The 135,899-nt window shown below is 41.6% G+C and overlaps 6 protein-coding genes across 11 annotated transcripts in view; 3 read left to right on the forward strand and 3 right to left on the reverse strand.

Moving 5' to 3' along the window:
- Positions 1-10,424, forward strand: part of cacna1ab (calcium channel, voltage-dependent, P/Q type, alpha 1A subunit, b) — a 180,094-nt gene extending 169,670 nt beyond the window's left edge. Inside the window, exons 43-45 of the mRNA XM_039613577.1 lie at positions 1,415-1,613; positions 3,997-4,235; positions 4,839-10,424. Of these exons, the coding sequence (XP_039469511.1) occupies positions 1,415-1,613; positions 3,997-4,235; positions 4,839-5,567 (1,167 nt within the window). The 3' untranslated portion in view covers positions 5,568-10,424. The remainder of the gene's footprint in view (positions 1-1,414; positions 1,614-3,996; positions 4,236-4,838) is intronic.
- A 15,036-nt stretch (positions 10,425-25,460) lies between these two features.
- ier2b (immediate early response 2b) lies at positions 25,461-27,003 on the reverse strand. Its single transcript, XM_031747278.2, has one exon. The coding sequence runs from the start codon at positions 26,844-26,846 to the stop codon at positions 26,295-26,297; it is 552 nt and encodes a 183-aa protein (XP_031603138.1). The 5' UTR covers positions 26,847-27,003; the 3' UTR covers positions 25,461-26,294.
- Positions 27,004-35,255: 8,252 nt separating this feature from the next.
- On the forward strand, positions 35,256-47,829 carry LOC116326123 (syntaxin-10). Its single transcript, XM_039613572.1, has 9 exons — positions 35,256-35,324; positions 35,811-35,886; positions 37,129-37,222; positions 37,858-37,952; positions 40,107-40,169; positions 41,646-41,747; positions 43,502-43,608; positions 44,363-44,457; positions 45,081-47,829. Exons 1-9 carry the CDS (start codon positions 35,290-35,292, stop codon positions 45,155-45,157), a joined length of 744 nt encoding a protein of 247 aa, XP_039469506.1. The 5' UTR covers positions 35,256-35,289; the 3' UTR covers positions 45,158-47,829.
- A 3,152-nt stretch (positions 47,830-50,981) lies between these two features.
- Positions 50,982-88,060, reverse strand: nacc1b (nucleus accumbens associated 1, BEN and BTB (POZ) domain containing b). Of its 5 annotated transcripts, none has more exons than XM_039613197.1 (8): positions 87,913-88,060; positions 75,694-75,844; positions 71,628-71,870; positions 69,714-69,935; positions 66,854-67,313; positions 65,824-66,121; positions 65,574-65,671; positions 50,982-64,242 (listed from the first exon to the last, which is right to left on the reverse strand). In XM_039613197.1, exons 2-8 carry the CDS (start codon positions 75,817-75,819, stop codon positions 63,911-63,913), a joined length of 1,779 nt encoding a protein of 592 aa, XP_039469131.1. In that variant the 5' UTR covers positions 75,820-75,844; positions 87,913-88,060; the 3' UTR covers positions 50,982-63,910. The 5 variants fall into 5 exon arrangements, with proteins under 5 accessions (XP_039469131.1, XP_039469130.1, XP_039469129.1 ...); XM_039613196.1 differs by lacking the exon at positions 87,913-88,060 and adding an exon at positions 86,895-87,216; XM_039613195.1 differs by lacking the exon at positions 87,913-88,060 and adding an exon at positions 85,563-86,816.
- A 3,022-nt stretch (positions 88,061-91,082) lies between these two features.
- Positions 91,083-106,412, forward strand: trmt1 (tRNA methyltransferase 1). Of its 2 annotated transcripts, none has more exons than XM_031747276.2 (16): positions 91,083-91,267; positions 92,261-92,626; positions 94,705-94,894; positions 96,489-96,676; positions 96,922-97,037; positions 97,724-97,836; positions 99,893-100,041; positions 100,311-100,394; positions 100,719-100,788; positions 101,952-102,086; positions 102,267-102,352; positions 103,497-103,605; positions 103,794-103,870; positions 103,988-104,107; positions 105,228-105,342; positions 106,139-106,412. In XM_031747276.2, exons 2-16 carry the CDS (start codon positions 92,274-92,276, stop codon positions 106,211-106,213), a joined length of 1,980 nt encoding a protein of 659 aa, XP_031603136.2. In that variant the 5' UTR covers positions 91,083-91,267; positions 92,261-92,273; the 3' UTR covers positions 106,214-106,412. The 2 variants fall into 2 exon arrangements, with proteins under 2 accessions (XP_031603136.2, XP_031603137.2); XM_031747277.2 differs by lacking the exon at positions 91,083-91,267 and adding an exon at positions 91,274-91,450.
- Positions 106,413-106,804: 392 nt separating this feature from the next.
- man2b1 (mannosidase, alpha, class 2B, member 1) lies at positions 106,805-119,214 on the reverse strand. The gene is made up of 23 exons (XM_031747251.2): positions 119,089-119,214; positions 118,213-118,315; positions 117,288-117,461; positions 117,018-117,211; positions 116,446-116,578; positions 116,195-116,340; positions 115,445-115,644; positions 115,194-115,314; positions 114,045-114,123; positions 113,607-113,716; positions 113,386-113,493; positions 111,720-111,836; positions 111,331-111,513; positions 111,140-111,237; positions 110,928-111,048; positions 110,605-110,723; positions 110,051-110,152; positions 109,627-109,714; positions 109,439-109,519; positions 109,109-109,333; positions 108,337-108,486; positions 108,093-108,195; positions 106,805-107,370 (listed from the first exon to the last, which is right to left on the reverse strand). Exons 1-23 carry the CDS (start codon positions 119,197-119,199, stop codon positions 107,267-107,269), a joined length of 2,970 nt encoding a protein of 989 aa, XP_031603111.2. The 5' UTR covers positions 119,200-119,214; the 3' UTR covers positions 106,805-107,266.
- Between the last annotated feature and the right edge of the window lie 16,685 nt (positions 119,215-135,899).

Raw genomic sequence — 135,899 nt, forward strand, 5'->3', positions numbered from 1 at the left:
GACAGTGAACCCAGCAGGAAAATCATGTAGAACTGGTCCCAGTATATATGTTGTAGGTCACATTTTAGCTGTGAGTAGATGAGATGAGCAGATGAGCCTTCAGAGTGAGCAGAAAGTTAATGTAGACTTTATTTTTTTTTCTTTTTAAGTAAAGCTTTACCACGTCACCCATTCACTGATTATATTAAACCTGATTTTGATATTTTCTTCATTATTTTGTTTATTCAAACAGCCAGAGGACAGTAAAACATTTTGTCTTAATGGGTTTTTTTATAGGATTTTCCTGTTGAGTTCTTGTAGAGCTTTTGCTCTGACTCAGAGCGCCTAGAATGATGGATTGTCTTATCCACATAGTGTCCATATTTGATTTATATTCGATCATACTTAGAGAGTATGCATGTACTGAGAAACAAGATCAGTCTTTGAACAAGATGTAACCCTTGGTGCTTTATTGTCAGATTGACGTAATGTTTTCCTCCCACACCATCTTTGTATCATTCTCATTAATGATGAGGACTAAGACTCTCTTACCATGTGTTTCATACCTCTGGCATGACATTTTTGTCATCCAGTTAATTATAATAAAGCAAAAGTTACATAAAATCTGTTCTTTTTCCATTCATAGCTATAAATATATACACATTTTTTAAGAAATGCCAAGTAATGTGGAATTTTCAGCTTTGCAATTTGTGTTTTTAATTATAAATCAAACCATAAAAAGACTGTCTGGTATCTCAACCCGAGTGTGATGTAAATGAAATATGGCTGCCGTGGGGAAAAGCGCAATATAGCTCCTCTGTGCATGTGAGGCATGGTTTCTAAAGCTCAACCTCATGCTTGTTCTCTGTCGCGCTACCCTTTTCTCCTCTCCCTGTGAGTTCCCTGTTTATATCTGTGTGTTTCATATCACCATATTTTGGTGAAGAGGCATGGTGTCACATGTTGTTTCATACTTAGACTTAATACTAAGGGATTCCAGGTCCTTTCCTTCAAGTTACATGAATGCTAAATCCGTTAGCTGGGGTCAGATTAGGCTATTCAGAAATCATATTTAGATCTGTATAGGTCACCACACACTACAGCACACAAGCCAAATATTCATATTATCAAATCAAACTGCACCTTCTGAAATCCTGAATTGCTGTCCTGTTCTGAACCACCACACATCTAAATCAAGAGTTGGCATTTGATCATACAGCACTTATACGCCCAATACTGTAATGTTATATACTCAGCAAAAGTCACTGAAGTGACTGGTGTCCTTCTCAGACATGAGGGCGGACTCCACTCCAGCAGTCCAAGGCCTTAAATCTCACTTCTTTTTATCTTTCTCTCCCCTACCTTATGATTTCTCTATCTGCCTCTATCTCCCTCTTCTGTATTTTCTTCTACTCTGTCTCCTTTGTCCTCGCAGACCATTACTGACACAAGTCCGATGCGTCGCTCCACGTCCAGCCTAGTTCACGGGCGCACAGGCCGGGGCGTGAGGCTGGACGACTACTCGCTGGAGAGGGTGGTGTCTGAGGAGGGGAGACATGGAGGACGCAGGCACAGGGACAGAAGCCACCGCACCTCACAGCGCTCCCTGACCAGATACACCGACGCAGATACGGGTGAGTAACTCAGAATGGTTGTCTCCTTTGAAATCAGACCAACATGTGCACCAGTGTTCAGTTCACCAAAGAAAGATGAGCCATAAATCTCAGTGTGAGAGCAGTGTGTCGTCTGCGTACAGATGGTGTGGCTAAGCTGACTGGTGTTTTGATTGCTGTGGTCAGACTGTCATGTTTAACACCATGAGAAGATCCTTAAAACTGTAACTTAAAATTAGTGTTAAAATTAAATAATGTAAATTGGATGTACAGTCACGGACAATCACAAATTTAGGGCAAGTTTATTGTGGTTGTTCATGAGCATTTAACTTATTTGCTGATTTAACTTTGCTTTTATATAGAGTCCGGAAAAAAAACTGGGGCTTGGAAATAAGTAGACAAAATAATAAGACTTCACTTCATTCAAGCACAGGTTGTGCTTTGGAAGAAAGGAGTTTTCTCATGTCACCAAGTCTCTTTACACGAATAACACAAGGAGAAACTTAAGTCTTGCTAACAGGCTACGATTTGTATTAGTATGTGGCATTTTAATATGATATGCTAAACTATACTACATCATAGATGGTATGGCTGAAAAATAACACTAAGAAAATTCAACCTCACACGCTAAACTTTAGCATGTTAGCCATGTTAGCATAAGAAACGTGTGTTTGACCAGTAGACTGAATAAAAAAAATACCCATTGGTTTGTGATTTGTGACACTATGAGAAATCAATTATTATTGATTGTCACTAAAGTAACAATATTTGTTAGTAACATTAGCTTGGTTAGCAAGATATAAACCTATACAAGTATTCAGAGACTAGGTGCTTATTAATGTTGAAATACAAATAATGTATTAGAATATCTACTCAAAAAAAAATGTAACACAGACTTCTTGTAATATATATGCTAGTACACATAACCACAATTGCAAAATAAGTGAATTAAAAATGCTACAAAAGACACATAAACAGTCAAAGTCCAGTTCAGCTGTAAACATGCTTTTCCTTCTCTAAAGTTAAGGACTGGAAGGTCACAGGAATTGATTAGCTTTTCCATTTAGCTTCAAAATGGATATTTGTAAAATGAAACATTAGCCTCAAGTTGGATGTTGTTTTCATTTAACTTATTAAGTTTAAGGACCAAAACGTGCAAAAATTTATTGCAACCGTGTGCAATGAACTTGTAATCTGCTGCCTTTGACTTCAACAAGGGTGACCAGGTCTGCAACTACCTGCCATCTTCAAACTAACATTTTTGCATCAGAAAGCTGTTGCCTTCTATATACACAGAAATTCACGTTAACTGCTTACATTCAGAGCCAAACTAGAGCCTCATAGATTTGAAACAGAAATTGAGAAATTTCTCTACAAATAGTGACCTAGTTGCTAGGTCCGTTGTTGGGCAATGGTTTAATTGCAAATTGAGTCAGCAACCTTGCTTTTATATAGGAATAGAACTGGAATACAACCAGCTGACAACCAGCTGAGTCTCCTATTGCAAAGGTCATGTGACAGATGAGTTTCGCTCATGATTGCGATACGTTAGCACTGCATTTATGCATTAGATTGTAATGGTTTACAAACCTTCACCAATCAGTGGTTGTAGTTAGTCCTAGAAGGACCATAATTGTTAGGAGACAGGTTGTCTCCCACCATGCAACCTATATAATCACCTTGTGATCGAAAGTTGTTGCAGAGCGATTCAGAGTAAAGTCCAATGAACCTCTGGGTGACCAGATGGTGACTGCAACTACTTGCAATTGATTTCCGACAAAACAGTACCTTGATAGTACCTTTTAAGATTGCAACATATGGACATTTAGAAACTTCTACATATAGTACTGCGTGCTTTGTTGTTTGCAGCTAGGTCAAGAGTAATTCAGCAGCAGTTGCTCCATTTACCTAAGTAAACATACATTTACAGATCATCGTATTCACAAATATTAATGCAATTCAAATCTTGGCACAAAGAAGTCCTTGAAAAGAACATTTCACTAGCAGACAGCACACTTCATCATTAATTGTGAGTCCAAATTGCATGCTTCAGCTGTAAAACTAATCCCACAACGCTGACAGAGTTAACCTCTAAAACCCTTTTATAATTGAAGAGCTCTCTAATCTGATGAAGAATCCTCTGCTCTGCCACATCGACTCTGGAGTGGAGATGTTCTGCATTTGACTGCACAACTGGAGTGGATTTTCCTCTTGCATGTTTTTTTCAGTTTTAAGAATTTTAGCTTTACAATAAACATGAAAAGTTTATCGTGTTAATCAAGTGAATAAAGGCTTCTCGAGAATTAAGAATATCTTTGAGTAGAATTTTCGTTAATATGTTCTCAAGGATAATAAAATTATTGGTTTATTGGTTTAAATGTAAACTGAGACGTCTCTTTGCCAGGCCTGGGCACAGACCTCAGCACCACTACACAGTCAGGTGATCTGCCACCTAAGGAGCGCGAGCGGGACCGTGGCCGGACCAAGGACCGTCGTCACCACCATCACCATCACCATCATCACGGATCTATGGACAAGGAGCGGTACGGCCACGACCGCCACGACTACTCCCACAGGCATCCCCACGACCGTCACTGGTCCCGGTCGCCCAGCGAGGGGCCTGACGGGCGAGGTCACAGACAGGTGGGCTCCAAAAGCACAGATTATTGTCAAGGTTCAGCTGTTCAATTTCCTTATAGAATGTTCACAGACACATGACTTGATCTGTTGATTTTTATTTTGGTGGCATTAATAGGACATCAGAAATGGCCTAATACATGAGAGTACACAAAGTCTCAAGCACGAGTCTAAACATGCAATTATAGTATGGTATGACCTGTTTTTATCTTAGATCTATATTTTTATGTACTGGAATCTTCTTATTATGACTTGAGGACAGTAGTTAATCATTTCACATATATTGTGACCCTTAATCTCCAGTAAGAGTTCACAAAAGGTTATTTCCACACTTCTATTTATGGATATCAATCTCTCTTTTTTCTGTTATGCTTCTTTTTTTCTTTGTCACCGTTTCCCTGTCCATTTTTCTTCAATGTGACATGTGGCTTCTTGATGTCAATTGTTTGCTTCATCACTATGTTTTTGAATGATTTTTAATGGTGTCTATCTATCCATCTATCTCTCTTTCTTTCTGTCTATCTATCTCACCTCCATTCTACTCTGTTCTGGTCTCTGTTGTTATTGTTGTGGTGCGTTTTGATTTTCCTTGTTTACATTTTGCTGTAGGGCAGTAGTTCGGTGAGCGGCAGCCCGGTTCCCTCTACCTCGGGGACCAGCACTCCAAGGAGAGGCCGCCGCCAGTTGCCTCAGACCCCTGCAGTCCCACGCCCACATGTCACCTACTCCCCCGCAGTCCGCAAGCCCAGCTATGGCCCCCCAGGGCCAGGCCACCTGCGTTCACCCTCTCCACGACACTTCTCCCCTCCAGACCATGACAGAGGCTACCACCACCGACCCCCGTCACGCCACGCCTCTCCCCACCACGGGGGCTCTTCATCCCGGCATGGTTCGCCACGCTCCCCTAGGCACCAGTCCCCACGCTCGCCCCTCCACGGCTCACCCAGGTCGCCTCACCGAAGCCGCTGGAGCGGGCCTCCACCCGGGGACAGCCTGGAGGGTGACGGGCCCTTCTACGAGAGAGATTATGAGTATGAGCGTCACCACGAGCCTCCCGCCTACGAGCAGAGCCTCTCCCACGGCAACCCTCATCCACATGGAGGAAATCCTCACCCACACCCACGTTCACCTAGGACTGCCCGCCACGGGCCTCCTCCACCCCCTCACCCGCATCCACGTAGGGTACCAAATGGTTACCGCTCATCCTCACCTTCCCCACACCGACGGGGACCACCAGGGGTGCCGCCCCACCCACACCACCGGCCTGCCCATGCCAGAGGGCCCCGCAAGGGCCTGCATGAACCTTACAGTGAGACGGATGAGGATGACTGGTGCTAGCAACCATAAAGAGCTTGGGATATGGCAGGAGAGGAGAAGAAGAACAGCAGTCTCCAGTGCTCTGGCCTTGGATATGTAGACTAAAAGAAAAAACAAAAAAAACAAAAAACAAAACAGAGTGGTGGGAGGGGTTGGATACCCTCAAAACCCTCTACCTTCAGCTCTCAGACTATGAACGAGTGGAAGGGGTGGAAGGGGGGGGGCAGCAGAAAAGCCTTTTACACATTTTGTGTAAGACTCAAATGAGTGACAGAGCAGCATATGGGTAAAAAAGAAAAAGAGACCGCCAAGGCCTGGACACAGTTTACCTCTGCCTCTTTCAATCTCAGAACTACACTTCCCAGAATCAGCCTTGATCATCAAGACCTGGCTGCAGGAGGAAAAGAGAGGTGTGGGAGTGCACGCAAGGGAGGAGCACGAGGTTATTAAAGTGCAATGTTACAAGGCCTAAAAGCACTTCTCTCAGACTGATGCCTGATTGCTTAGATTTGCTAGACGTGTGCTATTTGTCACTGGCCAGACTGCTACTGTAAAAGCCTGAAAATGAGCTGGAACACAGAGTCCGCTGCATAGACTCTGCTCCTAGACAGATACATCAATTAATAAAAAGCCAGGACCCCCCAACCCTTACATGCCAAGCTATGCCTCCAGAAAATCAAACTTGAACAATGAAGAACACAGTGAAACTTTACATGACAAACACTGAAAAGAAAAAAAAGGGAGAACAACCACTTTATCTAGAACCTTTTTCCTATCCAACTGACAGAACCAGGAAGCTCCGCCTATACTGCAAAAACCAGCCAATCACAGCGCTGGCTGATATTTGATGAGTTTTATCATCTCTGTTTACTGTTAAGGACTCGCATAGTGCTGATGGAACTGATGTGACATCACTTCCTGTCCAGCAGATGGTGGTGATAGGAGTAGTAGTAGTAGTAATATTGGTGTCAGGGGGGAGAGCCACAGTGTGGGCTCACTTCCTGTTCACTTGCACTTGTGGGCTGGGCTCAGGTAACTAGAGAAAGGGAGTCGGACACTTTGTCAAGCCCCTTCCCTCTCTGTTACTCAACAGAGGATGACCCGACAGGAAATGACATCACACAGTTGAATAGGGCGGAGGAGAGGAAAGGAGGGATGGGAAAAAAAGACTAATTTCTTCAGTATTTCTTCTGTCGTTTACTTCTTGTTCTTCTTAGGACATTGGAGCTTGGTTCTTCTGTTGCATTCGCTCAGCCTCCTTTGATCTTTTTCAGAGCTCAAAATCTGATGGAAACCTGCATGACTGATTAAATACATACTAGAGAGGAAATCTAACTGGTGTGGGTGGGACCTGGGGGGCTTTGTAGGAAACTTTGCATTTAGGTTTACAAAAGAAGCTCCCTTCTTTCCAGCTCTTTCTTTCTCTCTCAGATCTCAGCAGAAATGTTTTTTTGTGGTTTCTCTGTACCTGAAGCAGGTTTTGACAGTTGGGTATTTTATTTGTCTCGGTTTCTGCCCAAAGCTCTGTTAGCGCAACCTGTTAGAAGACAAGGAGCACCTTAAAGTTTCCGTCTGCACTTGAGAAACAAGAGGGAGAAAGGGCATGGAGAAGCGAACCTCTAACACACTTTATTTATTATTGTTAATGATGACACTTTTATGAATAATGATATCAATGTCAATGCAAAACGATGGTGACAATGATGATGATAATGGTGATGATTGGTTGAATTGTTGCTGTAGATTTGTTGTCATGTTATTTGGAGTTATGCTGTGTATGCTATGTTCATCCTGTTTACATCCATTATGTTATTATTCCCCCGTTCAATGATGTTTATCGGGTTTCTGATGCCTTGCTGCAATGTTTCAAGGCAACTGCAGCTTGGGAACACTTCCTGAGCAGCATTGCGTGCTATAATGCAACTCTTTTAAAGACACACTTTTTTCTCTCTGGAATGGTGGATTTGGAGGTCAGACGGACTCTCAGTTATCTGACCTGCAGTGGTTCACAAGGGGTCAGAACTCTGTCAAGCCAACCCAAAGATCAGTAATTTAGGTTCAGAGTTAGAGGCAGGACAATTTATTGAGAGCCGTGAAAACGTTGTCTTCTCTTCACGCTCAAGAGGTGCTCAGAAAGGTCATTTTACCGAGTTTAAAGTTCTACTGAGATTGAATTCTCCCACTTGCTGCCAAAAAAAAAAAGCTTTTCAATCTGTTGGGCTCTGTAGTTTTGTAGTGAGATCAGCACAGTATTAGTGGTACAGTGTTGGTGTCGGTCAGTATTTTTGCCACCAAGGGGCAGTGATAAACATGTTATGTTATTGGCCCTACCTTCCCCGTCTACAGGACAGTCTCTGAGCCACATCCTAGTTTCAAGATCAGGAGTGAAAGCTGATCTTTACCTTATATCTTTGCAAGATATATATGTTAAGTCCTAGCGTTTTGCAGGAAACATGGATGCAGCCCGAGAGACAATATCTGTCCATTTGTCAGTCCGCCCTTCCGCTTGCTTGTCTGCGCCAATGCTGACCCTCCACCCAACCCTACAACCCCTTCTCTCAGGTCTGGCTAACCAGAGTCAACTAGTCACCCCAGTTCAGTCACATAAGGTTGTAGCAAAGGTGAAACCATTCCCTGCCAAAGCCAAACTCAGTATCCACCGACCTTCTTTTCCCTGATTTATCCTTCTTTTGCTGTCCATTTGCTTTGACGTCTGTTCTTTCAGCTTGGTAGAGAGTGATGCTGAAGGTTCAGGACAGAAACACTTAGGACTAATAATATTTCATCCTTATTGTTATGAGGGATAACACTTATTGAATATTCAATAACTCTAGGACAAAATGATAAAGTATAGATAAATATAGTTGATTACCTACAGATAAACCTAGATATGATATCGTAGATGTAGTTATAGACAACAGAGTATAATTAGAGTTTCAGATAAATATTTATTTTGCATACCGATCATGCTCACGAAGAAGTCAAGGAATCGAGTTACTCTTAAAACCTCGCGCTGTTTGCAAAAGCCAGTAAACAAACCCCAGTCCACGTGTTGACTCTATGCAGACCTCATAGGCATCCTCATCATATTACTTCAAAAAGGTGAACCTACGACGCAGTGGTACTGTAAAACAGGCCGAGGAAACGGGAACATGCAGATCTGAGAAAATGTGAACACTGGCACCGATGTTTTTTTCCCCAGACGTCACATGACATCACACCCCCACAGTTCATGTACCTCTGTAGCTGTCTTTTTCCCTCCCTCCTCCTGATGACGAATCCCTTTTTTCCCTCCACAAATTTCTATTCTCTCCAAAAGATGCGTTGCCTCCAGGCCTAGTAGTTGAGCGTTGCGTTGGAAAGATGTGGATTGGGGGGGTAGTTGTTTTTTGTTAACTGTTCATTTGCTTGGTGGGCATGAAGGGGCGCATAACACGAAACCCCCTTTCTGTCCTCACCTACAATCAAGAGGTTACGGCAGGTGGGGAATGTTCCCCCAAAGCCCCCTACAGAGCCACAGTGCCTTCTGTATCCGAGTCAAATTTGTCATGCCCCATTTTGTCCATCACTCACCCCCCTCAACCCTTAATCCACTGTAGTACATGAGATCATCCACACTACGCCTTAAAAGTTGAGTCCCACTGGCGCCCATGCTAGCATAGAAATGGGAAGTGTGGTGACTTTAAAACTGGGCCACAGTGAGGAAACAGTCAAAAGGCTAGACTCGAAGCAGGAAAGCCACATCACATCCAGAATGGGACGGACGAGTTTAAAACTCCCATTCAGACATACAGATTTTTGTAAAAGTTGCCAAAATCCTAAGAGATCCACACAGTTGGAATCAAAGCCTTGAGGTTTTGGCCTCTACAGACTAAAATGACCATCATTTCAGGATCCTGCTAACTGGCTAGCCCTCTTGGCTATGGTGTGGCACCATCTCGTGTCCATCCCGGAGATGTCCTGGGTCCAGTTTCAGGCGGTGTAGTGAGAGTTTTACAGAGGTGCACGGCAGTTTGCTTACTTCTCAGGTCCCTCTAGAGTTAGGTAGCTAGATAGACAACATAACACAGAGTCAGCTACACAATAACACGCAGCCGTCAGATTGAGTTATTGTATGGTTTTACCTGGTGTGGTGTCAGAGGTTGGAACGGTAACCCCACCTTTCTGCTTTCACTAGCACATTATACACCGACTCCTCTCCGTCAACAGCCTGCCGACGCACCGACACGCCACACTGTTGACAGCCAGGCAGGAAAAGCCACCTCCATTTTGGCTCCATGACACCACTCGCTTGTCCAGAATTGTAACAGCAGATCCAAAATGGCCGACACACAACACTGCCCTTTTGTGAAAGCATGTTGTGTGTGAGCATTTCCAAAAACAAACACCATTCTCTTTGAAGATAAAAAAGATCAGTGAGCATTTGATCTTTATTAGTTTTTGTTGGTGTTTCTCTTTGTTTTGCACGGGATTGGGGAGGGAGGGGAGGGTCTGCAAGGTTTTTTGCTCAGTCATCACTTCTCTCCACATCTCCTTCGCATCTTCACCTCTGGCTTCTGTCACCTTTCTAAACATGTGACTAATCATTTCTGGATTTTCTTCTTCCTTCTGGGATAAAGGAAAACCGAACAGATGCACCAACCCATCTGCTCAGTCGGCTGTGAAATTGTGTCAGCGGGTCAGTCGTGAGGCAACGTTTCGAAAAAACACAGAAATAAGGGCTCTCTTTAAAAAAAAAAGAAGAAGAAGAAACACTACACCGTGGGTTTTAATGTACAGTAGTGCTGCCAAAAGTTGTGCTTATGTAGCTGAAGCCACTCTGTGGTCTCCCCTTTGTACAGCACTAAATGTGTGCATGCGTGTGTGTGTGTGTGTGTAAGGGGGGGTCAAGAGCAAGGCAGGGGAGGGACGGGTGGGAGGGGCAGAAGGCAATTTCTTAGAGGTTTTGTTGACTCCAGGGGATGGAGGGGGGAGTTTTGGGGAGGGGAGGGCAGGGAGCAGCAGCAGCAGAGGTCATAGAGATGTTATTACACAATTTCACAATGGCACTGGACCACTTTTCAGGCTCATCCTCATCCTCAGAAGCCATGTTTTCCACCATCAACCCATCCACGCTTTGTCCCACTGTGAGGGAGGCGGGGCTACTGCTGCCATAAGGAGACATTTCCTCTGTTTGTGGTGTCTGTGACAGTTTGTGAGTATATATGACTGAGCAGGTGTTTCGAGTGGCGTCCAAGTGTGTTTAGTGCTGAAATCGATTTGTCTGATTAATCAGTAAGCCTTGTCATTATTATACATATACGTGTCAGGTTTGTCGCGATACTAGAATTTAAAAGTCAATACTGATGCCATGAAAGATCCTCACAACCATTTTCAATACCACAGGGAAAAGTAAGAGAAAACTGAGTGGAATATTTAAAACAAGCAACATCAACAGCAAAAGTACTTTTAAGTTGTGCAAAAAATACAACATTGTTGTTCAGAGTTCTGAACATTATCTCCTTCAGCTGCTGTTGAGGTGTCTGCTAGTGTGTGAAGTTGTATGTCAGCTGGGGGAGGCCAACACGGCACTGCTGGTATCAATACTGTTGCAAATGAATATCTGATTGACTAGTAGCTGATCCCAGTATGTTCTTTTTGCTTGCTTCCTTTTTTCTCACAAAAATCACTTCAGGCTTTTAAGATTTTTGGCAATGGCTTAAGAGTTCCTGTTAAAGTGCAGGTTTGTTGTAATTTGGATTGAAAACACATTTGCCCATTAGTGTTCATTAATAAGCCCTGTCTTCTTTATATGAAAAGAAGAAAATAACAGTCAAGTTTGGTTAAAGTTAAATAAGTGAGTCTAAGTAAGTAAGTCTAAAGTAAATGGTTTTGGAAGATTGCATCGGCTGTCTCTATAATCGACTAATCGTTTCAGCACTAACTGTGTGTGTGTACGCATGTGAGAAGATATGGGACTGGTTTTGCATGCATTCGTCAGTTTATTAATGTGTGTGTGTGTGTGTGTGTGTGTGTGTGTGTGTGTGTGTGTGTGTGTGTGTGTGTGTGTGTGTGTCCTGGCACCATCAGCTACAGAAGGTAATCCTCAGTGCCTTACACTGTACAGGACACTAAGATGATTTCTTCATCTGAGATATTCACAGTGCACACACATTACGTTTTAACATCCTCATTGCTCATTGGTAAGGATGGTGTGGAGGGTGTGTGTGTGCGTGTTTGTATTTGTAAGGGGTGGGTGGGGATGGGGTGGGACTCTGTAGATCATCATGTCATATGTGTCACCCATCATCTCCCTCTCTCTCCGATGCCATCTAATGTGTATATTGCCTCTGTAATTCTTGTGTATACAATCCATAAAGTTTGTGAAAAACTCACTGTGTTCATCGGATCTCCATTCATTCTACACTCGTGTCGCTTCTCCCTCCGTCCCCTTGCCCTCCCTCATCATGTCATACCACCCGTGAACGCAAGGTGGCGGGATTGAGCTTTCACAATCATCGCTCATTATGAAACGCCCGTGTGGATCGGTTGAGTGAGTTCATGCTTGTGTGCGCATTTTTGGTTTGGAGGCGTCTGCCTGCCGCGTGTGCGCCTTGCTCAGTTCCTCGTGGAGCCTGGCAGGTGTTGGGGCTGAATTTATTCACTTAGATGAATAATTTGTATCTCAGATGAGCTCATCTGATCAGCAGTGAGAAAAGAAACCGTTCTCTATGATCAGTTTCTCACCTCAAGGAAGCAGAAGAACAGCAAATACAGCCCAAACCCTTACAGTATGTTAGCGGATTAAACTGCATTTAACGTATCGATAATCTCTTTAGCAGATAAGGTCTTTACATTTACACTGAAGGAGGGAGTTATTAATGCAAAAGCATGACACCTGCCTGGTTCCCTAATCCAATCAGTAAATCGATTCTTCAGAAACACGGGTGAAATGCCTCTTGCTGTAGCCGCTGCAACCCTCAAGCAAGGCTCCCCACTGTTTCCATCCATGTCCTTCATTCTTCTCCTCACCATCTCTGTCCTCTGTTTGTTTGCATCGCCATCAGCCCACCAGAGAAGAGTTGCCTCCAGAAGATTTGATTTCTTTTGTTTTTTTTTTGCTCTCAACGTCAGACACTGCAGGCTGATAGATCCCAAAACTGGACTGTTTTCTAGGTTTGAAAATACTGTTAAATAAGTTTTTGTTAAGAAGACTTTGAACCCCTTTAACCAACTTAGGGAACATTAGTGATGCAGCAAACGAGCTATTACGTCATGTTCAAGCCACTAGGGATGTTTAATCTGCTGCTTTGTGACAGTTAGGCAACAGCTGGCGAAACAGTCACACCGGGCCAAACAGAAGGAGGTAAAGGTTTCAGAGTGACCTTCTCCAGTTACACAACCCTCCATCAACTGTTAAAAAACAAAGGGTTCAATCTGACTTCAAGGGATCCAAATACCAGCCGATTTAAAAGCTTTGTCAGCGCTGAGACGCAAAGCTGGGAATCTCTCTGGAGCAGCCACCAGCCATCCATCGCATCGCCACGCACGCCATCCGACCCTCGACCCAGTAGAACCAAAACCAGTGCCACAGTAGAAAACCATACAACAAGTCGGGGTGGAAAAAAAAATAAAAAATATAATCATACATGGCAATTTAAGATAAAAGAGAAGTATTTAATTACAGATTTGCATGTGCAATGTGCATGCCACTATGTTGGGTAACAAGTCAACTTCAGGAATTAAAAAAAATATATTAAATATAAAGAAAAAGTATATATATGTAATATATATATATATAGATAGATAGATGTTTTTAAGAGCAATGTGTTTCTTTTTTCTTCTATTTTTAAAAACAAAAATGGGAAAAAAAACATAAAAAACGGAAAAACAAAATCATGCTAACAAAAAAAATGGAAATGACTTTGATGATAAAATCAAAGAATGTTTGTTTCTTATATTTGCCAGTTATTTCACGGGGGTATCCATGGGGTAAGAAGGATAGATAACACTTAAACTAACATTACAAGAAAAAAAAGAGAGAGAGAAGATTTTAAAAAAGGGGGGAGAAGGAATACTAAACTTTTCCTCGATGATAAACAATCCCTTTGAGAGTAAAGAGCTGCCTGAACCTGAATCTGGTGATGTTATTCCCGTTTATGAATTCCCTTCTTTCTCTCTTTCTGACTTTCTCTGACCATCTCTTTCTCTCCCTCTGTTTCTTTCTCTATCTCTGCTGTTTCTACCAGTGCATTTTGTAATTTCAAGCAGAACTCTTCCTAAAGAACCTGAATAAACCAGAGAGAATGCATTCTAACCATCCTCCTGTCTGCTTCATTGATGCCACACACCGTGACACCGCTGACAAATCAGATTATACATAATCTAATTGCATCTAGTTGGTGCGATAACAGATGCAAAACAGCTTGTTTTAGCTGCACAAAGAACTGTAGGTGGACTCAGTGAAATCAATACAAGACTGGACAAACTCATTGCAATTCATCACGGGGAAAATGCATGTAAATAGATTTTGGTTGTTCGTGAGAAGAGAAGCTTATTGTGATGTTCTGCAAACTTGAAGGCAAATCCAAATGCTACAGTCACAAACTGGAAATAAAGGATGGCCATTACTTACATTTTAATCTGCAGTATTTCTAAAGACCTGCAGGGTGCCTCTCTTCTTGTAATAAAATAAAAGTAAGTCAACTTCCAAAGAAGTCTGTAAAAACACAACTTTCTACCTTCCCTGATCCATGATTGCAATAAATACTTTCCGAATGAGTTCATAGTGTCTGCTGCTAGTTAAAACTCATGATAAGTTATTGTGCCACTTTTATTTATTTATTTATTCTTGTTGCTAGCTGCTGTAGACTACGCCTAGCCTTGCCCAGACATCTTCCCAAAACACTTGCCTGCCTTCTTTTACTTTGTCATCTCAAAGTGAATTGTTAAAATCTCAGTAAGATAAGAAAAAATGACCCATCTGTCTACGAGGAGGTGCTGGTACCATATGACCAATGAGACACATGAGCAGGCGTGCCGGGAGCAGAGTCATTTACACTGCTCAAAACCAAAAAAAGCTGTTGTCACTTTGATTTTCAGCTTGTCTTTCCATTCAGCCCCCTGTAGCTCAATACCTTTCATTTCCATCAAATGATGTGGGATCCAAAGACATTACCCAGTCCATATAGGAATAGACATCTAGCATGATTCTTTTTCTTACTGAGAGCTTGCTCTCTGTTAACTTTTTCTTTAAATTTACCTTCTACTGAGGATTTAGATCTTATTATAAAAAAAACAAAACCAAAAACACCAAATAAATGAGGCACATGATAACGCAGGGTTAAACCTTTAGCTTCCTGATACCGAGAAGAACAACAGATGAATTTTGTGAGTTTTGTGAGCTTTCAGGACATTATGTTGTACAGGAGAACAACTGGAATGCTGCTCTCCTGAACAGCCGATCACATGTAACAGGAGTAAATAAATTCTGTGGTGATTTAAATATGAGGACAGTGAGCACTGTAACCAGTGGCTCTTCTTCTTGTACTCTTTCATTAATAAACCTAATTATGGATGACAGAACAATATTTTAGAAAAGTCAGTACAACAATTATAAACATTTTTAAACCATTTTTGTTAGTTTATACCAGCTGTCTACTTTATTCAAGGTGTCACAGCAAGAAGACAGACAACAGAAGTCACAAGATCAGGGCAACTTGGTATGACAGAGTAATACAGACTACATGAATAATACAGTGTTACACACTAACAGGATGACAGCAGATACACGTGCTCACAGTGAAACAACAGGAATGATGTGGTGAAACTTTTACTTAATCGGCGTTTAGTTTAAAAGCAACAAACAGTATCATGGAAACTACGTTTGTGGGATTTATTTACACTTTCACAACTTATATTTTCACACAGGACCTCATAGCTTTGGATAGCTTTTCTCCCTTGAGAAATGAAATCCTCACTTAAAAACTGTATTTTGTATTAAGTCTAATGATAGAAATGGTTTGATGAACTGAAATACATAAGTGGGAGAAAGATACAAAAAAATAAGAAAAATGGAAGAAGGAAAATTCTTTCTCACAGCAAAAATTACTTTGAGCACTCGGGTCTACATTGTGGTCATTTATAATCTGAACAGCTATAAATGTAAGTGTTAATAATATGATTATAATCTTTTCATGCTGTTGAAATGACCCAAATACAGACACTTGGAATGAAACTTTAATCTAACAAAAGGCGAGCTGTTTATTTGTGGCTGGGAGAAAGTAAAAAACAAAAGGCCGATCCACACTGAGGCAAAACTAACTAGAACTAAACTGGGAAAAACTAGATGCTAAACACAAGAGACAAAGAACAAAACCTTGAACATCATAAAAACCTGAAGTTGAAAAAAGCATGAAACTGAATAAAGGCAGACAGAGGACATATATATACTTAAAAGAGTAACAAGGGAAGTGGAAACACATGGGGAACACAACTGACACAAATGATGATACAGGATGATACAACTAAACATGCTGAACATGGAAAACACAGACATGAAACACTGGGGAGAAGGAGTGATACACTAGATGAACATGAAACAGATAAAGGGAAAGAAGGCACAGACATAACTAAAAATCATACATAGGGGACAAGAGACTTATACAGGAAACAGAAAATTACACAAAATTACCATAGGGAGAATGGATGAAACGAAACCTAACTAAGACATGCCAATAAGAACACTAGAACTTACCATTACATCATAAGAAATCAGACATAGATAATAAACTCAAAATGCTGGGTCACAGACCCAACGCCCTGGCAAAAAACAGGTCATTTAGCCCATTGGGCAACTTCATGGCATATTATTATTCATTGAAATCATTACAATATATCGTGTAAAATTCAACTTTTGCAGATATAAATTAGTTGTTACTCTCTTGAATACGTTATAGGTGCATAAATGCTACAAGTAAGTCAGTTTAGCCTGTTAGTAGGTGATTGCTAGGCAACATGATCTGTTATAGATAAAAACCTTCAGAGATCTGTGAAGCGCCCCTGTGCCAGTTTTGGTTGCGCAGACCCTGATCATACGTGAGGAGTTTCTGGACGAACAAACACACACACAAACAAACAGGTAGATTTATTGCACAATATTAGAAATTTACAAAGGAGTTTTGCAATTGCTAAGCTATTAAACCGCAATGACTTGTCATCCAAACTCTATCTCTTAATGAGTCAGTCTTTTCAGATTCTCTTTTTTCTCTATATTAGCTTCATTTCACTTTAGAACCTGAAGAGGGCTTGATTTACTACCATCTCATCCTAGATACGGACCTCACTGCTGTCACTTTAATCACTATCACTGTGATAATATATACGTCACTGAGATGTTCCTGAGTATCTCCTGCAAACTAGATCCCTGAATGGATGAGCGAGTTAGTGAATGAAAAAGTGGTCCATGAATGCAGCCAGCTCATCACAGGTGTGATTACCCTGAAAAAAAAGCTGCCTCTCTTTCTATTTAGGAATTTGAAGCATGTTGAAATCAAACGCCCCCTCACCGAGCGTCCCCAGAGTGCCTCCCTCCTGTTCCTCCTCCCACTCTCTGTCTACGTCTGGCACTACGTCACTGATAGCAGCCGTGGAAGACACACAAACACACACACCTACATGTTCTCACACATGCAGCCTTTGCTGTGTCCTACGCTCCCCTCCTCCCCACGGAGTCACGTTTTATTGACATCCCTCCTGCCTGCGTCTCTCTGAATGCCTCTTCCTGGAGCCATCCTTCTTCTCACATCTATCCTTCCTCCTCCTCTCTGTCTGCCTGCGTCTCCACTCACATGGCTGTCTTCCACCTCCTCCCACACACACACACTCACTCACTCACACTCACTGGGTGGCACTTGACAGATACCCAAATAGACTAAAAACATGAGAAGAGTCTTAATTAGATTTTTATGAAAAGATACAATGATCTGTGGGCTTAAAGCATACCCACAGGCCATTAGCCTGCCTACTGCATCAAACACACACACACACACACACACACACACACACACACACACACACACACACACACACACACACACACACACACACAGTCGCACAAGGCCAGATGCATTAGAGCGCTTTGTCCTTCTCGTGCAGTCTTAAAATAGACTCCTCCTACATAATGTGTTGCCCGTCGGCATCATTTCCCATCTCTGCCAGCTCTGCTGCTGCCAGACGTGCACACACACACACACACACACACACACACACACACACACACACACACACACACACACACACACACACACACACACACACACACACACACACACACACAGGCTATCTTACTCATTCACGCTCATAGTTAGCAGTTCCTCTGCTTTAATGAAACATATCAGTCAGCACTAATAGAGCGGGATGTCATGTGTTCACAGCCTTTTAACATGGACTCATCGAGCAATCACACGCACAGAGCCGCAACTCCTAACTACTTCCTCCTCCTTCTCCTCTCTGGAGAAGCCCAAGGCCACTCACTAACCACATTCTGACAGAGCGGGACTCCCTGTTCAAAGAACTTTCTTCAGTTTGTTACACAGGGGGGGTTTTGGAGGACAATGAAGTATTTAAAAGTCATGACAAGTTTTGGGAAGGTAATTTCCCCCAAAAATCCTGTCTATGAATTACTCATATGGCTCATATGATCTCTTAATTGCTTGATGCTTCACCCTTTCGTTGCAGAAACATTAAAAAAATCAAGAAAAAAAAAAGCTGAGGCCAGATAAACTTTTATTTCCTGCCAATCACATGGGCTTCTGTTAAAAATGACCCGTGGACAGTTGTTTCTTCACCACTAATGAGAATGCAGCATAAGCTGTGGGGCGTAGGTGGTGCTAATTCTACCATCAGGTGTAATGAAACATTGCACAAGTAGAGCGTGCAGTTAAAGTGGTAGCTATGAGAGGAAATGGCCATTTATGTTTGTTTCATTTGTTTATCTGAAAAAAAGACAGCTGATGTTTTTGTATGTTGCTGTGTTTGTCACGTTTCCACCATCATTTTCATTCGCACTTTCTCACATCCATGATCTGCTAGTCCAGCAAATCCCAGTGGTGCTCTGTTTGACTGACATCTGGTGACTTTGTGTCATTTTCAAGAAATCCACTTGGATTCATTTGAGTTTTATGACATCCTGCTGGAGGATCTGTACAGTGCGGTCATAAAGGGATGGACATGGTCAGCAGTAACACTCAGGTACTCTGATGTTTAAATGAAGACTAAGGAGTCCAAGGTGTGCAAGAAAATGTTCCCCATTATAGCAGCCAGGCCTGAGTTTTAGTGTGGAGGACCCAAACGCAGACATATGGAGGCAAGGTTTCACAAAAAGCAAACCATTTATTAGACAAAGGAAGTAAAACCAAAAGCGAAACACCAGAACCACAAAGTCACCAGAATAAAGTAGGAAATGTGAAAGCAGATTATCTTGACCATGTGTCAATGCCTACATTCACTGAGTTGCTGCCAAGCGACTGGCTAATTAGATATTTGTGTTAACCAACAGTTTAACAGGTGTACCTGATAAATTAACAAGATAATGCCTTTCTTTATTGATGGAGCTTCTTGAATGACAGGTGGACAACTGTAACCGGAACCTGTAGCAACAAGTTATACTACTATACCTCAGTCATTATGTAACAAATAACATGCCCTCCTGTGCACTTAATTGTACTAACAGACCTTCTGAGATGTCTGTAGCCCGTGACTGTATGAAGTGCTAAGTGGGCTGAGTGACTGTCATGAAATCATTAATGTGTTAACGTGGTGATGGCGAATCTTTTATTTTGAGATATCAGGGACTGTCAGTTCCAATTCTAGCCCGCTCTGTGTCTCACTAATGTTTGCACATGCATTGTTTTAATGTCTATAGTTAATGTGCTTATATAAATGAATGACTCCCACACTCTCAGATACATTAGAAACCATCTAAGCAGTGTAATGCAGCGCTATAATGTGTAGAATATCTGTATTTACGCACATGTACATGATCACACAGGTTATCTCCCACCATCACAGGCAGCGCAGCGTCATTGGACGCATGCATATCCTGTGACATTTCCTGTGCTGTTCTTTTTTTAGCTCCGAGCTGTTACAGCTCTACGTCATGCCTCTGTCTGGCCTCTGCACTCTGCATTTTAATCAGGCAGCTTCTTACATGGCTTTCACAAGGCAGCACTGATCCAGGGAATCCATCATATCTCTTTGCTTTGCTGCTGTAGCAACAGCATGATATGTTAGAGCTGTGTTTACCTCATTCATTTTAAGAGCTAGGCCTGGAGATATTATTATTATTATTATTATTAAGAATATCTTAATATTATTATTCTTACCATCAAAATATAATCAATTAACAGTCCACAGAATGAACTGATCTTTTAAATGATCATTAGAAATAAAGCTAAAAATAGCTCTTTGCATGAAGGTCCAGTTGACGCACTATAAACACACAGTCTATTGTTTCATTTGTCCAGGTCTCAGTTACACAATTGCTCTGCCGGAAATGCTCACTAGAACAGCAAGCCAGGATTAATCTGCAGCTGAAAATAGTCCCCAACAAATGTACTGTTGTTTACTCCTGCATGAGTCATGGTTGCTAAAAATAGGTTCCAACTCTCATAGACGGTGTTTAGAAACGTTTAAATTTATATTCATGTATTTGAGGCATTTTAGAAATCTAGTATTAACGCTGGATCATTGTTATATCTTCATTCAAAAATCAGCAAGAGCTTAGACTTGAAAACTCATGAACGATACATAATATGACTAAACTGAACTGGCATTAAATTTCTCCTGATATTACCTATAGAATGTTTAATACACAAAATAGTTACCTCTAACGTTCCATTAGCGTCAGCTTTAATTTATGTTTATTGCAACACACTACGTGATGCCATAAAGTCTTATCCTTTAGCATATATTAGCATACTAATATATAGATATGCTGTATAGGTCTCCATTTACAAGACTGAAGCTTATTCAAACAAACAAACAAAATTTAATTGAGTTTAGAGAAATTTTAATGTAATTGAATGAAAGTCTGAAAAAAGTTCAATGTTGCTGGGACCTAGCAGTGCTAATATAGGAGAGGGGACATTAAAGCGTTTTAGAGTCATTTTATATAATCAAAGAACTCAATTGTTTTATATCTCTATGTATCTCTCATGTTGGATAATTCATCTCTAAGAGACAGACCTGTTAAAAGCTTAACTGGTAAAGTTCACTCATTGGACAATTCATTAGTTACACCCAGCTTGTACCAGGTTGGAACCTGCTTTGCTTTAGTTCATGGATTCAACAAGAAGCTGGTGTTGAGCCTGTATGAACTGCAGCTTCAGTTTCCTGACAGGAGTGGCATCGGGTGTCTTCTGCAGCTGTAGTCCAGCCACTTCAAGGTTTGATGTGTTGTCCATTCAGAGATGCTGTTCTGTATATCTTGGTCAAAACAAGTGATTATTTGAGTTATTTTTGGTGTCCTATCAGCTCAAAGCAGTCAGGCAATTCTCCTCTGACGTCTGACATGAACGAGGCATTTTCGCCCAGAGAAACCAAAACCATGCCACCTTCAAAGGCACTTAATTTATCAGAATAGCAATAAACTAGCTTTAAAGACTAAAGGTTTAAACTGAATCTCTCTCAGTATCAGGTTTTGATTTTGTATGTTAAACTGTGATTTAACTGTGCTTGATTCTTTTCGCTATTGGTTAAGAAGACTTCCTCTATTACTGTTAAGTGTATCAACATAATACAGTAATTCATTCAATTCAATTCAAGCTAAAACCTCTAAACATCCTGACTTAGGTCTTGAACACTAATAGGATTATAAAGTATTATCAGCTGTAGTCCAGGACTTCCACTCACGGTCAAGTCAGACGCTAAGAAACGAGCAGGACGTGATTACAAGGAACAGAAAATTGATGTTGATGGTCCTTAGATTGAGCCCAGTTTATTACCTTTTGAAGTGCTGGGTTTTTTAGAAACAGGCGGTACATTTGTGTACCAGCTTTTCTTGCAAAGGCACACTGAAAGGAAAGAGACAAAAAACTAAAAATGCACTCCTGCAGGTTCACTTAAAAGGAAGATTTCCACCTCTGACTCCATTAAGGCCCCTCTCAGAACAGCGTGAAGGTAACACACAAGCCTGCAAATTTATAAGACAAACGGCTTGTGAGGTGAAAATTTGATTTAGTTTGATGAAAGTGCTTATTTCAGGCTTCCATTTTTTTTGTTGTTGTTATTAAATGTGTGCAATGCTGTTTGATTGGAGCACACGAACTGTCCAAGGACATGTTATATTCTTCTTTAAGTGGCTAAAGTAGGACACTGTGTACCACAGCTGTTGTACGCAGCTGTGGAAAACGTGGTGCATTCAGGTGCGCAGCCTCTGAGTTGAAGGTTTTTCTCTTGTCTAAATAGTGAAGTTGCAGGTATTAGAGGACCAATCTGGACTGTGGGGGTGGGGGGGTGGTGTGTGAAGAGTTAACGTGAGCCTCCATCAAAACTAAAGAGTGGGCAAGCTTTTTCCTGCCTCATACCACGCGGTATGATGAAACTATGACAAGGATTGAGAAATATGATGATTGATCAGTTACTCAGTGCCTCAGTTAGTCAGCAGTGAAAAATGTGGCTGACTGGCATGACATGTAAAATTTTGGCGGGTATTTATGACAGTCAGAGAGCTAAGACCACACCCCTGTGGGTGGTTTTCATTCTGATGGAACTTCACTCACCCAATAAGTGGCATTGTTTTAGCCCGTGAACCAATTATATTGTGTTTTAAATTACACAGAGCGAGTTAAGTCCTTGTTTTACATGGCGATAAACACCATTACACACTGGAATTCACTCTGGCAGCATAATTATTGCCGCTTAAAGAAGGATTTATACATGAAAGCGCAGAAAGCGTACACATGTAGGCTTCACTACGTATGGTTTGACCCAGATGTGGAAGCTGTTGTTGGCAGATCAGGGTCACTGTGATAAAACCCTTATCCGAGAGCTTATACGAACATGCATATCTGGTGGCAAAAACACTTATAGTGTGATACTGAAGCTGCTGAGCCCTTTTGAAGGAAAACAACTGTGATAACTGTAAATATGAATTATTAGAAACCAGTGGGTCCAAAACTGAAGGTCCAAATTCTACCACAGAGGAGTGGTCACCACTTAATTAAGGACGAACACAGATCTTTATATATTTTAAAGACTGTTCTCATTTTGTCCTTTTGTTTTGTGAAATCTTTTCAGCTATTAAAAAACAAACATCTTCAAATCAGTCTGGATGATCTTAAGACATCTCGTGGAATCACAAATAGACGCTCCTTCTTTTTAAGGGGTGGAAGATAAGAGAGATAAAAATGATGCCTCCATGTTTTTGATTTTGGATCTACTTGTGTTGAGCAGCTTAATGTGATTCACAGTTTGCAATATTAGATGTGTCTTTTACTGCGCCCTTGCAGTTCATCCCCTGATTGAAACAAGCCATTTCAGCTCCATTACCCTTGCCTTTGTGCTAACTCTTTCTTCAGATTGGATGGACTATGCAAACAAGAGGCCAGAGCTGTGTGCTCGGGTGGCCAAATGAAGGATACTGCCTCTCCTTAACATCATAAGCATAAACTCTTGGCTCACAGGGATTACGTTTATATATGCTCAGAAAAATGATTTGAAACTATACCCATGTTTAATATGAGCACACACCATTATAGCACTGTATTTATCACAGAAAAATAAGAACAGTTCCTTTTAGTCCAAATCCGCTCACAAGAAAATAGCTGAAAGCAAATTCATCATTTCATTCATTTTTGAGGTGACCCGAGGTCCTTTCTGTTTAGACTGAATCATAAACCGGGACCGCTGAAAGTAGCATGTTGCAGTCCTAAAATAATAACGCTAATAAGAGCACAGAAATTCTAAGTATACATTATAACACCCTTACATTAATAACAGTATTTTCTGTGTATTGATTTAATTTTCTTTGTTCTTTTTACACATACTTTAAGAGGTTTGTAGTACAAAAAACACATTTTTGGGTCAACTTGAAAGAGAAGCAGATATGAAATGGAAAAGTGAGGTCAGAGGTCAAAAGGTCAGAGGTCAAAAGTGGTAGAACCCCTTTATATCATTCCCTATATGTTGTCAGTACAAACAATGGCATTATGAAACATAGTTTTAAACAGCTCTATATAGCATTATTATCGCTTTGACCTTGAGACCAATCTATTGATCTGGAAGGAGAGGTCAGAGGTCAAATGTGGCATGATATTGTAAACCTTCATGTGGTACTTTGAATATCTTGATAAAACACTCCACACTTCATACACCACGCACGAATCATAGTTTCTAAGTGATAAGGTTATAAATGTTTTTGTCAGTTTTCAAACAATAAATCTTGGAGTTGACCTTCAAGACCTCGATGGATGTAAGGTAAACTTTAAGGGATTGTTAACATGACCCCACTCGACACCCCTTAGGAGAGTTCACTCAAAAACTTTTGAGTAATTGTGTTTGCAAACAAAAAGAATGACACATGAGTCTAATGTTTTAAGCTTAAGGTGTTCACAGACCTCATGGGGTCCCAGACTTAGCGGTTCTCTGATAAGAGTGATAACGTTGACAGCAGTGGAAAAAATTAGACAACTTCACCTTCGAATTACTTTCATTTTGAACCGTCACACTTCAGGATGACGTCAGACTGAAGATCAAAATCTTTTTCTACTTCACCTTTTCCTCAACACCTTATAATAAATGTTCATACTCAAGTGGATTTTTATAGCGCTCACAGTCATGTTAGTGGTCTCCATTGTTCTGCACTGTAGCTTATGTGTAATAAAGGAATGCTATGATCAGACTTCCAGGAACCTTGTTTTTCTTCACTGCTGACTTCACTGTGTACTAAATGTGGCTGCAACTATAATCAAACCCGTGAACTCATCGCAATTGGTTTTTCAGCAAACATTCCACATACTGTGTCCGAGTCTTGTCAACAGGAAATTTGTCACAGTGAAGAGTTACTCCAGTCTTTTACAAACTGCCTGGCTTATTTATAGCTCTGCCTCTCACACCTTGTTGCAGTAGTGTTGCCATCCTCTCCTAAATTAGAACAGCGTGTGAGCCATAAGTGACAAAAATAAAGGTAATGATTTGCCAGAACTACTAAATAAGAGCCAAGCTGAGGATTAAAAATTATAATTTTTCAGTATTTGGGTTCAGGGGGAGTTGTAATTGTGTGAGATGTGTAAGTTCTTCTTTCATTTTTAATTCCTCTTCACCTCAGGTTCTGCTTCAATATGCGGTAAATGAGGAGGAAGTAGATGTGGGTGAAGGGTGATGTTAAAGGTGACAAGGATCTTAATCGAACATGAGGATGATGACTGCGCAACCGGAACAACCTGATCAGAGTCGCCGCCGTCGTTGAGTTTCGGGGTGTAGTTACACTCGAGGCAGCTGGCAGGAAGTTGATGATGAAGAAACCCTCAGGTTCTAAACACCACCTGCTGCTGTGTGCATTATTCAGCAGCGGCGTTTGGCCCCAGCTGCAATGTTGCGTAACTCTTCTAATACCCCCTCACCGAATCGGTGTCAGGTCATGTTGGAAGGATGTGATTCAGAATTCTGTCATAATCCACAGGAAGTGGTACAACCAGCGAAGCTGTTCATTTGTGTGTGTGCGTGTGTTTGTATGTGTCTTAGTGTAAGCACAAGATTAGTGACAGCAAGCCAGACTGGCGCTGGGCTGTACCATCCTCCTCCTGTTTTAAAGGATTGACCCTCTAAACTGTGATGACTAGCAGACCTTTTGATCTGAAAAGGAGTTTTGTGTGTGTGTGTGTGTTTGAAACTTTAAACGTCAGTCTATTAGAACAAAGATTTCAGGACAACTCATTAACCTTTCTACATGTTTATTACAAATATTTACAACATTAATTCACTCACATGAATTAAAGAGCAGCTTTGAATGTGAGGTAACATCATTTCACAGACGAGACGTGAACAAGGTGGTTTCAATGACATTAAAACACACACAGTTTAAATTAATGGGCTTCCAACCCCGCGTGAACAGCCATGTGAACACAGTATGTAGGACAGTCCCCCAAGCAGTAGTATCGATCTATCAAAGTCCACAGCAGCAGCAGCTGAACGTGCATGTAAATGTGTGCGCAGCAGTGTGTCTGCCTCAACTGTCCTTCCTCTTAACAGTGTTTCAGTGTGATATCCGGGTGTAAAGGCCGGAAATTCCCTGAAGTCCCGGCTTTGTGTGTATGTGTGTGTGTGCTGGTTTATGGTCAACTGTTAACCACTTCACTTCTTCTCTGTCTGACTCAAGTCTCTTTCTGCTGATTCACACATACACACACTTTGAGTCAGCAGCAGTCACTTGTTTGGACTCATTAAACTGAAGGTGAATCACCAGGAAACAAAAAGCAACACAACCAGTTCCCCTTCGGGTTCTTCCTCAAACTTTCCGCCGTCTCTCTTGCCGGCCCGCTTCTTCTCCTTGTGTGCTTTGTTGTTCTCTGTGGGGGCTTTACAAGCCCGGCAGGCACACTGTGATTGACCGGAGAGCTCGGACCAGTGCCCCGGTAATCCCACTGTCCCGGGACTGCTGATGTAGGTCAGCTCCGCGGTGCGCAAAGGGATCACAGCGCCCTTAACGAGGAGTAGAGAATCACTCCGCTCTAAAGTCCCCATAGGAGGCTATTTTCTCCCTCCATCTGTTCAGAAGGCAGGTATAACCCGATTTAGAGACAAAGTGGTCAGGGACTCCCCGGCGCGACAGCTGCCGAGTGGGACCTCATACCTCTCTTCCCCGGGCTCCAGCCTCGCCCTCTTACTTGGGAGGAAGTCAGGCGCCGCCGACGCCTTCCCTCGGCGTTTCCTGGACTGCTTGGCAGGGCTTAAGTTTTCTTTGTCCTCTATGATTTCGCTATCACACCCGTCCTCCGTATTGTCCGGCTCCTCTGGGGCCGTTTCGGTTGAGTTAAGTACCGGCTGGGGTTCTGGCTGAGGCTCTGGTAGCCGGGTTTGTTCCCCTGGGCTGGAGCTGGTGTCCATCGGCTCCTCCGGAGCTGACTGCGCCCCGTTCGGGCCCTCGCTCTCCCGCGAAGAGTGATAGATGTCCCGGGCAGACCTCATGACCAGGGAGAGTAGGAGGCTCCGGTGAAGTCTCAGTCCTCCTCTCTGGGTCCTGGAGGCGTACAGCTTGCTTATAGACACGGCCAGGATCCGCCTGGCTTCGATGTTCACTTCCATTGCTGTTGTGGCACTCATTGTTTTTCTGTGCGTAATTGCGCACCGTTGTTTTGGCACTTTAACCAAAGGCGAAAGGCTGAGTTTAACTTTAGTTTCTAGTTTGTAATCTATCTTAGCTCAGACTTCGGCTCTTCTCCGTTTGTTGTCATCTGAGAAATGAGAGCGTGTGAGTAGCAGGGTGGTGTTTTATTTCCTCTCTGACGTAATGTGGACTTCATTCCTCTGTAAGTGACAAACAGGCGCCGCCCACACCTGATGTAGCTGTAGCAGCAGCACACACACACACACACACACACACCATCTGTTCCGTCTACCATTCCTTCCTCACAGTTTTTTTTTTGTATTACTTGGATATCTTTCCCTTTGCTGTAATAAATTTGAAAGATGCTTTGGTTTCTAGTAACATATTTTCTCTTTCTCGTTTTCAAACTTTTCCATAAAACATTTAAAATATGTCAAACAAGGTCTCAATGTTTGATCCATATTTTATTCAAAATATTTCTTAGACATTTTATTTTAAAATACTACAAATTCTAAATCACTGTAGGCTTAAATCACCCTTTACTATCTATCTATCTATCTATCTATCTATCTATCTATCTATCTATCTATCTATCTATCTATCTATCTAAAAAACTTGCTCATTGCAATTTTACGAGCAGAGGTTTGAAACATGAGAGGCTATTGAGCACATCAGATGTCAGGTGTGCTGCCCGGTGTTTAAGGAAGTTTTTGAATGTAAAGTACCTTTAAAAAAAACTAAATAAAGAATGGTAATTGAGCAGCGTGAGATTAACCGCTGTTTACATTCGGGTAAAAACCCAGACAGCAATTCGAAGAACTGACGTGGGAAAAGGAAGTGTGTTCAGTTTCTCGTGAGTTTTGGCTCCTCCTCCATATCACACACAAACACACAGAGCAGCGTACTCATGACTTCAGAGGACATTCCGTTGACTTATATGACTAGCTGTACTGTAACCATAACTAGCCCAGAGTGCTTGTTGTCTAAACTTAGCCCCAGTCCCAAACTTAAACCTTCAGATCTGACTAACTTGTTGTGTGTTTGTCACTCTAGCATAAAGACGCTCTATAACTAGCTTTAGGTCCCCACAACAGGAGTAACGCCTGGACCACACACTCAAGCGCTCACCGCGTCATTCACTCACACGTTCTGCCTCCATATATGGCTCATCCGGTAGCCTGGGAACGCGCACAGTGGAAAAGCCGTGACGCGAACGCGCAACCGCAGCCCTTCCTCCCCACGGTCCTCTCTCTCTCTGTGTGCCCGGGCACAGCGGTGGTGGCGTCATCTGTACTCCATATATGGAGTTATCACCGGTGTAAATAAGGTTACTATGCAGCTGTACGACCGAAGTCAAACGGCAGGAGCCTTTCTGTCCGTGCTGCTTTCAAGTCCCATTGGAAATATGTTATCTTAGCCTAACAGCGCAGAAAAACCTCCGATTCTGCAGGGAGCAATGCGTAATAGAAGTCTTTCCAGAGAGCAAACGGATGTGCATGCACTTTTATGAGTCAGTTTGTTATTTATCTCTCCCTTTAATTGGTAGGGACAACGACCTCTGATCAAAAGGTGAAGGAAAAAGGCATAAAAGCTACAACGAGATAGTTCTTCCATTCAGATTGCAGCATCAGATAAGTCAGCATGACAAAAGTAAATATTTTCACTTAGCCAACTTGTGTCATAAACCTGTCTGAGTTTGTTTGTTTTTTTCTACAGAAACGCTTAAATGCAAATTTGGGGTATTTAGTAAAGGTCAGTTTAAGGTTAATACGTCGGAATGATGCTGTTAGGAGGCCTGGGTCGTTGACCCAGGGTTTTTGAGTTTGTTATATTATTTATAATTTCTAGTCTTTGGTTTCTTTGAGTTCTGTCTTATGGTTTTTGTCTCTGTCGTCTCTAGTTGCTCTGTCTCCCCTGTCAGCTGTATCTCCTTGTCTAGTTCGCTTCTCTGTGTATCCTTAGTTGCTATATCCCCGTGTCCAGTCAGTCTGTGTCTGTAAGCTCAGTCTGTGTTGTGTTTCCTGTTTTACTTTGAAGGTCTCTGTCTTTTCTCAGTGTGTTCAGATTACGCTTCTTTGTCTCGTTAGTCCTGATTTGCCCCAGCTGTGTTTCCCTCCTGTTGCCCATTCCCTGATTACTCCCTCTGCGTATTTAAGCCCTGTGTTTTCCTGTGCTCTCTGTCGCGTTCTACCGTTTATTATGCTGTGTGTTTTGTCTGCTTGCCTGAGTTTATGTTTGAAGTCTTAGTTTTGTTACCTTTTTGAGTTCAGCATTAAAGCTGTTTTGAGTTCACCTTTTTGCCTCCGAACGTCTGCACTATGGGTCCACCATTCCTGCCTGCACACAGCCTTAACCTAATAGATGCACTGTATATAAAAGATGGACACAGCCTTGTGACATTAAATTATTTGTAAATTTGTGTTTTAAACTAAACTTTAACTAAAAAGCAGAAAAATGAATTTCTTATACTTCGAAACATCTCACTGTAATTTGAAAATATTGTGTGTGTGTGTGGAGGTGGGGGTGGGGGAGGACAAAAACAGTAAAGCAATCAAACAAAATGAACTCATAGACCTGAAATCAGGCAAATTCCATAACTTAGTGCAACTACAGTTATGCCCTCTCATCAGGCACTCATTTTAATTCTTTTTTTTTTTACGCCCACACGTAACTCTGCCTGTCACACAACTGCAAGTCAGTGCAGTATAATCATTGGCGCAGCGTGCCAATTACACTCGTTATCACTAACACTGGTAATCACCGCCCTCAAGTGCTGTAAAACATGCAAGCCGTAACCATGGAAACCTTTCCCATCACTGCTTTTCCTTCCCTGATGACGTGGACATGGCACCAGAAACACAAACAATATATTGGATACAGCTTGCACTGCATGCACTGTCTTCTTTGTTATTCCAACTATAAAATTTGTTGGACGTGTAAAAGAATAGGGGCAATAAAGTGGGCTGCAATAGCTACAATATATTTTTATGACTTTGCCAACAAAACATTGTTGTTTTAGCTGGTTGCTTTACATTTGACAGATTTTACTTTACACTTGGGTTAAAGAAAAGAATTAGAAGATCAAAAAGATGTTTATTGCTACTTGCAAGAATTGCCCCCTTTTTTTCTTTCTTTCAACAATCACATAAGTTTTTGGTCTGAATCTGTAAAAATTGTAAAAAAAATAAACTGATTTGTTGTTAGCAGTTTTGGGGGGTTGTTTTTTAATCACATTTGACTCCTAGTATGCACGTTTAATGAGCCGGTCTATAAGCTGAGCAGATCTTAAGCAAAGAAAACAACCAAACATGACTTCACTTGAGGTCTGTGGATCCGTCGCTATGGTGACAATGTTATGTGAGATTATACTTACGCTGCCTCTGCCTAAGGCCAAATGTGAAGCGGGGAGTGTGAGTTGGTGTGTGTGTGTGCGCAGCAGACTAGAGGGCGGGGCCCGCTTTTTCACTGTGCAGTAATTCTTTGTATAGGATACAGTAAACAGTGGTTGGTAGTACTGGGAGATGACCTAGTTGGCAAAGTAGACTACAGGTGGAAAGCATAGAAACAGTTGCTACAATGAACATTATATAATGGCTGAGATTTTATTAACATATGCCTACATTTTAAAGCGCCATAGCTGCTATCATCTATTTTTTAAGGACGGTTGCTAATGCTGTTCAGTAGGATATCCACAGTCAGGGGAAAGAGAAAGTACACCCTATTTTAATTCCAAAGTTTTACCTATCAGGACAATAAAAAATAACTTAGTCCTTCCCAAATTTAAAAAAAAAATAGATAAATACAACCTTAGATAAACAACAGTGCATGACACATATTACACCACATCGTCATCTGACAAAAGCTGAACCAAAATGTGGAAGCAGTGTGTGAAAATCTAAGAAAAATACAAGTACACCCCATGACTCAATAGCTGTTAGAAGCATTTTTAGCAGCAATAATTTGAAGCATTTGTTTTCTGCATGACTTTATCAGTCTCACACATTGTTATGCAGGGATTTTGGCCCGCTCTTTGACAGTGTAGCTTCAGTTCATTGAGGGTTGCAGGCATTCATTAATGCACAACTCTTTTAAGGTCCCACTGTAGCATTTCAGTCAGGCTGCTTTCTGTTGTAGATTTGCTGGTGTTCTCGAGATCATTGCCATGTTGCATGACCCAGTTTTTTCCAACATTTGCTGTCAGACAGATGTGACTCTACAATACTTTGGTAAACAGAGGAGTTCGCCGTTGACTCAGTGACTGCAAGTCCTGTGGTTGCAGAATAGGTCTAAATCACCCCTCCTCCACTGTGCTTGACAGTGGAGGTGTTTATACTGATCTGCTGTGTTTAGTTTCCAGCAAACATTGCCCTGTGTATTATGGCTAAACATCTCCACTTTGGTCTTGTCTGTCCACAGGACATTGGTCCAGAAGTCTTGTGATTTGTTCAGCTTTGCAAACCAAGCTGCCATGTTTTGTTTTGTTTTTTCTTAGAGAGAAGAGTCTTTCTCCTGGCAACCCTTCCAAACAAGCCATACTGGTTCAGTCTTTGTCTAAATGTGCTGTCGTGAACTTTAATGTTTCGCATACCGGCTGAGCCCTGTAGAGTCTGAGCTGTAACTCTTGGGATTTTTGCAGTTTCTCTTAGCATTGCTTGGTCGGACCTTGGAGTATATTTGCTTAGACCTCCACTCCTGCAGAGATTGACAGCTGTCTTCAAGCTTTGAATAATCTTTCTCACTGCAGAATGACAGACTTCATTTTGTCTGAAAATGCCCCATAACCCATCCCAAGCTGATGGGCAGCAACAATTGCTTCTTTAAGTCCATCGTAGAGGTTTTTCCTCCTCGGTGTTGTGTTATCACACACCCAAATGCTCCAGATCAGCAAACTTTCAAAACCTCTGCTTTTTCGTAGTTGCTCACACGTGGTGATGATCAGTTTGTTTGTCTCTCTGTCCTTACCTGATTTTAAGACCTGCTGAGAAACCTGCTGTACCTGCTGCAAATCCAAAAGCAGACACACACTCTCTACTTATTAGGTTGCAGCTTTACAAACTCTATTTTTATTTGAGTGCAACTTTGATTGAACATTTCCTCCGGGTAAACAAAGTAAGTGGAAAATAAATCTGAGTTGATTCTTATAGTCACATGCAACAGTCATACACTCAGGTGTTTCCTTTTTCCAGTCCCAGCATCTCTGTTGTGAACTGCTTTTGGCTGTTTCAGTAGGGAAGCTTCTATAGATTAGCACATCTCCTTCTGAGCTACACATTTCTTGTGAGACTCACATGTACTGTCACTTCCCATCATGCGCTTCCCATGAGACACTGAAAACAGCACACACAAAAAATAAAAATATAAAGCAAAACACATAGTTATAAGTACTCTTCCAGTCTTCTGTGTAACTGCATTTCCTTTTCTTTGTGCTTGTGTTCCTAACAATGCAACAAAATCTGCAATAATACCTGCTTTCTCAAGAGCCAGTGGATAAATGGCAGACGTTTAGACAGCTGTCAGTCCTGCAGTATTAGCTTTTAAAAGCAGATGCAGTTTCTCAATAGAGCTGATTTACACTTGGCTCTAATTCTTGACAAAGGATTAACTGTGTGATAACCAAGCAATCATTTTTTATTTTTTATTTTTGTTAATTTTATAACCAAAAGCTGCAAACACCCTGTGGTTCCAGCATCCTTGACTTTAAATCAGTGCCTCGACAAAAACAAGTGGTTTAAATGAATCACCTCGGTCTGCGAGGAAGGGCGAACGCACTTATCAGCTGCAGGAAGCTCCATTAGGTCATTCTTACTGGGAGCACTTAAAGGCACCACAAAGGAATGGGTCAGACTTCTATATTTAGACTCATGCTTCTCTGCCTGTTTTCTCCTGCTTGTTGACTCTCAGCCAGTTTCCTTTTTTATACTGGCACGATTTGGTTCAGTTCAGATCTTGTTTTGTTCCGGCAAAGAAAATTTTCCTGCTACATCACGGTGTTAGGGTAAAATGAGTCAAGGTTTCCGTCAGAGGCAGATCTGCCTTCAGCTGAGCTGGACAGTACTGAAGCAACGGCAACAGATCAAGTGACAGAACGAGTGGAATTTGTAAGAATCAGAAACATGTCCTCGTATCAGTTTTTTATCAGAGGGGTTTTTGAAGGTATTTTCCTCTTATTCAAACAGAACGTCGAAGGATGGTGGACATGAAACTGTACAGACTACAACTAGTTTTAAAGCATATTTGTGAAACGTTTGTGACTGTGTTGTATTGTATAATCACTAACTGTGTGGCACGGGCTCAAACATTTGTCTGCCTAATGATGGTCCAGAAATGTGTTTACATATGACGCACACATAAACAAAGAGCAGGGCTTCTAAATGCAAAGCAACAGAGGGAGACAGTTTCCCAAACGATGAAAATGAAAGCTTTCTGGATAATAAAGGCATTCAAACTTTCAACATTCAAACCCTAACCCAAACTTTGATTCTTCTTTCTTGTGTGCGTGTGTTTACATGTGCAATGGTTACCCTCTCTATTTGTTTGTGGAATTTGTAAATCTAGATAAGCAAGGTTTTATGACATCACATTTATGACACGCTAACTGAAAGCCTGGGATAGTACCGGCTATGTGAACACAACAGCGGCACTTTAAATCATCTTGTGACTTGTGTGTAAATGTTGACTCGGTGCTATTACCCCTCAAAAACTTGGGGTCACTTACAAAAAACCCTGGAATTAAAAGAGAAGATATTTCCCTAATATGATGTGAAACTGGTCAGAAATATTGTAGATGATCAGTAGTTATTACTGGAATCAGAATCAGTAATCATATTCCATTGAAATTCTGTTGAAAAATGTGTTTATGATCCTCGGTGGAATATCTGCGTGTACATAGGCCCGCTGTCTACAACCACTCCTGTGTTCCAGTGACACATTGTTTTAGCTAGTGGGAGGTCATCAAGTTAAAAGGCATACTGATAATCAGAAAACCCCCTTTTCCAACTATGTAAGCATGACTAAAAAATGTTGCTGATTAAAGATACAATTACTTGTATCTTTAAGCTTCGACGTTTGTGCAATTGATTGCAGTCGCAAAATGGACAATAAGAAGAGACCTTTCTTCTGACCTTTCAGAATCAAATCAAATCTTCAAAACAAAGTAATTAAGTCTATTCCACAAGGGGGGAAAGATTTCATACTACAGTTTCATCTAGACAAGAGCAGGACGCCTCACTGGTCTTTATTAAATGACACCCAGAAGAGCCAGAGTTCAGTGTTTTTTAAAAAGGAGTAGTACACCATGTTTCCCAAACACAGGAAGAAAGAAAACGCACTTTTTTAATTAAAAATACTCTGGTGAGTTTTGAAAGCTCCTCACACCCTCCACTGATGATGTTTCAGACACTTGACTGGGCAAATTTACTCCTCGTTTGATCAGCTTGGCAGTTTTCAGCTGTAGTAAAATAAGATTTTAGTCTTTTAAATAAGAACTCGTGATGACTCTGACATACACTGTCACAGTCACCATGAGTTCAACAAGGTGTTGCAAACATTCCTCACAGATTTCGGTCCGTATCAACACGATAGCATCACACAGTTTGTCAGATTTGCAGATTTGTCATTGGCAAGCCGACAATGATGGGAATCAGCCGTTCCGCCACATTCCAAACATGCTCCATTGGACTGAAAGAACCTGGAACAGAAGATGGGACATTTATAGCTATAGCTGTGAATTTTCTCAGGACAGGATGGGAGGAATTTGGGGGAGGGGGTGCAGGATGACGACAGGAAGGAAGGAAGGAGCTGGGCAGGACAGGGTGGGCTTGAGAAAAGACAAATGGGTGGGACAGGACGGAGGCATGCAAACACGGCTGTGGAGGATTTGCTGAGCATGCTTTTTTTTCTCTCCCCTAGCAACACCCTGCTATTATCCTTTTTTTCCTTTTACCATTTTCATGGATCGTCTCAAATTAATTTCTAATAGGACCTCCATAGTGTCCAATGACACATCAGCCTGGGTCAGATTTCCACACTGAGGTTGGCGAAAGCACTTTCCATGAAACTGTTGTCATCATCAGATGGACTTTGACCCTGTTGCTCACAGAATTTTCCATTACCTTTTCCAAATCTGCAGTACAGTCCGCATGGTCTGCACTTTAAACTTGAATCAATCAAATAATATATACTATGTCCAGCTCCCATACCTGTTTTATCTGCCTCTTTGTTTATAACTGTTTTATTCTTGTCCTTTGTGTTTATGCTTGTGACGAAGTCCCAACAAATAGTGGCTCGGACAGCGCCTGCATAGCTGTTACTGGGCTGAGTTATATAACTACCATACCACCCCCAACTCTCCACCTCCCCTCCCCTCCCTCTCTTTTTTTTTACGTCTGTGCGCTACCAGTGACGTGCGCATGCGCTAGGTGTGAAGAGGAAGGAAACAACATGTCGATAGAAGATCCATTTTTCGTTGTGAAGGGGTGAGAAATTAAAACTAAATGAAACGTGAAAGCTCGCGTTGTTATAAACTAACTACAGCTTTTAGCGCGTTGAGTGTTAGTTACGCGGGGGTGTTGCTATTTTCCCCTCAAAGCAAAGTTATATCAAAGAAGTTAGCTCAGCGGCTAGCTCTAGCTAGTTAGCATTACTGCTACTGTAGCAGCTGCGCAGAGGGGCTCAGTGAGTTTGTTTTTTTAAATCACAGCACTCACTGAAATCCGTTTCTACCCACACCCCACTTGGCTGCCAGTGAAAACACCGGGCCAGCTGTGAGACTGTGGTCAGGCACTTTAAAGTCGTTACGAAGTTAGGAAGCATGGGAACTGGGGTTTGTTTTGGTTAACCGAGGGGCGTAGCTGCAGTGCTCAGTTCGGAAAACACCCCTGTACTTTAAATGATTAAAGGGCGAAGTCAACTGGCTATGATTTTCCGCGCTGATAATGTTCCTGTTGTGTGTTTTTGTTCAGGGAGGTGCAGAAGGCCCTGTCTCGAGCTCGGGGCCTGTTTGATAGATGGGAGGAGCTGTTGCAGGAGGGGACACAGGTGAGCCTCATGGGCTGACTCACGTGGTGCAAACATGCTGCCAGGATGGCACACAACTTATCAGGGTCATCAGGTGTTCATTATAGTTTTAAATATTGTAATTGGAAATAATCCCGCTATTTGGGAGTTATCGTTGCATCACTGCCGTTTGTGTGTGGTTTATTTGCTTGCAGTGTTTTTAATAGAATGTGTATATTGTCCAAAGTTTTGCAGGGCCTTAAGGTCTCTTGAACACTAATTATTTCATAGGAATTAAGGGGAACTGGTATCCACATGTCCATTTTTTTTTCCTTTTGGGTTTTTTTTTTTCTAGAATTCTGGTCTCATTGGGATCCTGATGCTCATCCAGTACCCATAGGTGGGCAGGCAGGGAGGCATTCAGTTTTTATGAAGTGTAGACCTTAAGGGCCATTTGAATAGCTATAGCTGTATCCCCTAAAAATCAAACAGCTTTGTGTTTTATCTGAAGCAATTCACCATCCTCATTATTACTCATTCTTATTGATTTGACTATAAAAATGTTTCTTCTGTTTTTTGTTTTTTAAAGTTCTCTCAAAGTAGAATTTTTTTGTGTTTTTTAGCATTTCAAATGTAATTTTAACTAGAATCTGCAGACACTACAACAGTCGTCCTCAAACTGTTTGTGCACAAGGCAGACTGAACAACAAGACAAAAGTTCAACCACAGTATTTCTGTTTTACCTTAAGCTACACTACTATATTACTATACATCCATCCCGGTTATATAAGACACTTTAACCCAATCAAACAAATATACCTGGTGACTAAGCGTTAGATCCTGTGCTCTTTAAAAGTAGGCAAAGCATCTCTTTGGAGGATATTCCAAGTTCCTGTTTAGCTTGTTTGACACTGTGTAAGCATTAGTTAAGTCGCCTCAGCAAATGAAACACTGTAGTAATATAGTAAATATAAATGCTATTCATTAATTTTTATGCAATTATAGTGAAAATGTTTGGTTGACAATAAATATAAAGCTATACCTGGAGTGGGCACACCATTTGGGAACCACTGGGATAAAAAAAAAAAGAAGTCACCAGCCACAGTTATAAGAAGACTGGATATTATCCAAATTGCAAAACATCTGAAATAAAATGTTTTTTGTGGATGTCTCTAATATTTATAATCAATGCATTTTTTTTTTTTTTGATGTACTGCCTCAGGCAGTGGATGTAATTAAAAAGTATTTGCAGTTGGTTTTTGAGTTTCCGTCTGTTTGTTTCAGGTGAGTCGAGATGAACTAGACTGGAGTGCCAACGAACTGAGAAACTGTCTGAGGGCCATAGACTGGGACCTAGAGGACCTCAGTGAAACCATCAGTATCCTTGAAGCATGAACAAATCACTTCCCCTTGCCCCACAATGCCACTGTCATCACATGATGAGCAGTATTTTTAAAACAAACAGACTCTTTGTGCCCCACACTCACGCTGTCTTCCTGTTTTCTTCCTATTTAATCAGATTGATCTCCTAAACTGGAACCATTTTAGTTACATAATTTACCATAGAAGTATTTAAAAGTCCCTGTCAGCACTTAGGAACATATCATAAAACATTGCTGATAGAAAAGGAGAGAAGGCAAGCTTTTATTAAATGCCTGAACTTCTTGTGGGGTTTTTTGTCATCACTGCTTGAGACGGATTAATAAGTGTGGTATGAATCCCGAGAGTCGAGGTTGTCAGAATACCTGAAATTTAATGCAATACCTGGTCAACACCATAACACAGGTCCTTCTAGAAGCAGGTGTAATTGCACAGCAGTCATACCAATACTGTCTCTAGATAGTGGTCACCTGAACGTTCTGCATGTATGAATCAGCCGTCACATCTGATTTTGGTGCTATCTTTGCATTTGTGAAAATCTCCACAAGGTTTCCGTTAAGTTCCATGTATCACTCTTGTAAGAGGTGTAGCATTAACTGAGCCGTTTTGTTGGTGGGTCCTTGACTGGTTCAGGCATCGTGGAGTCAAATCCAGGGAAGTTCAGACTGGGTGATAATGAACTTCAGGAGAGGAAAGATTTTGTGGAACGAACCAGGAAGTCTGTCCAGGTAACTTCAACCTGAATTCATTTTTTTCCTGTTTCCACACTCTTATATATTCAGACATCAAGTCCTGTGGTCTTTGTTTGTTGTTTTTTGTTGTGTGCTCAATAAACATTTGTGAATGACATGAATAAAACATTGCAGATGACAAATTGTAGATGAAACAACATAGTTGTCGTCTTCTTAATTTATAGCAGAGCTATTTGATACGGTTGCTTTAGGTCTCAAATGTGTACCTGATAAAGTGATATCTGCTTAAATATGATAATCTGGAGTTTTGTCAAAAATCACTCTGTATTTACCCTTGAATACAAAACACTTAGTATCCAACATTTTACACTGCTCATAAAAATGAAAGGAACACTTTAATCAGAGTACAGCATCAAGACAGTTAAACTTGTGGGGTATTGATCTGGTCAGTTAAGTAGCAGAGGGGATTGTTAAACAGCAGTTGCATTAGAGGGGCAACAATGAGACAACCCCCAAAACAGGAATGGTATCACAGGTGGAGGACACTGAGATTTTTTTAAACAGTTTTACATTTGGCTACAGTCAGTGTCATTATGTATGAGGTGAGCCTGGACACTGCAGAGGTTGCACAGGTAGTCCAGCTACATCAATATGAGCCATTGCCAGACGTTCTGCTGTCTCCCAGCACAGTTTCACTGATTGGCATTTGCCGTAAAAGACCAGAACTGTTAACTCCACCACTGGCACCCTGTGTGTTTCACCCTGAGTACATGTGAAAGAGTCTGGAGAAGCCAAGGAGAACGTTACACTGCCTGTAACGTCGTTCCACATGATCGGTTTGCTGGTGGGTTAGTGATGGTTTGTCAGAACGTCTTTGAATTCAGCCTTTTGTAGGTTGATCATTTTCATTTCCATCAAACGATGGGGCGTCCTTTCGTTCCAAACATGATACCCAGTATCAGTATAAACCCACATCCAGCAAGATTTTTCTTTTTCTCGTTGGGATCTGATGTGTTTTAAGTGTTCCTTTAATTTTTTTGAGCAATGTACTTTACTGTCCAAATTTACAAAAACAGTTCTCGAGTATATAGTGAGGAAAGGTGGACGCCAACTGTCTCTGATTATTACAAATAAGTAAATGTTTGTAATCTCAGTGTATTGTTCACTCTTGCCTAAACATAAAGCCCTCATCTAAATGAAAATGAGAAGCTAGATTTACCAGTATTTTCTTTGCTTTGATGACTCATAAGTTGTGCTCTAATCTTCTGCATCATATTTACACACAAACACAGTATGACTAACAAACACTTATTATTTTGACCACACTGAGTAATCATTCACAGTGGGGGTTTTCCAAAAACTGCTTGGCGTCAGGTGATCTAGACCTTATCTCATAAATGGTTCAAAAGTCGTAGTACTCCCAGATCCATCAGAAGCATTTTTCAAATGAATATGTTTCATCTAGTATTATAATAATAATAAAAAACAAGCTATTAACTTCTTATTTGATTTTAATTAACAAGCTTTAGCACTACGCTGAGGGTATAATGTTTTATTTTGAAATCGGTTTCCAGTAGCTACAAGTGTTCTTGATGGAGCACAGACAGCTGCTTCCCTGGAAGGCCTCCGCTGTGTCTTTGTAGCTCCAGTGTTACCAATAAAGTAGAGGCAAAGTCAAACATTAGACAAAGCAGCAGCTCCCAAAGCTGAGCCACACTTATTTATTCATTTTCCCTGTTTCTGTTGTAACCACATATACAGTTTATTTCTACCTGTCGACATATTTAACCGCGCTGCAGCTGTTGAGCTCCTGACTTTTAATGAATTTAAATTGGTGTCCAAGCTGTAGGCACAATGGAAAACATGAGTCAGTTTTTAACACGACTTAACGGCAAAGGTGGCATTCTTAAAATAGGCCTGGAGAACTGAGTCACCGGAGCCAAACAGAAGAGCTCCGCTGTGAAGGAACAAAAGACTTTCTGACATTTCGATTTGCCTCACAGCGATTCTGGCGCAGCACAGAAAATCTCATTAATGAACATGTCTGCACTGAGGCAGCCTTTAAAAGGATTTTTCTGCTGCTATTGGGACAAATTGTGAAATGAGAGGTGAAATTATTTGTGTTTTGCTTTTTGTGTGTGTGTGTGTGTGTGTGTGTGTGTGTGTGTGTGTGTGTGTGTGTGTGTGTAGGAGATGAAGGATCAGTTGTCCAGCCCTTCTGCTGTGGCTCAGGCAGAGAAGAAGAACAGACAGGTTGGTGGAGATTTAAACACAAAACAAAACACACACATATTGTGTACACATAACATATATATATATATATATATACATATATATATATATATATCTACACTACTTGGTAAAATGCAATTTGAGGTACAGGGTCTGATCTACATCATCTGTTTTCACCTGTCGTGCACAGGACCAGGTAAAAATCTGGTCCTGTAATCTGAGCTACACTTCCCTAGAAATATGACTAAGCTATTGTGATTGTCTGAATCCTACATTGCATTTCTGTTTACTTTCTCAGATCAGCGTTTTACCCCTCAGCCGTAAAAGGCTGATGGGGTATTGTCACCCTGCTGGGTGAGCAGGCGCTTGGCCCGAACTCCCAAGTTTGAGAATACATTAACTCGAGAACGAGGTGATGTAGGATTTTGAACTTCATGTCATAGGTGCAGCTACTAAAAATCTCAGATGAGTTTAAATCTCAGTGAAACTGGACCTCAAGGTCAAAGGTCAACTTTTCCAAAAACTCTTTCGAACACACAAAATAAATCGTGAAAAATGTCACCTAGGATTTTTAAATTGATTTCATAGGTGCATTTACCAAAAGTTTCCACGATTTGTCTTTTTGGTAATATAAGACTGAAGTTTCTTACACTGATGTGAGGCGTCTGCTCTCTCAGTGTGTAAAAATGTTTTTTTGTATGAAATTCCATTTTTGTGCTTCCTTCTTCTGGTCCTGCTGTTTTTTTCTTACTGTTTTTCTTTCTGCTCTATGAGTTTCTTAAACTTTGGGAAAAAAAATGTTTTAGATTCGTGAACAGGCACACACAGGAAACAAAATTTGCCAGTGTCCAAATATCACAAATGTGCTGGTTTTACATGTGTGCTAATTCTTTGAAGAAAGTACGAATGTTTCTATGAACCTGGCAGTAAATGAAGTCCATTGCTAACTTTGGCTGCTGGAGCTTCATATTTACTTTCAGTAACCTTGGAATGTGTTTTATGAGAGAGAGGACCTGACCCTTCACTTCAGTTTATTATGTTCTTTATGCTCATTCATTCAACACGAGCCGCACCTTACATAATTCACAAACGAGCCTCGCTGTAGTTCACATGGACACCGTTATCATAGAGGATTTCTTGTTTTTGTTCTTTTGATGATAAGGCGCGAGTTTTATTAATGCACAATGCTACTGCAAAAGTTGCTCTACATTAGCCGAGAAATCCTTGCTTTTGTTGCAACTTTAAAACAACACATTTCAAAGAGCCGTTTGTTGTTGTCCCTATTCAGGATTTTTTTGGTCTTTGCTTCGTAAAGCGCTGACAGACAGATCAGTTTCCATCTGCCACAGAAAAGAAATAACTGCACCATCTTATGTTTTGAAAAACTGTCAAACTCCTATTGTTCCAACAATAATTCTCCTCTGGAAACTCCTACAGCACACAGACACACAAACATACACGTACACTCCCAATTTTCTCGTGTCTGTGTTTGTCCAGGCTTTGCTGACTTCATCGGGCCAGGACAGGTCAACAGGACTGGAGGCTCATCTGGTGTCTGCAAACTCCAGATACATCCAGGAGCAGCAGGAGCAACAGCAGGTCAGAGACCAGCTGAAACTGAACAGATGTAGGGCCAAAAAAAAGGAAAGCAAAAGCCTCAGCGTTGGGAAACATGAGAAGAAAAAGGGGAAGGGACTAAAGGAGATATTGTTGTGTGACAAATGATTACATGTAAAACAAGGATTCATAAAAAGTCCCGTCAGAATATTTTGTTTGTTTGTCATGTGATAGATGACAGGAAAGCTTTAATCAAAGGATCACATAGGAGTGAAAAATAAGCTCGTCAGTGAAGGATTGCTGCTGCAGTGTAGCAGTGAGGTAGAGGAGACGTGCTGCAAAGTATCACACTGTGAGTGAAGTGAAAGAGAGTATGAGCTGTGGGTTTCCACTTCCTGCGGTGTGCGCTGATATTGGTGATGAAAGTGTGTGATCACACATCCTGTGTCAAGTTGTGGTATTCAGTAAGAAATAGTTTGTTCATGTCTTTTTTAATTAAAGATAAGTTTGACCTTTGTGTTTCATTACCTCAGCGAGGATGTGGTCTCCTCTGCGTTGACATCACTGCGGGGGGTTTGTAGCAGTGTATGATTTGGTTCAGTGATATGATGATATGGTTTAGTGGCATGTTTTTTTTTCTTTAAACTGTTAGTGTAGAGATTCTGAAAACAAGTACCCTCGATAAAAACTGTTCACTGAGACACAAAAAACATGTTTTTTTGTAAAGGGCCAGATTTACTAAGCAGGGAAATAGAATTTCAATAATTCACAATACTGTACTGTAATTCTGTACCAAGAGGCGGTCTGAAGTGATGAGTGACTGAACCAGTGTGTGTGTGTGTGTCGGTTTTAAGCTGGTATTTCTGTCTGGAAACAGCATGACATCCAGACCAAAGAGAGGCAGCGGAAAAGAATCAGTGAGTTCTGACACAAGAGTGAATCTTGTCGGGGGCGCTGCGTCTTGGAGGTTGGGGCAGTTGTTCTCTCAATGAATCCTGAGAGCTCATATGTCCAAAGACATTTAAATTAATTTAAATGTGATATAGAACAGAAAATGCAATACATGAAAGAAAAAAATAGTAATGATTTTGATGTTTCAGAGCTCTGTGTTCTCGCTGCGGGTGGAAAACGTGCAAATGGAGGTTCTTTGGTTCTCTCTGCGATTTTCATTCCTCAGAAATGTGATTTAAAACACAGCAAACTGCTCGCTGACTATAAAAAGTAACTAAACTTTACCGGGAACACATTCATGGCCTGTATGTCTTTTATTGCGTAGCTCTTCTCAGAGCTAAGCTGTAAACACGTTTGGGGTGAGGACTCTGTGAGCTAGAGGACAGAGCCTAAGCTTTAGTTTTGTGCTCAGAGCTGGTCATGATTATGCAGTTACTCAAAGAAGATCTTCCCCTTCCTACTCAAACCAACTACCACAGTCATATCAGCTGCAAGTGAGTTAAAACGGGGGTTTTTTGACATGAAAGAATTTCAGACTTTGCCTATGACATTACATGTGTTCGGGATGAAGAAGTTTGTGTAGTATTTGTGTATAATATTATAGTATATTTATGATGTGGGTATGTGTCTCACTGTGTCCCCACAAGTATGGGCATCTACATCTAAGGGTGAAGATTTTTAGGCTAGGATTAGGCTCGGGTTAGGTGAAGGATTATGGAAAATCTTCAGTAAAGAGATGTAAGTCTGTCCTTTGAAGTGATGGGTGCGTGTATGTGTGTGCGTGTGTGTGTGCGTGTATGTATGTGTGTGCGCGCGTGTGTGTGTGTGTGTGTGTGTGTGTGTAGTTGATCATGCAGGAGCAGGATGAGCAGCTGGAGTTGGTGTCGGGCAGTATCAGAGTCCTCAAAGACATGTCTGGACGGATCGGAGACGAGCTCGATGAGCAGGCCGTGTGAGTACACATGCACACCTTTGAGAGCTTTTCCTCAGGTGACTGAAAAAACACAATAACACATAAAGGTGTGTCCCAGTCATCATTTTCTCTTCTTGTTAGGGTTTGGTAAAGATGCCTTTAAAAAAATGTCACATGTGTGACCGCTTAGTTAGGACTGAATGCTGAACGCATTCGTAGCCCCACAGCATTTACATCCATGTTAAGCAGCACTTCAGGATTGTGGGTTTTGAAAAACAAGGTCTTCATGGGTGCTTGCAGTCACATAGGGCTTTTTCTCCCCACACCTGACAGTCTAAACCAGGTTCAGGTTTTTGTTTGATGTACTCGATCTAAATCCTGACAGGATTACAGGCTGGGGTGTGTCCAACATCACCGAAAAGCACCTCTTCCACTAAACCTTTTACAGCTTTGTCCGTTTATATAATAATGTCCTATCACAGATGTCCTATCAAAAGCCTGCTGTAACTTCCTGTAATTAATCCAAATGTTTCAAACAAATCGCCAAAATTTGTTGAAACTACAAATGACTGAAGCCGCAGTCCCGTTTGATCAAGACCAAGGTCAAATCTTTTGGTCCATCCACCGTTAAGCTTTCACAAAAGCCTGTTGTTTTGCTTCAAATTAAGGTTATATGACTTTCAATCACTCTTATAATCTGCTCCACATCCCTGCAACAGCCAGGCCTTTGTGAGGTCACAATGTGCAGACGCTGATGTTAAAGTTCTCGCGGTATCGCTCGTTTTGTTTTTAGGATGTTGGGGGATTTTGGAGACGAGATGGACCAGACATCGTCCCGCATGGACTCTGTGCTGAAGAAGCTGGAGAAAGTGTCTCACATGACCAGCAGTGAGTTTACACACAAGCAGTTATATTTTCTACATTCACAGAAAATTTACCTTCAATTAATTTAGTTAAAGTGACACTGCCTGATTTATGAATTAAATCAGTCAGTGTGGGCTGTGAGAAGTGCAGTTTGACTGTGAGTCTGAAACATTGCTCTCAAAGTTTAGCCTGTGTGTCAGTTCCAGTTTCTGCACTGCTGTTTAGCTTATTTAGCCATACATGAAGACCAGAGGAGCGTTTCTCATTCATTTCATCTCCCCTGTTCTGTCTGTTGTAGCAGACTAAACTGTGAGGAACACAACTTGTGTCAAAAAGAGTGACAGCAACCACAGCAGTGTTTTTAAAAACAGAAATGAAATGAAGAAACAGGAAGGGGAAACACTAAAAGGCCAAAACATTTCCTGTGTGACCCTCAGTCATATGCTGGGTACTTGAATCGGCTCTCAATCATCAGTCGTAGTCCAATCAGACACAGAGCTAGTTGGAAAAAGAAAATAAGCCTAACACTAAACTGAGTTTCTTCCAAAAAAGAGCGGTGTATTTACTGTAATAGTTTATGTTGCCTAAATATCGTTTTAAGCTCTGTGACACTGTAGCGCAATGATGTCCTGTGCTGTGTCCGTCAGGTCGGAGACAGTGGTGTGCCATCGGTGTCCTGGTCGCCATCCTGATCGTGGTCCTCATCCTCTTCTTCGCACTCTGACATAAACAGTCTATGACCTCTCGACCCTGTTCACAGACTCCTCCCTGTCTGGATGGCTGGACGGTTACAGAGCCCCTCCCATCACTCCCTTTCTTCGTGCTGAGGGGAAGCTGGTGATCTGCAGGCTATAGCGAGGATGGATCCTCCACTTCAGCCATTCTAGTGGGGAGGGCGCTGCTGGTCTCTCAGCAGCACAGTTTAGCACGGGGGAAGGGGGGAACCCTGGTGGAATTATGTCTTTTATTTTGATGCATTTTGGTTATTATTGGAGTTAAAGGTACTCGGGGAGGACTGCTCCTGTTGGGTTAAAATCACAAATCTGCAAAAGTTAGCTTCATTTTAAGCCAACAGCAGTAGCATGGGGGAGGATTTTCAGTGTTGCCTTAAATCTATTTTTATACCATGTTGAAATGTGCAGTTTGTTTGTGTGCCTAGATGTAAATCATGCTGGGAACTTAGTCCTTACTAGCAGTAATCAGCATCGGGCAGGTGTGCAGGTTTTCCCTCCACTCCAACACAACAGCAGCTCACTCCACTGATGAAGAGTTTAGTAAAAACTGCTGCTGAGCTGTGTGTGTGTGTGTGTGTGTGTGGGGGGGGGGGATCTTATGGATCCTGGTTTTGCCTGTCAGATTCATTCCGAGTCTCTTTTACTCAGCAGAGATAAATGATTCATTTCCTGCTCTGATAGTGATCTGCCTCAGAGAGGCAAAGGCCACCTTCCTTCGCACCCCCGCAGACATTTGAGCACACGATTGGCTAAGGCTTTGTTACCCTCACTGGGTGAAGAAAGACAACCTTGGCTTCAAGCGAATGGCTCTGCCTCTCTCTTTTTTTTATTGAAAAGCTTCAGCTAATGAGCAGAGGAATAGTTGCTGGGCAGGATGTCCCCACACAAAGCCTAGATTTAGGCTTAGAGCTCCCTCTGCTGGAGCCTGCGGCTCATTTTTAGTCATTTGTGTCACGTCAGGCAGCAGTACCCCCACACTGAGGTGTGTTGCAGCGCTGTGTAAATGCTTTGACTTGCTTTTTGTGTGTAAATGGAAATTATTCTTGTACAAAGCCTCTGATTTTTAATCCAGATATGGGTGATCCAGATATCTTCACTCAAGCTTTAATCACCCAGTTACAGAGAAAATGAACTCCTTGTTTTGTAGGTTAGAGGTCAGGTGCCTTTGCCTGTTGCAGGAGTGGGTAAGGCTGAAAGTACCTTTACTGCCAGAGCTTTGTGTAAGTTAATGTGAGCTCTTGTCCCAGCTTCAGAAGGGCAAGTAGCTCAAAAACCGGGAAACGTGTCAGTCTGAAACAACACGGGGGCGAATGAATGTAAAGGCACAAGAAGGGCTTTGAACAGAGAGCTTCCTTTTACTGTTTCAGTTAAACCTGGGAATTGTTTTTACATGATTATAATGTAACGGCACATCAGACACGTGCTTGACAAGTTTCATGTAGTGATGGTGCTGAATTGATTGCAAAGCTGATTGTGCAATTACAGCACTCAGTGTGTTGGTCATTGTTAACTAATCTGATCTGAGCAAACTGAAGTATTAGATGATCACTCCCACCGATCCTGGGTTTTAAAGCTGGGTTAGGTGATATCGTTTTGGTTCATTACTCCAAAATACAGTGTATTATAACTTGCAGGTAGTCAGAGAAGAGACTGGACCCGTGCACATCCTGTAGTTGAATTTTGTGCCATTGGGACACACGGGGGTAGAGAAGTGAGTAAAGGGACACGAGGAATGAAATAGTCTGTGTTGGAAGTGGAACATGGTGGACTTCTGTGAGATTACTGGATTTAAGCAGTGGACACTGACCTAGAAGAACAGGGTGTGAGTCCTGTGCGAAGCCACAACTCAGTGTTGTCTTGTTTTTAACCCAAATGAAGCGCACATACCTCTGCGCCTCTGGTGGGAGGGGCTGCTGCCCAATTCAGCTTTAACGGTACTAGCAGTAGATTATTTCAAATTATAATAACTGCAGTTAACATCAGTGCTGAACTCCACCTAGCACACATTTACACTAATCAGCCACAATATTAAGACCCCCTCCCTAATATCACATAGACCCCCTTGTGCTGTCAAATCAGCTGTGACTCATCATGGCATGGACACTGGGAGTCTGGGGGATCAGGATCTGGGGAGGTTGGGCTCTAAGTCACTCTTTGTGCCGTCAGAGTATCAAAAGGTGGATGGCACGAGTTAAAATATCAGCCACACGAGCAGCGTGGCTAAAGGTTTAAACATGATTACGTGAGTGGTTTTTACTAACCTTTGGTTCAAAACTGCTAATGAAAGTAAATATTCAAAGTGCCAATGGTCACATTTGTATTTATTCTGTATGAATGACCAGCTATTACAACAAGTATGTTTTGGGTTTTTGGATGTAAATGTGTAAAATACAGTACTGGTAGCCATCGTGTCCTCTTTTTCACACATGATGTTTGAGTATGTCATTGTGTTTTTACTGCCTGTGCTAAAAAGAAAAAAGGACAACATTGGTGACAAAGTATAAACTTTCCTGTCATATACACTATATAGAAGAACAAGTGAAGGGAAAAAACAAACTGCATAAAGTGAATCACACAATTGTTCTGTTACTGGCATCCAGAGATTTTTTTTAAATTGCTGATTGTGGTTTTAAGTTTCATTAAACTTGAAATGACCGAATAACATCCTGAGTGTTTATCTTCTTTGAGACGCTGGCTTCCCTCTTGTGATTTGTTCCTCTGATAAAAGCTTTCACCGGATTGCAGATGTTTGAGTTTTAATTGAGAAGCACTCTGCAAAATGGAAACATCCCTGTGTGTTATTCTGAGAGCCGCACAGCCATCATTATGTAAAATTACATTTACTTTAACTGCGAGGAGCGCGCTGCTACTCCCTGGAGGCTCTGTGAACTGTACACATCTCTTAAAATAACCAGACGGCAGTCGGGAGACCGACAGGTTCGCGCGTGTTTCAGACGTCCTGTGAAACTGGGAGAGGAGCTGATGGGTTTTATTAAAGTCAAGCCGAAGCTGCTCAAACTGTGAGCACATTTTCCTGTGACAAACGGTAAGCCACCTTTCAGGATGGTGTTATTTATCAATTGGGAGAGCTTACATTAAAAAAAAAAAAAATACAGGAAATGGGACACTTCAATGTTAGGGAGAAAAATATTAATTGTGCCTGTTCTTTCCACTGTATGAAGTGCATCTCCATCTCATGTGTATAAGTGCAGCTCCAGATGCTTTTCCACCAGCCTGCAATATTAAACATACAATAAATAGCATTTGCTCTTTATCATTGTATTTCCATGACAACGAGTAATAAAAAGCATTGCCCCTCATGTTTGTGTATTTGGGAGGGTGCAACTGCTTACCTGTGCACACAAAGGCCTCCTCCCACTTCAGATGTATCCTGGGGACTCGGCGGTTGCTGCTGCTTGTTTAAGATTGTTTATTTGAATTCATGTTTATTTCCAGATATTTTCAAAAGGCAGCCGTGGAGCCTAAACTTGGCTAAGAAATAAGGGGGGAAAGCACTATGTTCATAAAATGTGTGCAAACAACTGAATTTTGTTAGAGAATAAGGTGTGGAGCATGTCTGTGGCGTAATGAGTTCAGTTTTATTTAAGAGGTGTGGTAATAAAGTTGACCCCTTGGACTGCGTTCAAACCTCCACCCCACAACTTGAATTTCATTTTCAGATGAGTACAGCGAAGGCCAGAAAACTTATGTCTGTTCAGTGCTTCATGCCTGCTCAACTCGATGCAGCTGAAGCGATTTGCATCGACTCTTCCCCTTCAGAGGCCTCACAGTGTTACAGAACACCTCTGTGACAGTTTTAATTTAGCCACTGCACAACTGTGTGGACCTGCTGAGGGATAGAACAGCTGTGAAGGCTGTGTTCTCTGAAGAAAGAAGTGGTTTGCACATCTGTGGACGCACATCACACATTCACTCACAGGTTTTTTTCCTCCTCACTCAGTTGACCACAGGGGGGCAGCATAGCCAGTCACATGATTGTGTTTGTTTTATTCGTCTGCTGCTTAAAAGTCCAGGGTGAAACTGACTTTGTTTTTACATCTGTATCTTATTACTGTCGCTGTTAGCATGCCCAGATTAGCATTTAGTTCAAAACTATCACTTTTACAGATGCACTCTATGCTAAGAGTCTCTCCCAAAGCCCAGTACTCACATCATATTACTAACAAATAAGTATTTACTTGATGGAGCATATTTCTGTTAGTTAACTACCCGAGACTGCAAGCTTCTGCTTTTATTTCTTATTTCTAACCAAATGTCACTCTTGAGCTGAATGCAGAATTCTGTCTGCAGTTCCTCTCGTGACCACTTGAGGCTCCCCAGTGACGCCCATTATTAAATTAAAATTTACATCCTGGTACATAAAAAGGTTTTACTTTCTAAAGCTAATTTCAAACCTCATATTATGAATAAAAGATGAGGTTTTTATTTGTATATAACTCACCTGTTTGGATTTTATTAAGGCAGAAAGTAAATGGTACCTGTGATTGACAGGTAAGCTACTACAGGCAGCTCAGGCTGCTAGCTGCCAGCCTCACCTCTGCTATTTAAAGCCACCAACTGAAGCTCTTGACCATTTTTGTAGGAGTCCTTGAAAAGAAGTCTGTGCTTCACTTTAGGTTATTGAGGTTTTATTATTTTAGCAGTCTCTTACTTGTGTTTGAAATCCAGAACTGTTTGGATTAGCTGATAACTTGGCACTCCACCCAAATCATGCCCTGCTTTATCTGTTTTACTCTAAATAAGTAATAATTTACCAAATAAACATACTGTGAACTGTGAGTAGGACTTTAAGCTAGAAATTGAGACCATCAACTCACCACAATAATGTTTACTGAGGGTTGAGAATTGAGGTTTCTCATGTGATGGCATGCGCACATTGCTCAAGAGTTGGCCACCATATTGAATGTGATACAGCCACGGCTGTGTCAGGGTCTCTCCTGACTGGTTGGCCGTGGTTCCTGGAGGTTTTTAGCTGTTAGAAAGGAGGCCCTGCACAAAAAATTTCCAAGTCACTCCTTGGGTTCCTAGCTGATTGCATAGTTGCATGTAGTTTTTCATGTTTAACTGCAAATACTGGTTAACTATTAGCCTAGCAGTAGTAAACAGTTAATTAGTAACAGTAAAAGTGAAAAATAAACCTTCTCCATTTACGATGCACATTTCAGTTTCACTGGCCGGTGTTTGCAGAAAAGTCCATCCCTTCCATACTATGACTGCAGCAATATGCTAGCAACCAAAGCATTCACAAGGAGGTTTTTGCCACCTGGTTGGGGGCATACACGTTTTTCCTTAGCAGCTTTGGTTGCCATGTTGTCTGACCAGTCTGTATGCCTCTTTAGGAATCATTTTCCCAGCAGCTGCCATTAACGTTCACCAACCACTCACAACCAACTGGAGAATAGACATTTTTCCTTCACGACTGGCAGTGGCCAGGTGGTCATGGACCGGTCCATAACCCCTGCGTGACAGAAGCCTTATTCACTGGTAGGATCACTACCACCATCATTGTCACACATCCAGAATGGCAGACAAATTAGTCATGCGGTAAATAAGGTCATTACATTACTTTAAAAGGGACATACACAAGTGGCACTCCCTGCTGACTGTTTAAAAGATCGCAGGTTCCATGTGAATATGATAAACATGAGACCTGCATATACAGTAGCAGTCACACTGAATGAGGTCACCAAACACGTTTTTAAAGTAGCCATCTCTGTGGAATTTGATGCTTTTCAGCCAGTGATGCATTTTGGACAAAAGTAAAGCAAAGCAAATAAAGACACAACGCCGCTGTAAGGTCAGTCCTGTTTGTTACAAACCTTTTATTAAGATATTCAGATTTCTTCCTCATTTTTAATCAGTCTGGTTTCTTTTTCTCTTTACAGTAGTTAATGTGCAATTATCTTTATTACTGGGTCACAGTTAGGAATTCACAAAGTTATTGGCACTTGGAACACATGAGGGAAACACTGGCATGTACAAGGAGAGCAGGGTGGGGGTGGGGGCTGATTCGAGGGAGCATCTGGGCAATCATTTGTATGGAGTTCAGGGGGAAGGGGGGGCAGGGCTTGGGTAAAGGTCTGTGGGGAGAGGTGTGTGTGTGGTGGGGTGAGGTTGGGTATTTTTCTTTGACATCAGTAGATGCTACTGCATTGTTTTCGTTATTTTTATATATTTATATCTTTTTTTAAACTTCCAAAAGCTGTCATTTCACTTTTCCTTTTTTTTCTGGGCTATGAAGAATAATAAAGAATAATACCTCATGCTGCGAGTGCACATCTAACAATCAAACTTTGATAGTGCTTCTATGTCATAATGTACAGTTTATATATTTATATATTTATAGTGGAAGAAAAAAAAGGAGAAAAGAAAGATCTGCAGACTATTTTCACCCAACAACACCAGAGACAAGGAATAAAACTTAAAAACAAAAAAAAAGTCATTCACGGTTGCTATGATCATATGTAAGCCCCGCCCCCGTTTCTGAAGCATGATTCTGAGGTAAGACTGTGTTGACATGGACTCCCAGCTTGTGTCCCGTTTCTGTAAAAACCCTGCACTGTATGCATTCAAATGGCCCGAGAGCGCTCTGCTGAGGCTCCTGGGTTTGTTCCTGAAAAACAAAAAAAGTATGTACCTGCTTTGTAACGGCAGCCACAGCAGTTCAGAAGCTGCTCGCAGCACTGAGATATCTGTGGGGATTAAGGTCTGCTATGGCTGAGAGCTCCCGAGGTAAACTGGTACTTTTTCTTTTTTTTTTCTTTTTTTTTGAAAAACTGCATCAGCGACACGAAGACGCACGCACGCACACGTGTCCTGCAGCACCTCCAGAGAGTGCGCAGGTGCGGGTGCGAGCTTCGGCATCTCAGAGGTTTGCCTGTTTTGTATCCATGTATACATATACAGTATATATATAGATATTTATGCATCTGTGAGCATGTGTGTTGTCTCTGGTGTGTGGGGATTTGGGGAAAGAGAAGAGTAAATGTTTCTGATAGACGACTACAGACCAGCAGACAGCAGGAAAAAGACTCGCGCAGCTCGAGGACCGTATTGGAGGTCGGGAGAGGGGGTGAGAGAGGTCAGGTCCGCTACGCCGAGGAAGAAGTGGAGGAAAGCTGGCTGAGCAGAGGGATGGAAGGCGAGAGACAAACCAAGAGGCTTCACTTCAGGATTACAATCTTGTATCGTCTTGCGTCCACTTCCTGTTCACTGTTCTCAAGTTTGGCCCGTTTTTAACCATACAACAAAAGTGTCGACAGTCTCAGCAGGGCCCCTACACAGGAAAAATCCACCCTCGATTTCTACAACTTAGACTTATCAAGTGTTCAGACATCCTCTGTCTTTTGGGGGTTTTTTGGCCTTTTGTCCATCAGTTTTTGTTTTCCTTTCTGGAATATGTTATGGCTTTGTACTTTGGTTTTGTGAGTCTATAATCCATACAGTTTAGAAAGAAAACTTTGCTTTTCAGCATGAAACCTGCGCTAGTGCAAATTTGTTCAAATAGTGACAAACCATCAGAGAATTATCTCCCTGCTTGGAAGTAACTTATTTAATACTCTACTTTTAAACTATTTAGCTTCTATTTTTTACTCTTGCACCTCAAAACACTTCTTCACATTTACACTAACAGGTGCACTCAAAGCTGGAAACGACTAGAGACGCCAAACAGCTGGTAGCCAAGCGGAGGATATGTTGTTAGCACAGATAATGATGCTACGGCTAGCTAGCTAGCTGGCAAACAGTAGCTAGTTTTTTTTCCCCACAACATTAACATTTAACGTTAACATCACATGTGCAATTTTAATGCCCTGTTTGGTATTTACGTGTTAAATAGTCCTGACTGTAAAAGAATTTGGTTGTTAGCATCATTAGTGCAGATACTGACAATTGTGCTAGCTAGCTAAACAGTACTTTTTTACCTTAATGCATTAATGCCTCGTTTAATTTTATGACTGTCAAATTGTTATTGTGACTGTAAAATAATATTATTTTTCAGCATTTCAACTATTTGTATATATCTTTTTAAAAATGTTCTACATATCATGGCAGCTCCAGTGAAACACTGGAATCATCATTTTTGCTAACAGCCCAGACACAGGCTTCGTTTAGCAGTTATAAAGCCAAAATTTTCAAACAGTAGACCAAAACCAAAGTAGGAAAGTTGGCACAAGGGAGGATTTTTCCTTTCATATTTTGACCGCACATCAGAAATTTGTTGAACAAAAAGTGAATACAAGTGTCAAAAAGATAATACAGTGTCCATGCATCAGATATACTGGATGGAATTTTTAGCCCAAAAAGACACTCAAGTACATCTGAAAAAAATCAGTTTCTTAAAAAGTTCTTAATAATTTGAATACACATAATTGGTTTTACTTTCAAGCTCAAAACTCTCGATTGACCCTGAACCAGTAAACCATCAAATTCTTGTTGTACGATCGTTCCTCTATTGGTGATTTCTTTTGTTCATTTCCACTTCCATATACGTGTAGGAACCCTGTTTGAATCAGCAAGACCAGACTTCACCCTTTGTTGGTAACCCTCACCCAACTCGCACCCACCCACCTACCTACCCGCCTGCGTTCCATTGCAATCCATTCCCACATGGGTGAAGGATCATCATCATTTTTACACTTTACAAGAGAAAATAAACATACAAAATAAAAAGGGAAGTACAAAAATGTAAAAACAATTCAAATAAGCCCCCCCAACCCACCCACCCCAAAAAACAAAACCAAACAAAACTCACATTACATCTACAATTGTCAACCTTACATCAACAAAAGTCCCTCTTCTGATGCCGACATCCAAACCACAGACAGGAAGTGACACGGTGAGTGTGCTCGGAAAGGTGCAGAGGGCTTTGGCTCTCCTTAACAATTGAGCTCTTGCCCAAAGGTGCTTTTCTTTTCTATTTTTAAGGGGAAAAAAGATGACTCCACTTTCTCCATGTCACTTTTGTTCCTTGCTGTGGATCAGACGCCGAGACAGAGATCAGGAATGAAAAACATGTGGAGTGACTCGTGGATGGAGGATGGAAGCAGGAAAACGGCTGCAGTGCTCTTTTCTTTTGGAAGTCATGTCGGCAACATTTCAATCTGCTGACAGCTTTTATTTGGCATCACGGACATTTTGGCAGGTTTGAAATGGATTTGTAAAATGAGCAGCAGTAGCCTCCGGCAGCCCTGCTGTTAAGGTGCTCGGATAAAAACAGTGATCGAGACTCTTTGATTACAATCATAGCTTTTGTGGGATCACTGCTTCTTGGGATCCTGCCACCTGGTGGTTTTGGCACTTACTGCAGCTTCTGAGCCCCCCCCCCGTTCACCAATTCTCTGAAGCTGCAGTAGCTGCATTTAGCCCCCAGGTGGCATTTTAAAGAGGAAAAAAAACATTCAAGCAACAATAGCTTATTCTCTGTGGAAAAGCTGGTCCTAGAACCAGGTCAAGTAAACTTACTTTAGGTCGATTTGTGGTGTAAGTTTATGCAGGCTTGGCAAAGAATCTGATCTGAATTATGCAAAGACAACGGAGAATAAGATTTCATCCATGAAAGGACAGTTTTTTTAAACAGACATTCAGACGCATTGCCTTAAAATGATGTGAGCCTGCCACAGTTTTGTTTGCCTCAGCTCTCCATCCATTTTTCAGTCCGTCCTGATCATGTCCCGACAACGGCTGCAGTACAGTAAAAAACAAACATCTGGTCCAGCATTACTCCGCCTCTCCAACGCTCCCCGCCCACAGCACCTCAATCATACAACAATCGCAATGCAAAAATATGTGGTTCTCTTTCTCTAAACTATTTTACAGCTAACCAGCTTTGACTCTTTTTTTAACACAACTTGGCAACTCTACATACAGGTGTTAATGTCTTATTAGTAGCATCTCCTTTAAAAATAACTTTCAAAAACTACAGTACGCTTGCTCGAATGTAAAAAAACAACAACAACAAAAAACCAAACAAACATGATGAAAAAAAAAACTGTAAAACTTAAACAACCAAACTTTTAGCACTTTGCTCTGGCCCCGCTCAACCTCGAGTTAGAAAACTGTGCTCAGGCATAGCTGCCCTACAAAGGGGCAAAAACTGCAAACTGCCATGACTTTAAAAGGTCAAAGGTGACAGATGAGCTTTAAATCTTATATGCCAAAGAAAAACAACAATAATAAAAAAAGATATTCTGTGATATACAGCCTATCATACTAGGACGTCCGAGGCTTACTGTTCAGGTTCATACAGTTTTTTTCTCTTTGCATGTCTAAGAGTGTTCAAAACTTCTGTCTCCTCTCTTCTCTCCGTAGCACTCGGATACTTGCTTGTAACATTCCCTCCAAAACGAAGAGTAAATAAAACAGATATGAATAAAAATATCACTTAGCTGTGCTCGCTGGAAGTACGCCAACTTTACAGGGATGCACCAACTGTGAAGTTCTGGACCAATACCCAATAACCCATTCAGATATTGTTTTCCTACTGTTAATGTTTTTTTTAATTATTTCAATCTTTGTGCCAAAAATTTCTTCATTATAAAACATAACTGCCCTCTTTTAGAGCCTTTCAGCTCTTCAATGTCTTTTTGAACATCTTATCAACAGAAATGAATCTGACAACAAATCAACATCGATCACTGATATCTGTAGTTGCTGTTACCAGTCAACAGGGTTGATATCAACCATTACTTGTATATTTTAGAGCATCCATACGAATCTATCTTGAGAATCCTGGTTCTGAAAGCCAACTCGAGCCTCTGTGCACCCAGCTGACTACCCAAACCTCCAGATGACCAGGTCAAGCACCATCAGACAGCAGAAACTCTATCAAAAAGCTTCCCTCTAATCACGACTCCTGCACTTTGTTCTCCTGCCTGCCTCTGTGGAAAATTAAGACATGCAGACTGTGTGTTAAAACAACGCTGTAGCCTAACGGCCGCCTCAGTAGCTGCTTTTGGACCAAACCAGACCTACCAGTCTTTGATCTGGTTGCATTTGCACCACTAATACAAACTCTGAAGTGATGTATTACCCAGGCCAGTGCTTGGTAATTTCCAATCACCTCCTGTTGTGGTCTTTTCATTTCCTGTAATCCCGCTCTATCTAGTTTATCACTTCTCTGCGGACGCCTGGCAGCAAGTTGAAGGGAAATGCTAGCAGGGACTATGTATTCACATCATGTTGGATTTCTTTGTTTCAGAGAGGTTCGATACAGTCTGGACTTCACTGTCAGTTCACTTCTCTGCGTTTTGTTCAATTTTTAAGGCTAATGTAAGGAGCTGTTCTTTACATGCCTAACCACCATTTACTTTTGCTGGCCCTGAATTTGCATGTTCAGCTGCTCAAAGTACACTTACATCCTAACTAATCACATCACATTTTCCTCACTGAAAGATCCTCGAATGTTGAGGAAGAACTTAATTCCCAGGAGGACATAAAAAAAACAGACCCTAAAAATGGAGCTCTATGAGCGATGAAGGCCCCGCAATTCGTGTAAAAAGTGGGGTACATCATCCGTTGTTACCAAAACTAAGGTACAAAAGCAACTACTATCTCCCAACCTATGATCCTGTGTAGGATGTTCTCATATGAAAAGGATACAAAACCTCTCTCTGCTACATAATTACACATATTATTGCTTTTTTCCGAATTCTGAATCATTCAAGGACTACATCTAGAGTTCTCCTTATTGATGCCACTTCTGGGACAGTCTTGATGTTTCTACAAACAATTTGGAAGATAGCTAATGATAAGAGCTGCTCCTTTACATGGCAGATGACTTCTCTGTTACTATTTGGCTTTTTTTTTTTGTTTATATCCAATTTGTGTCAGGAAAACAAAGAACTCTTCATTACAAGCTTTCAGCTTGTTATCTCAACTTTTAACATTTAGCCAGTGCAAGGTTGATGGAACGACAGATAAAGATTGGCCGGTGCCATAGGGAAATGTCATCTTATTTGTGGATGGGCCAATGGCGGTCAGCAAGGCAAATATTGATACAGTGGTGCATCCGGAGCCCTTTAAACTGCCTCGTTCAACCAACAGTCCAAACATCCAATGATATTCAATCGAGCATCACCGAGGAAAGGATGAAAACAAGCAAATATTTACATTTGGAAGCAGAACAGAAGTAGGACACAGTGAATCTGATGATTCAGCTGATAAACTGATTCATTCTATGGTGATCAATTGATCATTTCAGCTCTGGTTCTTGCACACAGTTTGCCATGCAATGAATATGGAGGTGATATTTTGTTTAAAGAGGTCACATGTATAAAATAAAGTTGTGTTTCAGTGTACTGTGAAACACTGTAAACTCACACTGCCCCTTATTACGAAGCTCAAATGGCCTCATACTGTCACACTATCACACTGCAGTGCTTTAAAAGAATTCAGCCAAATCTGTTTCTGGACATTAAAGGTATTACTTAAATATTTTAAAAAATTAGTGCAATTTTAACTTTGTGGGGTTCAAAAAAAAAGGTGCTGAAAGCTCACGTCTTTATCTGGATCCCCGTCAGCGTCCACTAACTGGGTGCTCTTCTTATCAAGTCTTTTTAAGAGATTTAAGCAAATCTACCGTTTATTCATTCAACCCCCAACCCCACCCTTCTGCAAAATGTCACGCTACATAAACAAACAAGCACCTAAGTATTTATCGTGGTGGCACAGGGCCACGGAGAGACAATCACCACATCCTCCTCCCTGTCATTAGTCTCCTCTCTCTCCCTCTCACTCCTGTGTCTTTGTCTGGATTGAGGCTTTGCTCGTGTGACGGCAGAATGCCGCAATGCCTCGTCTGTCCTGGGAGATTCTTAACAAACATCTCCTCCTCAAGAAGAACAGCAGCCCCACCGCCGCTTCCCCCTCTTCCTCTTCCCCTTACCGCTCAAGTCTTAGATAATTATAATTATTTCTCACTTGGTCACTTGGTTCAACAGTCTGGTTGATATTCACCTCATGATTGGCTGCGTCTCTCATGTGGACACTCTGATTGGCTGGCCACAGCAGCCAAGGGAATATGGGGACAGATAGACCTTCCTCATCAATAGTGTGATTATTAAAAGGTGCGGTTAAAACAAAAGAAGACAGTCGGACCATGGCGTCCACGCACACACACACACACGCACACACACACAGCACTGACGTGCCCGGTCAAATGTACCTACGCCCAATTAGTTTCAGATTTGCATTCGAATAGCTCATATGTATGCACACACGCACACATGCAGCAACATATTTGGCAGCCTGTTCTCTTGTTGTTATAGACAGCTCACCCACACACACACACACACACACAGATTTACACACACAGACCCACACACAGAAGTGGATACAGATATACAGGAGGGGAGAGTTTGGCAGGGATTTGCATTCTGTGAAGAAAATGGAGTCGAGACAGAAATGAAGCAGTGGTCGATGGAAAATGATGGTTCACGTAATGAAGCAACAAGGGACCCACACTATTTAGCTGCTTCCTCTTTGTGTGTGTGCGTGTGTGTGTGAGTGTGTGTGTGTGTGTGTGTGTGTGAGAGCGACCTAGGGCGGCAGCAAAGAAGAGAGAGAGAGAGAAATGTATACATAAAGAGGCGGCGAGACAGAAAGATGTAAACAAAGAGAATGGAAAACAGAGAGACAGGCGAGGACACGGAGAAAAGAGGGAGGGAAGAAGACGAGAGAAAAAACAATCGAGAGATGAAGAGAGGGGTGGGGAGAGGGGGAGAGGAGGGTGGGAAGTGTCAGAGTCCTGGCTGCAGTTGTGCTGCTGTCCCATGCAGGAGTACAGGATGTTTAAAAGGCAGCAGCAACAGGATATCTGGGAGGAAATTTGTAGATTAAAAATCCCCCATTGCAAAAAAATCTGATTGTTGGAGATTTGTGTTACTTATAAGTGATTTTTATGTTTTAAAAAAAATATCCAGGAAGAGTCGAGCTATAGTCATGACACGCAGCGTGCCCGCAATACATCTGCACGTTTGATATCATACACATACACAGACTCTGTGCTGTGTATATGTCACTCTGCAGGTGTGTGTGTGTGTGTGTGTGTGTGTGTGTGAGACGGGGAAAAAGAAAGGTATGCCGCTCTTGGAGGCAGACAAAAACAAACAGCCACTCATCTCAACCTCTGTGCACATACCACCCACACACACACTCACACACACACACACACACACATACATACAGACCTTGCAGAGCTGAGCACCCAAACCACCCACACACAGTGACAGACATGCGCAGTCGCCCCATGAAGCCAGACACACACGTATGCAGCACATAGATCGAGACGCAGACCCAGCCTGGCATAGGCATGCGCACACACACACACACACACACACACACACACACACACACACACACACAGTACCACTGTCAAAAGCTCTTTCTAGTGAGGAGGCAGACATTAACATGCCATAAATGGAGATAGAGGGAAGCGAGAGGAGAGGGAAAAAACTGCATACATACATTAATATGCGCACACACACACACACGTTAAAAGCACACCCACACATTCTGTTCGCCCACAGATACACACACACACACACACACACACACACACAAAGCCTTTACAAACAGCTCCCCAACCCACCCTGCAACAAACCACACACACACAGACACGCTGAGGCACACACACGTACATACACAGCCGTATGCATGCATGCATTCACACCAAATCATCCGAGCGTCCCAGCCACCACCCTCTCCCCCCTCCTCCCCCGCTCTTCATCCGTCCCTCTTCTCTACGGAGGCTTAGACTGTCCTCTCCTTCCCTCTCCATCTCTCCCAGATTTTTTTTTTGATTCCCTCATTTAAGGCAGTGCTTTTACACAAAACACTGCAAATGAGCCAAACCATGGAAAAAGAAAGCAAAACAAAAAAAAGTGCAAACTGTCTCCTATCTCCCCCCCTCCATCCTATATGCCCTCTCCAAGCCTCTTTCTCTTTTTCTTTCCTTCTTTATGTCTCACACTTGTTCTGTCCCCAGGTATCAAACTTGGTAGAGTCTCTGTGGATCGTACCATGTGGTCCATCACAGAGGGTGGGGCAATGCGCCTCCTCACTTCCTCCTCTTGGCCTTTAGGTGCTTGTCTCAGGACTAAGGGTTCTTTGACTAATAGCCTTTGATTTACATGTAAATATGTATATTAAAAAAACAAACAAACACGTAAACATCTTTCCTCATAAAACAGGTTTTAAAAAGCAGACAAATTTTTTTCATAACACTGATCTATAAAACTGGTTTCGTTCAACACGCCCCAGAGGTTGCTTTTTTTGGTTCCACACTAAGATCTTGTACAGGGTTGTTTCTGCGTTTAACTTAAGAGACGGTCTGACTACAGACTCTTTGCTTTGCGTGTGCGAGCGTGTGTCTGTGTGTGCGTGGGCGGTGGGTAGAGTCACAACAGCAATATGAAACTGTGACAATGATATTAAACAGTTCAAATGTTTCCACTTGCCCACTTCACTAGCATTAAGGTGCTTCAGGTTTCTTCTATCGCAAAAACACGGGACACGTATGATTAGGAAAAAGAAATAAAACCTGTGTCCCGTTTGGTTTTTAGTGTGCTCAAAAAACAAAAAATCCACATTTTCGATGTGTTTGTCACAGTGGAAAATTGAAAGCAACGCACACAGGAAGACAGGAATTAAGAAAGGGGGAATATTTAAAGTGACAAAAGATTTTAGCAAAGCCTGACTGACACTGGGATTTAGAGGAACAATGAAAACTGAGATCAGGGATGAATTAATCTGCTGTTTAGGTTTGATACTGGTCTGATCGTGGGCTGATCCATTTGGTTCCATTCCTAATTGCTTTGTTTGGAGGCATTTCGAGCCTGCTACTCTTAACTTTGACTGAATCTAATAAAAAGTTCCTCCGTCACTCTCATTAGGTTTGCTTTAACAATTGTTAGAAAGCTTTTATTACACTCGGAGTAATGTAACAGGGTTATCGCCCACTCCATTAATATTATTTGACCTTACCTGTCTCTTGTCAGCACCAGTCACAGCACTATTTCAGTCTTGATTCAGTCTTAAGACTGAAAGAGTAGCATCAGTGCACACCTGTGCTGACTATTCAATTACAAGTTATAGCAGGATTAAGATTTTCACATATTTTTGTGGATGTGCAGGTATATACAGTCTCAGTCCTCTCCATTGCACCCCAACTGTCACACTGCAGTTCATCTCACTGCCAACTTAGTGACTTTGCTGGAACATTTAGTGCCATTTACTGACTTTTTACTCAAAAAAATAGAAATCCTACTCAAAAAAATGCTACTTCTCAATCACAGATCTTCACCACCTACAAGAACTCCCCTCAGAGAGTCAGGCGCATTTCTCTCCTCCTGCTGCTTAGCGAACCATCAACCAACCACCATTCAATAAGGAATAACATACATGGAAATACAGATTCACCTGTGAGGCCAATATCACCCAATCAATATGTATCAGTCAGGCTCTAGTTATCAGTTCATTGTTATTGATTGCCACTGCTTTGATTTGAACAGGCAAGATTAAAGGACTGAAATTAAAAGCTGGTTATAAAACAGACTGAACATCCATTTCAGACAGCACAACGGCATTGATGATCAGAGCACCAGTGGGACTAAATCAAAAGTTCCTCTGGACCTGCATTCAACTTCACACTGAACAAGAGCAGAAAGCCCTTTCCAGGGTTTTCTTGATGACTGTATTCAGCTGCGTTGCCAAAGCTGAAGGCCAGTTTTTTTAAAAGAAGAAAAGATCTACTTCTGCACTTCTTGTTCTTTTTTTTTCTTGAAAGCTACCATTCACACACACAAGTACCAAAAGCCAACATGACTGCAACGACTTTCAGGGTTGTTTCTATGCCAACATTTTTCTCTGATTTCTATCATTTAGCAGCTTTCCTTTTTTTTGTCATTATAAGCACTTATAAAGCCAGGAATTTCACTTTCAAACAGACGCGCACAACTTTGAGCCACTTTTCTATCTGCTGCACTCTCTTCAAACACAAAATGTATCTGAAACGTATCGCTTCGATGCGATTCCCCTTTAATTCCCACGTCGCTCTGGTGTACTGTAGCTGATGCAGCTGACAGCCCCCAAATGCGTATTAGCGCATGTATGTGTGCTCACTGCAGTGATGGGTGAATGAATCGCCCAAGCGTGTGTGAAACGCTCTGTCTGGCCTCCCTCTCTCTCTCACACTCTCTGCGGCAGCACAAACTGTGCGGCCATTCAGACGCACACCTACACGCGCACGGAGCCGTGCTGCTCGCCATGTACCGCCGCCTGAATTAGCACCTTTGTCCGTGCCAGGCGAGCACACATCCAGGCGGGCAGAGCCTGAGGAAGCCCGTTCCGTTAATATTCTCAGAGAAATCAATTTAAACATGAGCTGACATGAAAAGAGCACCGCCGCTGTATCCTTTCTCACACACACACACACACACACACACACACACTCAATTTGTCACTAAGCTCACAGGCAGAAACTCGCTTTAAGACAATTCTCGACTTTCGTTGGGATTTTTAAAAAAAAAGGGGGGGGCTAAACAAACTCAGAAATTGGATTCTAGCTTTTTCTTATTTTTCTCTTTTTTTGCCTTTTTTTTTTAAAATAAAGCCAACTTGTTTCTCAGTCTGATACATACAAAAACTTAGTTCGATTGTACTCATACCGCAGGAAATAACACAGTGCATTTATCACGCGCAAACTCTTTTACAATCATCGGTAACAAATTTCCTCTCCTTCAGGAGTCTCGGCAAACATCACACACAAAGGTGAGAAAAAAAAACAGAAAAAGTAAACAAACTGATATTTTAGTTTTTGTTTTTTTAGAGTTTAACGGCCAAAATGTGGGGAAGGTTTGGGAGGGGGGTGAAGGTTATTGATTAGCCTTTAAACTCGCTAACAAATCTGAACATATCACCAGCCAATCGAAAAGCTGCTGTCCAAGTCAGAGCATTTCTCTAAAGACCAGTAGGTCAGCTTCCCAGCATGGCCAGCTGGGGTTAAAGAGCAGGCTGAGGTCGAGGAGATCATAAACCGTGCCAATATACATATTAATATTCATTTCAACCCCTGACCTCACCGAGCCCATACTCTCAGAGAAGCTTTCATCTGGCAGATGAAACAAAGCAAACCAAAACAACAAAACAAAAAGGGCTCGGCGCAACCTCACTCAGCTGCGTTTCGAATGCTTCGCCACGCATACATTCAATATCAAAAACAACAGTGTTACCGAAGTTTGGAGAAGGAGCCGTCGCCTTCTCCAAACTGGATTACCCCTCCCCACCCCCCCTTCCCCTAGGGAATGTCTGTGATCGATTATGGTAAGAAAAGGTTTTTAGTGACAGTACACACTCTTAAAAACATAAAAATTAAAGGCTGAAACAATCAGGTTTCTAAAGGTTGCAGAAGGATGAGGAACTGGGGGGGAGCGAACCTCCTTCTGCTACCTTTCACCATCGTTTTCCATCTCTCTCCACAAGAGCATTCAAGAACAAACTGCAGAGATTCATTCTGAGCTGTGGAGAGAGACAGAAATGTGGACAAACAAAGGAAGGCAAGCAGAACAAACTGAAGAAACAGATCCCCGAACATATAGCGGGCTAGGGGAGGAGTGATTACTGTCATCAAGACCACAGTGGCCATCGTTCTGTTCTCATCACCCCAGAGATATTCCACCCCTCCTTCCATCAATCTGTCCATTCTATCTATCTGTCCGTTCACTCACTCAAAACAAAGTGCTGCTATCTCCCCCCGCCCCCTGCAGGCCGTCTGCCGGCGTGGCTCCGCTTCCCGCTTCGCTGTTGTTGTTGGCTGCTGCCGCTGCAGCTACGGCTTCCAGTGAGGCAGGGTCGAAACCTTGCTCCGTCCCCAACGCGTCAGCCTCCATCTTTACGCTGTCGGCCAGGAAAGCGGAGTAGGCGTCGCTGTCAGCCATCAGCAGTTTCAGTTTGGGGATCCAGCTCTTGCGGACGACGCGGCGGGCGTTGGTGCACATGTCGGCAGCGATGGCGTTCATTTCGCTCTCCTTGAAGCTCGGTGCGAAATTCTGGCAGTAGACTGGAGCGAGACACAGAATATGTAAAGGGACAATAAGAGGAAATGAAGAGAGAAAAAAACATATGGCAGAGAAACACAGAAACGCATTAGAGCCTAAATTCTAAAGCTGCAGCTTTGCATACTGGCAGCTCCAAGATCTCACTGACATGTAATCATAGACTGTATATAAACATAGGCCAGTGTGATGTCACTGATTTGTAGACTTTAATTTTGAACAAAGGGCAACCTCTGGGTACACTTCATCATACTATTTATTCATCTCTGTCTCTCTTCCACAGCATGTCTTTTGTTTTGTTTTCCTTCTCTCACCCCAACCGGTCGCAGCAGATGGCCCCGCCCCTCCCTGAGCCTGGTTCTGCTGGAGGTTTCTTTCTGTTAACAGGGAGTTTTTCCTTCCCAAAGTGCTTACTCATAGGGGGTCATATGATTGTTGGGTTTTTCTCTGTATGTAATATTGTAGGGTCTACCTTACAATATAAAGCACCTTGAGGCGACTTGTTGTGATTTGGTGCTTTATAAATAAAATTGAATTGAATTGATCTGAACTTGAGGCTGGCTCCAAAAGCAAGTATCATTGACTCCCAAGCCCAGTTTGTCTTCTATAGCTAATGTACATTTTCATAACAACTGTTATAGTTTGCCCTCATATTTATTACCGTTTAAAGCTCAGGGTGTGCTTGCTTTAAGTGACGGGTTGATGCTGGTAAAGGCGACTGTAGCTTCCAGCTCTCTGCTAGGCCTCAGAGCAACTAATTTGAGTCACTTAACTGGACGTCTAGACACGGAGTTTTGGTGTTGGTGTACTTTGGTACTACTTTGGTGTTGGGAATTCTACTATAAATATCTGACAAGTCTCCTTGTTTTCTGTGCAGTTAATTCAGTGAATTGAGTGAAATTCTAGTGCGTTATTTGTAGGCTATTTAGCATTAATTGGCAGGTATCTGTGTCTGGGCCATGTCAATGCTAATCCTTCATGCTAGCGTTAGCTTATAACTGAGCACATTACCCTCTTGTTTAAATATGGTCACTTCTTGCTTCAAACTGAAACAGACAGCGGTAAGCAAAATGCTAATATAACATTTCAAATGGCGCTTCACAACACTAAAGAGTTACAATGGGTTGTGTACATCTTTTATATACAGTCTATGACACAGAAGCCTGAACTCTGTCATTTTAGCCACCAGAAAGCATCGTGGTCTAGCACATTGAGGTTTAAGGCAATTTCATTTCGGCTTCACTTTTCCAACCCGACAGCTACGTCCATCTTCCTTATACAGTCTATGCATGTAACTCTCAGTATACATACACTGTACATCTTCTGTATGACTCACATTTGACAGCGTGCAGCACTCTGTTGTCCAGAGGTTTACGACTGGGATCGTTGGTTGAGGAGCGGATGCCGGTTCCACAGCTGTTAGCCAGAGTGCTCCTGAGCAAGTTAAAACAAAAATATCAACACATAAAATACTTGAATGGACAATGCACATCTTTGTCTGCTTTCCACAAGCGCAAAAATGATCAACCATAAAATCTTTATTATATCAGTCTTACGAAAATAGCCCCCCAAAATCAGACACTGACCTGTCGAAGAACGCCGCCAGTAGGCGTCTGAGCAGCACTTTGTGGCGGGTGCCGGCGCTGACGTGGCAGTTCATGAGCTGGGCGCGGGAGATGAACACAGAGGTGCCGCTCACCAGTTCCAGCTTCTCAGCCGGGTCTCCTTCCTCATACAGCTTTGGGTGGCAGCGGTTTCCGATCTGGCTGATGAGCTCGGCGGGCAGCGATGCCAGTTCCTGCCGGGACCGCCCCCCTCTGCCCCCCCGCCCGCCACCTGAGTCTGGGGCCAAATCTGGCAGAGCCTCCACCCGCTCCCCGACAACTGAGGAAGGGAAAGATCGAGGGTTACCTTTCTTTTTTTTGTAATGAGGGTTGGGGATCATTTAAAAATTTTATATAGTAGCAACAGCTTTCCAGCAGTGATACAAAACTTCTAAAGGGAATTACAAAGGTAGCCAGCTTTCAGATGTTAAAAAATTGGATGCAGGCCATGAATGAATCACATAATGCTTTACATCAAAAGAGCGTTCAATCATACACGTTAGCCATAAACCTTCTACAACCAATTCTAAATGTACTTCTGTTAATGGTCCTTCTTGTTTGGAACCACTGCATATTTACTATAAGCACATGATGCTGCTCCTTCTAACTTTTCAGTCTCAAGTCTGATCCTAAAACATTCAATAAACAACAAACCTCGCTGTGCCCCAGTTTCCAATTCCTGGCATGTAACAAAATACCGTTCGACCAACTTTATACAGCATCGTTCCATTCAAACCTCCATGTGATTGTCCTCAAACTTGTGATCAAGCAGACCATAAACAATTCACAAACTTAAAGCAGGACCACAGCTTTCAGCGGTTTCAGTGTTTTGAACATTTCGCTCTCGCTAACATCCTCCACTATTGAGAAAGTTGGATAAACAAACTTTCCACCATTCGTACTCGTAAACACACTACAAGCGCTGCAGAGATCAGAGGAGGAAACTTTTAGACGGAGCTGCACAGTAACCCTGGAATGAACTCACCGCGTTCATCCTGCCGTCAGCGCTTACCTGCTGCTCCGGCGTTCAGCATGCTGTACATGGTGTACATGTTGCAGATCTGTCTGTACTGCTCTTCAGTCTCATCTGCTATATCATCCTCCTCCTCATCGTCGTGGTAACTGATGGGCGAGTCGCTGGTGTACATGCTCAGGGTGCCCGGGCTCGTGCCCTCTGGGGTCCCGCCGTTGTTGTTGTTATTGTTGTGGTTACTGTTGAGCACAGCTCCTCCCACTAAAGCGCTGCCTCCGCTGCCCACCAGAGAGGCATTAGCGGCAGGTCCGCGGCCAGAGGCGTCCTGGGTTATTGTATTGGAAGAGGACGAGGAAGAGGAGGAGGAAGAGTAGCGTGCAGCCTTCCTCATCCCGCCGCCCCCGCCCCCTCCTGACCCCCCTCCCCCATCACGGTTACCCCCCTCCCATAGCCGCTTGGCCACAGGGGTGCAGACCACAGAGTAGGGAGAGCCCTCCGGCTGAGGAAGAGAGAGAGGGAGAGAAACATGCTGGTTATAAACCAGCGCCTGACTGGAACACTCAATAAAACACAGCAATAAACAAATGTCATTTCATGGTTTCGTGGCTTAGAGTACAAATGGTACATTTCCCATCTCAAGCAGCATCAAACAAATATCACTGGAGGTTCTGGCAGCACGTTTTTAATGCACATATATTGAACAGAGGTGAGGGCCTCAGCTGAAATAGAGCACACATGCTCGTTATTAGAAATTATATGACTGTAATGAAGCAAGATGGGTTTCAGATAAAAAACTTCACTAAGTCACTCAATGTCAGTTCATCAAATGCCTCCCACTGACCATCTCAGACAGGGGAAGATGTACTTCTTACAACTTCCAGGTCGCTACGGTCATAAGTTTCTTAAAAGGGGATTTCAATAGATGAAGGTGGGGGTGGGTTTTCTTTTTAGTAGAATAGAATTCAGCTATGTAGAAATGATCTTCGGAGTCAAACTCAGGACCTTCTTTCAGTGAGGCAACAGTGCTAACCACTGTGCCACCATGCTATGCTGCATTCCCGTTTGTTATTCAAAAATTCAAACTGAGAAAATGACAATAAACACAAATCACAAATTCTGCATATATTATGAACAGAGTTGTTCTGGTAGATGGTGTCATACCTGGGGAATGTCACACTGATGTTAGATGCTTTTTTCTCTATTCAAGCTTTAACATCTCTGAAAGTCTTTATCAGTTTTCAACAATATTACATTCTTCATGTGTGAGAAGCTGTGAAATTCAATATCAGTCATCTAAAAGCCCCCAAATCTGCTGATAATGATTGGACAACCTAATATTTTAGGGATTCTCCATATTCATGAAGACATAATACCAGCACCACAACCAGCTCTTAAAGTATTTTTTAATGACAGCATAGATCTGAAATTTTGCATAATTCTTTATAAAGAAGAAGAATCTTTTCCCAGGAATTTTTCAGGTCAAGTTAAGATTTTTTGGTTTTGTTTGTTGCTTTTTTAATTGAGATGAATTGAGATGGAATGGCACAAAGGCACAATTTCACACAGCCAATAATATGTAACTGAGCTATCAGGAGTTTCAAATATATGACCCAAAGGCCAGAATCAAGGGGGGCAATCCAGTCCACTGAAGGCTTTGCAGAGAATGAGTGCATGAAAATGAAAGATATTGTTACATTTTCTGCAATTCTACAACACGTGTTGTAACCGTGGTACTTTCTGGAATATAATGTGTTCCAAACCCTCAACTTTATTCATCGGCCTGCCTCTGCGTTCTCTCCATATCTATGGAAAACTAATGCCCATTGCCTCGGTACATTATACATTACCATCTAAAATACAAGAACAACAACAAAAATAAAAGGCTGTGCAGACACGTTTCTGTGATCTATGACTGTTGTGTGGAGTTTTGGCGGCAGAATGACTGAATGCAAATCTCAGGCTGTTCATTTGTTGTATATAAAGTTCATTATTTAAAATTAATTACAATAAATGTGTCAATAAATAATCACAATGTACTTCTTTACACTAAAAAAATGGGAATATTTGTCTCAAATATGAACTCCAATGACGTTAACACTCCTGATTTAACAAACAAATAAATAAATCATAACACAAGCTGTAACAGAAACTGATAAATTGGGCCCAACTTTTATTAAATAAATAATAATATTTAATAACCAGCCCTCTTGCTATTTTTCTAAATCGTCTGAAAATATTTTAATATTGTTGGGTTACATCTGATGATCTGCTTTCTTGGCACTTGTCAATATTCCAGTCACTGTTTTTTTTTGTGTGTGTGTTTTTTTTAACTGTGAATTTTTTTAATTTTTTTTTAAATCAGTGGTGGAAAAAGGCTGACAGGTCTAAAATTTGTTAAGTGAAAATAAGAAGTAACATGTAATATATCAGCTTTAACAAGATCGCACGTCTCACACGCAACTAACGTTAAATCTGCCACTGATGGGGAAACGCTACACCTGACAAATATGATGATATTTGCTTATCTATACCAAAAGTATGTGATGATGATCACACTGCTCTCACAGCGTAGTCATCCTCTCCCTAAAGAGATATGCAGATTAGCAGCACTTGACATCACATGAAAACTATTTTTGGAACTCACAACAGATGCTTTCCTCCATTTTCAATGAAAAGAAATGAACATATCCAGTACATATACTTCGTTACTAGGGTAATCTGACTCTACCTGAAGCTGAAGTAACTGAATAAGGAGTCTGACCTTTAAAAAAATTCATGTTCCTTCCTCAGAAAGTTTTTGGACTCTTACTTCATTTCAAGATTATGATTCGTCCGCCAAAAAAGAAAGAAAAGACAAAAAACATGTGGGGTTGTGTAACAAGGCCCAGACCAAACCTACCTGCTGTGGCTGTGGAGCTGGCTGAGGTGTCGTGGCTGTCTGTTCAGTCTTCACCTTGGACACGAGGGGAAGGGGTGTCAGGCAGGAGGCGGGCCTCCCTACATTGGCAGCACCGATGCCAACTCCGCCCACTCCCACTGTTTGAGTGACGGGGCTCTGAGGCTCAGAGGATGGGGTCTCCTCGGTGTGGAGACCCTGGGAGTCACAGCTTGGAGAGGAGACCTGGTGTGGGGAAAGGTTCATGAATATGAACAAAACATATTATGCCATTAAAGGGTAAATCTACTGTAAACATACTGTATGTCTGATATCTACTCAAATCTGTTGGTAGCACTGAAGACAGGTAGAAAGAGACAGTACTAATAAATATATACATATATTAAATATTTACTGAGGGAAACTTTGGTTGTTTGATGGAGCTGGGATTAATATTTCTCAAATAAGGTATCAAAAATGTGTCTAGCGCTCTGTTTTAAATATCAATCAACACATGGCAGCAGTGGTGTAATGATTTAGTAATAAAGAACGTAAATGATGACATTAGGAAGCATCCTGCTGAGCTTGAACAAATGAAGCCAACACTTGTATTACAAAAAATGCAGTTCCTCTGGTGGCCAGAAGAGGCTTGCTCCAAAAGCTGATCCTCCGATGATTCAACAAACAGAGCTGGAGTCTTTGCATCATTTCCCGCCTCATAAAAACTGCACGGTTAAAAAAAATCACTGATCTATTCTTTTTCTGCTAAGACTTAAAGTTAGGGGTGTGGCTTAAGTTATCAGAATATTTTGTCATTTTTTCAGAAGTAACTAATAAAAAGTCTGTCCAAGAAGTTTGCACTTCGCCTCAGTTAAGAAGAAACATTCTGATTTATTTGTATGTTACTTAGCACTAGCTAGCTAATCTTGTATACACAATCTATGGACATGACCAAAGTAATTCACACCTGAAGTTTATGTATAATGGTACAAAGAAGCCTGAAACAAATGACCATACACCATTTACTGTAAAGCCACCAATGAGGCGGTGGAATGCCACAGTAAAAGTTTAACAGTAAAATAGTAATATCTGAAAAATATTGACAGTCTCCATAGTATAATGCTGAAATGAATTCTTCTTGATGTATGAAACATTCACTTTAGTTTCAAAGATTATGTGTCTACTGTTGGGACTTCTCACTCTGCCAAACTAGAAGAAGAAAAACATATTCGTAAATGGCAACTGTAAATCTGCTAATCATGAATCAAACATGGACATCCTGGATATTTAGCTGTACAGCACTACTGGGAAAATCATTCATTTTTAGCAATATTTGGTCATTGTATTAACAATTTTATCAAAACTGGGTTCTGAAAATTTCTGCCAAAATAGCTCACAGAGTAAAAGAACTACAAATAATGAACATTTTAGGAACAGTAAACTGTGATTGCATGATATGACTTTTCTAGTATCAAATCTTGTTGTATTTATCGTCTTTCTACTGGTCTCCTAGCACATAGCTGGCATTTTATCAACTCTGTGTCTAGAGGTGTTAAGTGGAACTTTCAAGGAAATCAGTCCCCCTCATTAATATGCTAATTTATGCAGCCAGGCACTCCAGATCTAATCAGATCATCTGCTACTATAGAGGGAACCTGTAGTGTCAGTACGACGTTTCAATTATTCTCGATTCACGAGAACGTGTCTACAAACAGAGACGCCCCCATCACAACATAATGCCACACATAATGTCACGCACAACAGGTAACACGGCGGCAGCACGCAGAAACTGCTATTTTTACATCTGCTTCATTTTGATTACATTTAAATAATCCTCATATTCACAGAAGTGTTCCTATGGATGCTCTTCTACATTTGCATTCAACTTTAACAGACGTTTAAATGACTCGATTTGTGATTGCTTCATTATCAGCTTACCTTGAGGAAAAACTCGGTGCCTTTCTCCATGATCTGTTGGATCTGGAGGAAGCCGGCGGTGTACATGAGCAGAAACTGGTCTCCCACATTCATGCTGAGGCGCCCCGTGTAGCAGAAGGCCAGGATCTGCTGGAAGCTCTGCGGCTGCACGGCCGGGGGTAGCTCCACCACCGAGCTCTTCCCCCCAGCGTTGAACAGGTCCCGGAAGTAGGAGCTGCTGGCTGCCAGCACTGCGCGGTGGGCCTGAGGGGTAAACAGCAGGGGTAGTGAAGTCGTAAGGGTTTAAAAATACATCAACTCCGATGCAGTAAACAGTATATATCAACATCCATATCAGGAGATTTGCACTTGCTCATGTTTGGTGTCAGTATAAGAAGGTAGAAGACATAAACAAACAGGAAAGCAGTAACAGAAGAAGACTAATACATTTTTATTGTTAATCTCTGGTTGAATTTCTTTTTAATGGAAAGCATGAAAATTGCATCCTGTTGTAAAGGAAACTTCACGTATTGCTCAACAGTAACTTTTGAAGCACTGCCAAAATTAGTGTCTTCAGGTTACGATGTCAAATTGCACTAAACAGTCCAAAACTAACAATTTATTGACTAATGGGATCAGGAGAGGCAGACAAAGGAAGCTCAAAAAATGTTGAGACTATTAGTTTTTGACCCGAGGCATAGTTTTTTTATCCTACCAAGAGATTCTCACCAAAATCCTGACGCTACATGCACAAACAGTACTCCAGGCAATTCATCTGCACATTCTGGCAACAAGGAAACACGAGGACCTAGAATTACCAGCTTGCCGCTGTGTCCCTCAGTGAACCAAGTCAAGCTGCATTTTACATCCGTGCTTGTCTAGACTCATACGTAGAAGACGAAGGTTGCAGCGGCTGAGATTTTTCCAGTTCAAATATGACTCCTTGGCTTGGGTTATCTTCCATTTAGTGAGTAGCTGTCAGACACCAATGTCAAAATAATAAGCTGTATTCACTCTGAGGAAGAGACTGGGAGACAGTCTTTATGTGTAAGCCAACATCAGGCTCTACTTAAACACTAACTTTGTAAAATAAACTGCGGCAAATAAATACACCCACGAATAGAAATGTATTGAATTGGTATGTCATAGTAATAATTAGCATGTGGAGTGGAGCTGACAAGAGACAGATAATGTAAAAATATATTCATGGAGTGCAATAAAAGCTCCCCAACAAGTGTTACACTGAACATAGTGAGAGAGAAGGGATGGCAATAGCAATGTTGCTGTCAAAGCTTCTCAGTCCCGTCAACTTATACGACCATGCTGTGCAGTTTGCATGAAGTCAAAAGTTACTGCAAACTTAAAAGAACACTTACTGGTGAAACATGTGTGAAATACCTCCAGACATACACTACACCGCCAAGAGTATTCCCTCATCTGCCTTCACATGCATATAAAAAAGAGTTCTTAATCCATAGGGTTTGATATGATATCAGGTTCTATTTATCTGGGAGGGCTTTCCACAGTGTTTAAGAGTGTTTATGGCAATTTTTGACCATTCTTCCAGAAGTGCATTTGTGTGTTCAGACACTGATTTTTGGATGATAAGGCGTGGCTCACAGTCTCTGCTCTAACTAATTCTAAAGGTATTCTATGAGGCTGAGGTCAGGACTCTGTGCAGGCCAGTCGAGTTCTTCCACACCACTCTTGCTCATTCACGTCTTTATGGACCTTGCTTTGTACCACGCTGAGCCCCTGGGAGCGACCCATTCTTTCAAAAATGTTTGTTGCCATCTGCATGATTAGATGCTTGATTTTATACACCAGTGGCCATGGAAGTGATTGGAACACCTGAATTCAATGATTTGGCGAATACTGTTGGTGATATACAGGGAGTGCAGAATTATTAGGCAAATGAGTATTTTGTCCACATCATCCTCTTCATGCATGTTGTCTTACTCCAAGCTGTATAGGCTCGAAAGCCTACTACCAATTAAGCATATTAGGTGATGTGCATCTCTGTAATGAGAAGGGGTGTGGTCTAATGACATCAACACCCTATATCAGGTGTGCATAATTATTAGGCAACTTCCTTTCCTTTGGCAAAATGGGTCAAAAGAAGGACTTGACAGGCTCAGAAAAGTCAAAAATAGTGAGATATCTTGCAGAGGGATGCAGCAGTCTTAAAATTGCAAAGCTTCTGAAGCGTGATCATCGAACAATCAAGCGTTTCATTCAAAATAGTCAACAGGGTCGCAAGAAGCGTGTGGAAAAACCAAGGCGCAAAATAACTGCCCATGAACTGAGAAAAGTCAAGCGTGCAGCTGCCAAGATGCCACTTGCCACCAGTTTGGCCATATTTCAGAGCTGCAACATCACTGGAGTGCCCAAAAGCACAAGGTGTGCAATACTCAGAGACATGGCCAAGGTAAGAAAGGCTGAAAGACGACCACCACTGAACAAGACACACAAGCTGAAACGTCAAGACTGGGCCAAGAAATATCTCAAGACTGATTTTTCTAAGGTTTTATGGACTGATGAAATGAGAGTGAGTCTTGATGGGCCAGATGGACGGGCCCGTGGCTGGATTGGTAAAGGGCAGAGAGCTCCAGTCCCACTCAGACGCCAGCAAGGTGGAGGTGGAGTACTGGTTTGGGCTGGTATCATCAAAGATGAGCTTGTGGGGCTTTTTCGGGTTGAGGATGGAGTCAAGCTCAACTCCCAGTCCTACTGCCAGTTTCTGGAAGACACCTTCTTCAAGCAGTGGTACAGGAAGAAGTCTGCATCCTTCAAGAAAAACATGATTTTCATGCAGGACAATGCTCCATCACACGCGTCCAAGTACTCCACAGCGTGGCTGGCAAGAAAGGGTATAAAAGAAGAAAAACTAATGACATGGCCTCCTTGTTCACCTGATCTGAACCCCATTGAGAACCTGTGGTCCATCATCAAATGTGAGATTTACAAGGAGGGAAAACAGTACACCTCTCTGAACAGTGTCTGGGAGGCTGTGGTTGCTGCTGCACGCAATGTTGATGGTGAACAGATCAAAACACTGACAGAATCCATGGATGGCAGGCTTTTGAGTGTCCTTGCAAAGAAAGGTGGCTATATTGGTCGCTGATTTGTTTTTGTTTTGTTTTGAATCTCAGAAATGTATATTTGTGAATGTGGAGATGTTATATTGGTTTCACTGGTAAAAATAAATAATTGAAATGGGTATATATTTGTTTTTGTTAAGTTGCCTAATAATTATGCACAGTAATAGTCACCTGCACACACAGATATCCCCTAAAATAGCTAAAACTAAAACAAACTAAAACTACTTCCAAAAACATTCAGCTTTGATATTAATGAGTTTTTTGGGTTCATTGAGAACATGGTTGTTGTTCAATAATAAAATTATTCCTCAAAAATACAACTTGCCTAATAATTCTGCACTCCCTGTAGTGTGTGACACTTTTCTGTTAGCGCAGCAAACACAGAACAACACAGAATTAACTGCAAAGAATACATGACTCCCACAGATCAGTTCACTCACCTTGAAAACAACTCACTAACAACTACATCCCTAAAAACAACTGTAAAGGAATTTGATAGGCTGACACCAAAGATCAGTGTCACCAGGTCATTATCTGTCCACTGATGAAATATGGCTACAATCTCTTCTTCTCTTTTTCACTTATGATGTTGAAAAATTAATAACTCTAGTGCTTTTGCATTTGGGTCATCCAACATAAATGTTGTCATAATCAGTAAAAGTTTTCTTGAGGTACAAGCAAAAACATCTTTTGAAATGTCACAGTGACATTGAGATCCTTTCATACTTTAGTGAGAGTGCACATTTCTGCCAAATTTGGAGAAATTCAAAGTAAATAGATTACAGTAAAGAGTTGTATTCAGCATGGATGGATGCACAGACAACAAGAATGTCTTTGGCGATGAGAGTAAGCTATGTGGAGACATAAAAAGATAAATTACCTTTAACTTTAAATATGTGCTTTTGATTCTGCTTTTATTCTGGTCAAACAAAAACGTCACTAGTTATATTATTTTGAATAAAGTCATCAAAAAACTCAATTCTGACCTTGAAGGCATGTCCCTTGACGACCACGGAGACGTCACAGTAGAGGCCCTGCAGCCGCTGCTCGTTCAGACACTCCAGGACATTGTTGCCAAAGTTAGGGATCGCCATCTGCAGCGTCTGAGCCATAACGCTCTGCCCAGCACCACAGGGTCTACAGGAAGTAGAAACAAGTTAGAGTGTGGATAACAGAAGCACTGGAAGGTTATAAAGAAAGGAGTGGGTGATGGAGGAAAGGAATTATCTGGAAGGAAGGTAGATGAAGGGATGATGGGGACATACAGGTAATTGGCAGGAAGGTCAGGAGAGTTGGGAATTGGTACAGGAAAAAAATGAGACGTGATGGAAAAGGGACGATAAAATGAGGCAGCGTAACAGGAGCAGAGGAAACCAAATAAATGAGTTATAAGATAAGCGCGCAAAGAAGAACTGGAAAATATGCAAAAAACACAAGCAAGGCAGAGTTAAGGAGGGACGAAAGAGACTTAAAATAAAGAAATGGGGTAAGTAAAGTGTATGATGATTAATGAATTAAGTATTTGGTAAACAACTTTAATTCAAAACTCTATCTTCCAAATGAAAGAGAATTTGGGGCCACCAGCGACAGTTACATAAGCCTTTTATCTTTTTTCTTTTAAAAAAAATCCTTGTTTCATTACATCTAATTCACAGTTAATAAACTGTTTTGGTGGTTTTTGGCCTACTTTGTTATTTTCTTGTCGTTGCTTCCCAGTCAAAACACAGCCTCTTACATAACTCATCTATTTCACTCGTCTTCGTCACCATCCAACAAAGAAGCTTGTGATCAAAAGTGGAGGAACTGTCAAAGTACTGAAAAGGAATAAAATAAAGCAGGACTTTATCTCTAAAATCGGCGTTTCTCATGACTGAAGTCATCACTTTTTTTGGTTTTGTTTATAAATGCACAATACAAACACAGAACAACTCGAACGCCAAGTATGACAGAGCAGAAGTAAACAGACGAGAGCACAAAGGTGAGTCACGACTCCACTGAACAAATACGTTATATATATCGTGGCCTCCGAGTGATGGATGGTGGCCGAGCTTAGCTGACACCGACAAGTATTTGGAGCGCAGCTTGTGGTGAGGAGCTGATGATGATGAGCTCCTACCCTGGCTACAAACCCAAACAAACCACTAATAGGAAACTGATTAGCCTCGTTCCTCCACTAGGAACAAGGATCACAGACCAAGCCTAGAACCTACACACCAGCTTTCTTACTCCGGTTCTCCTCATACATTTGTGGGAGTGTGTACAGTGATGCAGCAGCAGACACTTAGAGGTTAAAAAATATCATATATACAGCTTTTCTTGAGGTTGCTCCCTTCTGGGGCTGCACCAGCAGATGATCTGCTTCCCTCTCACCCTATTCCTAAAATACACAAATACACAAACTCCATGTCCTCTTTCACTACATCCATGAACCTCCTTTGTGGGATTCTTCTTTTCCCCCTGCCAGGCACCTCTATATTCAACGTCCTTTGTCCAGTAGATCCACTGTAGGTGTTTTTCGAACAAAGACTTCTTGGGATTCCCAAAGGGCAACTACTTGGGGTCCACCGATTTTTCGGTGGGCTGATATTATCGGTCAATATTAGCCATTTGGTCATCTATTGGCAGACAAAGGAAAATACACAAAAACTAACTGATTCGTGAAGCCTGGGAAAGAGCATTATGGAATAAATGAATTTAACTAGTTTTGTTAACATGTGTCTGAAATAAAAAACATAATTGGAGATATATCAGATTTTTAAATCACCAAATCAGTATCAGTCTTAAAAATCCTTTATTGGTGGGGATCTAGGAGCTGTTCCAAGGCCTACTTACCTTGGACAGTGTTTTTTCTGTTTAACCACCAATAAAAATGCTAACATGACATAATGGCATTTGACACTGTAGCAACAACAACTGCAACGAGATAGAGCGTGAAACACCCAGTATAACGTCATTATGCTACATGTGGCGTGGACAGAATAGTGCAGCTGCAGCAGTTTCTTCATTTTCTCGCTGCATTGCTTTACCCAGTGCAGAAACCCAACATAGCAATTTAACATGAAATGCAAGCTAAATTTTTAGTCAGTGTTGCGTGTTTTTTTTTTTTTACTTTGGTCAACTACATGGTGATTCGCTATTAGACAGCTAAACTTTACGTGGATTATTTTTGTCAGTCATCAGTGCTGCAGCAGTGTACAGTTACATCTTGACCAATCACCATATATGTGATTGGTCAATACAGGCCTAGAGACCAACTAGGCAACCATCTGGCAACTTCTAGTTGCAAGGAAAAAATGTGTATTCTATGATGAGCTGGGGAGGTGTTTCTCGCAAACGTTAATGTGAAACTGGCTTTAAGGAGGTACAAAACCTGTTGTTTTGGTTGCTAGTGGGTTGTTGCAATTGGTAAAGGTTTGTGTGGAAGATGCTGACTTTTCTTCAAAAGCTTGCAAGCTACTCACAAAGCAGGAGACAATCTATGAAAAAAAATATTCGCCTTAGAAACAAAAGTTCTTCCTCAGTGCTACAACCTTTACTTTGAAACCACCCTCTCGCTTTCCAGTTTGCAACACAACTTTATTTGCAGCTCTGAAATCAAATGACAAACATCTGCAAACTACAAGCAGAGGTTGCCAGGTTGTTGCCAACTTGTCTCTAGGCCTGTATGACTGAGGCCTAAGTTACTCAAAGGTCTCGCTTGTGATATAAAATACTTTCCCTAAAGTTGGAACTAAAAAAGAAAATGCAAGAGGTTCTCAAGGGAACTAAGAGCCAGCGCCACTTGAGAACTAGTTTCAAATGTTTTAAAGTATCAGATTTGTATGCCTCTGAGCTTATCAATTCCTTTATCAATGCCTGCAGGTGCTGGCAGTGTGCACTTTGATTGCAAAACAACGTCATACACGTGTCTAGTGCTACCACATAAAGGAGTTATGGCAGAGAGGAAGAAGTGGCTCAAAGCATGACTTGATTTCACTAAAAAACATGAGAACAGTTCTGGTTGCAATGACTGCAAAGTGATTATTTCAAGTGGGGATGGAAACACCAGCAACATGCTGAAACATCAAACACACAACGTGAGCTTCACTTCCATGTATGTGACACTCTAAATACATGCAGAACAAGTGCTATTGCCACCGTCGCCCAACAGTGCTGCTCAGTGGTAACTGGCACTAAATAAGCTGAAATATAATAACATTAGCACCATGCTTAAAGTTTAAATGAAAACAAATGCCACACAAACATGCTCTCATTTCCTCCACCTCAGATGCTGATGGATAGACTGATGTTACAGCTAGCATTAGGCAGTACTCTGTTTGGGACTTTAGATAATAAAAGAGTTGTTCTGACAACAAAACCTCGCTGTACTCATTTTCTCACATAAAATTGAGCCAAGAATTGATAAAGAACCAGATCAATAAGCACATCACATTAAAGAAATCTACAAAATCTACAAAATCTATCAATTCCCATCTCTAGGCTTGACACAAAAAACTACCTGCCATTCAGAATGGGAAAAGCGTGACTGATCCATGTTGCTTATTTGAACTGTCACAGGAATGTTAATGGAAACCTGGATGTAATAGCATAAATCATCAAAGTGCGCCAATGCAAAGAGCTTATAGGGTAGGTACTTCAATTTCTGGTAAAAGTTTTCAATATCTGGATTCAGATTTTTTCATAACAACTTACTGCCAAACACGCCTGTCCCTCACACGTTTCAAAGCCTTTCAGTGACTTTTTAAAAAGTCAAAATCATTGTCTATGGGACAATGAATCATGTACTATTCTAGTCTTCTTAACTCTGATCTAATATTCATCACACATCTGACAGAACTGCTGGATCACTTCATCAGCTGGAATCAATAGAAAAATCATCGTGATAAAAAGAAATTGCTCACCTGATGTTTATTGTAATCTTGAAAAGGTCTAGAACTCTGTAGGTCATTATTTCTTAAAGTCTGATTAACCTCCCTCACTTGAGGTCATAAACAGATTGATTACAGTTTCATTATGTAGACACATCATCAAATCATTTTTCAGTAAACTAGATCCCCTATAGTCTCAACTACTGACCACAAAGAGCTCATGTTATAGAAGAATATTTATTCATCTCTGGTTTACAATAAAAAAAGACAATTTGACTGTCATTAGCTACTTTATACTACAAGTTCCTTCACTACCACGCGACTTGGCCTGCTAATTGTGGCTTTCTTTCTTAATTTATATTACCTGACTTACTGTTTTTACTTTACCGAGGAATGGCAGAACCGCCTTTACACCTGAGTACACACCGTACTCAGGTCTTAGGTAAATGTTAAATGATTCAAAATGCCACCATCTCACAATACTGTGATGATTATTTGGAATGTAAGGTATTTTGCCTTAATAACCAAGAACAAACTTTTCTGGTAAACTAAATTAAGTTTACCTTTTATATGACAAAATGGATCACATGTGAAATAGTTTAAAACTGCAATAAGCAGAAATCAAAAACAGGCAAAAACAAACAACAACAACCACAACAAAAAGACATAACAGACACAAGAACCACAGCTTTTCTCCACCTTTGTCTAGTGAAAGGCCATGGTTATGCACATGCTCTTTATGCCATGTCATTTGCCTTCGAACAGGATTCGAAGCCATTCTGCATTAAGTGAACTTAAAAAAATGTCTTTGCACAATGGATTTTATTAAAATTCAATTATAGTTTTCTAGTTAATGTGAAATATTCTACAGCCTGGCCAGGAGTGAATGTGGGCTTTTAGGAAGTGAAAAAAGCAATGGACAAGGGGTGCACTGGATTATCATACTGCTTTCATAATTGATGAAGGCCAAAGTGAAATTTGATTGATTCCCCAGCCTTACTTTTTGCTATTCACTCTCAATCTGGGTTTTCCATCTAGATTTTCTAAAGCCAGAGGCCAGGCTTAAAACAGTACGTCAAACTTCAAGTATCTCCAGTGATTACAGTCATGATCTGATTTAACAAGTGATTTGTTGTGCAGCTGTAGTGAACAATATTAAGTCAGCAAAGACAAATGCCGAATAAGAAACGCTGATGCATAACTTCGCCAGCACCACACTTTGATAGTTATCCATTCAGCCTCGAGTGAACAAAGAAGGGCAGAGGGCTTATAGCCATCATAAACAAAATGTATCCCCTTACAGGAAATTCCGTCGCCACTTATCTCAAGCACAATAGCCCTTTTTAATGCTCATAAATGGCAAATACATGTTTAGTGGGTGGAGCTCAGTTAGTGACAGAAAGTGAATGTTTTCCAGTTTCATATCTTGTGGGAAAACCCAGCAAATGTACTGAAGACAATTCACTGACGTACCAAATACAGCAGGAGGCAAGGCCATACATAACATGTAGCTGTAAAAGACGTAGGCTATGGACTTTCCATACACTACCTCTGTTCTGAAGAAGTGACAGTGAGGGAACAAAGTGTGGACTTTTAGATCCCCTGCGAGAAATCCTCTATAACCACATAGTCACATATCACATTGTTTAGTCTACTGAAAGTGGCAGCTTTGCAGTTGCTTTACTAACTACATCTCTAACTGTGCCTTTATGTGTATTTAAGATCTTCTATCTTAAAAATGCACTCTAATCCTGAATGATTTTGTTCACTTTAATCTGCCTATTTAAGCGACTAGCAGCAACATGGCAACCAGAGACCAGAGAAAGTCAATGACATTCAGCGACTTCAAACAAAAGGAGCAAAACAGCAGCTACGGGGGGGGTCTCAAATAAGGTTCTGTAAAGTTCCCAACATCAAAAGTTTTATGACAAATGAAATTTTGAAGTTTCAATTTCAATGACACTAACATATTGAACAGATATCATAACCTGGGCAGTACACATACTGATGGTAACTGTTAAGTTCTCATTAAGTCAGCACCTAGTACCTATGACTAATAATAATATAATATCGTTAATGTTGGAACTAACATTATTCCCCATCCCTAACATTAAGATATCACAATGCTCTTTGTCTAAAAAGTGTTATGTTTCTCATAAAGTCCCAGACTGAAGCTGAGAAAAAGCAACAATGGCTTACACTCCAAATTGGTCTACAAACACAGATGGGAATCTTACAAGCAAGCATGACATGGTCCAAAGTCTGTAACTGACAGACTGTTGTGACTATGCTGGACAGCTTTTTCCTTTGGGTCATGCTGCTAAAGCAAGCCACCATCAGTTCGTTCTTTCTACAGGAAACCAACAACCAACTTGAAATGCAGTGAAATGTTCAAATGCAGTGATCCGAGTGTAAAACAGAATCTGCCTAATTCACAATACTCTTTATTAGTGAAAAATTACTGAAAAAAAATATTATACAACAAATAAACCTGCAAAGAGATTGGAAGCACCACTTTTCAAGGAAACTGGACATAACTGATGATAAATGTGCAAAAAAACAAACAAATACTCATACAATACTGATACCATCATATATTTCCATGTTTTTCTCTTGTAGATAAAAAAGTTGACCAACTGTCGAAGTGACAACAACAAAGTTTACATAAATGAAAAGTGAGTGTGTAAAAATTTGACAGCTAGGAGATCGCAGTCAACTCAGTTCTGCTTTCTTACGCCTCCCAATTCAACTCCATGATCCAAGCTGCTGTAGGACAAACATGTTTTAATCAGCCAGCATATCAAGAAAATTAAATTTAGACTGTACCCCATGAATGGTGCGGCCAGCTGGCATGTTTCTGTAACAGTTTGGACCAGGTCTGCCCCGCAGTTTTTCCCTATCTGTGGAAAGCTATCAATCCATTGTTTACCTCAGCTGTCAATGCTGGTTGAAAACCTTTATTTAATCTGAGCGAGGCTGTAAAACTTTGTGAAAAGATAAGGATACGGGTCAGTGTGTCAAAGAAGCTCACTTCTGTCTGATGACAGCCATACTGCCGTATTGTGGTTTTTGCCACAATAGCCGCTGGTAGTCAAACTATCCCTGAAGTAACTTTGTTGGAATCTTAGAGAATAAACTTTCATGAGATGTAAAAATGTGATCAAACTGTTTATCAGAGGGAAAGTGTGATTTTTAGGATATCGTGAGGGAACATGGTGACTTCCACAAACCACAAACCTACTTCAATGTATTTTGAATTTATATTACTCAATTCTTTTAATTGACTGATATAAGTTTTTAAGTTTAGGAGAATGCATCAATGAGTTGGAAGACATAATTGTTCACTAATGTATGTATATTGATGAGTACATTTTTTTTTTCTATTAAATACCTCAAAAAATGACTAACTCCACTGTTACTGGGTGGGTTGTTTTTTGTTGACTTGCTCTTTCACAATAACACAAAGTGGGTAAAAGGCAGACATGCAGATTTCTATGCAACCAGATTCAGCCCAAAACGCTCATCTCCAGCAATACCTCTAACTTTGCTGAAGTGGTGACAACAGCTATAACTTTGTCATAAGAACAAGCCAAGACACATGACAATGCCTCTAGTTCCAAACCCACTTCATAACTGCACATTCAGCATACAGCCCAAAAGTGACCAACGCTTTAATCACTGGGAGTCCTTCTGGGAAACGTTGACAAAGAAGGTTTTGCAAAGCTAAGGTTAACAAAACAAGAAAATTACAACTTTTCACAAACTAACCTCACTCCTGGAATGGCTTCCATCAAAATTACAAAACAATACCATATCTGGAGGTGGATTTTTCCCTTTAAATCATAACTCCTTCAGTTGAGCTTCAGTTGGCCGGTAATAAAAGCCAGTGGCTGTACTGTGTGAAGCTTCCAGGTGTGAATGTGAAGCAGGGTGCTGCTGTGGCATGCACGCTCAGCAAACCTTCACTGGCTGAAAAATAAAGGGTGAACAAATTGGACTAAAGCAGTCCTGAGCTCCTGCCTTACGCCTACGTAAGGGCAGCGCTGAGAATAGGGGGCCATCAGAATTCCATCATAATTAATTATGTTTATAGTGACTAATTAAATCTGATTGATGCAGGCATGAAAACTATGACAGTGGGCTGAAAGGGAAGAGTAAAATGTGATTACTTACAACTCCACTGCCACACATTACATCAAAAGCATTTTAATTTTTGTTTTAATGAGGTTTGATCTAACCTGCACAGATCAGCCTTGGCTATCAGCATTTTTATATACAGAGAGAGATAGATTTCAACACTAGCCACCACATAAAGTGGAATATAATGCCTTAAAATTGCTAAATATTACTATGTTTATTAATTGTGTAAACTGCTTGACAATATAATTACACTTAATTAATTGTGCAGTCCTGTTCTGTACGAGGACAATTATGATCACAGACGGATTATTGGATTGGGAGCACTCTGTACAATTTGTTCTGTAAAAAACAGTCTCATTATATCAGGTCTCTGTTACCGAGGGCATTGTATATAGGTTAGTTTTCTCCTACCTTTTCTTTTTTGAATCGATAACGCTTTGGCAATAAGAAAGTTAGTTTGTGCCTTGCTATTGTACCTGGACACGTTATTGTGGCTTGACAGCTTGTGTCGATGTAAAGAAATCAATATGCATTGAATAAGTGCAATTAAAATTCAACTGTAGAGGCTCCGAGTGATATTTACTCAGCGCAATTTGGGTCCTATCCAGGATTTGTTTACGTGCATTACTTCTACTTTAATCAGAACACAACGATCTTACTGGGAAATGTGGGTCGTTGTCTTTACAAAACAGTGTTTTGATAGCGAAGAAAGTCTAAAAATGACTGTTTCTGACCTCTGTATGGCACTAAAAATGCACGATCTGCTCCGCTAACATCTGCACTTCCCATGGCCTTGAGCAAGCAATTGAACTGACAAATGTCCCAGTGGAGCATCTCAGCGACCAATGGTGAGATGTCTGTGGCTGTTTCCAGGTGTAAATATGTGCAATCGTATGAATAATAAGCAGCTGCCAAGACAAAGCATGTCTGCTGAAAGATAAATAAATAAAATCTCCCCACAGTATTCAAAGACAAAAAGAATAAAAATAAAGCAGCGAACGCATCGAGTGACAGTGTGCACAGTTGCTGATAATGACAATAATATGCTGGCGATGCTGATAAAAGTTTCAACATTTTAAAAACAGAACATTTTTTTTCATGCAAGCTGGTTTCCATTCACACTGCTTCAGTGACATGTCACACAGGGATATCCTACCAGGCACCTTTTGCTCCTCACAGGTCAGAGGTCACAATAACTTCCAAGAAACAGAAAAGGAGAGTTAACTCACACTACTTGACCCTTGCCCTGTATTCCCCATGTGCCCCATTATGTGCTTTGACTCCACAAGAAAAAAAAGAGTGTGTGACTGCGTGTGTGTGTTTCAATCATCTGCAACTTTGAAAATTATTTTCCAGCACCAAAAATAAAGCAAAAAAATACTCTGGTTTATGCAAACTAACCACATGCTGCTGCTAATACCCAAACACCAACATTAGATTACCGCAGTCATTTTGCTGCCACATAATAAACCACGTGAACACGGGCTTTTGATATCAACATCAATCACTGCCTAATTATATTCTGTTTCCTGGTTTGGGGAGGTTAAAGGTGGCCTGTTAGCAAGTAGCAGGCTAAAGCTAAGGCTAACACTGGCAGAAGTAAAAACAGTTCACACATGCACACAACTCACAAACAAGGCTCCAAATCACGTGTAATAAACGCCAGCCTTGGGTGGCCTTTAGTTTGCATCCGTTTGGGGCTAAAAATCCAGTATTTGCCGAAACTCGTGAGCAGACAGGCATCACAATGTGGCTATAGTCGTAGCCTCCCTTGAGCACGACTAGAGCAGAAACTTCAAAACCGACATATCATTTATACACATTAATTATACATCAATTAATCTCACATGAAAGTCTCGCAGAGTCTCGCTGGCGGACGCCTCGGAGAGAAACAGCCCACCGCCACCAGCGGTGCAGCAGGGCAGTCAGAGCGGGCAGAGAGCTCTCAGTGCCCCGCCGTGTGCCAGCCTCGATGCCCGGTAGGATTTGGGAGTCCTCAACTGGCCCGGGCCGGTGTGTGCGTGCATTCAGCGGAGGGAGGGAGCGAGGGAGGGGGCGGCAGCGGAAAATGGACAAAAAAAGAGAACGAGAGAGCTCCTCTTTTTTTATTTTTGAATGTCAATGATGGTTTTCAACTCCCCTCAACACATACGTTTATCGTCTGGGGGACCAGGGGTATGAAATGTGGCACAAAAATAGTCGGGGGAGAGGGGGGATAAAATATTCAGCAGTTCCCGTCTCCCCTCCGCTCCGTGCCAGCGCGGTGTGATGTCCGTTAAGACCGAGTTCCCTCCTCCTTCTCCGGCCGAATGGCAGATACCGACATGGGACAGACACGCGTTGTTCCCCCTCCAAAATGTCGCTTAAGCTATATCACAGCGAATAAATGCTTTATTGCATCTCCACCAAAAAGCGGACTCAGGAACCACGCGGGGCTATCTTCACTCTGAGGAACTAAGATTCTTAAGGTATTTTTTAAAGGAGAAGCGGGGGGTCTACAGCGGAGGGCGATCCTGGCACTCCATCTTTAGCCGACATCAACAGGTCATCCCGGGACACAAATGCGCTGCAACTGTGGGCGAGACAGACGGATGGATCCGGCATGGCGAGAGAGGAGAGGAGAGGAGAGGAGGGGAAAGGAAAGTAGGGGGCTGGCTGTAAAATCTTAACCCATTTACCGACAGCAGCCTATGCCATGATATTACACAAATAAGCAACTACCAGCGTCGTTCAAATGCAGCAATGTCTAAAAAGGAAAGGGGTAAATGCACGCCTCGTTCAAACCTCAGGTAGTTTTTGAGAAAGTTCAGGAATGCTGGAGAAAGAGGAGCACAGGTCTCACGAGAAGACAGTTGCCCAGGGGCAGCCCGCGGCGACGAGTGAGTGGTGCCGGTGTGAAGTGGTTAAAGTTTTGGTCTGTCCCCAAGCACCCATCCCCCATAGCAGCCAGCACAACTTTACCACCCCACTCCCCTAAAAAACAATAGCCTAACCTCCACTTCAACAAAACGCCGAAGCCCCATACACCACCCCTCCATCTAAATTCACCCACAGAAATGTAAGCACATACAAACACACAGTGGTGACACGGGCAACTAGCAAACCCCCCCCCCAACCACCCTCCCCAACGGGCCGAGTCCGAACCGTTACACACGGTGACCCGCCGAGCTTCCACTCACCCCTCGGCTGTGTTCGCTGGAAAGTGTTTCAATGGAGGAGCAATGCAGAAGCAGTCTAGTGTCTCCCTCCGCCTCACTACAGACACTCATTCACTGTGACTGTACGCCGTGAACCAGCAGCGGAGCAAGCATACACATACATTACTTTGCGAGCGCGCAGGATGGCGGGCGTGCACGCACGCACACACAGGTGCCAGCGAGAAGAGCGCGGAGCTATCGAGGAGGACGCAGAGGAGCAGAGCGGGGATTTTTTTTAAAAAAAACTCTCCCAGGGGTTGCAGACTGATCGCAGAGCTACCGATGGAGAGACAGACACACACACAGAGGCTGTCTGCACTATTTTATTGGACACTTTGTTTACTGTGTGCTATAATGTCAGCAGTTCACAGGTGCCTAATCTAAAATGACTAGCCCACCTATTGATGTATTATTAGTGTCTTTACATCAAAAAAGTCAGAGCTGCATGATGTCATAACTTCAAACCAAAGTAAAATAAAAGTTTACCTCAGTGGTAATCAAAATAAACCTCACCAAATCTTTAATTTGTCTCCAAAGCCTTTAAAAACAAGTTAAGGGGTAAATTATAGGCTCGCCCACACACTCACTCTGTTTTCTATTCAGTGCAGACAATGCGGAGCAAAGTTTACATTTTTCTGCATTTAAAGATATAGTGATTTTTTTTCATGTCAAAATGCATAATTGTTTTTTCATCGCTTTTATTTGTTTTATACAAGGCAAAACTGTTTTGTTTTTTCGTTCTGAAAGATGGTTAAATAAGACCGAAATAATTTAGAAAGCAGGTAGAAATGCATAGAAAGACAGCAATAGTCACACGGGTAATGTAAAGACAGATGTAGCCCAACAGCATTAAAACTGGCGGTAATCAGATTACAAGGAATAACGGATCACGGGTTCGAGCCCACGCGCCGCTGCGGGCAGGTAGACAGGCAGCGTCCCCAGCCGACCCGACCGTCTGAGCCCCACCCACCAGTCCACCCACTCAACCCCACTCACTCACCGGCGTGTCTTTGGTGCTGGAACCAATTCTCCTCCGATGCCCGACACCGCACGGACGTGAAGCCTACCGGGCCGGCGGTTCGATTCCCGCTGTCTGATCTGTACTGAGAGTGCGTCTAGACTCCGGGCAGGTGAGCCCTCCGGGGCCTCCAGGCGCTGCGCACAGTGAATACTAAACAGGATGAGACTGCATTCAGGCACGGCACTGCGCTCCCCGCTCTCTCTCCCTGTCATGCCAAATACTATTAACTCTATAATTCTCCTGTGTCAGATGTATAGCGCCACGCTCTCTGGGCATTCATTGTCACAGCGCCCCCATCCAGATGTTCAGGCTCGTGTGCGTACAGTAGAAGCAGAACCCTCTATTTTTTATTTTTCCCCCCATTTACAGTCAACCATGTCCCATTTTATGGAAGCTGGCTGCAAACCGCTCAATAAGCAGATGGTAGATATTTGATAGTGAATGCGAGAAAGCCTGCTGTATATGCAATATATTGCTTTTCAGTGTAACTCATTCACTCTACTGTTCAAGTTGTAACCTATAAAATATTTGTAGCCAGGTGAAATAAAAAACATCACACAAAACAAAAAAAACATCTTTAGGTAATCAGGTATAACTTACACTTCACCACCAGAGCTGAAGCTCTGTTTCAGGAATAAAATGGGATGCGAGGTCTGACCATTGCTGTACTTATTTTATTTTAATTTAAGGTTGTTGGGTTTTTTTCCCCAAACTGCTAACATTAAAGCACAGCGAGAGATCTGTGCTGAAAGCATGCTCACATGATCTCTCTGCATGTCAGCTAAAGGACAATCTCAGGATTGAGTTTGACAGTGTGTTCATTTAGACTGATGTAACAGGGAAATAAAGGAGATGTTCTTCTACCGCACAATGTTAAAGTAATACAGGTTAACCCAAAATACAAGCTGAATCTATCTCAGAAACAAGAACCAAGTTTACTGTATATAAATAAATAAGATTGTGGGAATTGTATCAAATATTTCTATATGGCATAGATGTGGCCCGAGGCAGTGTTTATGCAAAGTTTCATCAAGATAGGCCACTTGTCTAGGATGCAATAGTGAACACACAAACATACATATACTACAATCATCATTATCATCATTATTTATATTATTTTCATTATCATTATTATTATGATTAGTAGTAGTAGGATTGTTGTACAATGTATTACAATGCAAAATGTGCAATACTGTAATAAATTCAGTTCAGCTATTTTATTGTTAGCACATGCAGAAGACTTGTTAATGTAAAAAATATAGTGAGAGAAATTGTACTTTAACCAGTAATGGCTTCAGCAGTTGTTACAGTACTCATATAGCATGCTCCAGTGTACATTTCAATACATCTTATGCTTCAGTAGAGCTGTAGGTGTAGCAGAGCACCTTGTTGAAACCTGAAAAAAACAACAATTTTATCAAAATAATCTTGGCTGCAATGCAGGCTTGTAGTAAGACTCATAAAAGTTGTTTATACTTGTAATCAGCTGATTTTGAAGGCATTTTTTGTGGCACACACTCACAACGTGTAGAAACATTCCTCTGAGATTTTGGTCCATATTTGACATGACAACATCACACAGTTGCTGCAGATTTGATAGCTGCACATTCATCATGTCAATCTCCCATTCCACCAATCCTGAAAGTTGTCTATTGGATTGGGATCTGGTGACTGTGGACACTATTTGAGTCCAGTGAGGGATATTAAGGATGGATCCATGAAAAGATGCCTCACACCAGACAGCATTTTTCCAATCTTCAATTATCACATTTTTGTGAGCCCCTGTCAACTGTAACCTCAGTTTCCTGTTCTTCGCTGACAGCAGTACAGTCTGCTGCTGCTGCTGCTGCTGCTGTAGTGCACCTTCTTCAAGGTTTGACATGTTGTGCATTCGGAGATGCTCTTCTGCATACCTTGGTTTTAACAAGTGGTTATTTCAGTGCTGTTGCCTTCAGCTTGAAACAGTCTGGCAATTCTCCTTTGACCTCTGACATCAACAAGGCATTTTCACCCAGAGAACTGGGGCTCACTAGATATTTTCGACATTGAACGTGAGCAGGCTATCTTGACCATATCTACAGGTGTGAATGCACTGAGCTGATGTCATGGGAGTGACTGATTCGAAAACTGAATTTACAAGTAGATGAAGAGGTGTAGCTGATAAAGTGTGCAGTGAGTGTATGAATCACAATGTTTTCAGCATGTTTTATGCTTTCAAATAATGTGTACAAAGTTATAGGATTTCTGCAGTGGCAATAAAAGATAATTGAATAAAGCACAAGCATCTGAAATAGGACATAACTGTCTAGGAAGTCGAGCTTATTGTAGGGAAGGTCAAGCTTGCTAGAAACCGCTGGGTTCTAATGTTCGCCCCATTATCTGAATAAACATGGCGTTTTTATCTGCTGGAATATGAACAGACCCGGGTTTGCTGTGTCGTAATTAGATTGCCACAGAAGCACAAAACAGAGACAGTGACACAATGACCCTCTTCAGGACTGCACTGCTGATATTGTGCAAAAAAGCCTTCGTAGTTGGTGTGGCTACAGCTTTCCAGCTTTGCTCTCTATAATAAAAATAAGACATGATTCATGTATGTATTTCCTATCAGGAAATACATACATGAATCACGCCTGACGCTGTCTCTCTCCTCACAGCACCCTGGGTGTGACAGCATTGTCATCTGCAAGAAAATGTCAAGAGCAGCACAAATGCAAGCTTTTAATTGTCTCATCATTTTCACGCAATAACGACCTACATTTCATTTACCGCTCCTGTACAACGCGTGCAGGCGCACGGCACTGACCCGAGCTGACCTTATTTTCTCTAAGGCAGTTTTTATCTCCTCACATCATAGGTCTGAGTTAATCCATAGGCTATGTTTAGCCTTTTCATCAGAATGCATCACTAACTTCGGGCACGGTGAGATTAAATTAGATTATTCATGAAAGCAGACTGATGTGTTTTCCAGTTTCCTCGCATGTTCACTGCGGGGGAAAGTAGGCCAGTTTGCGCAGCAGCAGAGCGATAGACCCTCTCTCATGTGTCCTCACGTTACACTGTTTCCCTGACATTACACGGCTGTAGGCGGTGGGGAGGGGAGGGGGCGGGGAGCAAGCCTTTTTAGCGCTCTCTTTTCTGCCCGCTCGGGCCTCCGTAGAGTCGCTCGCCTCAAACATGGCAGCTTCCATGTGTTAACGTGAGAGCGAGCCGCAAGCGGTGTGTAACAGAAAGTAAACAGCCAGCACAGGGGTGCCCATTGCTTTGGACACAAAAAAAATAAAACTTCCGAGAAAACAGGAGAGCCAGTGTCCACGCAGAGGAGGTGACACGGGTAAAAGCGCTTAACCTTTGCTTATTTAGCCTAGCTAGTGAACATGCTAATTAGTTTGCGGCGATAACGTATGCTGTATGCAGAAACGTTACCGTAGTAGCATCCGTTTCGGCTCCAGTTTAACGGAGCAGAGATTTACTCACTGTTATTCTATTGAACGACTAAACTCTAGGACCTACAAAGGTGAGTTTAAAGTACATTTTAGAGGATATTTCATATTAAAGTGGTGAAGGAGTCTTAATCCATCAGTGACTGGGCTAGCCTGTACTCGGCACTGCTGTGTAAGCCATTTAAAAAGTTAAAACTTCTTTGGGGACTCAAAGGGTACCATTGACATTTTGATGAGCATGATAAACCAGTTTGCAAAAGATGAATGTGTTCGTTTACACTCCAGTGAAAGGAAAGGCTCAGGTATGTGGCTTTTTGTCACATCACAAATGAAATATGAGTTTCTAAGTTCGGTCAGAAAACCTATTTACCGTTTAAAGCTTTTCTAAGAAAACAAGGACAATTGCACCTCTCACTTTCATTTATTTTTATTAATCACAAAAGTGATCAACACCTGCTCAGCTGCTCATTCAAAGAAATCAGCTAGAGATCATCTGGTTTATAACAGAGTTAATGTGCTAATGCTAATGTAGCTGATGACTTGGATATCCAATGTTATGACTAAGGAAAAACCAGCATCCAGAGTTTTGGCCACCAATGCTAGCAGAACACCCTTTAATTCATCAAAAGCAGGAACTCCAGACGAGTCAAGCTCTACTGATGTGGTATTGTCATGGTTATAGTGTGTACTGTCTCACACAAAATGACCCAAATTTTTTGAGATCTGATGACTGCCAAGGCTGTAGTGTACCATTAAGAATCACATGTAACGGCTCTTTATTGAAGATGTGTGTGATTCAAGTCTGTATTGAGGAAACTGTGAGGTTCTTTTTTCCCCAAGCCAATATACTACTTAAGACATTTTAAATGTGTGTTTAATTGCAGCCATTGTGGCTTTATGCTGGTGCGGACAGCCCGGCTGTTCCCCTTCATCATCTCCCATCACCTGCATCCCTCTCGCACACATTCAGCCGGACAGGCATTTCGGTGGAGTGCAGCTGCTGCTAGCAGGGGAGTGAGATTCATGGAAACTGAAGTTCCTGCATCTAACCCTCCAGCCGCATCTGCTGAATCTACAGCAGATGGCACGGGCCAGTCCGCCACTAGCTCTACAGGTGACCAGGAGAAGACGCCTTCTGTGGGACTGTTACCAGGAGAGACAGTGGTTAAAGAGGGAAAGGCAGCCATCTTGTTCCCCAGTGCCAATGAGGTGTTTTATAACCCAGTGCAGGAGTTCAACAGAGATTTAACGTGAGTATGACCTTGGCCTTTATCGCCACTTGCAAAGTATCCACAACTGTCTCCATGTTAAATGTAAAACTGATTTCAGGTGGAACAGTAACAGTCAAAGTGTGATTTAGATAAAATAAGGTGTCTAAATCCAGGGTTTTCCAGGCTCATTGAGATGTGATATAAGCATGTTTTGACCATGTCATTGACACTTTATGAAACATAGCGTGTATATTAAAGAGAGACAAGACCCTACTTGTTGGGTCTATATGTCAGAGAGTTGGACAAGCTAAACTCTGTAGCTATGTAATTAAGACAGAATTTTGTAGCTGTGATTAAATCTAGAATGCAGCTCTGTACCCCCTCCTGTAACCTGTGCTGTAGCCTTAAGTATACCCACCTAACATTGACACTAAAATGACTCAGTGAATTGTGACATGTGTGTTTAGTAGGAATATGTGGTCTAAATACAGCGTTTTGTTTAGCACAAGGATATTACTTCTGTAAAACAAATTACAGCAGGTGGTAATTGTGTCGAGCATGCCCATTATACTACTAAAATAGCTTGTATTCTCCAAACATATTCACTGTGAACATATGCAGTTTCTTTATTTTCATGGCTTGGATGATCCATGCATTGACTCTGTCCTGAGGTCTCGCTTCTTCCTGTGTTTCTGTTATAGTAACTTGTGTTTAATTAATTATCCAGAGCAACACAGACACAAACCAGTATACAATCCCAAGTGCAAAAAGTTGGGACCCTGTGCGAAATGTAAATAAAAACATATTTTAGTGCATAAACAGAGACATTTTATTACATTATTTGCTCATTTTGAATTTTATGGCAATTGCACATCTTAAAAGTTGGGCTGTGGGCAATAAAAGGCTTGAAAAGTAAGTGATAACATAAAGAATCACTTGGAGGAACATTTTTCAACTAATTAGGTTATTTGGCAACAGGTCAGTAACATGATGGAGAATCAAAAGAGCACCTTAGAGAGGCAGAGTTTGTCAGAAGTAAAGTTGGCCAGAGGTTCACCAATCTGTGAAAATAATCAAAATAAAAAAAAATTCTGTAAAATTACAGAAATATCTGTGTGAAGGGACAAGGCCATAAATCATTACTGGATGCCCTCAGGCAGCACTGCATTAGAAACAGGCATGTTTCTTTTATGGAAACCACTGCGTGGGGTTAGGAACACTTCCAGCGGGCTATCTACTGGCGGTTAAATCATGGGATGAACATGCTCCAGAAACGCTGTTGTCTCAGGGCCAAAGCCTGTTTAAAATGGACTGAGCCAAAGTGGAAAACTGTTCAAAATGTGCAATTCTGTTTGGGAAAATGTGAACACTGCATCATTTAACATTGTAGTAGAAGAGTCCCGGTGCTGAAGTGGCCTGCCTCGGGGCAGGATTTCACTTTCATCAGATGGTGACGTCCCAGTGGCTTAATCCATCCTTTATGTACAGTAACAATCTGTGCATTTCCTGTCATTTCATAAACACAAGTGTGTAAATTAATAGAAAAAGTCACAAAAACCCCTGAAATGCTGCTGACTTTCCCTGGTCAGGGAGAAGATTGTTAAAAATTGCTTCTACAGTAGCCTCAAAAGTATTTGGAATGTTAAACAATCAACAAATTTCCTGAGCTTCGTTTATCTTTCATTTTTTATAGGATGAACTTTTAAGAACTTGCCATTTAAAAAAAAAAAAAAAGAAAAAAAAAAGTGCCGTACCATATCGTACCATGCAAGGTAGTATTGAGAGACGAACACTTCAGAGTACAACTCGGGTCTGAAAACCTAAAACCTTCAGCAGGACACGGCTTCACATAGAAAACTCATCACTCTGTTGCAGTTTGACAACCTTGTTTGAGCATCTTTGGAAAGATTGATCCACAACAACAAGAAACTACAGGGCAGGATTTGTAATTTTTTTTTGTAACTTTCTTATTAGTCATTCATCCGTGTGGACGTAGTCACAGGAGCTGTGTCTGAAGGAGAGAGAAGGTCCTGAGAGTTACTGCTCTGCCTGGAGCCCGTTCTCATTTTTCTCTCACGTGTGCATTTAGAAGTAAACAATCCCTTTCTTCTTTCCAGATGTGCTGTGATCACAGAGTTTGCGAGAGAGTTGCTGGCTCAGCGAGGGGTGAAGGTGGTGGTGCCAGGCGAACAGGAGAGGGTGGTGGTCTCTCTGTCAGAGGAGACGAACGAGGCCGAGGCACAGGCGGAAGAGAAAAACGGATCAGAGGAGCCAGCTGTAAAGGCAGCTGTGGGGGAGAAATGTGAGGTATGTAAGTCTTCTTTTAGTGCGGTTGCACACCAACAGACTTTTATTGCTATGTATGAATACAAATGCAGAATTTTAATGGTACATGTATCCAGCTTCTAGTTTAGAAGATTTTGTTCATGCATATGATTTATTTCACCAGGTGGGCATAAATCCTACAGTTGAAGAAACTGATTTATTCACATGTGGAAGTTAAATAAATACCATCTGAAAACATTTGGCTCCAATAAAATGACCTGTTGACCCGTAACATCGCTCCTCACACAGGAAATGACATTAAATACTTCAGGATGATAACGAACATGAACAAGGACGGGCAGAACAAGTGGTGTACTTGTATTTCTATGTGAATGGTTCTGTATCTAAAACCGTTATTACTGCCCAAAAGTACCTCCCATGCTAAAATGATATGCACTGGTTCCAGTGGAAAATCCTTCCATAAAGGCCAGTTTCACACTTTGGGGGCTACAAGTGGTCGAGAGGCAATTGGATCATTTTCAAGAAACTTCAAAACATGTCATGAAGTTGAAATAATCTCATTAGTGTCATTAGACTGGAGGTTTTTGTCTTTGTTTTCTTAATTAGAACATTTACTGGTGATCCCAGCTTTCCCTGAATACAGCTCTCACATTTTTTAATTAGTTTCGGTTTCACTTTGAGTTGATTAGTTCTCAATAAGGAAGGAAAAACCTGAGAGCAGCGACCAGCTTTAAAATGAAAATGTTTTTTTGAGGGAATATGTACACAAAGGTAACAACGTTTTCACATTTTCTGTTTCAGCAGTTGTGAATTGACCTGGGAAAATTGAAGAGTTGTTCCACATAAGTAAACATAAAATTCTCCTCAGCACTGTTTCTGTGTCTTCCAGTCAGTCTTTGCATTCTTTTGCAGAGTCGATGATCAATCATGAGCTCAGTGAAGAATGTTGTTGTTAAAGAGTTGGATTCTTTTTTTATTGTTATTATCGAGTTATTGGAGACCAAAATGAAGCAAAATGAGAGTAAATGGAGTTGTAACTGTAAACTATATTGCTCTCTTGTGGGAAAACTTTCCTCAAGGTTTAGGAGTGTTTATGGGAATTTTTGAGCATTCTTGCAGAAGTGCATTTGTGAGGTGAGACGCAGATATTGGATGAGAAGCCCTGGCTAACAGTCTCCACTCTAATTCATCCCAAAGGTGTTCTGTCGAGTTGAGGTCAGGATTCTGTGAAGGCCAGTCAACTTATTCCACACCAAACTCGCTCATCCATATCTTTATTGACTTTGCTTTGTGCACTGATGTGCAGTCATGCTGGAACAGGAAGGGGCCATCCCCAAACTGTTCCCACAAATTTGCTTGTTTTTATACACCTGTGGCCATGGAAGTGATGGGAACACCTGAATTATATCATAGACTACTACACCATATATTTGGAGGTTGTGGTGTATTTTCAAAAACATACAGCAACTCTTTGATTAAAGAGCTCGTAATTATTGGCCAGTGATGTGTAATTTTCGTGTTCAGGACTTGTTTCTGTTGCTGCCAAGAGGCCAAAAAGTGCGTGTGTGTTTCTTTGTGAAACATTAAGTGTGTTTCCCCAAACCTTTTGTGTCAGCATGGTCTGCGTGTCCTGGAGGGCCTAGCAGCATCTGGTTTGCGCTCGGTGCGTTTTGCTCTGGAAGTCCCAGGCCTGCAGAGCGTCACTGCCAACGACTTCTCTGCTAAGGCGGCGGCTCTGATCGCCAGGAATGCCCAGTACAACGGAGTGAGCCACCTGCTCCAGGCCAGCTGCAGAGATGCCAGGTATGACTAGTCAGCATGTTCTGCTGCTTTACTTCACACTTTTATCAGCTCCACTGTTCAGTACCATCTTCTTCTCCCCCATACTTTTCTTGTTTTCATTGTCCTTCATTCTTTACCTTTGACCTCTTGTTCACATTTCTCATGAAGGTCTTTTTTTTTTTTTTTTTTTTTTTTTTTTTTTTTGCTTTTATCCAAATTTACCATTTAAAATAAATAAAAGTTTCTCTCCCGGGTTTTAAACACAGCATGCTGATGTATGACATGCGAGGGAAGAAGGATCGCTATGACGTCATTGATCTGGATCCCTACGGTAGCCCGACCTCTTTCCTGGATGCTGCCGTGCAGGCTGTCAGTGAAGGAGGTGGGTAGTTCACTGTAGCAGCTCTTCTTCTAGCTTTCATGACTTTGAGGGATGTTGAAAGTTTCAGATAACTGTAGTAACTTCAGGTATTTAACTAGTGCAGAGGCTGCTGACACATGCATGTATGCAGTCTTTCAAAAAGCCAACAGCATGGTGCATGTGTGTGATAGACTAAATGTTAACTGGCTGAAAGTTTCAATTAAATTTGATTTCTATAGCACCAAATCACAACAACAGCCACCTCTAGGATCTTTATATTCCATAGTAAAGATCGTACATTAAGGAACTCGGTCAAGTGACGGCCTTTTAAGGGACGGCTTAATTACTGCCACCTTAATTGCCTGTGGTACGTAGCCCAATAACGGAGGTAGAAGCTGACAGCACATGGAGCTGTTTTCAACACTGTGTTTCATCTGAAGTGAATTCAGATTACTTCTCAAAATTCACCATAGAATCAGTTTGGCAGCTGATCAGAAGTGGGCGAGAGATTGTTAGTGAAATAATTCTTGTTTGGTTTGATCCTTTTTAAGTGTCAAAATCACCTTGCTTGTCACAAAGCAGATAGAGAGTGTGTGTGTGTGTGTGTGTGTGTCTTTTTGTATACATGTATGATGTCTAATCTACATGGTTAAACTTTCAGTCTTTTAGATTTCTTGTCTTCTCCCCCCGCCCCCCCTCTCTCTCAGGTCTTTTATGTATAACATGTACAGACATGGCAGTGATGGCAGGAAACAGTGGAGAGACTTGCTACAGCAAATACGGTTCAGTCTCCATCAAAGCCAAATATTGTCATGAAATGGTGAGGGCACAGAGTATACACACAAACACACACACACTCTCTCACACTCTGGCTCACTCTCAGAAATGTGAAAATGACACATGCAGTACATGTAGAGTCATGTTTGCATTAGTGTGTGTGAGCATGCAGAATGTATCTGAGTGAGACGGTGACGCTGTAAGGAATCGTACATTCAATTTAGCCAAGTGAGATTTCGTGACGTTAAAAACGTGTGATATTTTATTCTTGTTGCGATCTTCTGAGGTTATAATCCTTCAGTGTGTACACTTTGGGAAAAGAAATCACAGAGCAATGATTGGCTACTTCTCCAGAAGTTCCTCTTCTTGTGGATCATCTCCCGCTCCTCCATTTTGGACTGCAGATAGTGACTCTACTCCCTGTTCAACCTGAAGGCATCAAGCCTGCACTTGCTTCAGGTACAGTATAAGTTGGACCTCTGGCTAGTAATGGATCACCAGGACAGCCGTCACCAGCTGCAGTCCAAGATGTTGGAGTCAGTTTCAGGATGAGAGACTCACGATTGACTTTTTTATTACATGTAATTAGAAAACTGCCTGAAAAGCCTTCAGTTGATCCAAAATGCTGCAGCGAGAGTACTGACAGGGACTAGAAAGAGAGAGCATATTTCTCCTATTTTGGCTTCCCTTCACTGGCTCCCTGTTGAATCCAGGGCATAAAAGATCTTTAATAATCACCCCCCATGTTATCTTAAAAACCTCAGAGTACTGCATCACCCCAGTAGATCACTTCACTCTCAGACTGCAGGCTTACTTGTGGTTCCCCTTCCTGTTGAGATTTGGGAGACAAACACCCTCTACCTTTAAGATTAGGCTTAAAACTTTCCTTTTTGATAAGGGATAAAGTTAGGGTTGGGTCAGGTGACCCTGAATCCTCCCTTAGATATGCTGCAATAGGGCTTGGCTGCTCGGGGCTTCCCCTGAGCCACTGGGTGTTTCTTCTAAAGTCATTATGTGTTTAATTATTAGTTATTATTAATCTTTGGATCACGTTCACAGTATGCCTTCGTCTCGTCTCTTTCCCTCATCCCAACGGGTCACAGCAGATGGCTGCACCTCCCTGAGCCTGGTTCTGCTGGAGGTTTCTTCCTGTTAAAAGGGAGTTTTTCTTTCCTACCATCACTAAGTGCTTTGTTGTTTCGTCAGATTTTTGAGTTTTCTCTGTATTATTGTAGGGTCTTTACCTTTATAATATAAGGAGACTGTTGTTGTGATTTGGCACTATATAAATAAAAATGAATTGGATTGAAATTAAATATTAGTAAAATAACAAAATATATGCAGAAAATTCAGAAAAAAGTAAAAGACACATAAAATATCTCTATATACCACACAATTTTACATGTTTGAAAAACAGAAGGATAAATTTTACGTTTATTTGATGAGTGAAAGTCACGAGAACTGCCATGACTGTTACCTGCCTGTAGGGAAACATGAGACAGGAAGACCTGTAGGTGGCTTTTTGAGATTTTAAAATAAGGGTGAAGGGCTTATCGAGTCATCTAAGTCAAACATGCAGCTGTCTCAGTGGGATCCAGATGGATAACAATAAATTACACGGTATACTTGGGCAGCCATCCAAAGAGGTGTCGTGTAGGCAACGCCGTTCGTGTTGAATATTTTCTTTGGCAGAAATACAAGAAAAGAGCAACTGGTGAATGTGTTTGCACCACAGCCAGAACATGTCATGTTCTCATAAAGGTCTTTTCTTCTTTTTCCCACCTTCTCATGTGCTATCATGATCTGATTTCATGCTGCATATAGCACAAGTAGTTTTCCACACAGAAGTAGAATTCACACCTTTTCTATCTGCGAGTGGCAGTAATGGAATATAAATGCACGGATCATTAAAAAAAACTCATAAATTCTATTTGATATGATGAAAAAGAACCCCTCTGCAGCCGAATAAAACTTCTTATCCAACATATTAATTTATAATTTCCTCACATCCCTGTAAACAGATCCGAGATGTTTTCCAGATTTTCACAGTAAGAGAAAAAAGTGCTGAATACGTGCCTCTCTCCATCTTTGAACTCTAGGCTCTGCGAGTCATCCTGCACAGTTTGGACCAGAGGGCGGGAGTGTACCAGCGATACATCCAGCCCCTGCTGTCCGTCAGCGTCGACTTTTACATTCGGGTCTTCGTCCGCGTCTTCACAGGACAGGCTACAGTCAAAAACTCAGCCAGGTGCTCGCTCACACACATGCACGCACTGTCTGCTAACAAAGGCTGATCTATACTGTGTGATGAAAGATGAATGATCCTGAAACTGGGTCACTGCAGCAACAAATGCACAAAGTAACAGCAGCAGGGGGATTTGTGAGAATAAAAGTAAAGTGCTAATAGAATAATAGAAATCTGGGTACGTGACACTAAAAGATGATATTATGACTGATGTGCTCAGTATTGAAACACAAAATGACACTGCAGTTGAGTCCTGTCTCTCTTTGTTGCAGTAAGCAGGCGCTGGTGTACAACTGTGTCGGCTGCGGGGCTTTCCACTTGCAGAGAATGGGCAGGAGAACAAGCAACGGAAAACAGTGAGACACTAAACACTCTGCTGCTGCTTCTAATGAGGTTCTGCGTGTGATGGTTCAGTCGAGGTGTGCTCATCAGCAAACTGGCGGCTTGAAATAAAGTCCTCAGTCCTGGTGTTTCTGGAAAATACCAGCCATTCTTTTTGGATGTAAAATTCTTAAAGGTTGAATTAAAAGAAGTAGAAACCTACATCTTAAGCAAGGAGCCGTGGATGGATGTTTGGCTAAATGCTTTACTATTAAACGTGAGGTTTGCTGTTCAGAGAACCCCTCTGTGTTACTTGATGATCACTGCGTGCGGTAAAGTCGATGTCTGTTTGATTTCAGCATGAAGTATTCTGCTGCCACCGGGCCACCGGTTGGACCAGAGTGTGAGCACTGCGGACAGAGACATCAGGTGATGCACAAACACATCGCGTCAGTGTGCTAGCATTCGCTCTGGGTTACAGTTCTTCTTTTGGTGGTTATGGCTTCTAGGATTTGCAGAAATGTCCCACTTCTCAAGCATATGATCACTGATACATTCACAGTACTTGGCTGGTCCTCCTCTTTACCACATATTACTGTATGGAGGCGATCAGCTTGTGGCCCTGCTGAGGTGTTACTGAAGCCCAGGTTGCTTTGACAGCTGCCTTCAGCTTGTTGGGTGGATCTTCCTCTTGAAAATACTCCACAGATTCTGTGTGGGGTTTACGCTAATCGAGCACAGTAATAGCATGGTTGGCAAACCATTTGGTACTAGTTTTGGCACTGTGGGGAGGTGCTAAGTGCTGCTGGGAAGTGAAATGAGCATTTCTATAAAATGTGTTAGTCATTTATGACTGCTCTGTCCTCTCACCTGGGTTTCCACGTGACAGGTCCCAGAACAGAGCGGTCACATTAAGTGGCCACATAAATGACTGCAGATGGAACAAAACAGTCTGACTGTAGCGGTTCTGACTGAAATGTGGTTATATTGTATTTGGGAACAAATGTAAAGGTAGCTGACTTTTTTTTTTTTTCCCATTAAAGTTTTGTTAAAATGACTTTAAAGTCAAGGGTGCAGCGGCCCACTTAAAACCAGAAAATCCCACGGGGCCCACCCAAGCTTCAGTCTTCACTCTAATCAAAATACAAGGGAGAATGATGGATTCATTGAAATTTTCATTCAAGAAACATAAAAATCTCTGGCTGTTGGATATAAACTGCTAATGCTACCCAGTCACATGCACCGTGTTAAAGCAACACACCTGCCAAACTGGTCATCAACTTCAATATACTCCAATTTAGGTTGGAGTAAAGAGTAATATCACAAACTAACCACCTGCTGTTACCAGCTTTAATTCAGTTTTTATTGAAATAAATAAATTAATATAAATGTGTATCTTCACATAGATCTGAGTAGTTTCAAGCTGACTACCTGCAGTACCTCTGCGACTCACCAGGGGTCCCCAGCACACACTTTGGGAATCACTGACTTAAATGGTTTAAATGTCCATAAACTGGCCTGCTTGTTTCTGGTTGTTGCTGTGTGTGCATGCATAAAACTCCAATTGAAGCCCGTACCTGTCCTCTTTGCAGCTGGGTGGTCCGATCTGGGCAGAGTCCATCCACGACCTGGAGTTCGTCCAGAAGGTTTTGTCTGCCGTGTCAGGGAACCCTTCCAGGTTTGGGACATCTAAACGTATCGAGGGCGTGCTGAGCATGGTGACGGAGGTACTCATTCCCCTTCTTATATATGGTCTCACTGCTGGAACAGGTGCTATTTAATGGGATTGTCCCGTGGGTGTGGTTGGTCGGCTTTTTGTTGTGTGAGATACAGACTGTGATCACGTTTCAGTCGTAGTTTCCTGTCAGACTAAAGCTTCATTGCCTGTGACGTGCTCTGTGTTTCAGGAGCTGGAGGATGTGCCGCTTTATTACACTGTGGACAATCTGAGCAGCACAATACACTGCAATACTCCACCCCTGCTCCAGTTTAGGTACAGACACACACACACACACACACACACTGTTTGCATCAACTGATGGTTTGTATGCATTTCCTAAAGACTTACAACTCATGCTTTCTTAACTACAAAATTAGTTGTAGATTGTAAGCTGCGACCACACAGGAAGTGATTCACTCGATGCATGTCACTTTGAAGCAGTTGGCAGCGGTTATTTCGCCCGCAGTCATTTTTGATCGTGGAGTGTTGTTCGCACGCTCTCTGATTGCCGCTTCGCTTCGCTTGTTGATACAGCTTTACTGTGAAAGAGCTCTCTGCAAATGTGTAATTGTGTAACTACACAGAGACACTGTTAGACACTACTGTCTTAAAAAAAAAGGTTTTATTTTATCAGACAATTGTCAGTGACAGCAAAATTTATTCTTCAGAAAGGCGTCACACACCCAGAAAGGTTACAAAGCACTTTGTAACACACACACACACACACACACACACACACACACACACACACACACACACACACACACACACACACACACACACACACACACACACACACACACACACTCTTTGCTGATAGAAAGAAGGAAGTAAGCAGTAACTCGAAAAAGCATCTCTGACCACACGACATATCAAACATTGATATCGAAATCTCTGACACACAGCTTTGACTGAGACATGCCACCTGCTGTTGCAATCTTTTGTTTGCAAGGGTTAGCCAATCAGAAGAAACAATCCTGAAAGGGGAGGGGGGTGAAGGCAAGGGAGCTGAAATGGCATCTTTCAGACAGACGATGAACTTGGGTGCTGCACCGAAGCCCTGGATCAAATTAATTAGAATATTTTAATTATTTTAAACTGTCAATCATACAAAGCTCCAGTATAATCCTTAAAAAAATATGGAGTTGGAAATGAGCATAGCTGCCCCCCCTTTTTAAAGCTCTCCTCATCCATTTATATCTAACACTGAGTCTGTTGCATTTACTACCTTGTTGTTTAGGTTATTCTTGTGCATGTGTGGATGTCCAGATTTGTTTGTTTTCAGTGATTCCAGGAGGAAAAAAAATATCTTACCCGTGGCTTTCAGTTTGTCTGTCAGTAGGGAAAACCTTCCTCCTCTCACATTTGTCACAAACTGAATCATCAGAGCATCCTTCCTCTCTCTCACTCTTTTCAGGTCTGCTCTCCTCCATGCTGGTCACAGGGTCTCCCTCTCTCACGCCTGTAAAAACGCTATCAAAACAGACGCTCCTCCTGCAGCCATCTGGGACATCATGCGATGCTGGGTAAACTTTACAGGAGAAGAAGAAAAGCTATTTTTAGTAATCCCGAACACAGCCACACGCTGTTGTTGCTTAAACATTTCCATGTCCTCCTGGAAATGTCGACATTAAATAAAAAGTGAACATGCTTATTCAGAATCGTGTAACACATCTTTTAAAGTCACACGTGCATGTTTGATGATCTGCTGCAGGAGAAAATCAACCCTGTGAAGAGGGAGAAATTATCTCCGACCAGCCCCGCATTCAAGATCCTCTCCACTGAGCCCAGGTGAGGCCACTTTGAGCCATCATGAAACAGGAGCACATTTACCGCTTTAAAAGATTCCACTGTCTCTGAAAAATGCACAGACTAACCTGCAGATCTATAATATTTGTGTGTTTGTAGCTTTGAGGCCTGTTTTACTGTAAGGGAGGACGCCAACCCTCAGTCCCGTAAGCGGCACCTGACCCGGTTCCAGGAGAATCCTCAGGCCTTCTGGGGACCCAAAGCTCGCGCCAAAGCTGGGTAACAAGTGTTTTTTGTTTTTTAATAGTCCAGAGGTCACAAGTGTCACATGCTGATGTGTCCAAAGCAGATAAAATGTGTGTCAGTTGAATCAAGAAGTACGGTGGCCTTGAGTGGTCAAACGCACTGCAACTTAAGAAAAAACTGCAAAGACGCACAAAACACAACAGAAATACGAGGGCAATCCCAAAAGTAAGGTCTCCAAAGCAGCGGTGACGTAGAGAAACTGTTCGTACGGCTGTTCGCCACACTGTTGTGATCGGTGCTTCTTCCACTCCCAAACAAGCATGCGCAGCTTCGCTGGGATGCTCAATCTTGGCTTGGCAGCCCTGTGAAAATGGAGCTCTTGTTGAACGCTACCGCCAAGTGCGCGCAGTGCACAACTGTGTTTTGGGACTGAAAGGGGGTATTGTTGTTTGACTTTCTGCCACAATAAATGCTGACAGGCACTGTGAAACATTAAAAAAACTCAGAAGGGCAATTCAGAACCAGAGAAGAGGAATGTTGACCAAGGGCGTAAGCATTCTCCACGACTACGCGCGTCCGCACATCGCTCGTCAAACTGTCACTCCTGCAAAACTTTGGTTGAAACTTTATCTCCCACCCACCCTACAGTCCGGACTTGGCCCAGTGACTACCACCTGTTCCTAAAGTTGAAAGAATATTTGTCCGGAAGGTGATTCTGTGGTGCAGCGAGCGGGTACGACATGTGCATTGTAAAACTGCCACAGCGTCTACAAAAACGCAGCGACTGAAATGGTGATTATGTAGAAAAATAAATAATTCTTCAACCTTTAAAATGATGTAAATATTATTGAAAATAAACGATTGTTTGTATTTCTAAAATGATAGGAGACCTTACTTTTGAGATTGCCCTCGTAGGAAACGAGGGCAATCCCCCCCCCAAAAAAAATTTAAATACCCTGAATTAGTTTTATTAGTTACTTAAAATAGTCCTGATTTTCTCTTTGGAGAAAAAAAAGCTATGTTCATGTTCTCCCAGTGTGCTTTGTTTCTTGCACATGTTGCTCCTTCTATCATCTCCACTCGTTTATTTATTTTTTATTCTCTTTTCTCTTGTTTCCCATTAATCTTTCTCCCCATTTGTTCTCTCCTTCAGTGGTGGAATGTCTGCTGACCTGCAAGACAAGAGGAAAAAGTTCCAGAACAAGAGAAAGAACCAGATCACCGACTCTTCTCAGCTCAAGACCTTCCCCTGCAAGAAGTTCAAACAGGTCAGATTTACTAAACACAACTTAAATACACACATTTTTTTAACATTAAAAACTCTTAAATGGCGCTTTTACCTGCATCCCACTAAACTGAAGGTGAAGCTGGCGACCAGCTGGTGAACATAGCATAACATTTTGGTAATGAGTTGTTGGAGACCAAAATGATGCTGTTCTTCTGGCTGCTGGACATTTAAAGCTAAGAGGCCATCTGTGCAAAAGGCTGCCCACCCCTCATATGGGGGTTTTCTCTGTATTGCTGTAGGATCTTTACCTTGCCATATAAAGCGTCATAAGGTAACTGTTGTTTAAAAGAAAAAAAACATAAATAAATTCTTTTCTCACAAACTAGGAGTACGTGAAAAGGGTTTTTGCTTGTTTAACATTTAGAATTATGTTTGTGCACGGCACAGTAAAATGAGAGGAAGAGCAGAAAGCATTGTTACTGTTGCAGCAGCTGACGGAGTCGCTGCAGGTGAGGATCGCTTCAGCACGTCGGGTTCTTTATCATACTGTTGGCACACACAAGTCCTTCTGAATTAAAGGCAGGCAATTACCTAAATACTAATTAGTCCCGTAAAGTCTCGATGTCCTGGGCGGAAAATGAAACGGCAGACTCATGCTGACGAATTAGTCTTCTCCATAGGTTGCTTTGGCAGGTCGCCACACACTGCTGGTTTCCTGCCAGAGAAGCTGCGCGCTGCCTCGGCAGCCACAGCCAAAACATACCGCTGGCTGTTCAGACGTTACTACATCACAATCCAACAGCTTTCATGAGTATTTCTTTATTTTTGTCTTTCAGGGAACATGTACACACGGAGATGAGTGCTGCTACTCCCATGACTTGGCGCAGACAAATGAACAGAAAATAGAGTGATGATTCTATATTTTTCCTTTATTTTAAAATCCTCTTATTTGTGGAATTTGAATGGATGTTTGAATGTTGCACAGCAGACTGTTTTGGGTTTTAAAAACGTTACTGTACATAACATTTCCATGATTTAGTTTTACGCCAGAGGGTTTCTTCTTTTTGACTGTCGGCCTGTGTTCACACCAATAAAGTCATTGCTGTGAGACTTCGTTTTTGATATTCATAAATAACATCAGGTGGACAATTATAATCTGACACAGCTTTGTCACTCAAAAGGTCAAATCGTTATGAAAAGCAACTCTTTGTATATTTTCCTTTACGTTTCCACAACATAAAACATTTGCTTGTATAGCGTCTCAGCAGCCATTTAGCTTCTCACACTAAAAGGGGGGGGGCCCCTTTTCGATCATCCGAGGCTTCACATCGCTGCATGGTTGAAGACACGCTGGAGACAGCAGGCACAGATGACTGTCACTGAAAAAGGTCTGCAGCAGCAGCAGCGGCACAACATCTGTTCTGATGTCAGATTATCAGAAGGTAAATGCTGCTTCACTGATTATACAATAGATTTGTGGCACAAACATGAGGGCAGCACAGTAAGGATAATTGATTTTTATTATCAGCTGCTTCTTGATGATAAGTAGAAAAATCAAAGTATATATAACACGGCAGAAATGCAAAGATTACACTTTATTGCACATATCACTTTGTGGGAGACGATATTCTGTTACTGCAACAGCACGTACTTTAAAAAAAGAAAACCCACAAATGTAAATGTTCTGAAAAATGTTAAAAGGCAGCTTTTAACAAATTCTGTGTTACGACAATCTTATTCAGATCTTCTGTGTCAAAGTCTGAAGGCATCTTGAAATGACTTTTGCACAGGTCAGTCCGGGCTACAGCTGTGATCCGATTTAAAGTCATAGGCAGCGTGAATACAACTTCTCATTCATCCTTTTTTCCCCTAAAAATCCTCACTTTATTAAATCAGCAACGTAAACAAGTCACAGGAATGTCAATATACAATAATTCATCCTATAAAATCTTGTGTGTGATTGGCTATCTAAGGTTGACTTTGAGAAGGAACGTTCGGATCTCCATTGGTCTTAAGGTCACCTCCCACGTGGAGGGGTCCTCAAATGTCTTCAGCAGGGGCTTTTCTCCTGAAAAACAGGCACATGTGAGCACAACTACGAACAACAAAGTGTTTTTGGTTTGTTAATCTTTAAACACACCAGCAGTGACACGGGTCAGTGATCAGCAACCAAGTCTCATCACAAAGGAACAAAATAACATGTTGAGCTCCAGAAACACCTTGTAGTATACATTACATTATGAAGCATATCAATCTATTTATGACTCTTTATGGCTCCCTGCTGGCTTAATTAGCACCTGCAGGGAAACTGTTAAGTCAATGACTACAATCAGAGATTTAAAAGGTGTCAGCAGATTTCTATCAGCCCAGTGCTCCTTCAGTGCATGGCAGGAAGCCGGTGCTGGTCACCTGCCAGATGCTGAAAAATCCAGATGTTGCCAGTCTTTATATTACTACACCAATATCTTGACAAATGTTCTGATATAAATAATGTTCTGAAATTATGACAACAGTAAACAAAGGCCAAAATCTGCAAATATCAGGGAATCCCCACTACGAATGGAAGTGCGATTGAAGAGCAGTGTACTATAAAGCCAGAATAATGGATTACTGAGTTACGTTGAGTGCAGTATATGTTTGTAAATAAGTTTCATATTGATAATAAAACCACTGACTGAAGCACAGACTGTGCACTTCATTTTCACTGGATTATAAAAGTATTCAGTTGGTGATGCAGAAAATGTGTAAATATTTTTATACTTTAACTGACACAACACTGGTGTCCTGTACCTTTCTCAGGAGTCCAGTCAAAACGTTTCACCTCATCTTTCCACTGATTGGCCGACAGGTTCAACTCAGCCACACCCAGAACCTCCAGAGTTGAAAACAGCTTCTGCACAGACAGTAAAGACGATGGGATTAGTTACAGCAAAATGACATTCCACTGCATTGCAAACAAAAAACGACTGCATGACAGATGATCGTATGGTCACTTTGACTGTAACAAGGTTTGAAGTGTTTCTGAATGTCTGACCTGCAGGTTGACTGTGACTGGCTGAGAGCTCACTTTGCTCTCTGAGCTCTGGTACTGATGCTCCAATCTCAGCAGCACCGAGTCTTCATCCCACTGACTGAGTGTCAGCAGGTGGACAGCAGGGGGCAGTGCAGCCAGAAGCCCTGAGAACTAAAAGACAAAGACCACTCACTCACAGAAACCATGCCTTTTAAAAAAAAAATTAGATTATTTAGTGTATTCTAACCACATTTTCTATAGAATTACTACATAAATTTGATATGAATTTTGACTAATTACTGGCTATGAAAACATGTCAGCAGCAGTTGGCACTAAAGGCAACACAGCTTAGCTCAGTTCCCCTGAGAGCGAGTGAAACCATGTCTAAAAAATGCAAATATGTACACAGCAGGACAGAAATGGGTTATAACCAGCAGCAGAGACAGTTGGAGACAATGACTCAAAACAAGCAGCAGACTCTCACAGGAACTGCCTGCAGTTTGTACAGTGCAGGTCACAGCACTGTACAAAGCTTTTCTTAAGCTTACACACAGGAGTTTAAGGTGTTTGAACAGGAACCTGCAAGATGGAGGCCAGCTGGTTCTCACACTGCTAACATTTCAAACACAGATCACATCACCGTGAATTTTGTGACCCGATTAGTGAAGTGTGTTAATAACATGTCTTTAAAATACATGCAGTATTTGTACAAGTACTGTACAAATGTGCATGTGATTAGGTGAATGAGTAGAAAGGCACTATACAAGTACCAGTCCGTTTACCATTTACATACCTCCAGCTGAGTGTTTGGCTTTAGATCTCCATCAGTAAATGTAAGCAGCGGCTGCAGCACCATCCCCTCTGCGAGGGGGCGGTGCGTGTCGGCAGCAGTCTGCGGGGGATCGAGGGTGAGCAGGAGGCGGCCGCGGACCACCAGCCCGTCTGGGAAGATGCCAGAGATCTCGTTGAGAGGTTCACCAACACCACGGAAATCATCGTGGAGCAGCCGGCGGTGGAGCTGAGGGTGAGGAGGTTGGATAAAGAGACTTTAATAAGAACTCCTTGTGTGCGCTTAGATGGGGTCAACATGCTAATGGTGATGGGCTACGACTTTATGCCTCACCATGATCTCCAGAGAACCATTCTGGATGCTGCCTCCACCCTGAGAACGATCCGTTACCACAGTGAGTTGGTCCACATCATCCTGAAGAGACACAAGTGAAAGGAAAACATCACTTGTGATAATCCATAAAACTAGTCAATGCTTTTTGTTGCTTGTCTCTCTAAATGGAAGCTAACAAACACACATACCTTGATATAAGCGCGAGAGTTGATTGGGTAATAGTTTCCAGCAATGGGTTCTGACTGTTTCAGGTTCCAGGTGGGCCGGAAGTCTTTCCTGTTTGGGGGATTGGGGATGGGACACACACACACACACACACACACACACACACACACACACACACACACACACACACACACACACACACACACACACACACACACACACACACACACACACACACACACACACACACACACACACACACACACACACACACACGCAGCTAAGTGTACAGAATTGGATTCTTTTAATGTAAAACTATCACATAACTATACAGCTGTCTTACTTTGTATATAATCTGTAAAATACTATCCAAAACAACTGCAACAACTTTAAAAGGTTAAAATGCATTTTCAATCATTAAAAAAAAAAAAAAAAGGAAACTCTTACTTCCTCTGCAGAACTTCTCGGCCGTTGGAATCAGTGTAGAAATATTCGGCGGTTTTGATACTGGTGTCCAGACGAGTGATCACCTCCTTCCCCACGCTGTCACTAAAGGGTCAAGACAGTGAGTGTGACATGGGTTAAAGGTGGGTGGTGTGGGGAGCATTTTGGCTAAGATTCCTCGCTTTCCCTTGAATTTATTTCTCTCGCTCATGAATAAATAAATAAATGGCTAAAATAGACCTGAAATTATGAGCTAAAGCTATTCCCCAGTGGTGGAATCTTATGGTCTAAAATTCCCTCTTTCCATGTATTTATAATCTGACATGGGGAAAAAGATAACTGTAATCTAAGCCAATCACTTGCTATGATATGAGGAAATATTTAGAAGCGTAAATCTCTGCCACAATATTGCCCCATATGAGGTTTTTCTCCCCACGAAGAACAGTTGACATTAAGCACTGAGCTTTCAGAAAGGTTGAAAAGAACAGAAATTTCACCAACCACTTATCTCTAAAAACATCTCCATTACATATGTAGTGTGCAGGTGTTAAACTCACTCTATCGGCACAGGTCCCACAGTCCACTCGAGCTCCAGAGCTCTGCTGTCAGCATAGAGACGAACCACCTGAGACACCCAGGGAGCAAACCACTGCCTCACCTCCTGCACCACTGACGTCTGAGGATGAGAGCATTGCAGTACAAGATTAGAGGCTACATATTAGCCTTTAAACAGGGAGGTAAAACATGTTGGCATGTTAATTCTGACACCCACACATATAAAATGACAGCAGCCTATAATTTAGAAGTAAACTGAATAACAGTGTAAAAACAAAACTTTGCTATGAGGAATCTGCGTCTGGATACGAGCAAAGATCTCTACCTTGATGATCTCTGTCTTGGCTGTCTGGCTGATGATGACAGGTGTGGAAGAGTTGGGTCTGAAGATGTAGGCTCCGGAAGGCTGCCTGCTCTCTACGTTGTTACCGTCACTGGCGTTGTACCTGGGATGTTTTAACAACACATCCTTTGGAAGCTCAACTTCAAAAAAGCGTGTTCACTTTGTGGAATTCAGTTTTTTTTAGAAACACTAACCAGTAGAAATTCTGTGTCAGTTTGATGCTCTGTTTGGTCTCCAGATTGTTGAGGCTGCTTATCAGGCCTGTCTCAGGGTCAAAGGTCACTTGTAAGAACTAGAGTGCATGAAAACAAACAAAAACATTTCCTTTTTCAGAAGATTTTGTTTATTTATTTGAATATTTTGGACTTAAATGCTGTGTTAGGACCTTATTCTGGATCACTGTGGGTGCACGCTGCTGTGCAGGTGCGGGTGGAGGTCCGTCCTGGATCAGGGCCACCGTGTACGTGGTGTAGCCCAGAGGAGGAGCCTGAACCTGGAAGACCAGCTCATTGACTGCAAAGCCTCGTTGTCTCCTAACTTCGTGAGTGGCCTGTGACACGTGAACCACCTTCAACGCAAACACATTATCGAGTGTTATCTTTGCTCATATTGAACATGTTGTTGAATGATACAAAAAACCCCCCACAGTGCTGTGAAAACGTATCGCACCCTTCATTCTCTGAGATGAGATCCGTCTATATCTTGTGTCACTGTCTGACAGCTGCACAGCTTGTTTTGGATCATCTCATACTTGCTGCTGGCACACATACTGACCTGGCAGTCCACCGCTTTGCCACTAGCATCTGACACGCTGTACGCTGTTCCATTGACCGGCAGCCTGACGGGCCAAGTGACAGGCCGAGCGAGAGGGTTGTACACATTGACTGAGAACTGAGTGAGAGACCAAAAAAAAAGCGAGAGAAAGGCAGCGTGAGCATTCAGTCTGATCTGTAATTACACAGAATGTATTTCCAATAACTGTAGATGTAACCCAGGTTTTTCAGGTTGTACACCTCAAATACACTGTTTGTTCTGAGGATATATCTCAGAGGGTCAGAGTGTTCAGCAGTGCATTTAAGATGACATAATATGTTTTTTTATTATGTTACTAGTGGATGGTTATTTAACATGGTTAAACATGGTTTAAATGACAGGGTCAGTGCATGTACAAGTAATCCTTATGAGCCAAAAGCTTCAGATTTTAAATGCTCACTCTCAGACAGGATATTGACTCGGGCACACAGCTGTGACTCTACCCACTTGCTGTTCAAACATCTTGATGCATGTATTACTAGACTGTGAGATTTCCACCAGTAAAGGAGGACATTTAAAGTTGATGTGTACTGTAAACAAATGCTCACGGGTCTGTATTTAAGGTTTGACTCTCATGATCCACTGGAGCACAATCTGGCTGTCATCTGGACGCTACAACAGACACAGCGGCCAGGGAAGCAGAAGAACATCACATCAAGAAGGCCCTGAGTAAATGTGGTTATCCCAGCTGGACTTTTGTCAAAGCTGGGAAGGCACCAGTCGATCCAGGAGGGAAGGAAAACTGCTGCCTAAGCGAAAACCTGTAGTGATCCCTTATGTGTCAGGAGTATCAGAACAGCTGAGACACATTTTTTTCTAAACACCGTGTCTCTGTGGCTTTTAAACCCCAAAACACACTGCGCAAAAATGGGTCCACCCCAAGGATCGGGTCCCCTGACACAAACAGAGTAACATAGTGTACGCTGTTAAGTGTCAGGAGGATTGCCGTGATTTATACATGGGGGAAACCAAACAACCTCTGGCAGAGCAGATGGCACAACACAGAAGAGCTACCTCGTCAGGCCAGGACTCCACAGCGTATTTACACCGACAGGCCAGTGGACACTCTTTCAATGATGAGGATGTACACATCCTGGACAGGGAGGAATGCTGGTTTGAGCAAGCAGGCCAGGAGGGGACCTAAGGGAACATCTTTCACCATCTTACAATGCTCTGATTGCAGCCATTCCCCAACTCTCTGTGAATGGTACTCATGGCCATTGATCAATATCAAAGACCGTTGATCAGTGGTTGTTGATCAATGGTCAAGACACTTTGCATAGTAATGATCAAGAAACTGACTTCACAGCCCATTGTTCTGTTTATAAGGTTGGAGAAACCTGCAGTCAGCTGAGACTGAGGAAGTCACTTGGATGAGTGACGAAACGTTTTTCCCTAAAAACGTCACATCCAGATGAACAGAATCAACCTTTTGGGATTGCTGTTCAAACCTTTTATCAGACAGATGACTTACAGAGGACTCTAAATAGGGCTGCACCAATGCAAAGATGACGAAGGATTTCACTGTAAATCATGCAAATCTACTTTAGTCAATTCCAAAAATAAAGATGAGTTGGAAATGAGTAAAGCGGGTCCCCTTCAAAGTCTATTTTCTGTGTTTTTTTACCTTCTTGCTGGATTCAGTGAGATGACAAACACTGACGTTGAGGTTATCACAGTAGATTCGCTCAGCAGACAAGCCGCTGAGAGCAGCCAGACTGTTACTGACTAAAACCTGAAAGAGAGACGACAGTTAGACAAGAAACCTGTGCAAGAAAGTTTGGACTGAAGAACGCTTTCTGCTAAAGACAAATTTAGCACATGTAACTTCTGTGAAGCCTGCAGTACCTGACAGTGTTGCCAGCCGTTAGCAAGCTTCCTGGCGTAGTCATTTGCTACGTGTTGCTTCTCTGTGCCCGACACAGCGTCATGGTGCTGAGCCACAGCCATGGCTTTCTCTACCAATGAAAGCAGCCATCACTCAGTCTCTTGTCTGACATCCAATTGGTTTTAGCAACACAAATACAACTTTTAAAATGGTATCCATCCATATTCTTAACCGGTTATCCAATTCACAGTTGTGGGGAGGCTAGAGCCCATCCCAGCTCTCCTACATCCTGGACAAGTCACTAGTCCATCACAGGAGTAGCACATGAAGACAGCCAACCATTTATGGTCACGCTATTACCAGTTAACCTAATATTCAAGTCTGTAAGCCAGAGTACCTAGAGTGTGCCTGTGCAGAACCCACTAAGAAGACACAAAAAAGATTCAATCAAATCTTACTCATCGTCTGGCTGTCACCTTCCCCAAAGGGTCCTTTCCTGGAAGTTAGACCACCAAGTACCTCCAGCTGGTTACAAGTCTATTATGAGAAAAAATGTAAACACGATTTAAAAAGTCACGCAGGTATAAATTTTCCACAATTAGACCCATATTTCCACATCTCAAGGTAGTTCTATAGACGCAGGATACCAGTGATAGCTTTATTAAGTGCCAGCTAACACTGTGTTTCATGCTATATATTAGCATTTATTTGCTCACAGTTCATATTAAGAGTCAGATAAACTTTGTTTTCACAGAACAAAATCTAAAGCTTGTTAGTGTAATGTGACAATGTTATACTTATCTAGCATATATCATGCTAACATTCTAAAAGTTTGGATGTTAGCATGCTAACTACCATCTACGCTAAAAGACTACAATTACATTTTTCTGAAAGCTCTAATGTAATGGGACAGGACTTAAAGTTACACAGGGTATCGTCTTGATGCATGCTCAATCATCCAGGAAAGTAAATCTCCAAAAGTTGATTCTGTTCATCTGGACGTAGCGTTTTGTGGGAGAAACGTTTCGTCACTCATCCAAGTGACTTCTTCAGTCTCAGCTGACTGCAGGTTTCCCCAAACCTTATAAACAGTACATTTGCATAATGACTGAAACCAGCCCACTGAAGGAACAATGGGCTGTGAGGTCAGTTCCTTAATCATAATTATGCAAATTCCCATGACCATTGATCAACAATCACTGACCAAAACCCACTGATCAAAGAACACTGATCAATGGCCATGAGTACCATTCACAGAGAGTTGGGGAATGGCTGCAATCACAGCAGTGTAAGATGGCGAAAGATGTACCCTTAGGCCCCTCCTCGATTCAGAGATGGTCTTTCCTTTTCACGTAAATGGCCTCCTTGACTCCGCTACTCAAACCAGCGTTCTTCCCTGTCCAGGATGTGTACATCCTCATCGTTGAAAGAGTGTCCACTGGCCTGTAGGTGTAAATAAACGTTTCTCCCACAAAACGCTACGTCCAGATGAACAGATTCAACTTTTGGAGAGTTACACAGGGTAATTAGAGAACTGCAGAAGTTTGAATGTTGTGATGTTGTCAACATAAAGTGTAATGCCGAGCACACAGTAAACCACAGAGTACCTGCAGGTTGCTGTTACTGATCCTCTCATATCGCTTCAGCGCTGGTCTGCTGGTAAAGTAGCCAGTCCAGAAATCATGAGCGTCGTCTGCATAGGGGAAGAAATCATCTGTCTTCAAAGGCCTGGATAGAAAACCAATGGATGTAGCTGACATCAAAATGCACAAGACGACACTTTTTACAATAGAGTGTAACACCAACAGTGTTGCTAGAACAAGAAAACATTATCCTGCCCCTTTAAAGTTCACCGTACCAGGTGAGGTTTGCTCGGTGCAGCTCCTGCAGGTAACAGGACGGTGTAGAGTAGAGCACGTTGACTTTGCTGCCATTTGCCTGCCGCGCATTTACATAGTGGATCAGCTTGTCCAGGTTCTTGTACCACAGGTTGGCATTCTCATACTGAAAGTCTGAGCCCATGGTCATGATGATGTGGTTGGTCTTATAGACCGTAGACTAAAAAAGGAAGAGGAAATGATGCTTAACAGATTTAACTAAACAAAACGGAAGAAAAGAAAAGAGAAGAGAAGAGTGAAATTAAACAATTCACACATCTCTTCAATCACACACACCTCACACTATTTAAAGCACATTTATATGATGGCTAAAGTGGTGAATGTGGATTATTAAAGGAGGACATTGCATACACGATCTGTAGATGGCTTTATTATTGTAATTGTGACAGGTTCATAAAACAAAACCAGACAAGATGAGAAAAAACATTTATGGGGATCTGCATGAAGATATGCTGACATTACTTGAAACAAGAGGTTCCTACTGGAATCTTTCATGTCACATTAGCTAGTCACAGTTGTATATAGGCTGGGATAAAAAGCACAGCATCACTTCTACTTCCTCATTTTCTAAATCAGAAAACGTTGTTTGTTTTCTTTTGATTTAACGCATGCATTTTTTTTTCATAGTGTTAGTTAAACATGCAGTTTTAGGAACACCTCGTTACTGATAAATCAGTGTCTGTGTGCGCCAGTGTGGAGTTGTGGCCAACCTGACTGTTGGCGATGACGAGGAACCGTCCCACCACATCATCGACATTATAGTCTTCAAGATCAGGATCGTCTCTGATAGGTGGGTCACTGCAGAGCTGGTCCCAGCAGAAGCCCTCAGGAGGGCTGTAGCCATTAGGAAGGATCCCTGTTGGTTAATGGGGGCAAACATTTAAAAAATAATGTAACACAGTCCTGTTGCTGAGTCCAGAAGTCATTCACATAAAGGTGTGAAGAAAGAAACTTTGTATACCAGTAAAGAGGTCAGCCATTGGAGGAGTAAGACTGTCGGAGGCTCTCCATAGAAGCTCCTGCTCCTTATCCCTCATCCTGCGAGCCCGGTCTTGATAGTCTAGACGACCAAAGAAGAAGCCATCGAATCCCATCTGAAGCAAAATACAGACAGGTAATGGTTAAAGGAAAGTCAAATGGAAAGCCAGTGAACTAAATTGTGCCTGCTTCATGTAATAATGCAGCATTCTGGAAATAAGCCTATTTGATTCATTGGAGAGCAGCAAATCTGATAATGAAGATACAGCCAAAGAGTGGAAATGAGAAAATGGGGAGTCTTTCTCGACATGAGCGCTACCATCTAACTCTAATTAGCCTCAACTCTCTTCTTTAACTGATAAATTCTCCCATTTTAAGTCTCACTAGAAATCAGGCCTTCCATAAGGGGACCAATTATGCTCATCCTTCTATTCTGCCCTATACTGCTGATATTAAACATGGCCAAAGTTTGAAAGTGTGACAGTGAATGAGCTGAGCAATTCTGAAATGTGACTTGTACAAAACTCGAAGAATAAACATAAAGAGCTATGCTACCTGTGCAAACATGGAGGCGTGTTCCCGGGCGTGGCCAAAGGGGTCGATGTGCCAGGCGACGCGGGGACGACCACAGGCTCCAAAGGTCTCGTTAAGGAACCTCAGGCCAATGGTCATCTGGTCAATGACGGCGCTGTAGTGGGTGGCAGCCTCGTCGCTCATACACCAACCACCATTCACAAACTCCAGACGGCCTGCGGGAGGAGCAGGTTTTGGTAAGGATGCACTGAAACACTTAACACAGCTGTATAGTACTGAATGGGCATTTACCTTCGTTAACCAGCTGTTTGACTGTCTGCTGCATGCTGGAGCTCTGACTCTTCCACCAGCGGTAGAAAAAGGCCGTCTCCACATAGATGAACCTCCTGTCTGGATTCTTCAACAACTGATCCACAACTGAGTCCAGGATGTACTGAACCCCAGCGTGCTGGATGTCGTTACGATCTACACACACAAATGTGCACAGATTTAGGACAAAATAGATGTTATTGTGTAACGCAGGAGTCAACGCTTCAAGAAGCTGTCAGGATTTAGTGTGTGTCACAGTTTGAAAAAACATATTTACACTAATGTATCATAACAGCAAGACAGTATATGTGCTCATCTGCATTCATGCACATGCCCAAACAAACCACCCTCAGTGCAGATGAGTTCTGCTTACATATTAACCCAGACTGGAAATCAATATCAGATGATGGTCACCTGCACAACACCTGGCCTTACAACTCACTATAAACAACATGTGACATTAAAATATGCAACCTCGACAATCAATAGCACTGAAAGCATAAAACTCTAAAGCAATGAAGAATATTGCAGGAAACCGTGATGTTTTAATATCGTCTTCTGATATATTTCGACATTTCGCACAGCCCCAACAACAGACGAGTTTGAATGTGAGTGATGGCTGTCACTCCAGTTCACATTCAAATCAAATCCAGAGATCATGTGCATGAACCACCATAAAAACACATCATAGGGCTTTGAAGCAGGAGGATAACGCTGCTGGTCACAAGACCCACGATCACTTGTAGCAGCTATCAGGAAGGTATTTAGTACCAGTCAATAGAACTGATTAACTTGTATCAGCAGAACTACTAGAGTAAATAGAAATGTATGCAAGCATTTGACAGAGTAAATACAGAGCAGGAGGTTGGCTAATAGCTTCACAGTGTTCTGTATGTGTCAGACTGACCTCCATAGAAGTACTGGTCCACAGTCTTGAGCCAGCCAACGTCATCATGTGTGTGCGGGACCAGGTGAACATTCAACATGCCTGGCTTGGTAGCATGACATGACTGCACACAAACACACAGAGACAGACACAAACACACACTCTATGAACACAGCTGTACTGCTCTGTCAGAAGAGTCATAATGTCGACAAATATTCACTCCAAAACGTGATCGTCTGCCAAAGACTGATTACCGGTATTTGCCAAAAACGGATTGCTCGTATTTAAACTGCTATACATAACTTGTTGGTCTGTAATATGTGAAACATATGTCAAATGTATCCCTCATGAATGATACAAGTCATCTTGAGCCACAAGCAACATTCCTGCAACAAGGTAGAAACCGCAATGAGTTTTTGGCAGTGACTTTTATATATCCTTTATTTATGCAGTTAAAAAAAAGCTTGTTGACATTAAAAATGTGTTTTTAAGAGTAATCTGGCCAAGGGGACAGCAGATATTGCAAGAAATCTAACAATAGTTCTGTAAACATATTTTAAGTGGACAAAAAAGATGGAATTGTTTGTAATGTAAGTACAATAAGACAGAGTTGTAAAGATAGTTGAAAAAGATGTAATCTTAAAATTTTATATCTAACCCCTTTTTAAAGCCTAATGACCGAAGTCTATTTACCAACATAGGTAAAGATATTACACATAAAAAAACACAGGTAAACACTGGAAGTCAGTTTTTGGCAGGCTGTCACTTTTTGGCACAAGACCGGTACTTCCTCGTATGAGAGCTCAGTCATGTGAGTGAAACAGAAAGTAGCGCTAACAGCTCCACTTTGCTTTTTGACATGTACCTTAACCCTAACACATGTAAATAAAATACAACCTCGTATCCGCAGGTGGGAGCGTCTGTTTTCTTCTCGCCGAGAGGAAAACTTAAAACCACGCTGAGGATAAACAGGAGAGCTGTAGCCAGCTGCTGCGACCTGACCGCCATGTTGGAAATCCACCCGAAAATCATGTGACATCTGTTTATGTTGAGGTGGGTCACGTGACCGTCAGCCTGTCTACCGCATGGCTGGGAAGCTGGAGAGCAGAGAATTGTTTTCCCTCCGATCTGACTTTGAAGGCACTGGGTAAAAACTAAGCGACAAACCGTATCCGCGGAATGAGAGGACTCACTCAGCGAAAATAAACATAAGTTAACATGACACACTAAAACTGTGACATTTTTTAAATTAGTTTTCTGTTCAAACTGTTCACTGGAAGGTATACATATATAATAAACAGAACAGTGATAATAAACAAAGAAAGGTCAAGTTAGGTGAATGAAGTTAGTTAAATATATTAATTAATTTGCAGACATGACCTTTTTGTACCCTTCGTGCCAGTAAGCAAGAGTTCTAGCATTTGCAGCCCAATAATAAAACTGAAAACGTTCCAGACCAAATCCACCCTCAAGTTTAGACTTAGATAGATGAACTTTTGATATCCTATGATTTTTAAAGACCCAAACAGATGGTAATACTACTGAGTCGATCAATTTGAAAAATTGCTTATTCATAAAGATGGGTACATTTAAAAATAGATATAAGAATTTAGGGAGAGAAACCATTTTGATTGCATTGATGCGACTCAGCGTGGAAATAGGGAGAGCCCTCCATTTCTCAATGTCCTTTTTCAATTTTTCAACTCGTTCAAGACAATTCAACTTAAAGATCAATTTAGGATCCTTGGCAAAACAACACCCAGGTATTTCAGTCTGTAATTTTAAAAGGCAAAGTTTTCAAAAAGTCAACATCTAGGTTTGCAGTTAAAGCCACAAACTCACTCTTCTGCTAGTTAATTGTATAACCCGAGATTTCCCCAAACAACCTTACCAGATCTAATAGTACATGAGCAGATTGCTCAGGATTTGACAGGACCAAATCAAAATCATCTGCATATAAAGAAATGTAGTGCTTGATATTCCGCAATCGCATAGGGACAATGGGGGGCTCATGTTTACTGATGTTTGTTGAGCTGAAAGAAACGTTGCATTTGAAATTATCTGACAGTTAAAATGTTTTATTATTATTATTGCTCAAAATCTGTTAATCTGTTATCAGACTCAACTGGCTTCTCTCAAAAAGTAAAATAACCCAGCCACCACTTTAATCACACTCTAGATCTTGTTTTAACATGTGGCACAGAAACAGCTTTAGTGAAGGTCACAAATGATCTTCTTATGGCCTCTGACAGTGGACTCATCTCTGTGCTTGTCCTGCTTGATCTCAGTCCAGCGTTCGATACTGTTGACCATAATATTCTATTGGAACGATTAGAGCATGCTGTAGGTATTACAGGCACTGTGCTGCAGTGGTTTGAATCATATCTATCTAAAACACTTACTTACTCTGGATGGCATTACCTTGGCCTCCAGTAACACTGTGAGGAACCTCAGAGTCATTTTTGACCAGAATATGTTCTTTAATGCACATCTTAAACAAACATGTAGCACTGCTTTCTTCCATTTGCACAACATCTCTAAAATTAGAAATATCCTGTCTCACAGTGATGCTGAAAAACTAATTTCTGCATTTATTACTTCTAGGTTGGACTACTGTAGTTTATTATTACCAGGATGTCCTAAAAAGTCCCTGAAAAACCTTCAGTTAATCCAAAATGCTGCAGCAAGACTACAGACAGGCACTAGAAAGAGAGAGCAGATTTCTCCTGTATTGGCTTCCCTTCATTGGCTCCCTGTTAAATCCAGAATTGAATTCAAAATCCTGCTCCTCACATACAAGGTCTTAAATAATCAGGCCCCATCTTATCTTAATTACCTTATAGTACCATATCACCCTATTAGAGCACTTTGCTCTCACACCGCAGGCTTATTTGTGGTTCCTAGAGTATTTAAAAGTAGAATGGGAGGGAGAGCCTTCAGCTTTCAGGCCTCTCTTCTGTGAAACCAGTTTCTAGTGTTAGGAGACCTGGGTCGTTGACCCAGAGTTTTGAGTTTTCTTTACTATTGTACTTTGATTTTGCCTTTATTTATCATTTCTAGTCTTTTGGTTTCTATGTCAGAGTTCTGCCTTCTGGTTTCTGTTCTGTAATCCTTAGTTGCTCTTTCTCCCCGTATCCCCTTGTCAAGTCTGCGTCTTTGTGTCATGTTTCCTGTTTTACTTTGAAAGTCCGTGTCTCATTTTAATGGTTCGGGGTTTGCTTCCCTTGTCTTGTTAACTCTGATTTGTCTCAGCCGTGGTTCCCTTCTGTTTCCCATTCCCTGATTGCTCTCTCTGTGTATTTAAGCCCTTTGTTTTCCTTTGTCTGTGTTGCAATCTCCATCATCCCATGCTGTGTTCTGTTCATCTGCCTGCCAGTTTAAGTTTCTGTATTCCCAGTTTAGCCAGTTTTTTGTTTTTTGCCATCTATCATTAAAGTTATATTTGAGTTCACCTTTTTGCTCCATGTGTCTGCACTTTGGGTCCACCACTCCTGCCTGCACACAGCCACACTTGACATATAGTTTGGATTCGGGAGACAGACACTATCTCTACTTTTAAGATTAGGCTTAAAACTTTCCTTTTTACTTATTATTAATCTCCGGCTGTCTTTCATAGCATACCTTCTATCCTGTCTTCCTCCCCTCACCCCAACTGGTCATGATAGATGGCTGGCCCTCCCTCAGCCTGGTTCTACTGGAGGGTTCTTCCTTTTACAGTTTTTCTCCGTTGCTTTGGTGCATTTCTCACAACAGAATTAAACTTTGCACAACAGTTAGTTCAACCTCCACAACATGTAGTCGTTTTGGCACAACCTTGTGGCGGTTTCATGTTCATTTCGTCCAAAGGCAAATGCCTTTGGACATGAAGCAGTTGAGTAAGTACAAATATCTAAAGAATGGTCACTATCTCCTTGCTTTGATCATGAATGTCACAATTATTTATACTTGTACCGGCTGAATAGTCATTGTCCATACAACTAATAGTCTTCATGTCATTGCTTGTGTCAGTGCACTCAAAATTGTTGAACAACTTGTCAAACAATTTGTACACCCATTTTGAAAACCCTATTTTTAAGGAGTTTCCATGAAAATCTCCATAAATTACTTTTCTCAGGTGAACCTTATCTCACACTAATGAAAATTGGTGTGTTACTCTTACTTGCAACCAATGAAAAGCCTCTTCTACCCAGTCATAGGTGAATCGCGTTACAGTATCCCCTACTCTACAAGTATATATATAATGTAAACCAACAGACAGGATTGGCATGAGGTGCATACTGAATCTACAAAAGCTTGTGATGACATCACAGCAGAGTCCTGCAGAGGGTGGATTCGACACCCCAGAAGATACTTTCCCCGATGCAACGATAGAGCTGACATTCGCTGTGATGTAGATGAAAATATGTGGCCAGACAGACAGGAACGTCTGGATGTGCCAGAATGATTTACTGTACTGTTACATGTGCTGTTTATTGTTCACATTAGTGCACAGCTCTACCAAATGGGTGATTTTATGTTTACATGTATTCTACAGTGAACAAGTGACTGTAGCATATTTTTCTTTTGCACAATTCTGTAGGATTACAAACACTTCTACACAATGGAAATGTGAAACGTACGTATTCAGTGTCTCAGTTACTCCCAAGACTCCCATAACATCTACAGTGACTTCACTGCACATTTCAGATGGCTGTACAGGTAGGCCATAGTGCTGTCGTCAGCATTTTCAGGTGTCACCAATTGTTTTTGCAATGGGAAACACTGAAATTATAAACTGTCATAGTGGAAACATGACAATGCCATTTGACTATCTTGTTCATACAGATGGTGTCAAGACTTTTCATTTTGATGGCACTGGCAGTTTCATTGACATGGATACTTGCTTTTGCGGTATGGATAATCAATTCTGTGCATGTGACGTGCTTTTGCAGGCTATCCACTAGGTTTTGCAGTTTGCACTAATTGTTTTGGGAAATGCACTAACTGCTGTGCAAATGTTGATGGTGTTCTGAGAAACGCACCAAAGCGACTGAGAAAAACTGTAAAAGTGAGTTTTTCCTTTCCAATGTTGTCAAAGTGTGTGGTCATCGGAGGTCATATGACTGTTGTGTTCCACATTGAAAGGAGCCAGTTAAGGTGCTTCTGGCATCTGACAAGGATTCCTTCTGGGCGACTCCCAGGTGAGGTGTACTGGCCGTGTCTAACCAGGAGGAGGCCCTGGATCAGACCCAGGACCTGATGGAGTTCCCCTAGATAAGATGGAGAGGGAGGTCTGAAGTTCTCTGCTTCGGCTGCTGCCCCCACGACCCAGCCACAGATAAATGAATTAAGTAGACCAAAAATAACTTGGTGTTCTAAAGAATGTGGTTGATTCCTTGCAGGACACCAGGAGAGATGAGCCCTCTATCACAGATGGTGTGGTCACCTGCAGATTCAAGGTCATTGCATCTCCAGCCCATCTACTGCCACTGTACTTAAGGGAAGTTGGGACAATGTTAAAGACTTTCTTCAGGCAATTGGACTGGGATTAGCTAAATTCATGACAGGCATTCAAGCAGTAATGTCTGGACTGAGAAACAAACATACCAAGCATCTGTGTTGTTTGAGCCAGAGACTGCACTTGTGGATGAACAATCAATTTTTTTTAAATATTTATTATATTAGTAATGTAACTTGCAATATAAAGTTATGGGAAGCTTAAACTTAGTTTTAGAATAATTAAATCTGAGACTTTGTTTTATTGAAAGGTTATTAAAGTTTTAAATTGTATGACAAATAAAATAATAAATTATTAAATAACACCAGCTACAATATTGATAATATATGTGTTGTTCAGCAGAACAGTGTCCTGTATGTTGGCTGATATACTTTATTTAAATTTGAAAACAAAAGTTGGGCTGATTTTAATGCATTACAAGGAGTGTTTTTAATTCTTATTTTTTTTAAATAAACATACAGTCAGTAGCGGTTTTAGACACGGGCGACACGGGCGGTTGCCCGGGGCGGCATCGTGATGGGGGGCGGCATCACGGGCATCGGCAAAAAAAAAAAAAAAAAAAAAAAAATGCTCGTACTCATGCTGCCCCGACGGCAGCCAGCGCATATTGGGAATGTCATAGGCACCAATCGGTTTTCTATCGCCCATTTGCTGGGAGTAAGGGCGCCCTCCGTTTGCGCGGTGCGCCTGCTGCTTGCGACACAGGGAGGAGAGGGCGAGGCGGCGGGGGATTCTCTGGGTGGCTGGAGCAGCATCTAATAACCAACTCGCAAAATAAAACAAAATAAAAACAAAACAACAAACACGAAAACACCGGACATTGTGATACAGACTTATAATTTGCACCGATGTTTTTTCGAAATTCTATACACGAAAACTGAGCGCGAGAGCCCTCGGTGCGCCTGCGCGCTGCTGAAGTCAAAGTAAACTTTATTGTCATACAGTCCAGTATATAGAGAGATGAGACGACGAGGCTCCAGTTACAGCAGTGCAAATAAACGAACAATAAATATAGTAGAGTAAGAAAATAAATATACACTTTAGGATTCGGGGTAAAGGGATCAATAACAATTTAAAATTTATAATTTACAGTTTGATGATTTAAAGTCTCACACATAACCCGTCGAAAGGGAGGGAGACCTGCTGCTTCAAATAGAGCACATTTCATTCATAATGTTGTAAATCCAAGCCCATTATGTATTCATGATTTGAATCCTGGGTTGTGTGAAATCCCAGAAATAAACCCTAGACAAAGTTAATCTGTGAACTAAGGTGTAGGTCTATTAGGTTATGTTGTGGTGATCCTCTGGTTGAGGGATGGGTGTTCATACTGGAGTGCAAAATTAAAACCAATGGAAGATGGACAAGAAAAGTTCAAAGCCATCAGGTGCTCAGTTTAGAAAAAAGAGAAAAGAAGCGGAGGAGAAACGAGCAAAAGATGCAGGTAACCAGATGTGTCATTGGATAATGACAGGTCATCCTGAAACAATCAAAATCAGAATACTTTATTAATCCCTAAGGAAATTATGTGGGTTACAGTTGCCCCAAGAAGAAATGGTAAAAATAGTAACAGTAACAGACTAACTCCAAACAATACATTATGTTACAGATTTTAATAGTAATTAGTCAGTGTCAATTGTTGATTTGTCCTGTTCCCATTGTATGACGAATTATGATGGCTGTTTGGTAGCCGTTTGCATACTATGCATACTCTCTCTCTCTCTTCATATGTGTGTGTGGACAACAGTTTTATGTTAATGTACAATCCTTAACATGTTTTGTGTGTGTGTGTGTGTGTGGGTGGGTGGGATGGGGATGGGGGGCGCCAGAGGGAATCAGGTCTGTTTATTGCTATTGACTTGTTTTTATATCTTGTAATGTTTAAATGTGCATTTCTGTCCTGTAGTGCTGGTAAGTCACTTTGTTGCTTTCAGGTCTGTTTATTGCAAATATCTGTGACTTGTTTTTAGACCCTGTAATGTTTAAATGTTTATTTCTGTCCTGTAGTGCTGGTAAGTCACTTTGTTGCTTTCAGGTCTGTTTATTGCAAATATCTTTGACTTGTTTTTAGACCTTTTAATGTTTAAATGTGCATTTCTGTCCTGTAGTGCTGGTAAGTCACTTTGTTGCTCTGTTGTCTTTTTATTGCAAATATATTTGACCTGTTTTTAGACCTTGTAATGTTTAAATGTGCATTTCTGTCCTGTAGTGCTGGTAAGTCACTTTGTTGTTTTGAGGTCTGTGTATTGGAAATATCCCTGACTTGTTTTTAGACTTTCTAATGTTTAAATGTGCATTTCTGTCCTGTAGTGCTGGTAAGTCACTTTGTTGCTTTCAGGTCTGTTTATTGCAAATATCTTTGACTTGTTTTTATATCTTGTAATGTTTAAATGTGCATTTCTGACCTGTAGTGCTGGTAAGTAACTTTGTTGCTCTTGATGTCTGTTTATTGCAAATATCTCTGATTTGGTTTTAGACCCTGTAATGTTAATCTCTGTTTTAAGGGAGAAAAGAGCCCCCCATGATGACTCGATGCCAGTAACAGTCCTTTACAGAAGTCTGCAGGCAGCCCACCCTGTGCAGGAGCCAGCTGACCAGCAGCAGCACTAATCTCCTCCAAAGAAAAGTTAGCATCCAGGACAGCTCTGTCCTCAGAGCTCAGCTGAGGAAGCCCCTGCAGCAGCTTCTCCACGCAAGCTTTATTACTTTACTCCATCCCCAACATGGTGGTGTAAAAGTCCACGGCATACTGACCTGCTCTGCATCCAGGAAAAACCACTAACACCACATAAACTACACTAACAACACCATACACAATTACACTAAATCATCAGCCTCACAACACACCACACATAAAAAAAACACAACTTTCAGCCAGACAAACCACACAGTCCACCAAACCTCCATCATTCACCAGAGAGAGGGAGAGAGATAAAAAGAGAGAGTTTAGTGGATGTGTGTTTGTGTGTGTGATACACACAATTTATGAATATAATCTCCAATAAAGGTTATGTAGCTGATGAAAAGTGGGTTAGATTAAATGTTTACATTTCTTGTGCATGAAGTAAACTATAATATTTATATGTAAAATTCCACACCTACACCTGTGCGCCCTCACACTACAGCACATTTTACTCCCCGGTTGCAGAAACCGTTCTATATTTTGTCACAGCTGCAAAAGAAGCTCCACTCAAAGAAACTCAAAGATGATGGAGAGGAAGAGATTTCAGAACATAAGGCCTTTTGCCAGACAGCAGACAGGAAGGTGGGGAGAGAGTGAGGCGGTATGGCACACAGGAAATGGTCGAGGCCAGACTCAAACCCAAGCTCCTGCAGTGGGAACTCTAACGTTTAGTACATGTGTCCCCACTCAGCCAGGTGAGATATAGCAGAACCATCAATTCAGAGTCTGACAGTAAGGGTGAAGACGAGCCTGACTGTTGGTCTGCTCCAAAACAAGCCCATAAGCAAGCTTTGAAATATTATGTTACAAAATTGTGAAAGTGGGACATGAAATTTGATTTGAAAATGAAATTCATCCTGATCAGGAGCTGTTATGATCTAAATGGTGTTCTAGATCCAGTAAGCAAAAAGGAAGAGCTGCAATATGTGTGCTTTTTCATTAGTGAATAAATAATAAAAAGCTATAGTGCAGACTACAGCGCCATCCAGTTGGTGTTCGCTCTCTCTGCGGTAGAGTATCACTTCCTGTTCCAACACATAGTGGTGTTTTTGTGTAGCTTATCTGCGTAGCAGTTTAACTAAAAACGTAGAGATAACTTCTTATTTCATAGTGTAATCTTCCTACTAGAACAACACATGCCCAAAGGGAACTGACTATTTTGCAATGGACGCTTTGTGTTTACATCTTTTTGTAGAATCTGTTTACACATTCAAAATAAAGACAGAGAACTTTGTTTGTTTGTTTTTTGTTTCTTTTAACTGTCTTCGTAGTCTGAGTATACGTAAACTCGGGCCACATGCTTCAGGAATCCTTCCACAAGCTTTCTGCAATAGTTTGCTGGAATCTCGGCCCACTCCTCTTGACAGAACTGGTGTAACTGCCTCAGGTTTGTAGGTCTTCTTGCTCACACTCGCTTTTTCCGTCCCACCCACAATTTTTCTACAGGACTGAGATCAGGACTTTGTGATTGCCACTCCAAAACTTTGATTTATTATCCTTAAGCCACTTTGTAACTAATTTGGAGGTATGCTTGGGGTCATTGTCCATTTGGAAGACCCATTTGCGCCCAAGCTTCAGCTTCCTGGTTGATGTCTTCAGATACTCCACATAAATTTATTTTCTCATGATGCCATCTATTCTGTGAGGTGCACCAGTCCCTTCTGCAACAGAACGGCCCCACAACATGAAGCTGCCACCCCCATACTTCACAGTTGGGATGGTGTTCTGAGGCTTCAAAGCGTCCTCCTTTTTCCTCCAAATATATTGTTTATCATTATAGCCGAACATTTTTGTTTCATCAGACCACAGGACATGTCTCCAGAGATTAAGAGGAACCTTTTAGCTCATGATAGTACAGGACTCATTTTACAGTGGATAGTGACACTGTGTTACCAGTTTCAGCCAGCATCTTTACAAGGTCTCCTCCCTGAGCGGTATGATGGTTGTACATTCCCATAGTTTTTATACTTCCCACATAGCAGACAGACCTGGCCCGGATCTGGTGTCAAGCTGGCACTGCTGGCTGACTTCTGGCATGGTAAATGACATGTAATCCAGATATGGGCCAGGCCTGGTGTAGATGGCACTGTCTATGTGATGGCATGCCACATCTGGCCCGATTGTGGTTTGGTTTATGTGGCCCAGGCTCAAAGAAAACAGGTCTGGCCCGGATCCGGCATCAAGCTGGCACTTCTGACTGACTGGTGTCGTGGCAGGTTGTATATCAACCAGATGTGGGCCAGGTCTGGCAATGATGGCACTATTTGTGTTCCTATTTTCTTATTTCAGTTAGAAAACTCAAATGCGATGTTGCAATACTATACTGCTATGGTAGCCAACTTTTCAAATGCAGGTTTGACAAGTTTGAGAGTGTACACTTTATCCAAAACCTAGTGAGAGTTTACTCATGTTTACCACTGGGTGGCTGTAGCTCAGGAGGTAGAGCAGCTCCCCGGTTGATCGAAAGGTTAGTGGTTTGATCCCTGGCTCCTCCAGTCTGCATGAGAGAGGTCAAGGTGTATGAATGTAGTTAGGATGCACTCAGTTAGGTAAAAGTGTATGAATGTGGCATGTATAATCCACTTTGGCTAATCGGGACAGTAGAAAAACGCTGTATAAGATTTAGTCTGTTTTGTCATGTTACTTCTGCAATATTATGTTCCGGCACATGTTGTTATTACATGGCTCGATTAAGGTACACATTAGGCTGACATTTGAGGCCAGAGCTGAAACTGTTCTGGGCCAGCACAGGGCCAGCAGTGTGTCTGCAACTGGCCCACGGCTGCACACAATGTGCTTATACATCACCCACATACCGCAAAGAATGACGGCCCTTTGGTGACCCAGAGGTAATCCACACATAGGCCAGCACAGGACCACCAGTAAGTCTGCAACTGGCCTTGTGCTGGCTATGAGAAGCTTAAACTTAGTTTCAGAATAATTAAATCTGAAATTTGTTTTATTGTAAGGTTATTAAAGTTTCAAATTGTGTGACAAATAAATATAAACTTTAATTCTGAAAATATTTAAATATCAAATAACACCAGCTACAATATTGGATAATGTGTGTTTGTTCAGCAGAACAGTGTCCAGTATGTTGGCTGATATACTTTATTTACATGATATACTTTGTTTATATCCAACTCATGTCAGCTGTGGTTTGTGAGCCAAGATGGCGCCGGTGTGCATGGCTCACCGTCCACGGCTGTCAGATCCACTTTATCTCTTTTTTTTACTGGAAAGCACTTTCGTCAACCATGTTGCTTTTAAAGTGCTCTGTAAATAAAGTTGGATTGGATTTTAAGATAAAAGTTGAGCTGATTGTAACGTATTACAAGGAGTGTTTTTAGTTATTATTTTTTAAATAAACATACAGTGTTTATATTACATGCTGTACTAGAAATAAGCTCAAGGACGATAAAAGGTCATGTGATTTAGTTACATTCAACTTGTATGCAGTAAAATTAAAAATAAGTTACCACAAGTTGTTTTTTAATTTGGTAAATAATTGATAAAATGTTAAAAGTACTGGTTGTGTTTGACCTCATCACCAGGAGGAGTTGGAAATACTTCAGTTTCCCTCAGGTGGCCTTTTGCTGGTTGGATTGCCACTACAGTCTGTAAACTGTAGAGGGAATGTTGTGAGCTCATTGGATGAACAGTTTCTGAAATACTCAGACCCATCTGGCACCAACAACCACGCGTTCTCTTTCCCCCATTCTGATACTTGGTTTGACCTTCAGCAGGTCATCATGAACATGTCTGTATGCTTAAATAGTTTAATTTGCTGACGTCTGATTGGTTCACTAGATATTTGTGTTTAACGAGCAGGTGAACAGGTGTACCTGGCAAAGTGTATGTAACCCTCAGTGTTACTGACATGTTCCACACTGACACACAAAAATACTCTGTGCCCCACACTGTTTTTATTAAGCATGTCTAATCACTGTAGACATTACATGTACCTTCTTGAAGGAGAGGTCAAAGGTCAGTTACCTTTATAGGTTCCTCCTATATGTTAAGACATATACACAGCACAGTTGTAGGAATCAAAGTTTGTAGGTTCTAAGACTTTTTGTCAATTTTCCACCCATAAATCATAAAGTTGACCTTGAAGACCACAAGTTTTAATGGATTGTTAACATGACCCCACTCTACAGCCCTACAACATTTTAACAGGAGTTATTTAAGACTTTCAAACTATCCTGTTGACAGAAAAAGATTAACGAGCGCAAAAAACTCAGAAACAAACTTTAATTATTTCTGATTAGAAGCTGTACAGTCCGGACTGACTTTAACAAATGTGCTATAGGCTCACCTGGAAAATAGTGAGCTTTACAAGACTGATTTTGTTCCAAAGGCTTGCACAGACCTCAACCAATCCTAAGGCTAATTAGCACGGCTAGAATTTTAAAAACATTTGTTAAATGTTGTCATTGCTAACATATACCTGTTTTAGAGCATGGTGAGTAGCGAGAATGCAAAGTTATTGTTACCTCTAAAAAGACAAATGTGAAGATGTGATATTAGCATGAGCTATATACTATCTCCAAAAGTTAATTCTGTTCATCTGGACTTAACATTTTGTGGGAAAAACGTTTCTTCACTCATCCAATTGACTTCTTCAGTCTCAGCTGACTGCAGGTTTACAACTGTGCCTCCAGCAAACATCAGCTGATACTAGAAAGTAAATAAATTCTAACAACAGCTGATCAAGCTTTAACGTGCTGCTGTTGTTTAGCGCGACATCCGCTGGTTTCTGGCTCAAAATGATCGATAAACAAACAAGAGCGAAAAGCCGATCAGCTGATCATTGATCAGTTTCATCATTTAAGTAGCAACAGGAGAGAGAGGGAGAGAGAATAGGAGACGAAGAGGCAGCTGACAGCATAAAGACACAGAATAACTCCAGCTTCGTGTCTTTTTTTTTCATTCAAGCTGAAGTCCGGGACAAATCGCGTTCCTTTTCAGCCCAATACAAAACGCGGCTGGCCCGGCGTCCACCACGGGTCTCTCCTCCTCCTTCCTTTTCCCTCATCCACCTGCTGGCCTCTGTGGACCCTCCGCCATAGCCACCACCAAACATCAGTTATTTTTACACATCTGCCAGCATCTCGCATCAAAAATCACCATCGGCCCACGGTATCCCTGATGGCCAGTCCAGCTATGACTGTAAATGACCATAAATTAACTGTAAATTACATTGCGGTGAGCTCCATTCATATAGTTCTATCACGTGCATGTGTATACTTGACAACCGTAACCATAGCGTGCTGAGGGTATATAAACGCTGCACAAGGTTCCAATCGTCCCTTTACACTTGCTCGTGGACTTGTTTGGACCTGCTCCAACCTCAGCCTGTGGAAAGCTAAGTTTTGCAAAACATTTTACTGAAAGCGGACTTTACTTGAAAGCGACAACAAGTACTTCATCTGTGGATCGTTTGTACTTGTTTTTGTTTTTCAAGTTTGAAGATGGCTCGCCGTGGACCCCGACTCATCGACAGCCACCTGGACTTCGCTGCAGGTACGTTTGAAAATTTCTTTAAATTTAAATGACTGTAATAATTTAGCAAGTTCCAGTGTGAATATCAAGTTTTAACGTGATCAAATATGTGTATTCCAAGATTTTTCCCGGTAAATTGTTTGTATGCTTTAAATTTTCCGGGAGAGGTGTAGAAATTATTAACGGCTGGTGTATGAATTTGAAAAAAAAGGTGTTACTTTGATTTGAAGGCTTAAAATGTGACACTTTTCTTTAAAATGAAATGGTTAAAAATAGCTTAATGGACTAAAATTTGTAAAATGCCTGTGGTAACGGCATCTTCAGGGTGTCATGGCGTCAGAACGCGCAGGTGTAAACACACAGATCCCGGTGACCGGTCCCCTCCTAACATCCTTTTCTTCTCCGGATCAAAGGCTTTATTCACATAAACTATAATTTTTTTCTCTGCTGCAAAACACAAAGATAAAAAAAAATAATCCAAATAAAACAATATCAAAAGAATATGAAAACAGTAGTAATAATGGTATCTTATGTTACGGTAATGCTTTTAATCGTATTAGATAGCAGAGAGATATATTGTACACAGGGATATTTACACAGGGATAGCATGTTTACCACAGATTAGATGCATCTGTCCTTATGGCAGATACAGTCCTTGTGCACATTTCTAAAAATGTGGATTCTGAGTTAAGAGTTTCTGTTTGTTTGTTTATTTTTCACTTGACCAGCATTTTCAGACATACCCTGCAGAGCTTTGTGTGTGTGCAATTTTACTCTTGCCAAGGAGGTTGTGTTTTTATTAAAAAATAATAATTTTTTTTACATTTAGGACATGAGATTGGTACATGTGGTCTAAATGTTACATTATGGTTTGCAAACACATATTTAACCTCTGAGCTTTTTTCAAAATGTGTGACATTGTGAATTGTAAATAAAACAGGAGAATGAGCTGCATGGTTAGTTATAAATTTACTGTAGTATATTATATAATAAGTTACTCATGTCCAGCTATTTACAAATCAATACCTATTATCCATTACCTATTCCAACATAGTGTTTGCATAAAGGCTTACAAAGAACAAATAAAACAAATTGAATGTACACAAAATACAATAGTGTCACCTTAAAAGTACACGGAGTGAGCTGACTTGGTGGAGGTTTGGTGGTCTTCTATTAAAAATCTTCACTTAAAGATTTGAACTTAGTTAACTTAGTTGTTTTTTTCTTGCATGAAGTGTCATTCAGTCTGACATAAATGTAGCCTAAAATGCTTTTCTCTCATCCTCTGCTCAAACTAACAGATGTAGGTCTGTTGCTTTAACACTGAGTGTTTATTTCATTCCTAATGTTATTTTAAAAATTGTTTCCTCACATGGCGTCTTGACTATGTGGTTGAACGCCCTGCAGAAGAAGGCCTTCCCGAAGTCATCAGGATCCTGGATGACACTGATACCCAGCGTATCAGTGAAGGTGAGTGTGGTGAGTATTTTCCCACTCTCTCACCCTCCTCCTCTTCTGATGAAGCTCAGGACACTGATACCCAGCGTATCAGTGAAGGTGAGTATGGTGAGTATTTTCCCACTCTCTCACCCTCCTCCTCTTCTGATGAAGCTCAGGACACTGATACCCAGCGTATCAGTGAAGGTGAGTATGGTGAGTATTTTCCCACCTCTCACCCTCCTCCTCTTCTGATGAAGCTCAGGACACTGATACCCAGCGTATCAGTGAAGGTGAGTATGGTGAGTATTTTCCCACTCTCTCACCCTCCCCCTCTTCTGGTGAAGCTCAGGACACTGATACCCAGCGTATCAGTGAAGGTGAGTATGCTCCTTCCTCACCTCTCTCATCTGCTTCCTCAGATGCTTCCTCTGCTGCTCCTTCCTCACCTGCTCTCTCATCTGCTTCCTCAGATGCTTCCTCTGCTGCTCCTTCCTCACCTGCTCTCTCATCTGCTTCCTCAGATGCTTCCTCTGCTGCTTCTTCCTCATCTGCTTCCTCTGCTGCTTCTTCCTCTGCTGCTTCTTCCTCAGCTTCTCTCTCATCTGCTTCCTCAGATGCTCCCTCTGCTGCTCCTTCCTCAGCAAAGAGAAGCAGAGAAGACATCTACACCGAAGAGGTAAGTGCAAAGAGGTGCAAGGTAAGTGACCAGTTTGATGCCCCTTCAACATCCTCAGGTAGTTTTGCAGTAAGACGTTTCTGGGAGAGGCCTTTTGAGCTTTCGCTTGATGACAGTGACTCTGATTAGTTTATGTTAGAACATGTTTTTAAACTTTGTAACTCTTGTATTATTGTATTGTATTGTTTTTTTTTTTGATATGGGACATTAATATTAATATTACATTGTGACTGAAAGGTAGGTTTTAGTTGTTATTACTTCCATTTTTCTTAATATCACAGGTAACTTTTTAAATGAATAATATATGTTTTTCCCAAGCCCCAATTCACCATGCAGGACAAAGGTAAGTCTGTACTTAATGTCAACACAAATAAGTAGAAAAGGTTTAAAAATGATGCAGTGGACTGACTGTAGTCTCTTGTTTACACTTTTTCTCTCCCAGAATTCAGCACTTCAGACATTCAACGTCCAAGATGGAGCTAACACCCCACCCAGAAGACAGCCTTACCCCGACCAACCCGATGAGAAGGATGGATGACCAAGTGAAAAACTGGAGAGTGGTGCTGTGTTCCAACTATGTAAGTTATCACCTCACATTGACAACAAACTGTCTTGAAGACTAAACTCTTCCACTAGTTGGTATAAATCATCGTCCTATGTCAGCAGCACTGTAGGTTTAGGTTTATTTATATTTTTCATGTGTATACGTTGGGTTTAAAATTGCTTTTTAACAACATACTGTGAAAATGCTGTTTTGTGTTAAAATGACACCTTTCTTGTGTTATTGCTTTGCAGGGAAGCTGAGCGTGGACAGAGCTGCACAGAGGACCAAGGATCCACTCTCAGCACTTCATACCTGATTGGCCACAGCACCACCCCTCCTCACCTGGGTGAGGAGGGCCCTGACCCCACCTCCACAGAGGGAGTTGTGAACATGCACTTCTGTGTCGGTGGGTTTAGGAGCCTCCTCACACACACACGGATGAAGACTGTCACTGGAAGATGTCTCCATTGCATCAGCAGGACCTAACCATTTGTAAAATATTGCAGTTTGTGATGTTTTATACATGTTTTTATTGCTTCATTTCAAACTAGGAGATATAAAATAAACCAATTTTCATAATATTTTCTGTGTATTTAGTTGTTTTCTTAATGTTATTTGGAACATCATTGCAACCTGTCAGCTTTTTATTGAGGATTTAGAAAGTTGCCGGTGGCCCGAGTGTGTACAGTGGGGTGTTGTTTTTGTCACATGGTGAAAGTGACCTGATGGGGAGCAAAAGAACAACTGAACAATTTGGGGATTCACAGACTTTGGTAATCGTTAAAAAAAAATGAAGAAAAATTGTTCTGTGTGAACTAAAAGCTCAAATATAAACCATCCTGACACACTGACACAAATGATCTGCTATCTGTAAGCAGGACAGTGTTTTCATGAGCCTGGGTGAAGCTAATTTGCATGAGTTTAACCTCCTGGTCAAAAACTTGCATGACTCAGTTAGCGCTGTAACTTTCTCCTGTTTATTTATTAATTTGCTAATTGTAGTAGATTAATACGTTCACCAACTGATTCTTACTCGGCCTGAATGTTTGAATGTTTGCAGTTTCAGGTCCTACTGATCAGTTTTTAGTACTGTAGAAAGTGAGCAGCAATTTAATCAAGTCCTGGGATGAAATGGGACAAAAGGGTAATGTGACAGCCACATTAGTTCCCTTCCCTCGTTTAACAAAGTGTAAGCAGACTGCTTTAACCTGCAATTTACTGCATGTTATTAGGCTGCATGGTACAACCACAGTCTGCTAACCACCCGTGGTGATCGAAGGTTTTGAGGTCTTGCTCGAGCTACTGATGAAGCTTTATCAGTGCTTGTTAAGTTTCCTAACCACATACTTTAAGTTACAGTGTG

The sequence above is a fragment of the Oreochromis aureus genome, linkage group 6 (assembly GCF_013358895.1).
Source record: "Oreochromis aureus strain Israel breed Guangdong linkage group 6, ZZ_aureus, whole genome shotgun sequence".
Taxonomy (NCBI): domain Eukaryota; kingdom Metazoa; phylum Chordata; class Actinopteri; order Cichliformes; family Cichlidae; genus Oreochromis; species Oreochromis aureus.

Bases quoted from the DNA above. Each gene is read 5' to 3' on its own strand.
- trmt1 (XM_031747276.2), top strand. From the start codon at position 92,274: ATGCTGGTGCGGACAGCCCGGCTGTTCCCCTTCATCATCTCCCATCAC. The intron at 97,837-99,892 runs GTGAGGGCACAG...TTTGAACTCTAG, and splicing joins CCAAATATTGTCATGAAATG to GCTCTGCGAGTCATCCTGCA. The intron at 103,606-103,793 runs GTAAACTTTACA...GATCTGCTGCAG, and splicing joins GGGACATCATGCGATGCTGG to GAGAAAATCAACCCTGTGAA.
- nacc1b (XM_039613194.1), bottom strand. From the start codon at position 83,366: ATGGAAGCCATTCCAGGAGTGAG. The intron at 71,871-75,693 runs GTCAGAATTGAG...TTTACCCCTCAG, and splicing joins TCAAGGGACATGCCTTCAAG to GCCCACCGCGCAGTGCTGGC. The intron at 66,122-66,853 runs GTAAGCGCTGAC...TCCCTTCCTCAG, and splicing joins GCTGAACGCCGGAGCAGCAG to TTGTCGGGGAGCGGGTGGAG.
- LOC116326123 (XM_039613572.1), top strand. From the start codon at position 35,290: ATGTCGATAGAAGATCCATTTTTCGTTGTGAAGGG. The intron at 37,223-37,857 runs GTATCCTTGAAG...TGACTGGTTCAG, and splicing joins GGACCTCAGTGAAACCATCA to GCATCGTGGAGTCAAATCCA. The intron at 43,609-44,362 runs GTGAGTACACAT...TTTTGTTTTTAG, and splicing joins GAGCTCGATGAGCAGGCCGT to GATGTTGGGGGATTTTGGAG.
- ier2b (XM_031747278.2), bottom strand. From the start codon at position 26,846: ATGAGTGCCACAACAGCAATGGAAGTGAACATCGAAGCCAGGCGGATC.
- man2b1 (XM_031747251.2), bottom strand. From the start codon at position 119,199: ATGGCGGTCAGGTCGCAGCAGCTGGCTACAGCTCTCCTGTTTATCCTC. The intron at 116,341-116,445 runs GTATACAAAGTT...ATTAACCAACAG, and splicing joins AATGGCTGACCTCTTTACTG to GGATCCTTCCTAATGGCTAC. The intron at 111,049-111,139 runs GTTAGTGTTTCT...AAAACATCCCAG, and splicing joins CTGACACAGAATTTCTACTG to GTACAACGCCAGTGACGGTA.